The sequence below is a fragment of the Prunus dulcis genome, chromosome 7 (assembly GCF_902201215.1).
Source record: "Prunus dulcis chromosome 7, ALMONDv2, whole genome shotgun sequence".
Classification (NCBI taxonomy): domain Eukaryota; kingdom Viridiplantae; phylum Streptophyta; class Magnoliopsida; order Rosales; family Rosaceae; genus Prunus; species Prunus dulcis.
Genome location: NC_047656.1, coordinates 18,931,577 through 19,062,867, shown reverse-complemented (window position 1 = coordinate 19,062,867; position 131,291 = coordinate 18,931,577). Strand labels below are relative to the sequence as shown.

General features: G+C 38.0%; 26 protein-coding genes across 45 annotated transcripts in view; 16 read left to right on the top strand and 10 right to left on the bottom strand.

Annotated features, from left to right (window-relative positions):
- Positions 1 to 6,150, top strand: part of LOC117633801 (coatomer subunit beta'-1-like) — an 8,891-nt gene extending 2,741 nt beyond the window's left edge. Inside the window, exons 10-26 of the mRNA XM_034367582.1 lie at positions 1 to 149; positions 267 to 332; positions 563 to 751; positions 855 to 995; positions 1,100 to 1,174; positions 1,293 to 1,469; positions 1,588 to 1,679; positions 1,776 to 1,892; positions 2,059 to 2,173; positions 2,334 to 2,405; positions 2,669 to 2,865; positions 2,955 to 3,048; positions 3,266 to 3,372; positions 3,576 to 3,705; positions 4,161 to 4,329; positions 4,868 to 4,933; positions 5,615 to 6,150. The exon at positions 1 to 149 is cut by the window's left edge and continues 2 nt beyond it. Of these exons, the coding sequence (XP_034223473.1) occupies positions 1 to 149; positions 267 to 332; positions 563 to 751; positions 855 to 995; positions 1,100 to 1,174; positions 1,293 to 1,469; positions 1,588 to 1,679; positions 1,776 to 1,892; positions 2,059 to 2,173; positions 2,334 to 2,405; positions 2,669 to 2,865; positions 2,955 to 3,048; positions 3,266 to 3,372; positions 3,576 to 3,705; positions 4,161 to 4,301 (1,862 nt within the window). The 3' untranslated portion in view covers positions 4,302 to 4,329; positions 4,868 to 4,933; positions 5,615 to 6,150. The remainder of the gene's footprint in view (positions 150 to 266; positions 333 to 562; positions 752 to 854; positions 996 to 1,099; positions 1,175 to 1,292; positions 1,470 to 1,587; positions 1,680 to 1,775; positions 1,893 to 2,058; positions 2,174 to 2,333; positions 2,406 to 2,668; positions 2,866 to 2,954; positions 3,049 to 3,265; positions 3,373 to 3,575; positions 3,706 to 4,160; positions 4,330 to 4,867; positions 4,934 to 5,614) is intronic.
- A 6,982-nt stretch (positions 6,151 to 13,132) lies between these two features.
- On the top strand, positions 13,133 to 16,455 carry LOC117634103 (leucine-rich repeat extensin-like protein 4). The gene has a single exon (XM_034368025.1). The coding sequence runs from the start codon at positions 13,548 to 13,550 to the stop codon at positions 15,840 to 15,842; it is 2,295 nt and encodes a 764-aa protein (XP_034223916.1). The 5' UTR covers positions 13,133 to 13,547; the 3' UTR covers positions 15,843 to 16,455.
- Positions 16,456 to 21,614: 5,159 nt separating this feature from the next.
- Positions 21,615 to 26,534, top strand: LOC117636081 (probable serine incorporator). Of its 6 annotated transcripts, none has more exons than XM_034370526.1 (13): positions 21,615 to 21,766; positions 23,402 to 23,591; positions 23,683 to 23,756; positions 23,940 to 24,099; positions 24,210 to 24,273; positions 24,371 to 24,457; positions 24,585 to 24,756; positions 24,836 to 24,909; positions 25,106 to 25,175; positions 25,484 to 25,555; positions 25,631 to 25,764; positions 25,871 to 25,944; positions 26,024 to 26,534. In XM_034370526.1, the coding sequence occupies exons 2-13, from the start codon at positions 23,423 to 23,425 to the stop codon at positions 26,080 to 26,082; spliced, it is 1,209 nt and encodes a 402-aa protein (XP_034226417.1). In that variant the 5' UTR covers positions 21,615 to 21,766; positions 23,402 to 23,422; the 3' UTR covers positions 26,083 to 26,534. The 6 variants fall into 6 exon arrangements, 5 of the variants coding, with proteins under 5 accessions (XP_034226417.1, XP_034226418.1, XP_034226416.1 ...); XM_034370527.1 differs by having other exon boundaries at positions 23,397 to 23,591; XM_034370525.1 differs by lacking the exon at positions 21,615 to 21,766 and adding an exon at positions 23,179 to 23,236.
- Positions 26,535 to 27,539: 1,005 nt separating this feature from the next.
- Positions 27,540 to 34,670, bottom strand: LOC117634158 (probable ADP-ribosylation factor GTPase-activating protein AGD14). Of its 2 annotated transcripts, XM_034368107.1 has the most exons (14): positions 34,450 to 34,670; positions 33,903 to 34,010; positions 33,334 to 33,395; positions 33,053 to 33,140; positions 32,882 to 32,943; positions 32,713 to 32,809; positions 32,104 to 32,559; positions 30,873 to 31,445; positions 30,617 to 30,778; positions 30,015 to 30,119; positions 29,823 to 29,903; positions 28,972 to 29,218; positions 28,817 to 28,862; positions 27,540 to 28,238 (listed from the first exon to the last, which is right to left on the bottom strand). In XM_034368107.1, exons 2-14 carry the CDS (start codon positions 33,999 to 34,001, stop codon positions 28,100 to 28,102), a joined length of 2,217 nt encoding a protein of 738 aa, XP_034223998.1. In that variant the 5' UTR covers positions 34,002 to 34,010; positions 34,450 to 34,670; the 3' UTR covers positions 27,540 to 28,099. The 2 variants fall into 2 exon arrangements, with proteins under 2 accessions (XP_034223998.1, XP_034223999.1); XM_034368108.1 differs by lacking the exon at positions 33,334 to 33,395.
- A 2,108-nt stretch (positions 34,671 to 36,778) lies between these two features.
- LOC117634941 (protein SODIUM POTASSIUM ROOT DEFECTIVE 2) lies at positions 36,779 to 40,819 on the top strand. Of its 3 annotated transcripts, none has more exons than XM_034369227.1 (4): positions 36,779 to 37,054; positions 39,880 to 40,060; positions 40,174 to 40,249; positions 40,451 to 40,796. In XM_034369227.1, the coding sequence occupies exons 2-4, from the start codon at positions 39,932 to 39,934 to the stop codon at positions 40,576 to 40,578; spliced, it is 333 nt and encodes a 110-aa protein (XP_034225118.1). In that variant the 5' UTR covers positions 36,779 to 37,054; positions 39,880 to 39,931; the 3' UTR covers positions 40,579 to 40,796. The 3 variants fall into 3 exon arrangements, with proteins under 3 accessions (XP_034225118.1, XP_034225117.1, XP_034225116.1); XM_034369226.1 differs by having other exon boundaries at positions 39,871 to 40,060; XM_034369225.1 differs by lacking the exon at positions 36,779 to 37,054 and having other exon boundaries at positions 39,247 to 40,060; positions 40,451 to 40,819.
- Positions 40,820 to 41,292: 473 nt separating this feature from the next.
- On the top strand, positions 41,293 to 43,873 carry LOC117635724. Its single transcript, XM_034370080.1, has 2 exons — positions 41,293 to 42,076; positions 43,591 to 43,873. The coding sequence occupies exon 1, from the start codon at positions 41,588 to 41,590 to the stop codon at positions 42,071 to 42,073; it is 486 nt and encodes a 161-aa protein (XP_034225971.1). The 5' UTR covers positions 41,293 to 41,587; the 3' UTR covers positions 42,074 to 42,076; positions 43,591 to 43,873.
- Positions 43,874 to 45,827: 1,954 nt separating this feature from the next.
- On the top strand, positions 45,828 to 51,029 carry LOC117634610 (VIN3-like protein 1). 2 transcript variants are annotated; one of them, XM_034368785.1, is made up of 5 exons: positions 45,828 to 45,989; positions 46,628 to 46,685; positions 47,633 to 48,269; positions 48,921 to 49,231; positions 49,330 to 51,029. In XM_034368785.1, the coding sequence occupies exons 2-5, from the start codon at positions 46,655 to 46,657 to the stop codon at positions 50,520 to 50,522; spliced, it is 2,172 nt and encodes a 723-aa protein (XP_034224676.1). In that variant the 5' UTR covers positions 45,828 to 45,989; positions 46,628 to 46,654; the 3' UTR covers positions 50,523 to 51,029. The 2 variants fall into 2 exon arrangements, with proteins under 2 accessions (XP_034224676.1, XP_034224677.1); XM_034368786.1 differs by having other exon boundaries at positions 45,882 to 45,989; positions 49,348 to 51,029.
- A 418-nt stretch (positions 51,030 to 51,447) lies between these two features.
- On the top strand, positions 51,448 to 57,065 carry LOC117634977 (fe-S cluster assembly factor HCF101, chloroplastic). 3 transcript variants are annotated; one of them, XM_034369282.1, is made up of 16 exons: positions 51,449 to 51,655; positions 51,740 to 51,883; positions 52,417 to 52,565; positions 52,654 to 52,704; positions 53,038 to 53,193; positions 53,383 to 53,526; positions 53,607 to 53,749; positions 54,271 to 54,340; positions 54,475 to 54,570; positions 54,716 to 54,805; positions 54,949 to 55,002; positions 55,131 to 55,254; positions 55,549 to 55,673; positions 56,122 to 56,244; positions 56,556 to 56,624; positions 56,712 to 57,065. In XM_034369282.1, the coding sequence occupies exons 1-16, from the start codon at positions 51,586 to 51,588 to the stop codon at positions 56,715 to 56,717; spliced, it is 1,614 nt and encodes a 537-aa protein (XP_034225173.1). In that variant the 5' UTR covers positions 51,449 to 51,585; the 3' UTR covers positions 56,718 to 57,065. The 3 variants fall into 3 exon arrangements, with proteins under 3 accessions (XP_034225174.1, XP_034225173.1, XP_034225172.1); XM_034369283.1 differs by lacking the exon at positions 54,716 to 54,805 and having other exon boundaries at positions 51,448 to 51,655; XM_034369281.1 differs by lacking the exon at positions 56,712 to 57,065 and having other exon boundaries at positions 56,556 to 56,633.
- Positions 57,066 to 61,588: 4,523 nt separating this feature from the next.
- LOC117634822 (strigolactone esterase D14) lies at positions 61,589 to 63,220 on the top strand. The gene is made up of 2 exons (XM_034369067.1): positions 61,589 to 62,129; positions 62,492 to 63,220. The coding sequence occupies exons 1-2, from the start codon at positions 61,744 to 61,746 to the stop codon at positions 62,958 to 62,960; spliced, it is 855 nt and encodes a 284-aa protein (XP_034224958.1). The 5' UTR covers positions 61,589 to 61,743; the 3' UTR covers positions 62,961 to 63,220.
- Positions 63,221 to 63,748: 528 nt separating this feature from the next.
- On the top strand, positions 63,749 to 67,771 carry LOC117635582 (3-hydroxyisobutyryl-CoA hydrolase-like protein 3, mitochondrial). 3 transcript variants are annotated; one of them, XM_034369890.1, is made up of 11 exons: positions 63,755 to 64,131; positions 64,357 to 64,458; positions 64,664 to 64,710; positions 64,938 to 64,988; positions 65,768 to 65,902; positions 66,004 to 66,100; positions 66,338 to 66,467; positions 66,611 to 66,789; positions 66,929 to 67,056; positions 67,189 to 67,290; positions 67,437 to 67,771. In XM_034369890.1, exons 1-11 carry the CDS (start codon positions 63,903 to 63,905, stop codon positions 67,536 to 67,538), a joined length of 1,302 nt encoding a protein of 433 aa, XP_034225781.1. In that variant the 5' UTR covers positions 63,755 to 63,902; the 3' UTR covers positions 67,539 to 67,771. The 3 variants fall into 3 exon arrangements, with proteins under 3 accessions (XP_034225779.1, XP_034225780.1, XP_034225781.1); XM_034369888.1 differs by lacking the exon at positions 64,938 to 64,988 and having other exon boundaries at positions 63,749 to 64,131; positions 64,664 to 64,728; XM_034369889.1 differs by lacking the exon at positions 64,664 to 64,710 and having other exon boundaries at positions 63,754 to 64,131; positions 64,936 to 64,988.
- A 187-nt stretch (positions 67,772 to 67,958) lies between these two features.
- LOC117633778 lies at positions 67,959 to 72,668 on the top strand. Of its 5 annotated transcripts, none has more exons than XM_034367542.1 (15): positions 67,963 to 68,195; positions 68,539 to 68,616; positions 68,843 to 68,892; positions 69,006 to 69,059; positions 69,332 to 69,384; positions 69,496 to 69,568; positions 69,865 to 69,926; positions 70,272 to 70,340; positions 70,779 to 70,884; positions 71,286 to 71,356; positions 71,608 to 71,708; positions 71,791 to 71,886; positions 72,083 to 72,150; positions 72,227 to 72,272; positions 72,362 to 72,668. In XM_034367542.1, exons 1-15 carry the CDS (start codon positions 68,127 to 68,129, stop codon positions 72,440 to 72,442), a joined length of 1,077 nt encoding a protein of 358 aa, XP_034223433.1. In that variant the 5' UTR covers positions 67,963 to 68,126; the 3' UTR covers positions 72,443 to 72,668. The 5 variants fall into 5 exon arrangements, with proteins under 5 accessions (XP_034223437.1, XP_034223433.1, XP_034223434.1 ...); XM_034367543.1 differs by having other exon boundaries at positions 68,157 to 68,195; positions 69,011 to 69,059; XM_034367545.1 differs by lacking the exon at positions 67,963 to 68,195 and adding an exon at positions 68,212 to 68,322 and having other exon boundaries at positions 69,011 to 69,059.
- Positions 72,669 to 73,687: 1,019 nt separating this feature from the next.
- On the top strand, positions 73,688 to 74,282 carry LOC117633780. Its single transcript, XM_034367548.1, has one exon. The coding sequence runs from the start codon at positions 73,771 to 73,773 to the stop codon at positions 73,951 to 73,953; it is 183 nt and encodes a 60-aa protein (XP_034223439.1). The 5' UTR covers positions 73,688 to 73,770; the 3' UTR covers positions 73,954 to 74,282.
- A 1,145-nt stretch (positions 74,283 to 75,427) lies between these two features.
- Positions 75,428 to 79,312, top strand: LOC117633777 (tRNA (guanine(37)-N1)-methyltransferase 2). 2 transcript variants are annotated; one of them, XM_034367541.1, is made up of 11 exons: positions 75,428 to 75,769; positions 75,866 to 75,963; positions 76,055 to 76,159; positions 76,338 to 76,400; positions 76,619 to 76,692; positions 77,006 to 77,528; positions 77,615 to 77,734; positions 77,958 to 78,116; positions 78,288 to 78,394; positions 78,633 to 78,707; positions 78,828 to 79,312. In XM_034367541.1, the coding sequence occupies exons 1-11, from the start codon at positions 75,675 to 75,677 to the stop codon at positions 78,873 to 78,875; spliced, it is 1,467 nt and encodes a 488-aa protein (XP_034223432.1). In that variant the 5' UTR covers positions 75,428 to 75,674; the 3' UTR covers positions 78,876 to 79,312. The 2 variants fall into 2 exon arrangements, with proteins under 2 accessions (XP_034223432.1, XP_034223431.1); XM_034367540.1 differs by having other exon boundaries at positions 75,429 to 75,769; positions 77,006 to 77,531.
- Positions 79,313 to 80,358: 1,046 nt separating this feature from the next.
- Positions 80,359 to 82,429, top strand: LOC117634787 (glucan endo-1,3-beta-glucosidase 8). The gene is made up of 2 exons (XM_034369007.1): positions 80,359 to 80,830; positions 81,171 to 82,429. Exons 1-2 carry the CDS (start codon positions 80,484 to 80,486, stop codon positions 82,288 to 82,290), a joined length of 1,467 nt encoding a protein of 488 aa, XP_034224898.1. The 5' UTR covers positions 80,359 to 80,483; the 3' UTR covers positions 82,291 to 82,429.
- A 487-nt stretch (positions 82,430 to 82,916) lies between these two features.
- LOC117634514 (syntaxin-32-like) lies at positions 82,917 to 85,651 on the top strand. Of its 2 annotated transcripts, XM_034368657.1 has the most exons (6): positions 82,917 to 83,405; positions 83,797 to 84,047; positions 84,139 to 84,314; positions 84,653 to 84,838; positions 84,959 to 85,021; positions 85,496 to 85,651. In XM_034368657.1, the coding sequence occupies exons 1-6, from the start codon at positions 83,156 to 83,158 to the stop codon at positions 85,563 to 85,565; spliced, it is 996 nt and encodes a 331-aa protein (XP_034224548.1). In that variant the 5' UTR covers positions 82,917 to 83,155; the 3' UTR covers positions 85,566 to 85,651. The 2 variants fall into 2 exon arrangements, with proteins under 2 accessions (XP_034224548.1, XP_034224547.1); XM_034368656.1 differs by lacking the exon at positions 85,496 to 85,651 and having other exon boundaries at positions 84,959 to 85,338.
- A 92-nt stretch (positions 85,652 to 85,743) lies between these two features.
- Positions 85,744 to 88,726, top strand: LOC117634513. Its single transcript, XM_034368655.1, has 4 exons — positions 85,744 to 87,229; positions 87,327 to 87,548; positions 87,676 to 87,767; positions 87,892 to 88,726. Exons 1-4 carry the CDS (start codon positions 86,129 to 86,131, stop codon positions 88,604 to 88,606), a joined length of 2,130 nt encoding a protein of 709 aa, XP_034224546.1. The 5' UTR covers positions 85,744 to 86,128; the 3' UTR covers positions 88,607 to 88,726.
- A 747-nt stretch (positions 88,727 to 89,473) lies between these two features.
- On the top strand, positions 89,474 to 92,750 carry LOC117636089. Its single transcript, XM_034370541.1, has 3 exons — positions 89,474 to 90,205; positions 91,576 to 91,828; positions 92,195 to 92,750. Exons 1-3 carry the CDS (start codon positions 89,870 to 89,872, stop codon positions 92,575 to 92,577), a joined length of 972 nt encoding a protein of 323 aa, XP_034226432.1. The 5' UTR covers positions 89,474 to 89,869; the 3' UTR covers positions 92,578 to 92,750.
- A 482-nt stretch (positions 92,751 to 93,232) lies between these two features.
- LOC117636088 (cyclin-dependent kinase F-1) lies at positions 93,233 to 96,116 on the bottom strand. Its single transcript, XM_034370540.1, has 2 exons — positions 95,482 to 96,116; positions 93,233 to 94,402 (listed from the first exon to the last, which is right to left on the bottom strand). Exons 1-2 carry the CDS (start codon positions 95,965 to 95,967, stop codon positions 93,527 to 93,529), a joined length of 1,362 nt encoding a protein of 453 aa, XP_034226431.1. The 5' UTR covers positions 95,968 to 96,116; the 3' UTR covers positions 93,233 to 93,526.
- An 885-nt stretch (positions 96,117 to 97,001) lies between these two features.
- LOC117636090 (rac-like GTP-binding protein ARAC7) lies at positions 97,002 to 99,762 on the bottom strand. The gene is made up of 8 exons (XM_034370542.1): positions 99,336 to 99,762; positions 99,051 to 99,138; positions 98,813 to 98,922; positions 98,571 to 98,634; positions 98,417 to 98,481; positions 98,259 to 98,324; positions 98,004 to 98,110; positions 97,002 to 97,393 (listed from the first exon to the last, which is right to left on the bottom strand). Exons 1-8 carry the CDS (start codon positions 99,432 to 99,434, stop codon positions 97,363 to 97,365), a joined length of 630 nt encoding a protein of 209 aa, XP_034226433.1. The 5' UTR covers positions 99,435 to 99,762; the 3' UTR covers positions 97,002 to 97,362.
- A 1,799-nt stretch (positions 99,763 to 101,561) lies between these two features.
- Positions 101,562 to 103,510, bottom strand: LOC117634272 (peroxiredoxin-2). The gene is made up of 3 exons (XM_034368305.1): positions 103,158 to 103,510; positions 102,884 to 102,963; positions 101,562 to 102,050 (listed from the first exon to the last, which is right to left on the bottom strand). Exons 1-3 carry the CDS (start codon positions 103,310 to 103,312, stop codon positions 101,797 to 101,799), a joined length of 489 nt encoding a protein of 162 aa, XP_034224196.1. The 5' UTR covers positions 103,313 to 103,510; the 3' UTR covers positions 101,562 to 101,796.
- Positions 103,511 to 106,604: 3,094 nt separating this feature from the next.
- Positions 106,605 to 108,979, bottom strand: LOC117635517 (protein NRT1/ PTR FAMILY 1.2-like). Its single transcript, XM_034369822.1, has 4 exons — positions 108,895 to 108,979; positions 108,547 to 108,764; positions 107,875 to 108,425; positions 106,605 to 107,517 (listed from the first exon to the last, which is right to left on the bottom strand). Exons 1-4 carry the CDS (start codon positions 108,977 to 108,979, stop codon positions 106,605 to 106,607), a joined length of 1,767 nt encoding a protein of 588 aa, XP_034225713.1.
- A 1,682-nt stretch (positions 108,980 to 110,661) lies between these two features.
- Positions 110,662 to 112,931, bottom strand: LOC117635516 (protein NRT1/ PTR FAMILY 1.1-like). The gene is made up of 4 exons (XM_034369821.1): positions 112,847 to 112,931; positions 112,512 to 112,729; positions 111,877 to 112,433; positions 110,662 to 111,592 (listed from the first exon to the last, which is right to left on the bottom strand). Exons 1-4 carry the CDS (start codon positions 112,929 to 112,931, stop codon positions 110,662 to 110,664), a joined length of 1,791 nt encoding a protein of 596 aa, XP_034225712.1.
- A 709-nt stretch (positions 112,932 to 113,640) lies between these two features.
- LOC117635858 (stachyose synthase-like) lies at positions 113,641 to 116,584 on the bottom strand. Its single transcript, XM_034370233.1, has 4 exons — positions 115,103 to 116,584; positions 114,818 to 114,995; positions 114,329 to 114,696; positions 113,641 to 114,210 (listed from the first exon to the last, which is right to left on the bottom strand). Exons 1-4 carry the CDS (start codon positions 116,582 to 116,584, stop codon positions 113,641 to 113,643), a joined length of 2,598 nt encoding a protein of 865 aa, XP_034226124.1.
- Positions 116,585 to 118,383: 1,799 nt separating this feature from the next.
- On the bottom strand, positions 118,384 to 125,101 carry LOC117635515 (putative E3 ubiquitin-protein ligase LIN; the record flags this gene model as incomplete). The annotated part of the gene is made up of 15 exons (XM_034369820.1): positions 118,384 to 118,665; positions 118,783 to 119,028; positions 119,205 to 119,351; positions 119,446 to 119,556; positions 119,641 to 119,763; positions 119,845 to 119,976; positions 120,079 to 120,195; positions 120,286 to 120,410; positions 120,537 to 120,843; positions 120,969 to 121,223; positions 121,395 to 121,539; positions 121,637 to 122,797; positions 122,929 to 123,014; positions 123,126 to 123,374; positions 124,292 to 125,101. Coding segments are annotated over 15 exons (4,032 nt in total), but the record flags the coding sequence as incomplete, so codon positions are not given.
- A 646-nt stretch (positions 125,102 to 125,747) lies between these two features.
- On the bottom strand, positions 125,748 to 127,650 carry LOC117635180 (bark storage protein A). The gene is made up of 5 exons (XM_034369531.1): positions 127,394 to 127,650; positions 127,131 to 127,198; positions 126,893 to 127,048; positions 126,290 to 126,541; positions 125,748 to 126,172 (listed from the first exon to the last, which is right to left on the bottom strand). The coding sequence occupies exons 1-5, from the start codon at positions 127,623 to 127,625 to the stop codon at positions 125,834 to 125,836; spliced, it is 1,047 nt and encodes a 348-aa protein (XP_034225422.1). The 5' UTR covers positions 127,626 to 127,650; the 3' UTR covers positions 125,748 to 125,833.
- A 2,293-nt stretch (positions 127,651 to 129,943) lies between these two features.
- LOC117635758 (transcription factor bHLH68) overlaps positions 129,944 to 131,291 on the bottom strand; it is a 4,070-nt gene continuing 2,722 nt past the window's right edge. Inside the window, exons 6-9 of the mRNA XM_034370111.1 lie at positions 131,011 to 131,073; positions 130,800 to 130,844; positions 130,588 to 130,632; positions 129,944 to 130,447 (exon numbers count right to left, since the gene is read on the bottom strand). Coding sequence (XP_034226002.1) covers positions 130,313 to 130,447; positions 130,588 to 130,632; positions 130,800 to 130,844; positions 131,011 to 131,073 — 288 coding nt within the window. The 3' untranslated portion in view covers positions 129,944 to 130,312. The remainder of the gene's footprint in view (positions 130,448 to 130,587; positions 130,633 to 130,799; positions 130,845 to 131,010; positions 131,074 to 131,291) is intronic.

Genomic DNA, 131,291 nt, shown 5'->3' with positions numbered 1-131,291 from the left:
TTGTAATTGGTTATGATGAAGGAGCCATAATGGTAAAAATTGGCCGAGAAGTACCAGTTGCTAGCATGGATAGTAGTGGGAAAATTATTTGGGCTAAGCATAATGAAATTCAAACTGTGAATATCAAGAGCGTTGGAGCAGATTTTGAGGTTCAATCTCCCTACTTGCTCAGACTTTCATCTTTCTTCCTGAGATGGTCCTAGAAATAGAGGTTCTTATTTGCTTGAATTGAAATATGGAACCTTGATTATTTTTGTGAAATTCAGGTTGCAGATGGAGAAAGATTGCCTTTGGCCGTGAAGGAGTTGGGAACCTGTGACCTTTATCCTCAAGTAAGTTTCTGTGTTTGAGGAGCATTTAATCCAGTGGGTCTACGATGCCCACTGTTGTGTCAGCTTACCTACCTTTAGTGGTTTGATTGGAAGTCCCAGTCCTTTATTAAGCGTATTTTAATTTTCTCAGAACCACTGTACTTTTAGATTCTTAGAAGAATATGACTATTGAATGCCTTGTTTTAATTAAATTGTTTCGACAATGGATTTTATTTTGTGTTTGATTTCAGAGTTTGCAGCACAACCCGAATGGAAGGTTTGTTGTTGTTTGTGGAGATGGTGAGTACATAATATACACAGGTCTAGCATGGAGAAATAGATCCTTTGGCTCAGCATTGGAATTTGTCTGGTCATCTGATGGAGAATATGCTGTTAGGGAATCTACTTCAAGGATAAAAATTTTCAGCAAAGCATTCCAGGTTTTGATATTTTTAAAATGTATAACTCATTGAGAATATGCTTGTCAACGGGATCGTCTTGTTGGGAAAATCTGATTGAGTTGAATTGAACTTTACTGTTCAGGAAAAGAAGAATGTTCGACCAACATTTTCTGTAGAACACATTTATGGAGGGGTCTTACTGGCAATGCGCTCAAATGACTTTGTATGCTTCTATGACTGGGTGGAATGCAGATTGATTAGACGAATTGATGTCAATGTCAAGGTATCACAATAAAATTACTAGGAACTTATGTCATTATCAGACTTTTTATTTGGCCACATGGGTACTAATTTTGTGTGCTTCTTTGGTTGCTTTGATTGTTCAAGAATGTTTATTGGGCTGATAGCGGTGATTTGGTTGCAATTTCTAGTGATTCATCATTTTACGTTCTAAAATACAATGTAAGAGTTCTCCCATTCAACCACTCATATCCCATGTTTATTAGAATCTTCGTAGTTCTTTCTATACATGTGAGCTAAACTAATTCACATGATTAACTTAGTGTGGTTTATTTGGCAGAGGGATATAGTCTCATCGTATTTTGACAGTGGAAGGCCTGTTGATGAACTAGGTGTTGAGGATGCCTTTGAGCTCCTCTTTGAAATAAACGAGCGTGTCAGAACTGGATTATGGGTTGGGGACTGTTTCATTTACAATAACTCATCTTGGCGACTAAATTATTGTGTTGGTGGTGAGGTATGCAACATTTGCAGGTTTTAGAATACAGTGTTTTGAAGTTTTCAGAACATTATTTATACATGATTTTTAACATTTACTTGATTTAGGATGGTGTTTTGACTCGATGACTTTGCAGGTGACCACAATGTTTCACCTAGACCGGCCCATGTACTTGTTGGGCTATCTTGCCAATCAGAGTTGTCTTTATCTAATTGATAAAGAGTTTAAGTGAGTGTTTGCTTGCAAGCTGCAGTTTTGAAGGGGAGTAAACTCTTGCCATTCTCACTTTCCATTTTAACGTGTTAATATTTCTTATGTGTGCAGTGTCATGGGATACACCTTGCTTCTCAGCTTGATCGAGTACAAAACACTTATTATACGCGGAGATTTAGAGCGTGCAAAACAAATTTTTCCAACAATACCTCCAGAGCAACATAATAGGTGGGACAACATATTTTGCTTTGGAAACTGTTGTGCATCAAGTGATATTAAATAGAGCCTTAAACCCAGCTCCATTTCCTGCCTCTTGTACTTGAGAGAAACTCAAAAATTCTGAAATTTTTGAAAATTGACTGACATTTTGATCCAACTCTTGTTTTGCATCCAGTGTGGCTCGTTTTTTGGAATCTCGAGGTATGTTGGAGGATGCACTGGTGGTGGCTACAGATGCTGACTACAAATTTGATCTTGCTATACAGCTGGGTAGACTTGAGATTGCAATGGTGAGATATGTTTACTTTGTTATTCCTAAGTTGTCAGATAGGTTTGCTCTGGAGCTAACTTGAAGATAAACTGTGTTATTTATTTCCTTCATACAAAAAATTCCTTTTAATAATTATTCACTGGTTGTTTGAAGATGTTAAGTTTTCTTCTTTCTGACAGGAAATTGCTAAAGAAGCGCAAAGTGAATCCAAGTGGAAGCGGCTGGGAGAATTAGCTATGTCCACTGGGAAGGTATTCCCTCACCTTTGTCTTCTGTGTGAACTCCATTAAACAAACTAGGAGACCCTCACATTCACTAGCACCTACAGAATACAGAATCATGTATCCACCCATCATGATTGAAAGAGCTCATAAATACCCTTGTCTTGTTTGAAAGAATTAGATATTCTTGTTATCAATTGAGGTCATGAGTTTTCTCAAGACTAAAAATACTGTGCCTTACATTTTATTTTTACATCCAAAATCATATTCATATGCTTGAATGGCTGATGCAGCTTGAAATGGCTGAAGATTGTCTATCACATGGAAAGGACTTTTCTGGCTTGTTGCTTCTTTATTCTTCTCTTGGAGATGCTCAAGGAATATTAAAACTCACATCCCTTGCCAAAGAGCAAGGAAAGAATAATGTTGCTTTCCTTTGCTTATTTATGCTGGGTAAAGTGGAAGAATGCATCCAGCTGTTGCTGGAAAGGTGAATTTCTTTTAACCCTAATTATGATCACTTAAACCTCCTAGTGTCGTCATCTTTGTTTGTTAAACCATTGGCATCTTTTCTTACAGTGAACGGATACCTGAAGCAGCTTTGATGGCACGATCTTACCTCCCAAGCAAGGTCTCAGAGATAGTTTCAATTTGGAGAAATGACCTGAACAAGGTTAAACTTTCACAGTGTTTTTCTCAGTTCATGAACAGAGTTTGTCTCTTTAAGTGAAATCTGAGATGTAGAAAGGAAATTATACCAACAGGAAATTGCTATGCTATGTGGATCTTCTAGTTTATGTTTATCCACCAATCAAAGGAAAGATTTTTGCAAATATTTGACTAGTTGAGTTCTTGCTTATTTATGCACTTAAATTTGCAATATGATATAGGTCAATAAAAGAGCTGCAGAATCATTGGCGGATCCGCAAGAGTATCCTAATTTGTTTGAGGACTGGCAAGTTTCTCTTGCCCTTGAGTCTAAAAGTGCAGAAAATAGGTATCCACTCTTCTTCACTGTTCAAAATCAGGTCAGGAATAATTTTACTTTTTAGCGCTGCAGAAGCAGAGTAATCCAAGATTGGAAATTGTGCCATCTAATTTGGGGCTGCAGTAGATATCACCATAATTACTGGCTGGCAATAAATTTTCTGCGGTTATGCATTGTTGAATCATTGTGGATTGCTTTTATGTCTTTTGCAGCGGCATTCATCCTCCTGCTGAACAATACCCAATTTATGCTGAGAAGTCAACGACTAGTCTTGTTGAAAGGTTCAGAAGCATGCAAATTGATGAAGAAGCCCCATTTGAAAATGGAGATCTGGATCAAGAGGTATAGTAAGCCAACTGATGACAAATAGATGTTTCTAATCGAGCTAAAATTCTGGAACCAAAGATAAGGGAAGCTGATTTGCGTAGTTATCATATGATTGCATATTTTTTGACTTTTTTACTCACCTTTTGAGTCTATATAGACAAGTGAAAAAACAGACATGGAACCCGTGAAACTACGGCTAAAGTTTGCTTTGGCCTTTTTCCTTTTTGGTGGGTGATTATTAACAAAAATTTTATGTTTCTCACCTCTTAGTTTTTGAAACTCTGTCACACTGTTGATGATTCTATCCAGTTGTAGATGGTGGATAGGATTTTAAACCTGTAGTTGGAGCAAACTTGTCAACTATCAACAGACTTATCTTTTAGCATTTGTTTAGTTAATTTTCTTTAATCTTTTTCCATGAAGGGATGCTTTTAGTGGTTTTATTTGTGTTTTGTGCGTCTTTGTTCCAGGAGGTCCAGGAGAATGGAGAAAATCAAGATGAAGGTGAGACTGTTGAGGAGGAAGATGATTCAACGAATGGTGTTGTTCTTGTAAATGGCGACCAGGGTGAAGAGTTGGGTGTAAATGATGAGAGAACAGCATCACCATAAAGGCAATTGGAGAATGTGAATATTTCTGGTGATTGATTCAATGCTCAAAAATGCATAATTGGTTTTTTTTCGTTTTCATTCTTATCATGGTGGTGGTTGCTGCTGCTCTCTTTCCCAATTTTTTTTCTTTTTCATTCTATACTATAATAACGAAATTCTTTGGTGTCCACAATTTTGTTTTCTTTTCCTTGTATCTGCCTTTCCCATTCTTATCCTTTGAGGATAATTACGTCTTTAACAAAAACAAAAAAAGAAACTGCCTGCGAAACATTACCTAATAACATTACATCTGAAGTGTGTTTTAGTTGTTTATTAGTAAGGTTTGATGTTCTTTCAAATTTTGTGCAAGTCTCAGGTCCTGACCTAATTGCATATGCCCAAGAGGGGGAAAAGAAAAGGCATGCTTGCTTTTGTATCATTATAGTGTCTAATAATGAATTTGGTGGTGTTTTGAATATTGTATAACATGATCTGTTTCCAGACACGCATCATAACAATCTAATAATTGGTTTTATTTAGAAGTCAATTGATGTTGATAGTTGATCTTTTCTTTGTTGAAACTGCAGTGTTTAAGCCACATCACTAGTTCTCATAACAACAGCTAGATCCAGCTGTTATACACCGATCTTCAGGTGAGAAATTCTTCCTATATAAAATATTTTCTTATTAAGTTCTGCTCACAAGCCTATTTTACTCGGTCACTCACCTGTGATAAATGGTTCATTTTCAGTTAAGAGGTCATGGAGTCACAACATGTTTTCTTAAAATTTTCAGGTTTTATTTGATTAACATATTAAATAACAAAAAAGTACAAAATTACTTGCTGGTTCCTTCATCTGAGCCTGCTCATTTGTTTACATCCTTAAAGATCCTTTAGCATACTGGAAGATTAATGAAGTTCAAAATTAAACATTATCATGAAACGTAGGCTGGGACCTTACTAGGTGTGATTGTCTTCAACTCATTCTTTATGTGTTTTAAAAAATCAGACCCACTGTTGGGGATTTGGTCCTATGGTTAGTTGAGCCCTGTCAATGGTTAATCCTACTAAAGATCTGCCATTTGTACGAAAGATCTTTGTTTGCTCTATCATTAAACCTTTTCGTGCATCTTGAATTGTGACCCATGAAATGCAGGGCGTTGTGGCATCATGTGGGTTCCATCTGATGTTATATTTTCCACAATTGCTAGCTCTACTTAGCTAGCAAGTCTCATATTTAGGAGCCATAATCTAATTTATTTGCTAATTTTGTCCTTGTTAATTCTAGATTTGTGACCCTTCACAGGAGTTTCCCCTTTTCTTTTCTCTGCAGGGTGGCTTGTAAAATGTTCCTGTGTACAACCTGGAAAGTTTCTCATGCAGTTCCTTTTACAACTAGTTATTCTTGTGACACTTCACTTTAACAGATGCAAAGGATGTCAAAGAAGAAAAGGCTCTCATAAGTATTGAATCCTATAAAGATTTTGATCAGATTCCTCACTTTATATTATACTCCTTATGTTAGGTTTGGGATAAATAGGTTAGAAAGAGAACCGACCGGGACCGATTGCTTCCCTTCCATGGCCAGTGATTTTGCAGCTAAAAATGAAATGAAATCTCTATCCTATGTATAACATGTACAATGATATGATGTGGTGTTCAGCATTAGAGAAAGTCGTTTTGTTTTTTAATGACCTGTTCAATGTTCGTCGTCCCGTGAATATTATTAATTTTTGGTGTTTTATGTTTGTGTGGTTAGATTGATTCGTTTTTGTGTTCATAAAGTTGGTAATCATTGTTAAAGAATGCTTAAATCATAGCCAATCATTTGGTTTACCTTCTAACAAGTGGGCATTTCGCTGCAAAGAACGAAAGGCTTGTCCGAAGCTCATTCCAACAAGAAAATAATAGATACCAAAACCTTTTAAACTTTATTAAGTATTTGTTACGTTAATTTTCGTATAATTGTATCTGCTTTAAGTTTTATATATGATGTTCTGGGTGGGTGGCTTCTGCCACAAGTGCATTAAGTTCAATGATATGGGTATGGTATGGGTTTAATAAAGTTGTATGAACATTCCCTAAAATGAGATTTTAGGTTTCCTTTTTATAATTGATCTTTGTTTGTTCTCATGTGCCGACAATTTCATGGTTTATGAAAAAGAAATATGTGGAGCTCCTTTCCATAAATTTCACGAGAGAGAAGCAGATGGCCGGCTCATAAAACCAGCTCCTAAAAGTGAGAGTTGCTTTTAGGTTCGATGAATTATAATTGATGCATCTTGTGCTTTATTTTATCTGTCCTTCCTCGCAGTTCCTGCGACACCAATTATAATCTACTGCTGGAAGGTGAAAAGTTTTAGTGGGGGAAATAGTTTTTTTTTTTTTCTTTTTTCCTTTCCTTTTTATGACACTGGAGGAAATAGTTTTTGGTGCCCTCCTATATTTGCATTATCTTTCGTATGATTTTTCAATGTAATTGTAACACCAACACATCCTAAAGATTTTCAATGTACTATACCATAAACAGCATACATTTTGTCTACTCAGTTTATATTATATAACTTAATAACATTTCGTGACGGTGTTATTTTCTGGAAACACAACTAAAGCTCCGAGCCAAATTGGAAGACAACAAAAAATGTGCTCTATTTGAACGAAAAGTGTGCAATGGTGTCACATTCTTACAGAGACCATAGGGGGGCCTTTACATAAAGGGAGGCTTGGCTAATCTTATCTTTGCAAGTGTACCAAGTTCTTGTTGATAAGATGAGAGGCCACCACATGGCACTAAACGGACAGTTGTATTTGGGACCACCCCGTTATTATTTCGTTGTTTTGAAGGGCGTCCAGTTCCTTCTCATCATGATGTAACGGTCAATTTTCGACCTTCCCATGAATTCAAAATTAAAATTGCTGGTAGCTACATGTCACTCTTTGACAACAAAGCATAAGGTGGAAGGAAGAAGCTGCTTTGAGCCCCTGGCCTTATTGGCTCTACCCTAATTTCCAAACTCTATATTATCTTTTTTTTTATTTTATATAAATGGTTGTCTAAATTACTTTAAATTAATCTAATTTATAAGAGAGGAAATTCAACTTTAATGCAAAGGAGTGAGTTTACTGTCCCGACGACTACCTGGTCAGGTCTTTTTTCAAATAAAAATAATAATAATTGATAAGAAGCTGGTACCTAGTACCTACTAGGAAGGAAGGAGGGATGTTTCACTCAGTTTTCAAGTAAAACCTCTCTCCATGTAATCCTAGCAATCATAATTTACTTGACAGTTTCACATTCAAAAAATCCATCCATCCATCGTCAACCATGAATTTGTGTTGACTTTTTTGGTTGTGGATTGTTTGCGTACAACTAGGAAGCAACAGAAAGAAATGCGTAGATGAATCAATAGTTGGTTTATCTCATATTTATCTTCACACCAGTTACAAAACACATTTTTAAAGTTTAAATTCAAACCCTGCTGCTGCCGACGAAAACCTATACAATATTATTATTATTATTAAGCTAATTAACAAGAAAACTTCGCAAGCAATGCAATTGCAGAAAATCTTTTAACTTAAATTCCGCTCTCGAATTGTGTCCGCAATTGGTGCGCTTGGTTTTTCTCCTCTCCCCAAATTTTTTTTTTTTAAAATTTTTTTCTCACGCGGCTTTCTCTTTGTCTTTACTTTTTGCTGCTTTTTTATTTTTTTATTTTATTTTATTGACCAAATATTTCGGAGATGATTACTACACGGTGATTATTGTGCTTGTTATTGTCATCATAGAATTATATAGAAAAAGCAGAAACCCTAATAAACCAATGCATTAATGACGGATTATATCTGTCCATTCTACCTACTACACCATAAAATACATACGTCTATATAATACGACCGTATAAGTCATACGCATATACGTATATTTTAATTTCTTTGGCCATTCAGATAGGTTCAAAGCTCAAAACTAGAATGGCTTTCACAAAAGAAAAAAACTATATATTTGTTTGAAGTTTGAACTCATCTCTTGACGTCAACTCCTTAGCAATTTGCTTGTTTTCTATTATAAAAGAAGAAAAAAAACAGATATATATTAATGCATGACAGCAAAGTTTTGAAGTGTATGAAAAACGTTAACGTAGATTGAAAATCAAGTGGGACAACAAATTCCACCACCTTTTGTAATTTAGCCAGCAAGGAAGCAGGATATTACCTTGATGAGTTGAGTTCATGACTTTGAGGTTTGCTTCGAGTTCTAATTCCTTTGACCAATTTGATCGACATGTCGTCTACTTTGAATTGTTCAAGCTCAGGCGGCCAGGAACGAGTCATCAATTTGCTACGTGGCCATATCTCCACCTTTAAAAAAATAGCCTAAAATGGCATGTGTATATATTTGGGAACGGTCTAGATTATCACCAAAAATAAAAAATGGATTTTTCCAGTTTCACTTAACCAAGTTGAAGTTTGAGATTGACAAGTGTGATGACTAAGCCTCACGGCTGGGATTGCCGGCTGGCAATTTTGTCCTGCTCAGTTGGCTACAGTATCCTACGTGGAAAATTATGGCCCCACACGGTTTCAAGTTTGATCGACTCATGACCTGTAAATTATCAGTTCATGGCACTCGGATTGGAACTAGACCTCAACATATCATATTTGTTGAGTTATCAAGATCACGAGTGTGTCTAGGAAAATATATATATCGAGGGACCGAATGCGCGAATAGTTTAGTTGAGGGGGGCCATACGTACATAACTACTCTCTAATTTTCTATGACACACTATTTAATGAATCATGACGACTCAACAAGTATAATATTTTCGTATATTCATACCGAGCGCAACGCCTTATCGCAGCCGAACCTCTCTTTTTGGTCCGTAGATGGTCTAGAAAATGCTCATATATAGATACCCTAGCTATATCTGATAAATTGTTCTTCTCAAGTTACGTTGAAATGGATATATAAAAGACGTTGCATGAGAATTTATCTTTGATGCATGCATGCATAAAAAGTAAAAATTTGATAAAAGTAGAAAGCACAATTCTCATGAAATAAAACTAGGGTTTTGACAAATGAGTGTGAGTACAAATTCTTCATTGAATAACTGCCTGCCTGCACGTCCCTTTATATATCCTCAGAATCCATAGATAAAGATTTTGTGGTTGGATTTATTTACACAACATCCAAGCTTCTGGCTAAACTACAATTTACAAAAGCAACATCATTCGAAAAAAGAAGACCTAAAACTTATGAAAACTAATAAATAAATGGAGTCATATGATGAGACTTGGCTGGCCTCAGAAATATATATATACACGTAAATTTATTTATTTATTCATTTATATGTAACATGCTTTCATTCATTGGCATTATTATATATTTTGGCATATTGCTTGAGAATTCATGTGAGTGTTTGTTTAATTTTCACCATTCATTTGGGACGGGACAGGTGGTTGATTGGAGGGAGCCTGAAAACTAACGGCTTAATTGGTTAACAATTATGCAAATTATTTAAATTTCAAGTGCAAGAATAACAATATATTAGTACCTGAACCCAAATAGAGAAGTTGAATTTGCTTGAGTGATTATAGAATACTATAGTAATATGGTTACGTGGTATATTTTGTACACGTGTTATATTATTATATTTATGATAAGTATATAAGATGTACTACGTAATCATATCATCATATTCTATAATTTCTCGAATTGCTGATGTTTCATTAAAATAACGTTTAGCAAAAATGCATGGAGATTTTAGGGTTGAATTTCAGGCTTTATATTGGGCAAACTAGATGTTGTTGAGCTCAATGTAGTTGACAATGCATCACACCCACAGAAAAAGATAACCAAAAAAGGAAAAAACGAAAGATAATCAGGTTGACAATGCAAGCAAATGTGCAATCTCATAGAGTCATATTCTTTATAAAAAGGAAAAACGAGGAGTCCAAATTTGAATGGTTGTGTTTTGATTTTTTTTTCATCTGAGGTTTGATCGGTGCTGCCGCTATCATTTAATCTTGGTACAAATTAATTAATTATATGATATGCACAACATTTTGAGACAAGTGGAGCCCTACCAAAATCAGATCAATCATTAAATCCCATCACACACAGTCACCAAAAAAAAAAAACAAAACAAAAAAAAAAGGGGTTCACAGATCTCATGTATTCAAAGTTAATTTACAACCGCAGCTCAAAATTCAAATTCTCAACCACAACCTCAAACAATTTAAAAGAAATTTTTTGTAAAATTAAATTAAAATTAACACTCAAAACGCGTTAGCAAAACGGTGGTTGGGGCTTTTTGCTTGTGTGTCTACAGTGACGTGTGCGTTTCGAGAAAAAAATTCGAGGGGGGGTAAAATCGTCTTTTAGATTCCAGGGTCCCAACTGGAGCGTTGTTGCGGTGGGTGCAGACGCGTACAGGGACGCGGTGCACTACACGAACGTGGGGCCCTTATTAACGCCGACGATCCAGCCGAGCAAGACGTGACGCGTGGGCCCTCCAGAACACACAGTTGCATGGGGCATGGTGACTGTGTCGCTTTCTGGAATTTGACCCAGTTTGATGCGGGACCCATCTACGTGCTGGAGAGAAAGGGCAGCAGCAGCAAACAAACATCTCCTGATTTTTACCATCATGGTGATGATGGGGTGAAAAGAAATGATGATGATAGTGCATCAGCATCGACGGTGATAAGGACGCGTATGAAGGTAACAACATGCATGGGATTCATCTTCATCTCATCAATCCAAATCAAATCTACCCCCTTTGCCATAAATGCTGCCGTTTTGGGAAATTGATGAAGAAAAGTAAAGGACTAGGTATAAATTCCTTCATTACATTAATCCGATCTGTTTTATTACTGCCGGCCAGTGGATTTACATTACATCATAGCTGGAATTAGACAATAATTATTAAACATTTATTGTTAAAACTAGTTTGGCTTAGTTACAATGCAATCTGCCTATCTATTTTCAAAATTCATGTCATAAGTTATTGGTGATCTTCAACCACCGGAATATTAGTTGGAGACATCGCTAAAGTTAATAAAGGACCAATCAGATTATTCAATGGTCATGGATAATTTATAAAAAGTTAGTTGAAGCAATGAGAGAGAAGGAAAACCCTTGCTCTCTGATAAAACCCTAGTCGTCTTCCTACTCCATCCCCTTTCTTTTCCTTCTACTCCTTCGTCCTCTGGATTCTTTTTTTATTTTTTTATTTTTTGTGTGTGATGTAGTTGAAGCAGTCGCCGTGAAACATTGCTGTCTTTTGACCCTTACATGCAAGGATAGAGCTCAAGTTGTCAGCCTTCGATATAGATTTGGAGCTACGAAGTAAGGATAATGTCGTGTGTTAGGTTGAACCAGTACGGCACTATGGGTTTAGTCGGTATAGCGTTATGGCTCTATTCTGGATGCTCGAGAGGATGTGTAACGATGGTCTTGTTTATTAGTTTTTTTAGTCTAATAATTTCCATGAACTATTTAGAAGTTTGATGTGGTTTGTTTTTTGTTTTTGATTTTTGATTTTATTTTGGCTTTTGCCCTTCGATACAGATTTGTCGTTTCTACAGTTGTAGGGCAAACTTTTATTGCAAGTTTGAGTACATGGGTTTATGGTTGCTGATTCATGAATTTTAATCATTTTTTGAGTTGCGCATATTCTCTCCATATCAATTCAACTTATTATTGTATTTGGTCACTAGAGAAATTGTATCAATATTCGGCACCTTAATTGCTTTGTATTTATTATTATTTTTTTATCTTATCGATAAAATATTATCACTCATTTATCAAAAAAATTATAATTAGAGATCTAACATTCCTAGGGATTCATTTCCCTCTTTGTTGGTTTAGAAAAAACTTACACTTTTTATTGTTTTAAAATGTTATTCATTTTTAAAAACCAAATGTTATACTCTATTGCGAAAATGAATGCCAATGTCGTTATGCATGGCTAATCATATTTGCACTTGTACAAGGGAGAACAAATTAATAGTAATAATTTGTTTAAATGAGAAATTAATAGTATTATGATGCATATGGTATAATCTATTATTTTTTTAAAGATAAAAATGAAGCCATATTGAGAGAGAAGAGAATCGAATTTAGAATATCTGATGTATGAAAAAATAGTATTTTTTTTGTGTGGTCAAAATGAATAAATAGTATTGAACAACAAGCCTGTGCCTATGATTTTTAGGAATAAGCCAACTGACTAATAAAGTTGTGAAAATGATTTATTGTTCTCTAATTATATGGTCAAGTGCCCTCCAAATGTCCGATGCGTATTGTGTTGTAGCCGCCGTGAGAATTCAGACATGAAAACGCACAAGGACAATGACGTAATTTTGTAAGAACGTTACTAGCAGTCCCATTTACTCCGAGAGAGAAAAGAGAGACTCGCGCGTGTTGCTCGGTTCTGACAAGAACAAATTCACTTCCCCACCACCATAAAGTGGATTGAAATCTCTTCTCTCTCTCATCTACCACTACCACCACCACAAATTGCTCCTAAATTTTCACATCTCGTGAAAAATTCATTTTATTCTCTTGAGATTAACCATTTACAAGCTACCAACTCCCCCTAACAACTTCAATTTATAAACATTACAATAATTATTGGTCAATATTATTAATAAGCCACCCAAATTTGCAAATTTGTAATATTTATTTCTTTTTTTAGTTAAAAAAAGTGGGGTTTATGACTTTATTCCTAACTTTAGCTTGTAGGGAGTTGAATAATGGGAATGGGATTCTGAAAAAAGAACAGAAAGGAGCAGTTTGAGAGAGAGAGAGAGAGAGAGAGAGAGAGAGAGAAGAAAAATAAAAGGATGAGAGAGAGAGAGAGAGAGAATCTGGTGGGCTTTGAGCTGTGATTTAGCTGTCTTTTGATGTGTAATCTCTCTCTCTCTCTCTCTCTCTCTCTCTCTCTATTTCACCAGTACAAACTACACAAACACACATCTCCAAAATCCCTAGAAAACAGCCCCCACTCCCTCCCCACCCCTTTCTTCCTCCTCAAACCCCAAACCCCCAAAAACTCTCTCTCTCTCTCTCTTCTTTCCTACATTTTCTTCCTCTCAGATCTCAAGGCCTCCAAAACCCCATTTGCAATCTCAGCAGAGAAAAGAGAGAGAAACAAAGAAAAGGGTTTTTCTTTTTCTGTTTAAATTTTCCTTCTTTCTTTTTTTTGTGAGCTATAAGCTTAAACAAATTTAAAGTGGCATTTGGTGATTCAGATGTCTCATGTGAGATGAAGAAGAAGACCACCCTCCTTGATCTCTCACTTCTTCTCATCACCTTCGTTCTCGCCTCCTCATCACTCTCTGTCGTCTGTGGTGCTCAGGAGTACCACCACCACAACGGCATTATCAGCCATGGAGCTCTCTCCCACGCCGAAGCCCTCTACATCAAGCAGCGCCAGCTCCTCTACTACAGGGACGAGTTCGGCGACCGAGGCGAGCTAGTCACCGTCGACCCATCTCTGGTTTTCGAGAACCAGAGAATCAGAAATGCTTACATAGCTTTACAAGCTTGGAAGCAAGCCATTCTCTCCGACCCGCTTAATCTCACGGGTAATTGGGTCGGATCTAATGTCTGCAACTACACCGGAGTCTTCTGCACAAAAGCCCTAGACAACAGCTCCATCCGAACCGTAGCTGGGATTGATCTCAACCATGGCGACATTGCTGGGTACTTGCCCGAAGAGCTTGGGCTGCTTGCAGATCTCGCATTGTTCCACATCAACTCCAACCGCTTCTGCGGGACTGTGCCTCACAAGTTCAAGCAGCTCAAGCTGCTCTTTGAGCTCGATATCAGCAACAATCGGTTTGCTGGGAAGTTTCCTCGGGTTGTTCTTCAGCTGCCAAAGCTAAAATTTTTGGATCTGAGGTTCAATGAGTTCGAAGGGACTGTGCCCAAGGAGCTGTTCGACAAGGACTTGGACGCCATTTTCATCAACCACAACAGGTTCAGGTTCGATCTGCCGGATAACTTCGGGAACTCGCCGGTCTCCGTCATCGTCCTCGCCAACAACAAGTTCCACGGCTGCGTTCCGGCGAGCCTGGGCAACATGTCGAACCTCAACGAGATCATTCTGATGAACAATGGGTTCAGGTCCTGCTTGCCGGAGGAGATTGGGATGCTCAAGAACTTGACGGTGTTTGATGTGAGCTTCAACCAGTTTTTGGGTTCGCTGCCGGAAACGATTGGAGGGATGGTGAGCTTGGAGCAGCTCAATGTGGCCCACAACTTGCTATCTGGGACGATTCCGGCGAGTATTTGCTCGCTGCCGAGGCTGCAGAATTTCACTTACTCTTACAACTTCTTCACCGGCGAGCCGCCGGTGTGTCTGGGCTTGGCGAGTTTCGATGATAAGAGGAATTGCTTGCCGAATAGGCCGGCGCAGAGGCCGGCGGCGAAGTGTAAGTCGTTCTTGTCTAGGCCTGTGGATTGTAAGTCTTTTAGATGTAAACCCTTTGTTCCTTCTTTGCCTTCTCCTCCTCCGCCGCCGCCGCCGCCTGTTGTGGTTCCTTCACCGCCTCCCCCGGTTGCTTTACCCCAATCGCCACCACCTCCACCGCCACCGGTTTTCTCACCACCCCCACCACCGCCTCCAGTTTACTCACCACCCCCACCACCTCCTTCACCGCTACCCCCACCACCACCACCACCACCTCCACCTCCCCCACCCTCACCTTCCCCACCACCACCACCGCCACCACCTCCCCCATCACCTCCACCACCATCGCCATCACCACCGCCGCCACCAACACCATCGCCACCACCTCCACCGCCACCAACACCATCGCCACCACCTCCACCAACACCATCGCCACCATATTGTGTGCGGCCCCCACCACCACCGCCACCAAATTCACCACCACCACCAGCTCCATTGAGCTCTCCACCTCCACCCTCTCCTTACCTTTACAATTCACCTCCACCCCCACCTCCTCATTCACCACCACCACCTCCACATTCACCACCACCACCTCCACATTCACCCCCACCACCAATTTATCCGTATCCATCACCTCCACCTCCCGTCCATTCCCCACCTCCCCCAGTGTACCAGTCCCCTCCACCACCACCACCACTTTGTATAGAGCCACCCCCTCCACCTTCCCCACCACCACCATGTATTGAGTACTCACCACCACCACCACCACCAACTCCCATTGTGTACTTGCCCCCACCTTCACCCTCACCACCACCTCCTGTCTATTCTTCCCCACCTCCACCAGTCTACCAGTCTCCTTCCTCACCACCACCGGTTCAATACAGTTCTCCACCCCCACCTGTTCACTACAGTTCCCCACCCCCACCACCCCCAATTCCATGTGAAACGCCACCACCTCATTCATCACCACCACCACCGTCGCCACCGGTTCACTACCATTCCCCACCCCCACCGGTTCCTTACAGTTCACCAACACCGCCAATTGTTTATGAAAGCCCACCGCCTCCCACTCCTGTATATGAGGGCCCATTGCCACCCATCTTTGGAGTTTCATACGCGTCTCCTCCGCCACCACCCTTCTATTGATGATTCTTTTGAGAATTTTCCTCCTCTAACCTTTCCTGGATCGTCACATCACACAAAACTACCCAGAGTCAGTATTGGCAGTCACGGCTTCTCTTCCCTCCCCACACCAACTCTTCTTTCTCTTTTGGGCAATTCTCGTCGCTCGTGGAGGAAGAACCAAAAAAAAAGAAAAAAGAATGAAATTTGGGATTGTATGCAATTCTTGAAGTTAATCACCATTTCGGCAACGGCAAACAAATGTCTCAAGAAGCAGAGAAGAGGTGAAAGAATAGATGTAGTATCATCAGTATAGAGTGAGAGAGAGGTAAGAGGAGAAAGTCTCTCCCATATTTATTTGAAATTGTTATGGATATTTGAGTTGTGAAAATAAAAATGGCAGAAAAACATTAGGTTGCAGAGAATGTGTATGTATAGGGATGCATTTGGAGACCGTAATTCAGGCTACAAACACAGCAGCAGCACCTTCCTTCTGCTTCTGCTGCTGCTGCTGCTATTGCTGCTGGGTTTGTGGTGGGTTTTATTGTTATTGTCTCTTTTATATCATAATCATACTTTTGTTTCTTCTCAATTTCCAAATTTTATAGTATAATCATGAACATTTTACATGTATTAATTCTCAGAGTTTACATGTTTCCACTTCCCTTCCAATTTGTTTCTGTTGTGGTATGAGATTGAATGAAAGCTGCCTGTGTCGTTTGTTCAATCTTCACTCAGTCTCCCAAAAAAAGCTTGTTGGGTTGTTGTTGAATGAATAATATTGATATCTGTATCAATCAATCAATCAATCATTCATTAAGCAAATGCAAGACTTTGTTGTTTGTGTCAATGAGATTCTGGGAAATGGAATTGGATTGATGGGGAATTCATGTGGTGATTGCATGCAGCATTTGATGTGTATGAATCATAAAGCAAATGCAAGACTTTGTTGTTTGTGTAATTGAGATTTTAGGAAATGGAATTTGGATTGATGAGGAATCCATGTACATTGCAGCATTGGTGTTTGTCAATGACACAGCACAGAGTCACAGAGACACCAGGCTAGAATTTTGTGGCCAGCATATTATATATATAATTCAGGAATTCAGGGATTAAGTTAAGGGCAATGGCTTTATCATTTTGTTGATTTTGCCAAGGTGATAGGTGGGTCATAGAAGGGGAGGAGGGTCCTTAATTTTCGATCGAGAGTGCAGGTCCCAATTAGCAAATTGAGATGATGGTAGGACCTAAGTCTCATATAGATTGGGTGGTGCTACATTCAATTCATGATCTGAGTTTTTCTTCATTAGATTAAACTAACATTGTTGGGGGCTGATATCATCATGATTCATGCGCATCTCCTAAATTCTAATATCAAATCAAATGTGGGATTTGAAATTTCGAATTCAAAAAAACTGGTTACTTCATGCTCACACTTCTTCCCCATTGGAATTTGAAATCCTCTTTCCTACTTTGCTCATGAAAAAGCTCCAAACGAGCCTTCTTTTTACTCCTTCCCATTCATCATCATGAATGTATGGTGTTTTGTCGTTGACTGTTGTCATTACACTTTTACTCTTTTCTCGTTATAAATCTTTACACAATCTCTCTCCTTTTTCCAATTAACAAATCTCAGCAGCAGAGGCTCCATTTGAAATAAAAAATTGAGTTGGAGCCAACTTCTTGTTGTAGCTTATTTGTAATTACCATCCGAAGGTCTTTTTTCTTGCATACCTGGTTACGTGAGTTCCTCAAGGCAATGAGTCCGCTCCCTTTCGGCTAAGTTCTAACTCCCATCCCTCTAGTGACTATAATAGGCACGTGCCATGTAAGTGTGCAAGTGGAAGTGGAACCATCCATCTTTAAAAAGTTCTGATATGGGGCACTAAGGCAGATTCAGCATTACACCAATGCTGTATTGCCACCATCCACGTAGAGCATCATCACATACATATAAATTGGTACTTGATTGCGATGATGACCCATACATATTGCCAACTTTCATGTGCTGTAGATTCACAATTGGCCAGTCTTTCATTGCTGCACTCAAACTTGGAACCCCATGCCGTGCAGAGTGCATACCAAAATCAAGTGAAGCTCATAATTCTATTCTACACCCTGCCAAGTACCACCCACCCCCTCAATTTTAGCAATTGGCTCTCCTCTGTCCATATATTTACAAGATCCTGCCATTGTTTCATGAAAATGACAACCCAAAACCAGAGAGGATCGTCAAGTCTCATATATCATGTGGTGTGTTGGGAAATTGGAGTGCGAATCAAAACAACTCAAGCTCAAATTTCTTGTGGGATTTTTCCCATATTCATTCATGTTATGGAAATTTGGAAAAGTAGCAATCTTTTTAACACATAAAGGATGATTTTTTAATTCAAAATTTTACAAAAACTTATAGCTTAAGTAGTTAATAATAGTTATTCTTGCACTTGAGGATTCGGTGTTCAAATCCCCTCCCTCACTATCGCTTGTAATAAAAATAAGTACAAAACTTTGGCCCGCTTAACATTTTTAGAGCCATTCTATTGTACTGGAAGTAAAGCTAAGCTAGACTGCATTCACATGTCCCTTTCTAGTTCTCTGTGGAAGGAAAACAAGATGCATAAAAATTCAATCGAAGGATGGTGATGTTTAATGGAAATGGGGCCTGATTGGATGAAGAGCCACATGGGATGTTAACGCTTTTTCACATCATATTTGTAACGCAAAATTTAAAATGCAACAAGTTGGTTGACTTGTTTGCATTACCTGAAATAGGGACTTAACTGCCATTTAATATGTATGGGCCTCTCTCTCTCTCTCTCTCTCTCTCTCTGTGTGTGGACAGCCTGCCTGTGTGATTAGGTCATCTCAGGACCATATGAAAAACAGAAGTACTTGCATAAACAGAGGAAAAATAAAAAGTAGAAGAGAAACATGGATGCCATTTCCAAAACCCATATGTATAAAAAAAAAATATTGCTTCTTTGTTTTGTTCTTTGGCCTCTAATAAAAAAAAAGTCATTACTTTTCGAAAGTGTATTTGGCAAACTATTGAAGATGGCCGGCAAATTCTAGCTAATCATGATTCTCCATCTACTTAATTAATTCATTAATTAATGGGCATAGTTGATTAGTTCGCTGCCACAAAAGTCTCTCGCATAGAAAAGTCGAGGAATCATTTATCATCTACTTAATTTTAGCAGAGCTGCCTTATTAATGCAGCTTGGTGTACAAGTGTTGACTCAATAATTAAAATGTTTCACCTATCGAAAGAAAATTTGAAAGCCAACGAGGTCTAGTTCAGTGAAAAAATATCTTGATTTACAAACTAATAATCTCAAGTTCGAACCCCATCTCCATTGCACCTTGATTGGTAGTGTGTATGAGAAATCTCTTCCTCCTTGTAGTTTACACTATCGCTTGTTTTTAAAAATAAAAATAAAAATTGAAATGTTTCATATTAAAAGAACAAAGGCAGCTAGCCCAAAACCCATCAAAAACCAAAAATAAGTCTGAAGTCTGAAATTGGCTTTTGTCATTAGTTATGGAAACAGGCCTGAGTGAACCAAGGAGCCCAACAACTTATATTACATCTGCACTTGACCATTTTGGGCCTTAAAAAGATTTGGAGTTTGAGCTAAGCGTCTACAAATACAAATCAGAGACCATTAACTTTACCAAACAATCTTTAACCCAAAGCCCATAACTAGAAAAAGGCCTGCCCTTCAAAATCTCCTACCAAAGTTTCCTTCCATTATATCTTCACTTACTTTTTCTTGTCTTCACTTGTGGCTTTTTGGCAGTGCGAATCTCCACTCCTTTCGGCCCTTTCTGTGTCACATCACATCTCATCTGCAAACATTTTACAAAACCAGGCCAGTCGGAACCCAAAAAGCAAGTGAAAACGAAAACCAAAGTTATTTGATATAATCTTTTCTATTGAGATGAGCAATATACTAAATTCACTCACACTATACCGGATGTTAGAACTCGAATTCAAGATTTGGGAGCAGTGACGGACTTATTAAGGCGTAAGGAGATGCACTACACCTCCCATCGTCGAAAAAGCCATTATAAATACTGCATATTGCACCTCTCCTCAACCTTAGAGTTGCACAGCAAGTGTTCGACGAAAAACGTAAGAGAAGTCTTGTTGCATTATGCTCTAGTCTTAATTATTATTTTTTAAATCTTGGGATTATATATATATATAAAAAAAACAGGAATCCTGCCATTGCTTGGGCTTTAATTGGGCGCGCATAATTCCTTATTTAAGTGGGATTAGGAGTTCTCTTTATTTAATTAGACTTTAATATGACTTGCACAATTCCTTATTTAAGTGGGATTGAGAGTTCTCTTTATAAAAGACCAATTTAACATCATCCTATTTTATCAAGTGTGTGTGCATCACAAGAATTCTGCAGTTTTTTTTCCTTCTTGAGTACGCCAATCCAAAGTAAGTCGGATGTATATTTTTTTTCTTCTTGAGCAAACGCTAATTTTGTTTATTCTTGTTTTAATAATTTTTTTCTTTCTTATTTAGCTCTCTCTGTATTGCACCTCCGCTAAAAAGTTCTTGAGTTTGCCGATGCTTGAGAGATCAATTGTACACTAGTGAGTTCTTTGCCAAAGATTTTTTTTTTACACAGCTTAATAGTTGATTTAATTATGATGACCTATGGATGCGTAATTATGAGCAAAGGACCAGTGTGAGTTGATACCATTAACAACATAAAGTATAAATCTTGATTTAACAGAAGATCGCTCCTTGATTGACGGCGATGGCCTAAAACATCAGCCTTTGAAAATTACCCACATCTTGGGTGAAAAAAGGAAAAGGCAAAAAGTGAAAGTAATTATTTAAATATTTCATTTGTTAAAATTGTGATGGTGGCTCAAGTTACGAGCACGTGCATGCACGGATCCAAACATAAATAAAAGATAACGTAGCAGTCTCAGAAACTTCATACAAGATTCCTTCTTTCATTTGTCTCTTCTTTTTCTTTTTCTTTTTTAAATAATGCATTTATTCTTTTTATTTATTTTTTATAATTAATTATATGGAGCTCCGCCGAATCGAAAAGTGAATGTTCACGTTCATCTATATATATTCCGTTAGATATTATCGTCGTCCGTCTGGTTTGCAACGATTATTTTGTTAATAAAAAACAATCTTATTATTTTTACTTAATTAAAAAAAATCTCATCTTATTGTAATTAATTAAAACAATCAACATATTATTATTATTATTAATTTTGATTTGGAGAATTTATAAATAAATATTAAACTGTTGTTGGCACGTCGTTATTCCAAATACTTATGAAATGAGTTTACGGAAAAGATGAAAAGAATATACGGTTTGTATTTATTTAGGAAAAACAGAGGCCATGATCATGATTCATGGCCACCATTATAACTAAAACATAATTATGTTGGGCATGTACCAAATCTGTTTGGCGTGGACTAAACCTAATCAGGATTAATGAGTGCATTAATTACCCATCATTTTAATCTTTTCTGCAGCAAACAGAAATAAAGAAGAAGTAAAAACTAGTTTGAAGGAGTGTTTGTTTTTGTCTTAATGCGTAACGCAATTGTTTTTATACCTTGAAAGATACGATACGACTGAGAAGCGGAGTAGACAGTAAAAGCTTTACGGCGGGAAAAAGAAAGAAAGGAAGGAAACAAGGCAAAGCAAAACCTACTCAAAGCCAAAGCAATTACTATATATATCTCTCTCTATCTCTTTCGCTTTCTCTATGTCTATTTAGTAATTTCCCTTCTCGCGCGCGCTCTCTCTCTCTCTCTCTCTCTCTCTCTGTTTTGTCGTAAAGACTTTGAAACACACAGAAAACACAGAGAGAGTTTCAGAGGTCCTGCTTTGTTCTGTCGTACGTCCATTTGTGCATTGCCAGTTTGCCACCTTGGTCTCCCACTCTTTCTTTCTCAGGTACTTTCTCTCATTCATTCAAAAACAAACCTTCAATTTCTGTAATTTCTGTCTTATTTTCTCGACGGCTTTTTTGTTTTGATTTCTGTAAGTTGTTCTAGCTAGTCAAAGATTGAATCTTTTCTTGTTTTTTGTGTGTGTGTGATTGATTTGTACCTGGGTGTTTGCTCAAATTTGATTCTTTGATTACATTTTCAGTTTCTTTTTGTCTGTTCATTTTGTACTGCAAATCCCAAGAGAAGCTTTTTATTTAGCATTGTTCCGATGATCACTAGGGTACCGTAGGCGTAAATGCTTGATTTTGTCTTTGTATTTTTCTCAACAACCAAGCAAAGAGTAAAGTCAATTGTTTTCATATATTACTTTCTGGGACTAGTCCCCTTTGCCTTCTCCTGGGTTGTCTTGTTTTTTGTTGTGCTCTTTGGACACAGCCTAAAGAATATTTATATTAGCTCTTTATCTTTTTAGGACCCAGATTCATTTGGGTACAACCACCAAAAAAAAAGAAAAAAAGAAAAAGAAAAGCCTGGGCTAGCATAGCGTTTGAGGGTATAATCGTCCTAGAGTAAGTAAGTTCTGGAGTTCAGTGGAAGGGAAGGGAAGATATTCAGGCACAGAGCACGTTTGGACTGGAAGAAATGGTCTTTTAGTTAATAATATAAAACAATACAATTAATAAACAAAAAGGCAAAGAAACCAAAACGAAAAAAAATTCTGATAGCTTGGGCTAACACGTCACCTACCCCCAGGAGTGGAGCAACAAATCAACGAAATGAAAGATTCTTTCTTTTTGTTTCTGCTTCATCAAAAAGTCTGAACTTGTGGGGTCCAATCATAAAGCTCTGTCTCTCTCTCTCTAAACAAGTCGTCTAAAACTAAAAGCCTCAAGCAGAGAGCCATTTGGCGTGTGTGCTTGCTTCTATTCTATGCTCCTGCATTGGTTTGATTTGAACTGTTGTGCAAAGAATCAGGCTCCATTATCAATCAACTAGGAGAATAATATGCTCTTCAGCTCTCTCTCTCTCTCTCTCTCTCTCTCATCAACTATACAATTCTTGTCGTACAATACACGTTTGTGTTGTTATGCTCCTTTTGGGCAGCAACTCAACTGGAAAAGGCATCACAGTTAATATCTTGTGATCACTTTCTTTGAGACGTTGAGAATGTTTTCATTCCAAAAAGCAAAACTGAACAAACCAACCACCTCAAGGATAATGTTTATCAATAAATGAGTTTGAGTGTTTATTACTTACAAACTTTGTGCACAAGTTGCTTCTTTTGGGCAGGAATTTGTGCACAGCACAAGTATTGTGATGATATAGTGTTTTACTTATATATAGAATAGAAAGATGGGGTTGGGGAAAGGTATGTGTTTAAGTTACATTTTTGGGCTGGACAGAATCTATGATGACTCACAATCACAACCCATGTTGCTAATACTTGCTGAGATTTGAGCCCAACATTTCAATGGTCAGTTTTGACGCTTAGGTAACTGTATCTGCTCCTATGATGCATGTGACCTTTTTTTTTTTGGGGTGGTATTTTTCAACTGTGCACGGGAAGACAGAGACTGAGAGTGACAGAGAGAAACCCAACTGGTTGTTTTGCTAAACTGATGATTTCTGTGAAGAACAGGAGAGCCTGAATGGAGTAGAAATGGAGAGCGGTTCTGCAAAACTCCAGTTTAAGTCATGGCTCAGCCAATTCCGCAATGGCTCCAATCCTTGGATGGCCAGATATGTCTACGGCTTTATGTTCTTAATAGCAAATCTTCTGGCATGGGCCGTCCGGGATTATGGAGGCAACGTGTTGACGGAGATGGAAAGTAAGAATCGCTCTTCTCTGCTCCTTTCCTTCATATCATGCTCCACATTTTTATTAACACCTCTTGGCTGCTGCTGTGAGTATGAGTTCAGGATTAAAAGGATGCCATGGTGTGAAAGATTGTTTGGGTGCACAAGGGGTTCTGCGTGTCAGCTTGGCATGCTTTGTATCCTTCTCTGCTATGCTTTCTTGAAATTTCCTGCGAAAAAGTATCAGTCTTTGAAGGGTTTCAATATAAATGCCAAACTTGTTATATCACTCTTCTTGACCTTTTGTGTAACTGTCCGTTAATTTTTGCTGTTTTGTCTCCGAATGGATTAAAGTAAACTAAGCCTTAATACTTGATCAGATGTTTTATTTCACAATGTTTCTTTCGACGGCTGGTGCATCAAAGTTGAAGGAGCCTAGAGATTCATGGCAATCTGGATGGTGGTCTGCCAAGATTGTCCTCTGGGTTACTTTCATTATTATTCCCTTTTTGCTTCCTGCTGCAATCATTCAGCTCTATGGTTAGTATAATCCCATTTCACAAAAACCTCAAACTGTTTTTTTCTTTCTTCATTTTAATTTCATTTCAAAAATACCCAATTTCTTGTCACTAATACAAATCTTTTGGCAGGGGAGATTGCGCATTTTGGTGCCGGGTATCATTCTATGCTTTTATTAATTCCTGTCTTTATCATGTAAATTTTTTCTTTTGAAATGTGTTTCCTGAAGTTGGAGACAAACTAAAAATCTTAGTCTTGTTTTAACAAGTTTTAGTATTGTATTGTTTATCAGGGTATTTCTCCTGATTCAGCTAATAAGCATAATAAGTTTCATTACATGGCTGAACGATTGTTGTCAGTCTTCCAAATCAGAAAGATGGTAAGACTTTGTTTAAACTAACTCAGGTCTCTGCTTGTTTGGGTATTGAAAACAAATTCCATGTAGCTACTAGCCATATTCATTACTTGGATTTTGCAGCTAATTTAAATTTAGGTTTTCACTGCAGCCAAATTCATATCATGCTACTTGCAACTACCGCATATGTTTTATGCTTAACGGGGATCATATTGATGTACATATGGTATGCCCCAGAACCATCTTGCCTCCTCAACATTTTCTTCATTACCTGGACATTAGTACTTCTACAACTCATGACCAGTGTCTCTCTCCACCCGAAAGTAAGTTCTGGTTATCACCTTGCCTTCTACTTCATTCTTGTTCTAATCTGGTTTGCTTGCTAACTTCCACCTGAAATAGGTGAATGCTGGAATTTTGACTCCAGGGCTCATGGGGCTCTATATAGTATTCATCTGCTGGTTTGCCATTAGAAGGTAGGGTTTTTAATCTCTTCTCCGGCTGCACTTAAATTCTTGTTGGATGATATGCCATGCTTCCTTCACAGTTTTGAGCCTGCAATCAAGAGATGTGTATCGACTTTGAATGAAGTCTATACCTGCCTATGAGTTTGGTTGATATATTTCTTTCAGAGAATATCTGTCATCGAAATTTGTTTGCTTTAACGCGCAGTGAGCCATCAGGGGAAAGTTGCAACAAGAAGGCAGAAGCTTCAAACAAAACAGATTGGCTCACCATCATAGTAATACTCTACTTAATGATGTTCATATAAATTCTAAATGCATATTAAGTCTGCTACTTCTATGGCTCACCCCTTACTGATATTATCTTGATTCTAAACAAAGAAGACAATGAATTATAAACACTAACATGTATGTAGTCTTCATTAATAGCACCATGTACATAAGGTTTAGAACTTCCGTTATATGTATTGGAATGACCAACAACAGGCCCTGCAGAAACTTTTGAGTTTACACAGCTTGCATTGCAAACTTTCATCTCTTTCTTGTCTCCCACACCAAAATGTGACAATGACTCATTTGTTGACAGAGCTTTGTCATTGCCGTACTTGCGATGGTTATTGCAACATTCTCAACGGGCATAGATTCTAAATGCTTTCAGGTTTGCTCGACTGCCCGAATAACCTCTAATTGGTCATTTATAGCTCCCTTAAAATGCACCTGACAGTATCTGCAGTTCAGGAAGGACGAGACAGAATCCGAGGATGATGTTCCTTACGGTTATGGCTTCTTCCATTTCGTGTTTGCCACAGGAGCAATGTACTTTGCAATGCTGTTGATTGGTTGGAATACTCATCAATCCATGAAAAAGTATTTTCTCCTGTCTTGTGACTTCGCTATTAATTTACATCTTTGTGAATAAATTGAACACCCTTCTTCTTTCTTGGTTCCTCAATAACTTGCTCCCCTTCTGCAGATTTACAATTGATGTGGGATGGGCCAGCACATGGGTGAGGATTGTGAACGAGTGGATCGCTGTCTGCGTGTATTGTGAGTATAAGATTCTGCATTTGAGTTTTGGATGTCATGTGGAAATTGTTGTTTCTGAGAGGAAATTTCTGTTTTGCAGTATGGATGCTGGTTGCTCCAATCATATGGAAGAGCAGACAAACGGCGGAATCTGCATAAGTTAAAACAAATTTGTTTCACATCTGCCTCATTCATCAACCGTTGTAATGTGGGAATGTCTAAGCCTTGGCAAAGAGAGGATCGAAAGTTAGAAACTATGTGCATACTCAAGAAGAACCTCAGGTCATGGACAGCTCCACCTTCCTCTAATCTAAGGGCCTAGTAAAAAGTTAAGGAGGTATAAAAAAAGAGCATACAAGTTACCCAGATACCTAGTGTTGTGAATTCATAACACTTCCTTGTGCATATAGTGTGAGAAAATCCATTCCCTGTATGGTAGAAGAAGGTAGCATCTTGTTAAATGTTACAATACTGAAAAGCAAATGTCTTTAAGTGAAGGGTTTTAGATGATACTGAGCTTCTTGTTTTCCTTTTGAGGTCCATGGTTTGGTGCATGGTTGTATCATTTTGTTTCCATTCTTTGAACATTTGATTAGACGATTTTTTTTAAATTTTTTAATGACAACTTTAATACAACAAAAGTAATAAACTGATCAAATTATCTGACATACTAATTAATTAATCATGTTAAACTAGAACTAACTAATTAATAAGACAAATATAACATAAGACATGCCTCGATGGTTCGGAGTAGGACCAGGATCCGTCCGCTCGAGGATCTTGTAGTTTGTGATTTCGAGTCCATGTCATTAGAATGTAGAGAGGAGGAGAAGAAGAAGAAGGGCGCTCTTGAAGAGGAGGTTTGGTTGGGTTTGATTTGAACACGTGAGAAGCTTTTCACACTTGGAAACGTGAACATCAAGGTTGTATTATTCGGTTTGCTTTGAGTGATTGAAAGCAAAGCACAAATGAAAAGCCAAAACCCAATAATGCCCTTTCCGTTTCTGTAAGCTAGTAGGGTAAAAACGAGAGTGTCTATTTATAGCATGTTTATTAATCCGTAATTGGATTAGGATGAATTGAATTGAGGAGGAGTTGGATAAAGGAGAATTAGATTCTGAATTACTATTGAAGTTGTTTACTAAACCATATGAATTGAGAAAAGTTAGATTTCAAATTCATATTGAAATTGTTTACCAAATCATATAAAATTGGGGTATGAGTGGTTCTAATTACTAAAATGTCCTTGTTGTTAGGTTAAAGTAGATGACAACTTTTAAAATTTTAAAATTGTGTGAGGATATAATAGGTAAAAAAAATATAAATTCCTAATGGGTTAGTTCTCCAAGAATTAGAATATCACCTCTCACTCACGAATTGAATTCCTTCAAAATCAGTAATTCAATTTCCTAATTTTGTGTAAACTCTACTTACTTTTCAATTCCTTGATGTGAAATAAACGCAGAAATCCTCCATAAGTGAAATTCAATTCCTGATTAAAAAACACACCATTAGCCTTATTCACGAATCAAGAGCTATTGACAAATTACCCTTTCGCAATTCAAGACATATTTAGCTTGAGGCTGCAACATTACTGGAAATTAGGCACCAAGGCAAAGGCCGTAAAATCATACTTATCACAGAATATCATCTGATCGTATTAACATACAAACTGCATTTCACTGTAAAACCATTGTTACTGTTTCATCAACTTCCATAAACTCAATGAGCTCACAACACAATGAAGAGATTGCAAAATCATACAACATACCAGGAAAATAAGAAAAAATGGAAACAAAAAAAGAACTACAAGGGGCAGCTAAAACAAAAAAATAATTAAACTCGTAGATCACCCAATAGAATGGCTTGGCTGGGCGAAAAATAGATACCTAGGGTCCCCATTGAAGCAGGCAACTCTACCACTTTATCCCCTTTTCAACTATATACTCTTTTTCTCACTTTCTTACAACAGCAAACAAATTGTACATGACTGATGTTGACCTTCTGACTCTTGACCCAGGGGGGGATGATCCAAATAACTCTTTAGGCAGCATCAGATAACTTAAAATCTACCAAGATAGAAACCAATACTTTCCACCCGGCAATTCGACGGGCAGCAGCAGCAACAAGATGATGCTTACCCTAAATGGGATTAGAGACACCTTTTTCTTTGCATCTACCCAAATGGATTTCCTCCAGCAGACAAGTAAGGATTTGGGGTAGCAGGAGCTGAGAATCTACCTATCAGCTGTTGATCTGTATTCAATGAAGCAAAAGCAGAACCCTCGCTGCCAAAGCCCACTGCTCCTTGATACCTACAAGTATAACGATTATGTAAGGGAAACCACTATCAACAGATCACTTCATCTGAATGCATAAATTACTCTGTACACATGCATAATTTTTTTGTTTGGGCTAAAGGACAAAACACATGCAGAACTTATTTATCGGAAATGCAAGAATATTTGAAGTTCCAATCGATGTTGTAACACCCGCATTGGTGAAACCATGGGGGACAGCCAGTAAAAAGGCAAACAAAAATGATCAGTTAGAAAACTTCAGGATGAGGATTCAACTTGGAACCTGCCCTCTGAAAGAGAAGCGTAGCTACCTAGGTATAACCACACCATGTGACGGCCAGTAAAATTAACCCCAATTCTATCATACAACATAGAAGAACCTTAAGGAAATTAACTGGAGGGCTTTACTTGTCATGACACTATGCCAATAGCCCCTAACTTACCTCCAATCTAGGGTAATATAAGGTACAAAAGAAAAACTGAAGAAAAAATAAGAATACTCAGAGAATTTACTCGCGTTTAATGTTATCCAATGTTTATTGAATATATAGTAAGAAAATATTCAAAAGAAAAAACCCAAAATTTATGGTTACCCGGAAGGTGGCATGCTACTCGGAACTTGTTGCACCATGTAGGCTCCTGAGATTATCAAACCACAATTCAGCTCTCATTGCCAACAAAAGGGAGAATGAGAAAGTATTTTTCATTATTTACTAGAAGAAAAAAAAGGAAACCAGCATCATCTTACTTGGAGGCATTTGTGATGCATATTGTGGTGCTTGGGGAGGCACTGCTGAAGAATATGATGATAACTGGGGAGGCACTTGTGATGCATATTGTGGTGCTTGGGGAGGCACCGCTGACGAATATGATGATGACTGGAGCGGCATCCAAGCTGATGAGGGAGTATTGAGGCTGGAAGTGCGCACTAAACCTGGTGGGGACAAAGACTGGACGTTTGGTAGGGCAGCTTGAAAGGATGCCGCAGAAGGAAACTGCATTACAAATAAAACACATCAAAGAAACTTCAAATATATTTACGCATCAAATGAGGAGTTATTAAGAACATGTAGAGTTAAGGAAAAAAAAATGCTTTGATACTGATTTCAGCTAACAAAGCAAGTTTTATGGTGAGCTATTTATCTGAGAAAACTAAGTCAAATTTATCAGGCAACCATTGAACCCAAAAACTTAAGCTGTTAGGAACGAACCAACAATGTATACCAAGCTAACACCATCCCTCAACATGTAGTCACATCCTGCACATATAGAGCCGGACAGATACACACAAAGAGGAATACAGAGGTACCGTCCGACTCTATCCTTGCAAACTGACAAATAAGAGTGGCAAATGAGGATTGAAGATTTCAAACTCATGACCTCTTACAACCAAAGCTCTAATGCCATGTTAGACGACGCAGGATTCTAAAACCTTAGTTGTTAGACAACCACAAGATTTTAAAAGCTTAAGTTGTTAGACAAACACATGATCCTGAAAGCTTACCTTGTTAGAGAATTGGCCAACAATGTATATCAAGCTAACACAGACAACAGAAATGCAATAACTAGGATCAGTTGAAATGAATTGAAATCACATACTGTTGAGGCTTGTATTGGAGGTTCACTGTTGACATCAAAAGGGTTTGCTGACTTTGATGACTGCTGAAACGTAGGCATAGGCTATAAAGAAACAGAGATTCAAATGCAATGAGAACAACAAAAGGTTTATACAAGTTATTTTTTGGAAGAGAACCAACTCATTATCTTTAAAAGGTTGAGTTGAGAAAATACCACTGCAGTGTTATATTGCATAGCGAACCCCATAGCACGAGGAGGACCAGTTTGCCATCCAGGAACTGGTGCAGGAAAGGATGAAAAGTTCATAGCAAACATATCCTGCAATCAATTCAGCTTTAAATAAATAAAGAAATGCAAAAATGCATACATACATACATACATGTATGCACGCATGCATATAAATAAAAAGATGGTTAAAGTTTAGGTCCAATTGCACTTTGGTCCCTGTAGTTGTAATTTAAACAAACTTACCCCTATAGTTTGCTAGCATTTTCAATATGTCCAAATTTGCATTTTTGTCAAATGGTTTATGAAAAATTGAAAATGGTCCAAAGGCAAAAGAATTTACACCTCAGAATCACTCAATTTCAAATTTGTCACATTGGTCAATTTGGCTAGGTGAAATTAGTGAAACAGTTCACATTTTCTGTAAAGGAATGAGACACAAAATGTAAATTGAAAATGCTAGCAACTATAGGGTAAACTAGTTGAAATTAGAGGGGTTAAAGTGGAATCGGACCTAAACTACGAGACCAAAAAGTCCAATTTACTAATATATTAAGATTTCAACAAAGCCCAATAAAAAACATAATTACCGCAGGAAGTTCTCTTCTTCCACTTGGTTTTGCATCACCAGCTGAAGGTTGTGATGCAATAGTACTAACATCATGGCCAGATCTTGAGGCATCTTGTTGTGCATGTGGTGCAGAGATACTTGGCTGACCTTGTGCATGTGGGGGGTGTGTTAAATTCCATGGCTGCCAAAAGTGCCCACAATAAACAAGGAGAAAAAAATCAAAAAATTGTAACGAAATACAAAAACAATATCAACAATACCACCACAAGGTCAACCTGATTGCTTGAAGCTCCATCAACTGACGGTATATATTGTTGAGCAGCAGGCTGAATACCATTAGCAGAGTATAAAGAAGGTTGCTGATGCTGCATGGTAGGCCATTGCCCGGAAGTAGGATCTTTAACAAGGAAACTACCACCATTGACTGGGAATACTTGAGCCAATCCTGGCGCAGGAACCGGAGCACCAACAGGGGAAAATGTAGACACGCTGCTTGATGGTGCAATTGTGGGAGCACCCATATTACCTGTAGCTCCAGAAACATAACTAGGGCCAGGTGCTGAAACCGACAATTGTGATAGCAGAGATTCCAACGAATTCACATTCGCAGGAGCTTGAGGTGCTTTCACTTCTGGAGCAACATCAAAAGAGGCCCAATTGTTGTCATTGGTTGAATTTGCTGGCTGTGGGTAGGATTGAGCTACAGTAGTTTGTTGCGGTTGAGGAACTGCAGCAGCAGGAGCAGGTTCAGGATCAGCATCAAAATCAATTAAACTTCCAGAAGTCTCCAGTTTCACTTCCACTGGATTCCCATTGGTGGATCCCAAGCTGCTGGACGACGCAGTTCTCTGCAATTAAAAACAGTACAAGAGCAAGTTTAGTATATTATTATGGGAAAGTTAAAATAAAAATAAAATGAAAATCCCAAACAAAACAGCATGCACTCATCTTCTATATAACAGAACTAATACATATATCATTAAGGAAAAGTGTGTGAAACATTGAATAGGTAAGCTGCATGATGATAAGCTTTGTAAAGCAAAGTAAAAGAAAAATACCAAAAAGCAAAAGAAAAAGAAAAAAAACTTCAACTGGAATAATGGAGGTATTGAGAGAGAGAGAGAGAGAGAGAGAGAGAGAGAGAGAGAGAGAGAGCATATATATGATATACTTGTCTATGGTAATAATGAGCAGTAATCGAACTCAAAGTAACAAAACACAACACAAACCAGAAATGTATGAATTTGTTAGTTCAAGCCAATTTAATCATAAAGCTGAACTTATTAGTTAGAAAACAAAATGCTCCTGCTAACTGTTGATCACTATAGTTCGGAAAGTACAGATGATCAAATTGAAGGCATGTAGGGGATCACAATATATACTTCCCCGTAACAGCTGAAGCATTGTCCTGGCCTCACATGTTAATGAAAATGGTGTAATACAGGCATATGCATTACTAAACCATCAAGTGTTCAATTAGAAAATGAATACTTTAGGAAGACTCACCTGTGTCTGCACAGAGCCATCAGCAGCCCTGGCACTGTTACCTTTTGGAGGTTCAATTATACGGAGAGGTATTGTGTTATCTCCCAAAATATCTCTAACAGGCCGTACAATAGGGGGGCTGGACGAATCTAGATCTCTTGGTCGTTCAGGTGATTTAGCATCCAGCTTAGAATCTCCATCGGATATTCTGCGATCATCATTTCGCCTCCCATTTCCAAATCTATCTTCTCGACGCCAATCATTCACAATTTCAGGGCGACCAGGACTTTTCTTATAATCATTATACTGCCGGGCTTCTAGATCATATCCGGGACTTCTTTGCCCATCATAACTTCTTCCACCAGGACTAGACCTTTCACTGTAACGACGCTCATATGTATCATCATATGGTGGGCTTCGAGAGCCTCCCTGATATGAATCCAGTCTTCTGTTTTCATAAGAGTCTTCCTTCTCACCCTGTATGACATGCAATTTACAACTTAAACCCAGAGACATTTGAAACACTTTCATCACGGTATAAGTATACACTAAACCAGTGTGTTGACTTTAGGTCTATATGGTAGCACCTTGTATTCAAAATAATGTATCTTGGGATAAAGGATAGCTTACCATTTTCGCCCTTGGAGGCTTGTCCAAGTTTCTCTCACCAGTATATCTTCTATCCACATACACGTGCTTAATAAAGTCTCGAAGTCTCTCAACATTACTGGAAGCAAACATTTGAATCAGAACCGTAGTCATTACTATCAAAGTAAAACAGAATAAAATGAGTATTAACCTGCTGTCAGGAAAGGAATTACGTTGCGGGTCCAATTCTTTATGATAAATTTCCTTTGCACGCTGTAATTGGGAAGCAGAGACGAGCCCGAGATAAATTGAGAAGATTAGCAGCAGATAAAAAGAAAATCACACATATTTCTAAGAACTCAGAAGAAATGCATACGAATACCTGATTTCCCCCTTCTTGAAGGGCATTAACTTCTTGTGAAGTAAATTTGGCCATTGATACTGATTTTACTCGGTGCGTGAACTCCCGACTGGAAACATTTTCATGTAATTAATACAATGCAAGCAAACCAACAAGTAGTGTGCAAGAAACACTAAAAGTGAATATTTGAAAAAGAATTAAATAAATACCCCTGCATCCCCCTCCCCCTCTTCTGTTTCTACACATAGAAAGAAAAGGAATAACTCTTAAGAAATAATGCAGCACAGCACATCATGACTTACTGTATTCCACTGCAGTTTGTGCAAACAAATGTCCAGAAATTCGTGCAAACATATTGTGGCCCCTGCTTGGTAGAAAATAACATTAAAAATGAACCTGAGCACAAAACAGAAGTATACGCACATGCACTCTTTGAACTCAAAACCCTAATATTAGTATCATCATGACCAATGTATTGCTCCCACTCTGCAATGCAAGAACACCTTTAAAAAAATGGTTAAAAAGAAGCAACAAAACTTTGAGAAATAAATATGCACTACAGTTCTTAATTTGTTTCTAAAGTTTCCACGCTTCATATATATGGTCTGTATGATACTTTATCTGACCTGCATTCTTGTACAATAACACAAGAAACATTGTTTTGGTAGATCTAGAATCAGCCCTATCAGTGCAGTAAAGAAAGCACAGATTAGAATTACATGAAGGCGGATTATGATTCCTCTATATCACACCTCAAGTTACATATCAATAGCTTGACATGACATACAAACAATATAATCATCAAATGCACAAGTGGCCCATGAAACAATGCACCCAACAATAAATGGACAAGAATGCGAGAATTGCGTACCAGACTGTTGCAGTTAATGCATCTGCGATTCTCGGGAAGTTTAAGAAGGCTACGAATAATTCGTTCATTTTTCTCGTCCTCCTTCACTCGACTAGCCATTCAGACTTCCTATTCATTATAAGCCACAGTTACTACCAAAAACATTAATTTGGAAAGGACGCAATGATGAATGATAGCTTAGCAACTAGCATTTTACCAAATTACAACGAAATCACTAATTCCCCAATTCATTGCCTAGAAGCCTAGTTTGATAACACGGATTTTTAAGTTTTACAATCATTTCAATACCAGAAAACAGTGAACTTACATAAACTAAACCAAATCGATAAACACATCCAAGCAAAAGCTTCGATAACTCGAGGTCCAAGAACAAAGAACTGAGTGCAAATTTTATTTTCTTAGCTAACAGTTTCTAAGCAACCAAACGGACCACACTAGATACTAACGTACAGCAGCGGATCTGAAAAATCAGAGTCGCCGACGTGCACTAAAACAAGTAAAACCAATTAGAGTCCATACAGAACCTTGAGAAATAGATAGAACTGACCTCAATTTGCTGCAGACGACGAAGCTGTTCTACTTCTGCAGTCCTCTAGCTGAAGACGACGTCGTCGAAGAGATCCAAACGCTATGGCACTTTGAGTATATCTATGAAACTCGCAGAGAGAGAGGCAGCAGATCTTTGAAGGGTCTGTAGGCGATGGCTGTTGTACAGCTCAGAGCTTCCCCAAATTGTGCTTTTGCTTCCTATTAAATGTTAGAGATAGAAAGAGGAGGAGAGAGAGAGTGAATGAATGAGGAATTGGGATATTTTACGGTGTTATCGGACACACGGGGCCTTACCCTGTCCCTATGGTCCTGCCGTTCCCTATATTGACGGGAGATTTTGTTCAACTTTAGAAGAACGACAGTCCATGGTCATACAAGGCGACTCAATGTTTAACGGTCAATTTACCCTCGCAATTTTTATTAATCAATTACATTTTTTGGGGTTTAATCATGAGCTGTTGATAACTTTTCTTTATTATTATTCACAAACTCTTCAACCATAGGTTTTTTGTGTGTCAATGTAGATCTATCTTTTTCTCTTTTGATAAAATGATATCTCTTACTAAACAAGTCGTGTTTTTGAGAGTTTTTCAGCTTTTCATGAGAAAATCACTATAGTAAAGCCAAGTGACATTGGTTTGTTACTAGATTCGAACTCTTAGGGTTGTGATTGGAGGAGTACCATAACCGTGATTATCTTTTATACCCCATTAATAAATGGTGTATTGTAACCATGATTATATGTTTTGTACCCGATTACAAAATCCATATTGGGTCTTTATTTGAGTCTAAGTATAGGTTCAAGAGATTAGTTATTTGTGTGGCTATTGTAATCCAGCCATTCGGCTTCTATCAATAATATTTCTTCTATCAATAATATTTCTATCGTTTGACAAAGAAAAAAAAAAATCAAAATACATGTCTTTGTCAACTAACTTAACTTACACTTGCGTTAATGTAAATCTATTAGTGAAAAATAAATATGTAATTCAACAAGTGAAACTGATGCACACATATTTAAAATTACAAAACGCGGATTTGTACTTTTTTATTTTTTTTATACAAAATTATCATTGATGTGTTAGTTGTAGAAAATTAATGCTGTTTTCCATTATTCTGATTCTCTTTATTTTCCGAAATTGTGTGGATTCATTTCCATGTATAGTTGTGCTGCTGTTCTGGTTCTGGATTGGTCAGTACGTAATTCAGTATTTAAGCAAACTTGCTGTGCCACTGCTACATGCACATTATTGCATATATTCTTTCATTAAATTGGTCCATAAAAATTAAAATTAAAATTTGTTTAGCTGGCATACCAAAGTGCTTTTATAAAAAAGAAAAAAAAGAAGAAGCAAAGTTTCTTTTAAAATTGGCGTATTATGTGTGTGACTACGGAATTTACTTATCATTATTAAAATATTATTTTGTCGCATTAAAATACACACTTGACCATATCATCTTTGCATTGTTATATTTTTCCTTACTGAAAAATTCTATATTTAAGATTCAATTCAATCTCAATAAATAAAATAAAAAAATAAAAACAATCGCATCTGTTTTTTTCCTTTTTTTTTTCCTCACTTAGATACAAGCGAATTATGGGAGTCAACTCCCTTCTAGAAAAATAGAGGACAAAGAAAGTCTAAAGTCAATATTAGTTTGAGATGATAGTTGCAACTTGCAAGCTAGATAAGATGACCCCAATGTATTGAAGTGAATATTTCTATATGTGGGCTTAGCATCTTCATAGTTGGGGAGGATTTTAAAAACATGAAACCTAGGCCTAGGTTAATTAACCTTATCATAGTGGTAAAATTATAGTTTACCTATCTTCTCAATATTATAGGATATGTCTCAAGTTCGAATTCTCATCCACCACTCATAAAATATAAACTTCATAAGAAATCACCGTATATATACATATATATAAAAAACGACAACTACATAGTATTTTTTATTTATATCATTCTTCTTTTTACTAATTATAAGACAATGTTAACTTTTTTAAAAAGAAAAATGTTATTGGCACTTGAAAATAGTCATTATGCATGCACTCCTATTTAATTTAAAAAAATGATAACTATTTTAAATATTCAAAAATATTTAAAAGGTTGGGTTATTATTATTGGTCAAATTCTAGGCCCAACTGTATAGCCCATTAAATCTTTGGGTTACGGGTTCCTCCGTATTTTTTGAGTTTAGAGGCCCGCGTTTGGGCATGGGCTTCAGCAGCATTGAAATTTTTTTCTCTACGAAACAGTTGGTTCGAAGAAAAAGCGAAACCGCTGTGAAATTGGAATTTGCTTCCCATTTGGCGCGGTCGTCAATGCTTCTGGTGGCAAAGACCCAAAACCAGACTTTCACTTTTCGTGCCGTCGAAGCAAACAGTGCCTGCCTTTGATATGATATGGAAATTCGGGTTCGCTAGAGGCTGAGAATTAATAATTACTTACTAGAAGAAGCAAAGCACGAGAGCGATTCACAGAAGGCAGAGTGTCGCAACTCGCAATGCCATTGCCAATTTGCCATGGGTGAATCAGAAAGAAAACAGAGGATGGTGGAGAGAGACCCAGCTCGAGGCCATGGATTTATATCAATTTCAGGTACTTAATATATATATATATATGTTTTTGTGGACAAGAAACGCATGAAATGCCTCCTGATATGTTTATTTTGAGTTTATTAATTTGTTGTCGGTGTAGAGTTGGCTGTCTATTTTTTTTTTTTTTAATAGCTCTGGACATGGATTTTGCTCCTCAGTGGGGCTCAACTGCAGACTGGTTTGAATTTTGTAGTTTTTTAGGTCTCCACCAATTCACCGCTCTGGCACTGAGCAGTTTAGCTGCTCTCATTGCTGCATATATTTATAATAAAGTTACAAACTTTGATTTGAAAACAAAACTCCGGCACATGGGATTTGGTTATGTGACTTATCGCAAACGAAAAGAGAAAGAAACTTGGAGCTTTTTGTTATTTAGTATGATCAGCATGTACAGTAAGTAAGTAGGCTGAGACTTGCTCGTGCTTTAAATTATAATTAAACCTTATATTCTACCTTCCATGCCATGCCATGTGAGCTTTAGATGCTGCTTTACATTATTGGTAATGTATATTTGTTTGTCTCTAAACAATTCCCTGGAGAGTACTTGGACCTGTTTTATGTGGTAGAGTCAGATCTGCACGTCCATTTGCCAGGTACATAATCCTCTTATTGCATAGACAGTTGCTAATTAATGAACCCATTATCAGAAAAAAAAACTCAAAGTCAGACTCAGAGTCATTGTAAATTGTTCATCCCATTCTTAGCTGGGAGCTGAGTCTTTTTTGTATTTTCCTTTATTATGAATTTTCTGGTAATATTGAGACATGTGGTGTATTATAACCTTGCATTTCTTTCTTCTCTCCAACTTGTTATTTTTATTTCCTGATAGGAAAAGGAATTGAGCAATAAAACATATGCCATCTCATGTTTCTCAAGCTACCTTGAATTTGAATGCAAATTAGACACCTTGCATTGCACAATGCACATGTTTGAAAAACCTGTCAACTATACGAGAATAACTTTCAGGTCACGGGATAGCACTGTTTTGCTATCGCCAATCAATTACGTTCCACCACGGTGATAAAGATTCCACATGATGAAATATTATTGAATGAAGATAACAAAACAATGCTATCCCATTGTCATACAAGTTCTTCTCCCACTATACACTATACAACAGTGAGCTCTAGCTATTCTGTTTCTCATTTTTGTGGGTGTGTGTTAGTGGGGCAACCTAATAAATGCCACCTCATGTTGCCATGGCCATACTTCCCAGTGCATCAGAAGATGAAATTTTGCTGTAAAATATATATATATATACACGTATCTTGTCATATCAGTGGTGCAGTGCTCCATCACTCCATGACCAAAAGTGCACAAAAGTTGGTCACCCTACAAAACCAGGCTATCTGAGTGGTGCTGCTTCCTTTTAGTCATCCTGCATAATAGAACATATCCCTTCTCTTTTGGCTGGTTTATACAAATAATTATTCAGATGAACCCACATGCGACTTGCCACTCAATTTTTATTATTGCATAGCAACAATCATGTGACCCACACGTGCCTAACATGACTTCACTACTAGCTTTTTCAAATTTGGTTCATTCATTGGTCTGTTATTATAAAGAACCATTTCACATGGACCAACCTGTGGAGAATAGAACCATTCATTTTTCATTTTTTTTGAACTTATTCTATCATATAATTATTAAGAAACATTAGTGAGCTCATGGGCTCCAATAATGGGAGGCCGTCTGTCCCATTTCCATTTTCATATTGAAGGCCAAGACAAAACTGTCAACACATTCAAGTCTTGTGGTGTTTTTTGAATTATACTATCCATCATCACAATAAGCACTCTTGGGTTACTTGAGGGGTTCCCTAATCTATGTGGATTAGGTGGCTAATCACACACTACTTTACTCTACGATTCTTTTATCCTCATACAAAAACTATGTTAATGACCAACATGCACTTATCTAGATGCAATAGTCTTACTGCATTAAACTAAACAAACTGCTTTTGAACAAGGTCATGTTGTTAGGTAGATGTAAAATTGTTCAATGGTTTGTTCAGATGCTCACCAAATATTACTGCTTTTTCTTTTTTCAATCTCTTCCACCTAAACGTTTCTCATGTTCATTGATCTTGAATTAAACATAGCGAAGATGCTTATCCACATTGATCCAGCTATATATTAATTTATATATAAGTATATTCTTTGCCTCCAATTTGGACGTTCCTAGTAGTCATCATCACATGTCATAAAAGTGTGATGTTGCTACTTCCTCCATTGGTCACTGTGAGCTTTTCTTTTTCCTCCTTCCTTCCCCCCCTTCTTTAGCAGAATTGTCACATGAGAGCGCTCACTTGCAGTATACTGCTTCATCTCACATGAACTTTCTCATTCAGACTTTTGGAGAATTTATTGTTTAGGAGTTTGTCACATGACAAAATCTAGTTGGGGTTTTGTTTTTGGTCTAGGAAGTGGTTACAGTTAAAAGTAGTGTTTTTCTGGGTTCCTGGATCCCCTTCTAAATTTTTTTGACCAGCTGCGTTATATAACTATAATTTATGGGGTCTTGTTCCCTTTCCTCCTTCATAGGCTTCATTGGGTTCTGTTTCAACTTTTGCCCTCCCCAATGAAAATTTGACCTTTAGCTCTTCTCTCTTTCTCTCCTGCTCCCACCCTATTATAATGTTCACACAACACAAGTTTGCTTTGGATTTACAACACTAGGAGGACTGAGGCAGTTGGTTGGTTAAGTGGAAAGGAAAGATCGGGTGTATAGATTTCTTCTGTTGGGAAATTCTGTTTCGCTTTAGATTTGTTTCTTTGGCTAAGAACTTGTTGTGGTTGAAATGGTGAAGCTTAGTTTGGGCAGGGTGCTAGACAGGTTTTGCCTTTCTTCTACTGGCTCAAGTTCTTGTTTCTGCATGAACTCCATGGAAAACGAAGACGAGTTTGAAAGAAGTCCATTGGTAACCGGTGAGAAAGATGAGTTTCTGAGACTGAAGGATGTTGTTGCTGGAAAACAGACACTGGCGTTTCAATTGAAGCCCAAGGTGACCATCTTTTTTCTCTCTATTTATATCACTTTTTTTCATTTCTCTTCAGGTAAATATATAAATGGTTTGTAACATGAGGGGGCTTTTGGTGAAATATATATCTTATGCAGATTGTGATGTTAAGGGTCTCCATGCACTGCAATGGCTGTGCCAGAAAAGTCGAGAAACATATCTCAAAGATTGAAGGTACCTTGTTTTTAAACACAATTATACTCTGAAATATCTGATCTTATACATTATCTGCCACCAATATGCGTAGCGTAGCTATAGATTATTTTCTTCCTTGAATATCTGACCGGTCTGCGAATTTCTGTGTTTTCTTTGTATGTTATTTTGTTAATCCTTTTTGAAAAAAGAAGAGTGATCATTCTTGTTAAAATGAAACAGGAGTGACATCGTACAAAGTAGACTTGGAAAGCAAGATGGTGGTTGTGATTGGAGATGTTCTTCCTCACGAAGTGCTCGAGAGTGTCTCGAAGGTTAAAAATGCAGAGATTTGGAACTCCCCATGCTGATGGCCATGAACAATATACACATATATAAATAAATAAATAAATAAATAAATATATAAATATATATGTGTCCATTGTCATAATGTACACTATATAATATACCGCCCGCATTTTTCAGGCTCAGGCCTCTCTCTATTCTATATCATATATGCAAGTTCTTGTCAATGGCTTGTCATCTTTGATTGTACGCTCACATTGTATATTATCAGTTTCAGAAGGGCTGAAGCCCCCACTTTGCCGTTCTACTACTTTGAAGCTTCAAGTCGAAAACAGGGTCCATTTTATTTTAGAAAAACAATAATTCTAATTTTTGCTACAACTAAATTAAACAACCTTGTGATTTTCTTGGGCCCCTGGACATCTAATGCAGCCCAAAAGAAAAGTTTCTCTTTTAAGCCTCAACGCAAAAGCCACTCTAGCCCATTCGAATGGATAACAAAACTATTTTGGTTGTCCTCCGAGTCCTGGTTACTAGATAACGGCGAGCTATCTTTGCATTCGAGTTCTTGTGTTCGAATTCTTAAACATGACTTATTTTTATTAATTTTTAATGAAATCTTAGTTGGAACCATTAAGAATCAAGATGTCATATGATATACCCACCTCAATTCCATCGGATGCTATTTTTAAGCTTTTAAATTGTAAATAAGCAGACAAAGTTCTTTTTTCTAAAGAAAGAAAAAGAATAATTATGTGGCTTAAGAAAAGTCGTTTGGCATAAAACACTCCGCAGAAAGTCACATACCTGTAGTCAAATACAAATTAGTATAGTAATATTGAGAACAACACTTCTTATCAAGTCTCCACGAACTTACCAACTAATTCAGAATTTTGATCGCCAGCGCAACGCTGCGCGCGCGGCTTATCAGAGCGCCAACAAATTAAACCACGCTAAAAGCCCAAAACAGATAATGAGAGCCAACCTTCTCAGTTCTTCTCACATTCTCAAATATCTTCAGAATATTCGCCCTCAAAACAGGAAAAAAAAACACGAAAAAAAGAAAAAACCGCCATGGCCAATTCTCTTTTCTTCTGCTTCTCTCTCCTCCTCCTCCTCCTCCTCCTACCTTTCTCTACCCAGAACGCCTACCCTAAAACCCCGGACCCGAACCCAATTCCGAGCCCGTCTCCGGCCCACACCGAGCTCACCAACTACGGCTTCCCAATCGGTCTTCTACCCTCCGCGGTCAAAAACTACACCCTGGACCGGACCTCCGGCGACTTTATCGTCGACCTCGGCGGCGCGTGCAAGGTGACGCTCCCTCCCGACAACTACTTGGCCACGTACTCGAAGAAGATCACGGGCAAGATCGTGCAGGGCAAAATCGCCGAGATCAATGGGATTAGCGTCCGAGCCTTCTTCCAGTGGTGGTCTATTACTGGAATTAGGTCGAGCGGCGACAACTTGGTGTTCGAGGTCGGCGTGGTCACCGCCAAGTACCCCTCTAAGAACTTCGACGAGAGCCCTGCTTGCGAGGGCCGCCACTCCTCTTCTTAGCAGGTTTGCTTTTGTTTAATTTTGTTTTTTCAAAGTTTTAATCGGATGGTTATGGCGTTGGAGTGGTAGTTAGGGTTTTCAGTTTGTGCTTCTGTGATTTGTATATGCATGGATTGTGATTGAGGTATTTTTCAGCTGGAATGCTTTTGTTTTGTGGTTGTTAGCTTGAAAGCTATGTTTCAGATTGATGAATTGTTCATGAATTTGAGTTCTTCTTACTTTACTTCCTTTAGACTAAAGGAATCGAATTTATGCTTTTTATTTATTTATGGACCGACTGTGAATATTCTTTTTAGCTTGCATAGTTGCCGAATCAAATCTGAAATTGGATTATTCTAGAAATGTTAGCTTGTTAGTATGCATCTCTTTTGTAGCAACTTGTTGGCAATGTTAACCAGTTGAATCTTTTAAAAGTGTCCAGCATCTTGCGTAGAAATGACTCAAATTCCCAAATTAAAATAGTCTAACTTGAATCATTGCTCAAGGGTTACACTTGTTAATAGTTTTTGCTATGAGCCTGAAACCAATTAAATTGTTTGGTCTTAGGAGAGAGTGGAGATGCTTGCTGGGTTTTGCAATTAGTGGGGTTTTAGGATTTGAGCACTATATTATATAGTGGTTATTTCTTACTCTCTGAAGCTTTCTGTTGGAATAATTGGGTATTAACTCATTAACTCATTTGGTGATTTTGGAAACTACTGCTGTCATGGGATACCAAATGGTTAATATAAATACCTTGGTCTAAGCTTTATGGACCTTATGAACAAGGATGGTTGTTAATTTCATGACCAATTATTTTTGGCTCCTTACTAGGGAAGCAAATTATTTTTAAATGCAAAGACAGTAGCAACAACATAACATACAAGATATATCATGTTCTTGGTGAAAAGTGAACGTCAAGGTCGTTGGTGAGGGCGGTTTATTTTCTTTTCTCTGGTTGGTTCACTTTTGGTCAGGACTTATAGAAATGATTTGAAGGGTTGGTTACAAATTGTCATAGCTGTGGGCCTAAGATTCTGGTCTGTTGGAGCTGAATGCATCCTGCGAATGTGCATGATGCACTACTTGTGATAGGCTGGGCAACCTTTATTGTGATAGTAGTAGATCTGGAAGTCAGATTTATATGAATGGTGGACATTGGTCTTTGGAATCTTGGTTTGGTCACGTGAAGGTAAATCATTGTTCCTGGTAAAATGCTAATTGCTGGAGATCTTTTGATTGGGACGTATATGAAATATATGCATCAGATTTGTTTGGTTTGCTTTGGCTTAAAGCCATCTTCTTTGTACTGATTTGAGATCGAGGAATCCTTTTGATTCTTGTTTTCTAATGATAGAGCAGTTCATCGCCATATATTGGATTAAATCTTTAAAGTACATTCCCAACTTTGTGAAATGAACTTGTTGACTTCAGAAATGGTGAACCATTGCAATATATATATACCCACTTTAAAATGTTTCATGGTTGTTAATAAATTGATGTCAAACTTTCTTTTGGTCATTATTCCCACTTTGCAGGGTCTCTCTAGTTGTGGTGCCCATCAATTAAATATGTGATCATGTCCAGTTGTCGACTCCAAGACTGATAGGTAAGCAAATCAAATTAGGTATAAGATATTTGTATGATCCGAACTATGAGGGCAATAAATCGTGATCCATCTATCTTGTATATATATGCCACGGCCTGCATTGTTGTTACTCTTCGATGATTAAGATTTGTAAGATGGTTTATAGGTACTTCTTATGTTGACTCCATTTGAAATATTAATTTATTAATATTGACATTCGTATGACTGTCTAATTATTTGTTTCTTGCCACATGGGAAGAGGCATGGTTAGCATTTTAATAAGATTCTTTACCATGTTCAACTATTCAAAACCTGGTTTATACATGTCTTTTTCTTACCTTGAAAATGATTAACCAGCGCAAATAACTGCTGTGATTGGACTTGCAGTAGGGGAAAGATTAGAGGTCATCACTTTTCGAAGTTTGGTGGGTGATATCCATAAATAGCTGCTCCTCCTTTAGGGTTTGTGTGGTTTAACATGCGTAATGCATTCATAGTCTTTTACTAAAGGCAATTGTCCTTGTCTCCGACACACCATAAGTTGCTACTCTGATTGCTTGCAGCAGCAGAAGCACATAATTGTTTTTGTTTTTGGAATTTATAACGTGGTTGGAAAATGAGTGTACTGGGCATTTGCAACCTACAAGGACGTATTGTTAACATTTTCTTTCTGAGACGTGGTCAGTGTGACCATTTGGGGTTTTCTAAAGGCCACCAGAGAACAATAGAGATGGCTTCTGGGCCATTCTGAAAGGCCATTCAATTGTGGTCCTAGTGCAAATTATGTCTCTTGGTCATGGTGGTTGGCTACCTGGTGTTATTGGTGTTAGATGCATGCGTGCATGAGACACAAGTGGAGTAAATGTGCAACTGTGCCACGAATGGTTGCTAGGTTAACAATGGGTTGTATTTCAAGCCACATTGCTCATTGCTTTTGTGAGGCATGACATCAGGGTCATATCATGTCCGCATGTCATGTCCACTGTACCGGCATGACACACTTGCTTTTCATAAATGATCATTGATTAGCGATCAACGATCAGAAATTGCCCACGCACACATGCGCACACATAGGTGGACTGGGCCAACCCTAGCAAGATTCATCCCCTTAGTTTAATGTCATCATGCATGCATGTCAAATTGGTCATGCACACCTTGACCTAAATGAGACTGGCTTGAAATTCATGTAAAATGGTTTTTGTCTTGGCTACCTTTCTTTGACATTTCAATTGCTCCCCTTTTCTTTTGCCGCATTTTTCTTAGAATCTAAATAATGGGTCAAGGTTGGTACGTGGTATGTAAAGTCCACATTTTGTTGGTCTATTTCTCGCAAACTCCATAACTTGTAAAGATGGTGGCATGCCATGAGAGAGAGAGAGAGAGAGAGAGAGAGAGAGAGAGAGAGAGCAGTATCTTGGCCATTTTTGTACCAAAAACCAGCTCGGCCCATGACCCGACATCAAAATAAAGACTTGTCATCTCAAATCACGCACCAATGAAGCCACAAGGACGGTTGGGGAAATGCGCAAAGTGCACTTTGCACTCTGTACACTCTACTCTACAACACAAAAAAGCACAAAGTTTATAAACTATAAAGCCTCTCTCTCTGTTGAACCAGTCATTAAAAAAAAAGAAGAAAAGTACCAAAACCATGCTTGACGTGTATCTTTGGCTGACCATTTCTTTCCATAACTTTCAAGATTCTTTCGACACGTGTTAATCCCTGTGATTTTAGTATGAAACCATGACTTTTGACTTAATTAATTTTCATTAATCCCATATGATTTGATTCTGTGAAAAGTCATAGGTCTATTTTGAGATATGATCCCCCCAGTCAACGGCCTCAATCAAATTTGAACTTTTGATCCAACGGTTCACATTTTATCACCGCTCATCAAATGAAAACATCGTCTAAAATGCTGAATGACGTGGACTTAAATTACAAACTTTTTTCCAGCAAGCTCTGATGACCAAAATAATACAAAATTTTTTTGGGGAAAATTAAAGAATTGTGGATAATTCATCCTCACGCGCCTTAAAAGCGCATAAAAACACACCGACCAATCACATCGGCGGGCAGTGCTCCTTGTACTTTTTCTGCGCGGCACAACCAACCCCGCCTTCCTACTGAACCCGCGTCCCTCACGCGACTCGCTCGAGCGTGATTTTCCCCTCCAGCGCTCTTCTCCCAAAACGTGAACAACTCGTACAAACTTCTCTCACAAAACCAACTAACAAAAACGAAGTCTCTCTCGCTCTCTCTCTCTGTCTGATTCTTTGCTCTCTGCGGAAGAAAATTCTTCGGCCTAGGAGCGCCAAAACCCTAGGGTTCGTCTCCATTCTTCGCAGGTCCGTCTCTCAATTCGTCGTCGTTTTACTTTTCGTATCTTTCGTTTAAATTTTCTGACTTTTAGCCTCTTTCTCAGCGCAGATCCGTTTTTGCTTTCGTTTTCTGCGTTTTCCTCTTACCTGCTTTTCGTATTCTCAAACTCCATTTTCGTTTACCATAGAATTTCTAATATTTATTTGCTTTTGTCCATTTGAATCCCCTCATACTCGAATTATTCCCTTTTTTTTATTATTATGTAAAACGCGTTTGCTTTATTTGCGGTAAATTCACACAATGTGCATGTCAAAGATTGTCAAGGAACGCTATATGCTCCTATAAATGTGGTTAACTTGTTACATTAATTTTATATATTTAATCTTTTATATTTTGTATAAAAATTTCAGTTTTTATGAATGAGCCGTATTTTCTAGTTGCATGGGTAATAACTAGCTTGTTTGGAAAGCACATTTAGTTCTGAATTTTTTTACTTTTGTTGCTTCTACTTTTAGCTACACGGTGTTATTTGGTGTGATTCTGGGTCCATTTCGCTTAATCTATGAACTACATTATGCCAGCTGAAGAACTAGTATGCCCCCTTCAATTACTTTGTCTATGCTCTCTCTAACGCACAGGTTTTTCTACCAATTAATTGTTGCAGGGAGGTCTGCTTCAACTTTTGCATAATATGGATTTCGAAGATAAATTTCTTGCTAAAGGTATGATCTTTGTCTTTCGTATGCATATCGTCTCAAGTTTGTACGCTCCTATGATGGTTTCTCAATGGATGTTTGGTATAATTGATGGCATAGCATCAATAGAAAATAGAAAAGGAGAACTTTCTCACTAGGACGCTGTCCAAGGTAGCCTAATGATATGTTGGATTCTTCTCAATGTTCATAAATAAGAAGCGGTGGTATCAAACACGCTCTCACTACTTGAAGTTTGACTTTTTATTGCCCGACACTTGGATTGTCTTCGAGTTCTTTTTGTTTCCTCTTTCTTTTCATATGCAAAATCTTATGGTTGTTTAAATGTATGTTGGATTTCATCTTTAAATATTGAACCTTTTCTATCGAAAATTAATTTTTTTTTGCTGACGTACATCTGACACCCTATAAAACCTACCTTCTAGTCTGTGTTTACTTGGTTAAGAGTCCCTCAGGAAGGGGAAATTCAGGTCAGAATTGTTGGACAGATGCTTAGAGCTACTGTTGTGAAGTGGGACTAGATGTTCATTTCTTTCAAGATGTGAGATGATTTTTAGCTTAAATTGTTGCAGATGGAGGATTGTGATGTAGTATTCTAGATCTTGTTGGAGATATAAACAGAAATAAGCATGAACCAACTTAGATAGTTGGAAAGTAGAGAATCTTGTTACCAAAAAAAGGATTTAGTTTATTCGTAAATCAAATGTTTTATGCGTTGAAGAGTAGAGAAGGATAAAATGGAATTTGATTGGGTTTTGCATACCTTGTTAACAGATACCTCATCACTGTATCTGGAGGATTCTTTTCTATCACTTGTTTTAAATGCTATGTTTCTGACAACCAATTATATTTTTTCCTATCCCTTTCTTATTATTGTGTTGTAGATGCAGTACAATGTTGCTTTGACATTTGCTCCTACCCTTAATTTTTGTTGTCATTTTCTTTTCTTTTTCCAGTTTCTGGTATACAAAGCCTCTCTTCCAGTGTGCAAAGCACTCCCGAGAAGAATGGGCATTCAGATGATGCTTCAAGAAGTCCAGAACTCCTTCAAGAGTTTCTGAAATCAGGTCCCAAGAAGGAACTTCTTCGAACATGCTTTGACAAGGACAAGAAAAACTTGAATTCATCAAAACATAAAATGTCCGAACTTTTGAAGACTTCTAACAAGACTAATAAGAAGCAGGAATCAAAGAAAGCTTCGTCTAGTCCGAATAATCATCTTCCCAAAAAGCAAGCCAGAAAGGGGGAAAATCCCATGCGACTCTCACCAGCTTCTGAGCAGTCTCCAGACTTTGGATCTTCAAACTCATGGATCTGTAAAAACTCTGCTTGTAGAGCTGTTTTACCCATAGACAACACATTTTGCAAGAGGTGCTCATGCTGTATCTGTCATTTGTTTGATGACAACAAGGACCCTAGTCTTTGGTTAGTGTGCACATCTGAATCTGGTGAGGGAGATTCCTGTGGGTTATCTTGTCACATTGAGTGTGCCCTTCAACGTGAAAAGGTGGGAGTTGTTGATCTTGGGCAATTGATGCAGCTAGATGGTAGTTATTGTTGCGCTTCTTGTGGTAAAGTCTCTGGGATACTTGGGTAAGTAATTCTCTCGCATATTGTGAGTTTAGGTTGAAATGGTCGTACTCAATTTGACTGGCTATCCTTTGTCCTCTCTTCCCAGCCCTACAAATTGGTTTCTGCAACTATGGAAGTGGGTTTGAAGCATTGAATTGTGCTTTTTTTCAGGCACATGAGTCACTTAAATGTTTTGAGTTTGGGAGCTCTAAAAAATAAACCTTTTTTTCCCCCCATTTAGTAGTCTTTTTTCAGGTTATGTTCTTTATATTTGCTATTTTTTATGTGTGCTTTTCTTTATGTTTGCTATTCGGTATAAATTCTCTTTGTCGAGAACTTTGGGCTGTAGTCCTTTTGAAATAAAATAAAATAAAATTTATTCGCCTCTGTAAAGAGATGCCTTTGCATAAACATTGATTTTGTTATACATGTCCAACTCCTTAAATGTTGTATTGCCTGGGAAATGATTTTACTGAGATAATACGGGCTCTTTTCTTTTTTAGGAAAAAAAAGATAAATTGGGTTTTGTGAGTGTACCATTCGAATTTGAAAAGTTCTTTGACCTTCCACCCGAATATAGTGAGCAATTATGGCATATACACCTTTGTCTTTTGTTAATAGGTTTCTAACCTTTGACTGATGTTACTGGTGTGATTTGATTAATTCTGGCAGAAGTTGGAAGAAGCAGCTAATTGTAGCGAAGGATGCCCGTCGTGTTGATGTACTTTGTTATAGGATATACTTGAGTTACAGGCTCCTGGATGGGACTTCAAGATTTAAAGAACTGTATGAGATTGTGAAGGAAGCAAAGTCTAAACTAGAGACAGAAGTGGGCCCGGTGAATGGCGTTTCTGCAAAGATGGCACGCGGGATAGTCAGCAGACTTTCTATTGCAAGTGATGTGCAGAAACTCTGCTCTCTTGCAATTGAGAAAGCTGATGAATGGCTGGCCAATATTTCAAATGTGGATCCAAATTGCAGAGGTAGGAAACTGTACTACTTCGTCTCTTTTCTCCTTTTACTGGCTCTTGATCATGCATAGAACATTTGAATGTTTACTTCTGTTTCTGTCCCTCTGCAGAGGGTTCACTTCCTGCAGCTTGCAAGTTTCTTTTTGAAGAAGTAGCATCTTCCTCTGTTGTGATTATATTGATTGAATTGTCTAATGCGTCGTCTGATAATATTAAGGGCTACAAGCTCTGGTATTACAAGAGTAGAGAAGAATCACACACAAAAGAGCCTAGTTGTATCTTTCCAAGATCTCAGAGAAGGATTTTGATATCCAATCTACAGCCTTGCACAGAGTATACATTTAGGATAATATCTTATACGGAGTCTGGTGACTTGGGTCACTCTGAGGCAAAGTGTTTCACCAAGAGTGTTGAGATAATTCGCAAAAACCCCATTTCACCGGTCTCCAGGAATCATAAGAAAGAGAATCCGACCATCGAAGAAAATTCTAGTGCCAAGAGAGAGTCTAAAACTACAACAGCAGTTGGTCCTTCTTCCGAATTTAAAGTTCGTGATCTTGGAAAGGTACTTCGTCTGGCTTGGGCTCAAGAGCAAGGCTCCTCTGAGGGGTTCTGTAGTGCCAATGTAGAAAAATGTTGTGGAGTAAGCAGCACGATAAAAATTGAAACTCCACAAGAACAGTTGCCATCTGTTTCACGTGGGCTTGACTTAAATGTTGTTTCAGTGCCTGATCTGAATGAAGAACTAACCCCCCCATTTGAATCCTCCAGAGATGAAGATAATGGATGCACTTTGCAGCGGGCTGTTGAAGCAGATGACGATGCTGCTTCTCATGACCTAGTGAAGAATGGTTTGGCAAGATCACATGGTAGTGGTGATTCGCAGACCTGGACTCATGGGCTTAATGGAGATGTCCCAGCTGTTGATTCCCGGGCGGAATTCTGCAGGAAGAGGGCAGCAAACACAAATGAAGAGATTCATGATTGTGACAGCACACTGATAAATGGGCCACCATTGCATATGTCTAACAGTTCTTATTGCTTGGACGAGAACTTCGAGTACTGTGTGAAAATAATCCGGTGGCTGGAATGTGAGGGTCACATTACACAGGAATTCAGGTTGAAATTGCTAACATGGTTTAGTTTGAGATCAACTGAGCAGGAGCGTAGGGTGGTTAATACCTTTATTCAAACTATGATTGATGATCCAAGTAGCTTGGCAGGACAGTTAGTTGACTCCTTTTCAGACATTGTATCCAACAAGAGGCCTCGGAATGGATTCTGCAGTAAGCTGTGGCATTAAATAAGGCCGAGGCATTCTGATAAGAATTACTATATGCTTCATCTTTAATTTCTACTTCTGCTCAGATAAATAGCCTTTGATTAATTTTGCCAGTCTTTGTACAGGCATTTTTTCTTAGTCATTGTCACAAGTGATTTAATTCGTATTGCGGACAAGATTCGTCCGGCTAAAAGATTTCGGTCGCTGATTGGGAAGACACTGATTTTTCTTGGGAAGGAGGGAGGCCTTTGTATGCAAGGTTTCTGCTGTAGGACACATTTGTCGCCCCTGAAGTTATCCTAGTTACATTTGAAGCTGTAGAATTTAATCATTGAAGAAGATATAGTTAGTTACAATCATTGCTGTCATTGCCTTCTTAAATTCAAAGAAGGGTACATGAGTTTAGCATGGACTAAACATGCCTACATTTCCTTCTCAGTCATCATTTCTTACATTTTATTCTTTTGTTCCGTCTTCGCCTTGTGATTCCATGTTGAGGAATTTGGGGAATTATTATGGCTTTGATTCTTGCCTTCTAAGAGCATCTCTAACAAATTGCTAAATTTGGATTTGATTGCTGGTAATTTGACATTTTTTAAAATTTTTAATCCAATTAAAATGCCAATTAGCAAATTATTTTATTATATTTTAAAAAGTAAAAGGGTTCAAAAATATTTTATTATATTTGATTACTTAGGAGAAGAAATTAATTGGAAGAAAAAATGGCACGCGGTTCGCTTGCAAACTTGCAAACGACATGTCGTTGGAAATTGTAGGTGGTGGGCTGTACTGCTGCTTGATTGACCCCACGAAACGAAACCCGAGCAACCAGATAGGTTATAAAGGCGCCAAGTCAGCACACAAGGCAAGTGATGTCGTTTTGGCTAAGCGGATTGGATTCTTGAGATTATGAGATTACATTTCAGACCCAGAGACATATCATCACATCACATGACACGCAAAATACGAAACATGAGGTTCACACTTCACGCTGGCCACTCATCACTTCCTGCTTCTCTCTCACCTCCCATTTCTTAATCTCTCTCTCTCTCTCTCTCTCTCTCTCTCTCTCTCACACAAAAACATGCAACTTCTTCATGTTCCTTCTTCATTCTGCCTCTCCTTTCAAAACGTAAAAACCCACGAAGAAGCTGGTGATTTGCTATGTTCCTTCTGCTCGTGTCTTCTCGTTTTTTGATTAAGTTCAAGCACTGACTTTGGTTTGGTTCTTGTTGTAGGACTGCCTTCATATGAGAAGCCTCTTCAATTATCATCAGCTATTTGCTGTTCTCTTCAGCAGCAAAGAACTGAAAGGTCTAAATGGGCATCTCGTAGAGGCTCTGCATCGAGCTCCTTCACAGCTAAAGCTGCTTCTTTGGAAGGTGAACTTTCTCCACCTTCTTTGAGCAAACCCAGCAGCTTATAACTGCTTCTTGACCAACCCCATTTTCCCATATTGCACAATTCACTTTATTGCGGTGGATAAGTTTGAGTTGTTTTGTTTTGTCAAGGGTGCCCTGTTTCAGATTAAGGGCTGTTTAGAGTTATATGTAGTGAAAGCCAGAAAATTTGAGAAAAAAACATTACAAAAAGAATTTATCTTTATAATGAATTGTTTCCAAAGTTTAGACATTGGCATTCAATATTAAAAGTGCTAAGAATTTGATATAAAATCAGGTAAGAGGAAGTGGACTAAATGATCCAAATATTGTGACTTTGATTTAATAGATGTTCTTGTATCGTTCGAAAATAAATGTGGAAAAATGCAATGAAGGTTGTGATTCTATGGGTATAGACATATGTATATTTCTATGTTATGAGTAACAATTCTGTGACAAAAATGTGAATAAATTTATTTGAAATCTGATGATATTGATTTCTAGTTATTTTACATTTTCATATTTGTTTCGTTCAGATGTAGCTGGTGCTCCTGCAATATCAAAGGGGGTAGCTGAGAGTGATGTACTGAAAGCATTGTCTCAAATCATTGATCCAGACTTCGGGACAGACATTGTCTCATGTGGATTTGTGAAGGATCTGGACATCAATGAGGCTTTGGGAGAGGTCATTTAGAGCGTGTATGGGAAAATTTTCAATGGAAGACGTATAAAGCATAATGTCCTTACCAGAATATATTGACTTTTTATCTCAGGTTTCTTTTCGGTTAGAGCTCACTACACCAGCATGTCCAATAAAGGACATGGTAATTGACACAGTCACTATTTGTTTATCAAGAACTCACATATGTTTGATATGGTAGATTTGATTTATAAGTGCGTTTGATATTGCTTGCTAGTGGAATTATGTGAAGTCTCATTATTTCTTTGATTTCTTCCTTGTTCTTTTCATGAATTATCTCTCATGGAAAGATGCAACTGTTGCCATCAGTTGCATGATTTTGATCTTCTGTGATCATGAGAGAAAAATCTTTACCTTTATTATACTTCCTTTTGGTAGCATTTTATGGGCAATTGAAATTGTATGAGAAAAATGATTTAGGAACTAGCAAACATAACAAGCTTCAATTGCTTTACAGTTTGAACAAAAGGCAAATGAGGTGGTGAATTTGCTTCCTTGGGTCAAGAATGTCAGTGTGACTATGTCAGCGCAGCCAGCAAGGCCCATTTATGCAGAGCAACTTCCGGCAGGGTTACAGACAATTTCGAATATTATAGCAGTTTCTAGTTGCAAGGTAGACTTTCCATGTCCTTTTAGGTTCCTTTCTGTTGCTGGTATGTGGCTTTTGAGCTATTCATATTTCAGTTCAATTTTTATTGTTTGATTATTGTTTGTAACACTTTTGATGGTGCCATATCTTTTAGCTTGAATTTCCCTCTCTGCTAATTATGTATTGTTGCTGCTGTTTGTGAAATGTATGCAGGGAGGCGTGGGAAAATCAACTGTAGCAGTAAACTTGGCATATACTTTGGCTGGTATGGGTGCTAGAGTTGGTATATTTGACGCGGATGTCTATGGTCCCAGTTTACCGACAATGGTCTCCCCTGAGAACCGAATACTAGTGATGGTAATACCAACAAATTTAGCAGAGTTTTTCTTGTAATTAGTAAAGTGCTTCAATTCTGACAGTTTAAAAACTTCCTGTAGAACCCGGAGAAGAAAACCATAATTCCTACTGAATACTTGGGAGTGAAGTTGGTGTCTTTTGGATTTGCTGGACAAGGTCGTGCAATAATGCGAGGCCCAATGGTTTCTGGGGTCATCAACCAACTGCTAACTACAACTGAGTGGTATGGCATGTTTCCAAAAATAAATTATACATCATTTATGAAAACTCTTTTGATCATTATCCTCACTTCATGAGCTAATTACTGTGCCACTGCCAAATTTCTGCATATTTCTATAGAGCAGGAAAGTAGCTTTAAGAAAGAATATGAAAGTTTGATGAAGTTTGGTGGATTTATTGACAATTACCAATTCACGTTGTCCAAAGTTAGTGGCATCATTGCTTGCCAAAGTGCAATCATAAGTAGCTAGTCAGATCATATAATGACATCATTTCTTACTGATTTGCAAATGAGAAGCTATCACTAACTGCCATCCAATGATAATATTGCTGTGAAGCTTTTGTTTATGAAGTTTCCGTGCGTTTTTTCAGTTTGAAACCATTGCTTATGTGCATGAATCTCCATTATTCTAGTTAAAAGATATAGTTCGAAGGCTCCTTATAAATTTTTACATCTTTGCAATTCATTGTTAAATTATGGTTCTGGTCATAGTTAGCATCTAATTTGATTACTTCACTTTGTAGGGGAGAGCTGGATTACCTTGTTGTTGACATGCCCCCTGGAACTGGTGATATTCAGCTTACTTTGTGCCAGGTCCTGCTTTTCTGTTTGGCTTGCTATCTTTTTATATTTAGTATCTTATGAAGTATGTTTATGCGGATATTCTGTCCAAATCTATTTCTATTCAAGATTTCTACGTTTTGATTTGGACAAAGTCGGATTTTCAGGTTGTTCCATTAACTGCTGCTGTTATTGTTACCACTCCTCAAAAGCTGGCGTTTATTGATGTTGCAAAAGGAGTTCGCATGTTTTCAAAGCTTAAGGTGTGTATTTCCGCCACACAATACTCCATTATTACAAAGTAACTTTTCATCACAAGTAGCAGCAAGTTTATAGTGAGGGTCATGCTAAATTTCATTTACAACCTTTTTATCCAACATGTTCTTATTCTCATTTTCATACATTTAGGTGCCATGTGTTGCTGTAGTCGAGAATATGAGCCATTTTGATGCTGATGGGAAACGTTATTACCCATTTGGTAGAGGATCGGGCTCTCAGGCATGCATATTATGGAAGAATTTACTTTCTTTGTAGAATATCTGGATAATCTTAGTACTGGCAATTTGTGCACTACCAGCAGAATTTTATGTGCAAGCATATGTATTTTGAAATTTGAAATAGTTTGATGCACACGTTTGCAGGTTGTAGAGCAGTTCGGTATCCCAAATCTGTTTGACCTTCCCATTAGACCAACTGTAAGTCCTTTATTTCTCTGTCAATCATATTTGTTTCTATTAGTATAAAAAGCCGGAAAATATTTGTCTATGTGATATATGTCCTACATAGGAACCTATTTAAAATTTTGATGACATATATCTGGCAGCTATCTGCTTCAGGAGACAGTGGAACGCCTGAAGTGGTAGCTGATCCTCTAGGTGAAGTTTCTAAGACATTTCAGGACATCGGAATTTGTGTTGTGCAACAGTGTGCTAAGATTCGCCAACAAGGTATCCAATCTTAAGTTAAAAAAGTGTACCAGAACATTTCCCCAGTACCAGTAACTTCGTATAAAAATTTATTTTACTTTCAGAACTTCGAAATTAAAATATATTGTTGAGAATTTCATGTTTTGCCAAAGTTTGGAGGCTTGCAATTCACTCACTGTTGGAACATATATCTGAGTTTGTTATTCCTTTCACATGCTGTTGACTAAGAGTTGCTGTGTGTTTTATGGTTTCGTTTTGGGCTGTTCTCATGAAACTTGTCTCTTTCTGATGACATACAATCTTTTTTCATTCTAGTGTCTACAGCCGTGACCTACGATAAATCTATCAAGGCAATAAGAGTGAAGGTACCAGATTCAGATGAAGCATTTCTTCTCCATCCTGCAACCGTGAGACGGAATGACCGCTCTGCCCAAAGTGTGGTATGTGGAGATTTATTTTTGAAGCATTAAAGTGTACAGTTTGTTGTCAAAGTAGCATATTATTGCTGCAATATAACATGCAGATTATGTTTAGTTATATGACGTTCACCCTTCAATACCATGCTTCTTCCGCTCCACGTCAGCGATAATAATCTAGAGTGTAATAATCCGGCTGTCAAATTCTTACCTGTAGCTTTAATAAAGTCAATGGATTAATCTAGAGTGTAAGTTGAAATGCATGTGAAACAAAACGTTGAAGAGACTAGTTGATGGGGAAACGTAGTGAAGTGACCAAACCTTTTGAATGGTAAAGGTTCAGAGAAAACAAAATGTTACTTTCTAGGAAGAAAAAAAGGCCTTGAGAGATCATCGTTGTTGAATTTTGTGATTGTTGTTATAAGTTCCCAATAATCTACATGTCTCAGTGGCTAATTTTGTGAAAAATCAGGATGAATGGACAGGGGAGCAAAAGTTGCAGTTTGCTGATGTTCCAGAAGATATTGAACCTGAAGAGATTCGGCCCATGGGAAATTATGCGGTCTCAATAACGTGGCCAGACGGATTTAATCAGGTAAAAAAAAGTCTTGTTTGAATTATTCAACTAAAAGAAACCATATCATGGATGATTTCATCATTGGCAAACTGTGAAAAGTTTATGAAAGGGACCAGCATTATGCAAGGAAAGTGTCAACTTCACTAGAATCACGACAACCTAACTCCTTTTTGACTGAAATGCAAAACATGCCAAATCTCTGCAATTAGCTTGGACTAAATTCAAATTTCAAAATGGCTTAATTACCCAGATAGCATTTTTTTTTTTTCTTTCTAAAGTCAAAATATATTGTTTATTATCAATGTATAAATTTTTATATAATGGTGCAGATTGCACCCTATGATCAGCTGCAGACAATTGAGCGGCTAGTTGATGTTCCTCAACGAGTTCCTTCCCAGGCAAGTTAACATTCTCAATATTTATCTCTTTTACTGCATCATCCTTAATGGTAATAAACTAATGTTGTTCTTTTCTGCCCTCAACAGGTATGATAACTTCAAGTGAATATTAATAGGATGTCACAGATCCTTCTACACAGTACACACAGTTAGTTTTTCTGTAAAAATTAGACTGGAGTTCTGGTGTTCCTGGGTTCGGGGCATATTTGTAAAAGACCATTCCTATAATGAAAATCTTACTAAATCTGGTCCACTAGTCATCATTCCAAATGTCATCCCTCTTTGTGCTTGTTCAAACTCAAAAGTTAGGATCTTGAACCCCTACTAGTTCAACAAGTCATGTACTTCCCTTGTTCATATCATCTGATATATATAATTCTTCACAAATTGAAATGGATCTTTGTATATATTCAAGAAAAAAAATTAGTGTTTATTGTCTCAGGGAAACTTTACTTGCAGAAATTTGTATTTATGATCCTTTTCATCTGCTTCGAGCAAATTGAAAAGACAAACTTCCAGCCATTCGCAGATCAAAATGAACCAGTTTGAAACACCCCATCAGAAAACAGAGAGTTTGAAATTGAATGCATCTCCTACCAGCCTCAAAGTTAATGCAAAAGGCAACTGACAAGCATAATAGTAAGAGGTCAGAAACAACAGCCGGAAGCAGTTCTAAAAGGTCTGCTTGTTGTTGCAGTATTAATCAAAATTAGGAACCGCCCAATAAATGAGAGCATATCTGCATAGATATTATCATTATTATTTTTTCCTAGAAAGGGTGTTTGAATGGCACAAGCAACTATAAATGTCTTCTTCAACTGTTTTCAATGGGGACCTTTTCGCATTTAGTTTTCTTCCAGCGTCCACTATTCTCTCTACTTTTCTTTCCCTTCTCAGCCTTTACTAGCTTTTACACTTTCAAACCACCTTTTTGTCCTTTTGAAACAGTCAATATTTTGCTTTTGAACGAGTTGGAAAACTTTTGGCTTTAATGGCAACTGCAGTCTGCAACAAAGGAGTTCTTGCAGGATTTAAGTTTAACCGTGCCCGCGTGCGACACAAGACAAGATGATATTACCATCCCAGTACTGTCACGTGCTCTGTCATGAGTTAGTGGAGATGGTTACATAGTTATTAGTTGTTGTATAATTGTAGGAGTTTGCATGTCTTTAGTTGTTGAATAGTTTTAGGAGTCATGTTATCCACTTTTATAGTGGGCTGTCATAGGAAAAGTTTCCTCATTTCTAAGCTTTCAGTTAGAGTCTTTGTTTGTATAAATTTCAGTGGCTTTTAATTAATGATATATCAGATATTATCCATTACTACTAGCTTGTCTAACTTGGAGGTTTTGGGTTCCCTCGAAGCAACCCTTATCGTCTAATTGTTATCCCAACTGAGCCTTCTAAGGGCCAGTTTGGCATTGCTGTGCTGTGAAAATAATCGCTGTCAGATTTGCTGTGAGAAAAATCAACTGTGAGAGAAAGCAGTTTGGCGTTTGATAAAATTTTTGTTAAAAGTGTTGTTGGTATTGATTTTATGCATAATCAGAAAATGATTGCTGCATAATCATTAAACCCAGCGCCTCTTCGAAACTGATTCCTGCATAATTAGAAAATGAAAGCACCTCATTAGTTGCTTTCTTTTATAGCTTTCTCTCACAGCAATTTTTAACAATAAGTGATTTTCTCACAATTTACCAAATGGGTTGAGCTTCTCAAAATTTTTTAAAAATAACTTATTACCCCAAATAAGCAATGTCAAACAAGCACTAAATATTGCTGCAGCCATAGGTGGCCGTAAGAAGAAAACTACATACCAAGTCCCTATACCTAATCGCCCAATCACACGAGCGCTGTCCCAAGCACATAACAAGTACACCTTTTCGATCTGTTTTTTTTCTTTTCTCTCGGCCATGCCAGGTTGTTTTAAGCCTCTGGAATCTGGTTGGATCCATTAGTTTCGGCATGAAACATGAGGCAACCGCTTGTTCATACACCTTTTCAACATTTTAAGTCCTTGTCCTAACATGCAATTAATTTTCTCCTAATCCCATCAAAGTGACACTTGAAACGAGGATATGCCAACCAAGTGTTATTGACACCGAACAGACAAGTATTGTCTTGAAGCGACGGATTTAGACTCAAGATTTCATACTGAAAAATAGACCTCATAACTGGTGATTTTTAGAATCAAGTTCTACTCAAAGGCATGCATGGGTATGGTCATGGTTTTATCGACTCCATGCTGTTGATGCATGCATGTGCAGCTGTCCCATCACTCTTCTCTCCTCTGAGAGAGAGAGAGAGAGAGAGAGAGAGAGAGAGAGAGAGGCATCCATGTTACTGCAAATACGCATTATGACAGTGACCTGTTAATGTTAGGTATGAAACTCACAACAACCATATATGCCCCATAAATAAATGATATAACTATTCACCATCCACATGTGAAATGTATTAAATTATATAACTATTCACCTGACCTACTTTTTGTCGGAGCAGAAGAAGAGCAGTAAATTTGGATGAGCAGAGCAGCCTCCATGTAAAAAGGCAAAATTCGGCTTCTTCTTAGATTCCAAGATTCGGTTCAGACTTTAAACCTATTTGCTGGCTGTGTGGTCAACAAAATCTTGCTAATTAGCTAGACAAATGTCTTTCTTTTCTCCTGGCTTTGTGGCCTTAAAGACAAATCTTGTCAAACAGTTTTTGCAAACGAGGCCTTACATCACATGGCATAACTGGGGCCTGCTTCTCATCAATTCTACATCTGTTAAATGACAGAGCCTGAGGTGGCCGAGGGATTTTGTGTCAATTTTCATATTTAAAAAGTCAATAAATATTTGCAATTATTTATTTGAACTGAATTAGTCCTAATATGCATCATGCATGACAAGTTTCTTTTTCTTTTTTTCCTGCAAATCAAATTGCCAATAATATATGTCATCATAAATGCCAAGAATAGAAATATGAACACAAACACTCCAACAATTGAAGAACTGTTCAAAAAGGTTACTTTCAGCCAAAAGTGACTGGAGCATAAGAGAAAAGACAAAATCTTTGCTTGCCAGTTGCCAACTTGCCACTGCCTCAATCCCTTCTTTTCTTGAGGATGCTTTTTCTGATCATATAGAATCCCAGGATTCCAGGATATGATCTTGAACTATATTTCTTTCTTCCATCCAAACAAGATAGCGTTCAATTAATGTCTTGTCTGTTGTCACAACATGGATTTTTATTTCTAGTTGAACTTGGGTTTAGTTTCAGAGAGAGAGAGAGAGAGAGAGAGAGAGAGAGAGAGAGCATATGAAATGAGACATTCTAATAATTGACACAACCAAATATCTCCACCTAAACTTGTGAAAGACAAGTACATATATTATCCATGTAAATTACTGTTTTAGCAAATTGATGAGGTCTTTTCGCTTTCTGTTTTGTGCTTTTCTTTTGTTTTTCTTATTTTCTTCCTTTTTACTACACACTTTGACAAGAGAATCTTCCCTCCCAAAATCTGTTCAAAAAGAGTACAAAATCCATCGCGAGGATCTGAATATAATCTTCCAAAAGTCTTTTATCTCTGTCCTTGAGAACGAGAAGGTTGGTTTTAATTTACTATAGAAAGTTGATGACCACTCTTCAGTCTTTTCCACTAGTTAGTGGCTACTTTTAGATCTACCATCACATCATTCATATTGTAGCCACAATTGCATGATCTCTAAATTCCTTTCCTAATAAGCTGAAGAGAGGTTTCATACTAGGCAAAACTCCCAAGTTTACCGTAGTTTTGATCGATTTTTCTTTTTCCTTTTATGGCGTAAATAAGTTTTTCTTAATCATGTCATGTTTGACATGACAGATTATTTTATGGTAATGGAAAATTTTAACTGGAATTGATCAAGAAATTAATTTAGTTGGATGGAACTATCCATCCATTGGCAACCCAAATGGCAAAAACATCAAATATGAAAATAACAGGTCTGGATTTTGATGATACAGGTTCCTGCATCTGGTTTAAAAATTGAAATGATGAATAGAAAGAACATGGTGGTGGGCCATGCAAAGCTTTAATGGGAGAAAAAGGTTGGCCTTGGACTTATCTCAAAGCTTTTCTTATGTCACAACACAATCAGCATAAAAAGACAAAGGGGTCCTTTTGGGTCTGAAGAACCATGTTCTTAAATATGAAATCCCCACTGGCCAGTACCAGACAGACTCTTCCAGTAAAGTTGCCATCTTCTTCTCTTCTTGTGGTCACGCTTGCTCCATATTGATCCCACAAAACCTTATGCAGATCCTTTTCTCCCTCTCTCTTATAAAACCAGCAGCATGATATTTCATCATTAAACAAAACCAGCTAAACAAATTTCTGTGGCTCTGGCTCATTGCAAATCATGAGAGATTAAACTAAACTGAGTCTAGGGTTTGCATAATTTTCACCCCCGAACTGATTCAAGTCTTATTGTCAGATACAGAGAGAATTGATCAGCCTTAGCCTTAGCAGTGGAAGTGGTAAAAATTAATTAGAATTGATGTATTGATTTAAAGGGTGCCTGCCATTAACAACGTGCAGAAAATAAGATTCAGCACACAGGATTCTGATCTTTCTCTCTTTCTTTCTTTCTATCTGGTGGAGGCAGTCTACAGAAACAAAAAGTCAAGGTCACTAATGATCCCAACGACCACCATAAATTCATCATCGCATGTTCTTTACTTTTTGAAACTTTCTCTTTTCAAGAGGTTAGAGTTATATGTATATATTATATAAACATCTGATACTCCAACCACATAAACTACATAATTTTTATTTTTAATTTTTTACCACAAATTAGAAGATACTAATTAACAAGCACCACCAAGCAATATAATCTCAATCATTAATGGCACTAAGTCTTCCTATTTCTCTTTATTTGCCCAATAATCCATTCCTGTGGTCCTATAAAATGGAGGCTAGCCAGGGCCAACACAAATGAGCAAACAATACCAAACCCAATTCTTCTAGCTCTCTCATCATCCTAAGTCAACAACTCACTCCCTGCCTCTCTCTCTCTCTCTCTCTCTCTCTCTCTCGGTCTTTCTGTCTCTTGATCATTCTTGTTGGACTGCATAAAAAAAACCAGAAAAAAATGGTGCTAGAAAAGAGCCTTTCATCAGCCATAAACACAAAAATTATGGGCTCATCAGGAAGTGAAGAAACCATAGTTCTAGCTCATGGGTATGGAGGAGACCAGTCTGTGTGGGACAAAATCGTCCCCTACTTGGCTGAGCATTACCGAGTTGTTGTTTTTGACTGGCCTTTCTCAGGTGCTGTTAACAACAAGGACCTCTTTGATCCTAGCAAATATTCTTCCTATGATGCTTTTGCAAATGATTTAATTGCCCTCTTGGATGAGCTCAACTTGAAATCCACTGTCTTTGTTGGCCACTCCATGTCTGGTATGATTGGATGCATTGCTTCCATTAACAGACCTGACCTCTTCAAGACCCTCATCCTCATTGGAGCTTCTCCTAGGTACTCTTTCTCTCTCAAGCCTTCCATATTTTGTTTTGTAATTTATTTACCTGATTTCTAATTTTCTCCTTAATTTTCATTTTTGGTGTCTTCTACTTTTCTTTTCTGGTTAGACACCTGATATAAGCTATATATTTGTGGCCACAGATTAATTTCAGCTATAAATTATATGAGAATTGTCCTCTTCTAGCTTTTTTGATAGAAGCGATAGTCTAAACTGTTTTATGTTAATCTAATATAGCGGGAACTCGAACTTGGATACAAAGGGGGAACTCACTGTCATGGCCCACGTCTGTTAGCTATTTTTGTTACAATATTTCTGTTCATGCCATTAATGCATAAATATAAATATATTTATGTAGGTACATAAATACAGAAGACTATGAAGGTGGGTTGGAGATGTCAGATATTACACAAATCATCTCAGCCATAGAATCCAACTATCACAACTGGGCTGCCTACTTCGCTTCCCTTGCTGTGGACGCAAATGACCCTCTCTCTGTCGACAAGTTTGTCAAGTGCCTGCGCAGAATGAGGCCTGAAGTTGCGCTGGCCTTGGCCAAAACCGTCTTTTACAGCGACCAGAGAGACGTTCTTGACCAGGTTTCAACTCCATGCACCATCATCAACACCTCCTCTGACATTGTTGCTCCAAACTCGGTCGCCTTCTACATGCAGAAGAAAATCAAGGGAAAGTCCACTGTGGAGATTATAAACACCAATGGCCATTTCCCACAGTTGACTGCCCACCTTGAGCTTCTTGATGTGCTGGGAAAAGTCTTGGGCCTTAAATTTGATCATCAAGATCCAGATATCGTTGGGGTGAATTAATTAGTTAGTTTTTAGTTTGCCCTTTGTTTAATTAGGAGCTTAATTAGGAGCTATATAGCTAGAATAATTATATGGTGGAAGCGACAAGACATGGGTATCTGTGGCAATCGGTTAATTACTCAAGTAGATAAGAGTATTCACTTTTACACTGAAAATCCGATGTTTTCTTCGCCTCTTCCCTAATATCATTTGTGCTTCATACCATTCCATGTTTGACATGTACAATATTGTGTTTGGTTATGTGTAGTATATATTAGTTTGGATTGGAGTTTTTATTTGCTAATAAGCAACAAAGTGACATCTTTTTTCCTTTTTTTGGTAAATGAGGAGGCAACCTCCAAAGAACACATGAACATCAAAAAATCCAAAGTGGCCACCAACCAGGATTTTAGGCTAGTTCTAATATTTCTCAGAGTGGGCCCATGCATTCAAGAATTTGAACATTGTATCCAAAAAGTAACCAAGATTTTCAACTTGCCCTTGAGCTTCCCAACCAAAACTCCAAATTTTATTATTTTTGTAAGATTCCAGATTGGAGGCTGGATGTAGTAAGTAAATCTTTGGGTGTATTTAGCAACTCTCTTTCTTAAACAATGCACAATAGCTAGATGAAATGGAAACGGAAATCAAGGTTGGGCTTGCTGTTTTAAAAATTAGGCTACTAAGCCCATGTACGATCAATGGGCTGGCCCAATGATGGGCCATACATTTTGGTTATAACCTGAATTACCATTAACACCCTCCCGCCACAAAGCAAAGTCCAATCACTGCCCGCCACCACACTGTCAGAACTTTTCCTTCCGGGACACTGGCAGCGAGGCAGTTCTTTCCCGGTAATTTAACCGAAAACATCAAGGGTAATTCGGTCAAGAAGCACCAAAATATCTCCCTCTCAATGTAGTCCCACTCTCCGACTCTCCCACTCCAGATAAAAACCGAAGTATGCGAAGCTTATTCGGAGCTACCCAAACTCTGAGCAAATCGTCCGCTTTCTTCTTCCTCAACTCAAATTCGAAGCTCTCTCTGTGCAAAGCCTCCAAATCCCCTCTCCTTCTCCGAACATTCGCGATCATGGCCAGGGCCGATGAGTTCGTCAAGGGTAGCGTTCACCCAAACGGCGTCGCTGTCATCACCCTCGATCGCCCCAGAGCTCTCAACGCCATGAACATAGGTATATAGGTGTAAAAGCTTTTGCATTTGGAAAATTGGAGCTGTTTTTTTCAAGCTTGAATTTTATTGCATCTTATTAGTAACAATAATTCCGTGTTATTACATTACATGTAAAGATCGTTTGTTCATTTGCGATAAACTGTCATGTCTGGTAGATATTTCAAAGTAGTTAGCTTTACAAAGAATTTTGTGTATATTTTTAAGTGGAACCTGTTTCAAAATGCAGATATGGATGTTAAATACAAAAGTTATCTGGATGAATGGGAATCAGACCCAAATGTGAAGTGCGTTTTGGTTGATAGCAGCTCAGCTCGTGCGTTTTGTGCGGGTAACATAGAGAAGATATAGAGTTTCCGTTTTTGAGAAGTTTTTTCTTGCCCATTTTACACTTCGGTTTTGGCGTGTAATAAAATTTAAAAAAATATTCTCTGTCGCTAAATAAGTTTTCCTAGAGATGTCTGTTTAGCTCTTTAGACGGTTATTTTTGTTTTTGAGTCTTAGGTTATGAGAGTGACCAATCATGGTAAATGCAGGAATGGATATTAAAGGGGTTGTTGCTGAAATCCAAAAGGACAAAAACACACCTCTTGTGCCGAAGGTTTCTACATTACGCTTGCTTTGATCTAGAATTGTTTCTTGTTTAGGTTCTTGTTAGGTTGTTGGTCTTGGTCATTCTAGCTGTTTCATTTCATGTTGTTTATTGTTTCCTTTCATTCCTTTTTATCTTGCATTTTTGTACAACATAAGGCGTCCCTTAAGTTGGCTTCTTGTCTGATTGATAACCCAGATTTTAGTTTACCTGCAGGGGGTGATGTGAAGCAGATCACAACCAAAAACCAACTCCCGGATATGATTGAGGTCTTGTTGAGTGTCCTTTTAACTATAGATAGTAACAGGCTTATAACCTTATACATTTTGCTAAAATCCAGATAATATAAGATGACTGTCTTCTCTTACCATCTTATATGCAATTCTGGTGATTTTCAAAGAAGGTAGAATTTACAACTAGCAATACCATTGACCCTTGAAAACCATTGATGACTTAAGACCTAATACAAGCAAAGTGCTTTTTACAACAACACTCCTGCATTAGCATCATAATGGTGTATATCTCGATGTAAACTTATTTAACTCTTATTAATTTAGTCACTGTTCGTATTAAAAACAAAAGTCTGTACTATTATCATGTTTTGGTCTAAATCTTCGACATTTAGTAGGTTTTAGGACGTGCTCCTAAGTATTTTTCTTACCAAATACATTTAAGATGTTGAGATAGATCTAAACCTTTTAAAGTGAATTTCACTTATATGAGTTCTGCTTTGTGTTTTTTTAATTGGTTTGGTGATTCAATATTGTATGAATGTCATAAATTGCAGCTAAGATTGTGCATTCTGCATGTATTTGTTTGGTAGTTAATTCTCAATACACAATTTTGTTCTTTGGGAATTTCATATTTGACATTCTCGAGAAGTTACAACATCTGGTCATTTTGTTGGTTTTGGTTTTGGTTGCACTTGAACTTGGGTAATATCATTTGTATTAGTTGGAAAGCATGCATTTATTTTTTGAGCTACCATTTGTAGTATTCTTAAGAATGAGAGGTTACTGATATGATATTTGGGCTGCACATTTTGCAGGTATTCACTGCTGAGTATTCTCTGATATGCAAAATCTCTGAGTACAAGAAGCCCTATGTAAGTTTCATGGATGGCATTACAATGGGATTTGGAATTGGCCTATCAGGTCATGGTCGCTACCGGATCATTACAGAGGTTAATTACCTTGTCAGACAGATATTGTCAATTTTGTCAATTGTTTGCAATGGCTTTCTGAATTTCAAGTATTTAAATTCTCTTGTATGGATGCATTTCAGAGGACTCTTCTTGCTATGCCTGAAAATGGAATTGGTTTGTTCCCAGATGTTGGGTTTTCACATATAGCGGCTAAGAGTCCAGGAGGAGGATCTGTTGGTATGCTTTTCTTATCCTCGTGCAGTTTTTTCCCTTAAAATGGTGTAAGCTGTTTTTCCAGCTTTGACGGACTATAGAAAGTAGTCATATAGGTACTACAACCAGAAAGTATGGAGAAACTACAAAATTTAAGTAAAGTAGTTCATTAATAAGGAGAATGGTGTATAAGATTTCTCCGTTTGCTTCATAAATCAATTCTTTGTTCTATGGTTGTTTAACAGTGTTTTATGTTTCTAGGTGTTTATCTTGGACTGACTGGGAAAAGGATTTCAACACCATCGGATGCACTATATGTAGGCCTCGGGACACATTTTGTGCCATCTCAAAACTTAGGTTTACTAAAGGAGGCTCTTTTGTCAACCAACTTGTATGTTTCTGATTTTCTTTCCACATTCTTTTTTTAATTTTATTTTCTTCATATTTTTATGCGCACATGGGGTTAAAGTTGGTTGGCATCATCACATTGGAAAATGGCTTTTTGATATAAAAGCAACTCCATTGTTGATGCAGTTCCCAAGATCCACATCAGGATATTGAAACAACTTTGGGGAAATTCAGTGGCAACCCTGATTCTGAAGCCCAATTAAGGTTGCTTTTGCCTCAAATAACTTCAGCATTTGGTGCAAATAAGTCAGTTCTTGAGACAATTGATGAACTTAAAAAGCATCAACATAGTTCAGATGCTACTGGTAAGTTTGTGAATGTATTTATTGATAATGAAATGAAATCTATCATCCTTATCTATTAGAGAGGTTTGGGTGTCACTGTCAGTTATGGTGGTTTGCCTTTTTGTTTTGTTGTTGTTGGTGATTCATTGTTGTGTTGCAGTGGTGGAGTGGGCTAATGAAGCTCTTCAAGGTCTTGGAAAGGGTGCTCCCTTTTCACTTTACTTGACACAAAAGTATTTCTCCAGAGTCGCATCTGCACTGGGGAAAAATGACAATCAATTATCCACAGTGAGTCTGGAGTTTCTACCTTTTTCGTTTCTTTCATCATGTGGTTGCATTCCTTTTGATAGGTTTTGTTTTCTAGTAGCTCGCCTGTTCCGAAAATTAACGTGTACTCATTCTGTACTTGTCCAAATCCAGTTAACTGGTGTGATGAAAACTGAATATCGCATCGCCTTAAGATCGTCTTTGAGGAATGACTTTGCCGAAGGTGTGCGGGCAGTTTTGGTGGACAAGGACCAGGTTAGTTAATATGCTCATTGAAACTGGAAGTTGCAATATAAATCCATCGTTACAATCTTTATGCTTTTGTAAAATTGCTCCTTGCCTTTTGTTTTTAGACCATCAAACGAATTTGTAATATTGGTTTGTGTTTATTGTGCATGCAGAATCCGAAGTGGAACCCGTCAAAGTTAGAGGAGGTTAATGAGAGTGAAGTGGAAGCTCTGTTCGAACCATTGAGCCCAAACGTTGGGGAGTTGAGTGTGTGACTGACTGGCATGTGAAAACGACCTATCTTCATCTTGTGTTACCCAAAGCAAAATAAAATTTGTAGAAAAAATTCCTATCATAGCTTCAGCAGTAACATTAGACCGACGGGTTGTCTTGTTGGATGCCATTGAGTGGAAAGTAAGTCAATAAACCATTTTCCACTTGGACGCTTTTTATGTATTTTGTACTGCCGTCTCATAAATAAATAAAAAAGACCCATTTGTGTGATTAATTTTTGCGGCTCTTTTCACAATTTGTCACATAGCTTCTATAATTTTGGGAACAAAAAGAGGAGTTCTATTTATAAATATTTATATAATAAAAAAGACAATTGGGCAGTTCAGTAAAGAATTTTTTTAACAGTTAGGAACAGTCGCCGCTCCTCAAACTTTGTAGTTGATCCCAACAACGGGGCGAGGCCCTCACTACAGACTGACTATTTTCCCAAGTGGGTTTGTGGGCTTCGTGTTCCTCCTTATTCAGAAATACCTTGTAACAGTTTCCCTTTTGGCATTATTGCACCGAGAATACCGTCCGAGAGTACCAAAGTATAACAAAGTATGCGTTCTTCCTTAATATAACAAAGTATGTATTCTTCCTCCGAGAATACCGTCCCCACCGTCACGCCAGTCACCATATCGTACTCGGAGCTCAAAGTAACCTTCTCTCTCACTCAATTTTGTTTGTTTGGTTACCGAGAAAATTGAACAGAAGAGTTCGGATTGATTAGCTTTATTTGATGCTTGGTTGCTTAGAAACTCATCATAATTCAGCGAAATTAGTGTAATATAATCTCTGTTCACTTTTTTGTTGTAATCATCAACCGCACCGAATTAGTTCTTATTTTCTTAGCATCCAAACAGAGTCCTATTTGTTTTATTCTTAGTTTTCTTTAATTGCTATGTTTTGCTCTGCTAAACTCGTGGATATCGCGCATGTCAAGAATTTGATTTTCTGATTTACGTCTTTTTTGGTTGATGGATTGATTGATTGAGGCAGGACAAGAACACGGACTTGTCATTGAAGATTGAAGAAGGCTTTGGACCTAATGGGTTAGGAATCTTATCAATCACCGATGTATGGTTACTTTACGCCTTTAAATTGGTCGTCTCTATTTTCCTTTTATTCTCTTTAGATTCTGTCCTTTTGGATAGTCTTACTTTCCTTTGTTAATTAGTGATTATGCTTTCTATTACATGCTAAACCTGATTAGTAATTATGCTGTATAATCATATTGTATTGAACTGATAAGTACTTGCTTTCTAGTGTCTTTGTGATTGTTTCCTTGAGTTTCCAATTGCAGGTTCCGGAATATTCTTCCTTGCGCCGAAATCTTCTACACCTGTCACCTAGGTACAACCTTCTACATAGGATTTGCATGTTCATTTTATCAGAAATTCTTATGAATATAGGAAGATAGTTTGATATAGCCCTGCTCATGGGAATTTTTATTTGTTTTTAATTAGATTAGCCAATCTGCCGGAAGAGGTGAAGAAGGAACTCGAAGATCCTGATAGTAGGTAAGGCATTTTTGTTCCATCCTTATGATTTGATGTCTGTTAAGCCATTGAGAGATTTTCTGTATAAACACAAACATCAATCTATTCTTTATTTAATAGCGAGTTTCTAAAAATATCCCCTACAAGACTCAACTCTTAAATTTATTTACCTAGCTTTAGTGCTTCTCTTGGGAATCTGTTTGTACTTCTTGTATTCATCTGATGAGAACTCTAATTCATCATTCTCAGTAGATGTATGACTTATCTTCTTTTTACCCGCCTTCCACATGTAGGTACAATTTTGGATGGAGTCATGGAAAAGAGAAGCTGGAATCTGGAAAGCCAGGTATCACCCTCCCTTTTTTTTTTCTTGTTGCAAACTCTAAGAAAAAATTACAATCATGCATAGTCACATGATTGTTATTAATTCTTTTTAGTTTATGTTTTGGTTTCGCAGATACGTTAAAAGGCTCTTTTTATGCAAATCCAATGTTAGATAGGCCTACAACAGATGAATATCTACTTCAAAGGTAACAGTCTCTAGGAGAATAAAAATCATAATCTGATTATGTATGACATTTTATTTTGTATGAGGTCACAGTATATGGCTCAGATCACAAAAGTTTGGCTAGACTTTTTTTTTATGGTTACGAATAACTAACATACATTCCCTATAAGGTTGTATTTGCATAAAATTGGCCAGGACAAATTTTCTATATGCTGTAACATGTTTAGCAGTATTGAACACATTTGAGAAATTACAGATTTGCGCAGACAGAACATTGTGCTTTGTATTCTCAGATTTTTGCTTGTGATCTGTATCCAGGTATCCATCATACTGTGGATCAAATATATGGCCTAATAGTGAATTGCCAGAACTTGAAGTTGGTATGTTTCCCTTGAATTTATGTGATTTTCTTGGCCACAAGTGGTTATTCTTTAATTTTTCTCCTAATGGTGGTTGACTTTCTGATGCTTGCCTGATTGCTTAGCTCTATGTTTCATAGATGTTCCATGGCCATGCAAGTATTTTTTGAAAGCTCTGTTGTGACCGAGTAACCACTGGTGATTTATATTTCATTACTGTGTCTACTTTATGCAACAACAAACTGAGTTATTATAGCTCGTAAAGAAAGTTCTGCAATGTCCTTAATTCTATGCCTTTTCACTTTTTAAATTATATAATGTATTGTTTAGCTTTATTATCACTGAATATGACCTTTTGATTTGTAGCCTTCAAAGCTCTTGGGAAGCTGATCCTTGGAGTTGGGCTTATGGTGGCATTTCACTGTGACAGATATGGTAAAGTCTTATATTGTTATGGTTTTTACTCCAAGAGAACATAACTATGTTGTTTTTCAGGTCTCATTTTATACTTGAGTTGTAACATTTATCATGCATGAATATTTTTTTCCCCGGCCAGAAAACAAGTATCATAATATGAGTATTCATAAGGCCTAAGGATTTAAGAAATTGAGATGACACAATCTATGATATTGGAAAAGGGTTAAGTCAAGATTTCTGAGCCTTTTACATGATTGCATAAAAGAACCTTAAATTTATCGTCTCTGGTGTAGAAGGGATAAAGAATGATCGACACCTCACAGCTAAATGATATTGACCTTTTCTACAACCCTGGCCAAACAAAATGCCATAGTCTTTTTGCTACCTCGTTGCTGTTATTGATTTTCAGGGAATTGTTAGGATGACTCTTACAAATTTTGATGAGTGCTTGAACAGTGTCAAAAGCAATCAAAATGAGTGAGGATGAAGGCCTTGAACAAATACTTTTTCGTTCTCGGTGTCATAAAGGGCGTCTACTTTATTACTTCTCCACAAAAGAGAGGTAATTATTTTTTCTGTCCTCATCACAATTCACCCATAGCTGATAATGCGTCGGTTTGTAGTGAAGTTTAAGTTCTTTTTGAAAATTCTTTGTCTCTCAGGTTTGGTAATATTTGGATCATTCATTTTGCTATGTTGAAATTTAAGAAGAAGGAAATGTGGCATTCTTTTATGAAGTCTTAAAACCAAGATTCCCTTAAAGTGGAACAGCATAAGATGATGCTCATGTTAGTTAATATAAAGGAATTACATTAACAGTTTTAATATGGGCAAGATGATCAGGGAAGGAGGTTAAGAATGGCATTAGATGGTTACCGAGGTTTAAAAGAATAAATAGTACTGAGGTATGCAATCTTTTGGCTCCCAGAGGTAATATATTAACAAGTGAATTACGACTTGCAGTAATTCTCCTGAAGATAATAAAGACATGTCTTCTTGGTGTGGATGGCATACAGACCATGGTTCACTTACAGGTTTATTTTTTCTCATGTTATTATATTAATTAATTCGTGACACTGCTTATTGCTCAACATGTTATGCATGCGCAATATGTTGTAACCCATCAAATCAATTCTTTGTATAACATGAACATTAAGTTTGGATGTGTTCATGCTGTCATGCAATAACATATAGATTAATAGTACAAAGTGCATATAATTTCCTTACAATTATCTAGTCGGGACTCTTTCGATGTGCTTAATTTCTGCTTCAAATTAATATGTAGGACTGACCTGTGCCATGTTTACGAGAGATGCTGTTGAAATACCATGTCCTGATAGTGGAGCTGGCCTTTATATCAGGACGCGAACAGATCAGATTGTCAAAGTATGTCTTCTTATTCTTGAAAATTCTAGTCATGGAGGATACAGTCGACAATAATGATTTTCCATGATTGCTTATGTATTAGGTTGTCTTTGGAGAAGATGCAATAGCATACCAAATTGGCGAAACCACTGAAATTCTGTCAAGAGGTTATCTTTGTGCGACACCTCATTGTGTCCGGGTACTTTCTCTACTATGATCCATGTGTTTGAAACTTTTTGTCTTAAGCTTGGCTCAGAACAGGGTTCTCTAGACATAAGTCTTTATGTCTAGTTTGTGCAAGTAACTCCCCTGTTTTTATTTACCTCTTCTCTTCCCCGAAAAACCAAAGTTTTCCTTGGCATATGTCCAATAGCATTCACTGGATGTTTGTACAGGCACCCAAGGGAGAGGACGCTTGCAGTCTTGATCGTTCAACATTTGCATTATTTATGCAACCTGACTGGTAAGTGCATCTCTGGTCACATATGTTATATCTTAAGCAATGGTTGATGGTAGTTGAGCATAATTCATTTTTGCAGGGATGAGAAGCTTAATTTTCCAGAGGAGATTCATATCCATAAAGAGGTAATGCATCTCCACCATAGGCATGCACATCAACCATCACGTTATTCTCTTCTCTTTCTTTCATTTTTAACTATCGTCTTCTCTTTCAGTTGATTTCACCAAATGGTGCTCTTACCTTTGGAGAGTACACAGAGAAGCTCCTCGACAAATATTACCACCAGAAAACATAAACGTCATGTATTTTCGCTGTTCAACGATATACAACAACATACTCTCTCAAATAGTTAGTAGATCAAATGACAATTTTGAAAGAAAAAAAAAATGTAAATTTCTTCATTTGCATGGTTGATTTCTTGTTGGCAGGTTAGTTCTCCAATCAGTATGTTTTTCTAAATTGCATTTTCAATTACAATTTACATATAAAAGCAGGAGAGGATAATGCTGCCACTTGCTGTAGGCTATTGTTATTTGTTTATGACAAATCATATAAAGTCGGCGGCGGTACGTTCTCTGTAATATAATATCACAACACGACATGTCGTATACCCAATGCCGGGTCTGGCCGACCTACATGTCGCTTTCGTGATGGCCTCTCACGTCTAGAGGCATAAAAAGAAACAGAAAAACGTGGATAAATAGATAGAAGGACCATTGTACCAATAAGAAATTAGATACGGACAAAAATGCCACGAGGGGTAGTCGTAATATGCTACAGTAGAGGGGGCTGTACATGGCCCAATTAGTATTTCCACACGGCTTCTCTCCGCTTTCTTCAGATCTTTTTGACCAGACTCTTGTTCCGTTGCATGCTGACTTACTTAAATGCCCTTCACATTTTATATGGTTACAAAAGCTTCAATTCAATTGTTAAATTATCACCAGAATAAATGTCGAACAAACGCAATTATATAATCTTATACAATACATGTTATTGTGTCGTAGAGATTTATTTTATTTTTTAATAGACTACAAACTTGAACTATTAATTTCAGTTCAATTTAATCATTGTTGTTGTGTGCATAGCCATATTTTGTATTTCTTTGTTTTTTTAAGTGTTGTTTTTTTTTTTCTTTCTATACATGCAGTATTTGGGGAAATGAGAATTCAAATACACTTAAGATGCAGGAATTCGAATATATGACATGAGGAGAATATGAATACAAATGATATTAAGAGGAAGGGACAATATTGTTGAAACGCAATCACAAAGCCTCTAATAGCAAAATAAAATAAAATTTTATAATAAAAATAATACTGTTTTATTATCTTCGACTAATAACACAATGAATGACCGTGATAATAAAAAATATTATCGTTGTTGTATGAGAGTTTTTCTCCTAATAGGAGATAGACAATAATGTAAAATTGGGCAAAAGTTAGATTTCAATGAAATGACATCAAGCTGACGAGGTGGGGACCGCCGCATATGTCCACACAACAACTCCATCGCCTATAAAAGAACAAAACCACAACCATATAATTCCGTGTTCGTTCAAACACTAATAACTCTGTAGTTTCGTCTTTCCTGCCTCCCGATTTTCGCCGCCGCCAGTTCTCCATGACAAGTTCTAATTTTCCCCAAAACCAAGTCACACGCCGAGTCCGCCGGAAAATCCACCGGAAAATGGGGTTTCGAAAGCGGTGCTTTATGATGGCGAAGCACCAAAAAACCCGGTTCTACATCCTCGGACGCTGCGTTTCGATGCTCCTCTGCTGGCACGACCACTCCATATCAGATTAGCCAATAGCCAGAGCTAGCTAGCTCCAAGAATTTTCCAAATTGATTGGTCAACGTGGCACAGTCTTATTGCTTGTGCTGTTTTCCAAGAGTTCAAAGTGAAAGCTGAGGAAGAAAAGCTGCGGTTATGGGAAACATGGTTGGTGATAGAGCTTTTGGGTCAAGGACTCAAATTTTCAAGGGCAAGGCCAAAATTATACACCAAAGCCAAAGAATGATTCTTTGTATTTTTGACCTTAGATTTGCTTCTTTTGCTTCATGTGAATCCATGTACATATTCAAAGATTGAAAGGAGAAATACCAAATGGAAAACAGTGACTCGTTTACTATTATTTTGTGTTGGTTGATTGAATATCTGGTTCTTTTTCTTCTTCTTTTCCTTTTATGTTTCTGTTGGAGTGAAAAATGCAAGTATTTCATACATCATGGCCACGATTAGTGCCTTGGATTGGTTACTTATGAAGCATGTTAGAAGAAGAAATTAAATTTTTTTGATCAAGTAACACGTTGAAGGTAGAAGATGGATTATTCATGAACAAAACTTTACTCATTTAATCCCCATAAAATTATAGGATATCAACACTCAACACTTTATAATTTATTCCTCCAATCTCCAAAATGAAAAAATCATTTACCTTTACTTTTATTTTTTTCTTTAATATACCTTAAATTTAATGACTTATCTACTCCAATTCTAACCCGAAAGAACCCCAAATATCATAGAATATTAGCAAGTCCAGCTCCAAAATGAATAAAGTGTAATTTGGTTGGTGGAAGTTACCGTCAAATGTCAATTTGTGAATAAAAAAAATTGGTAGATTGATTAGTTGAGCTATTGTAATCCATCAAGCTATCTTATAAGATGGGGAAAGGATATATTGGTTGAGCGGCTTTATAATATTACCAAAGTCAGCAAGCAGAAAGAGGGTGCACTTATATTGTAAGGGAATCGCACCCAACTTTCTCATGGATATTCAACAATGTATTTTTATTATTCACATAAATTATCCTTTAAAGAAACTAAAAATTGAACGATTTGATTATACATAGTCCAGAAATAAGATATCCTTATTATTTATGGTAGTGGAAACTTTAAAAAATTGTACATAATAATAATATATTAAAATTTTAATGTAAAGACTTGTAGTTCTAGTGATTGAGAGTAATTACTATTGCATTTAAAGTTCTGTGTTCAAAGTTTATATCGGCGCTCTCTCAATATTAATGTATAGAAAAAATAATAGTATCGAACAACTGGGAAGGAAAAAAAGTCACACTGGAATCACTTAACTTGCACAAGAATTTTCAGTATGCAATTTCATTTGCATCTGTGTGGGTTTATGGATGGATTGACAACCATGCAGTGTGGGAGAAAAACTAGGACGCACCCGCCTACATCATTTATCTTCTCTCACATTTGCAATAAAGCCAATTTAGTGAATTAGATGGGCTGCTCACTTTCAAATTGGGCCCATTTAGTTTGAGTAGGATCCCGAAAACCTCTTCGCGGCAACGACACCGTACTAGCATAGTTTTCCACCCGCCATTTGAACTGCTTAAACCCTAATCCCTTTCGGAACAATCTGCAGCCTACCGCAGTAGCCGATGGTCTAAGAAACTCCGGCTTCCACTTTCCCTTTTTCTTTAGATACTAAAATTTAAGTTCATGCTTTAATTTTAGGCCTTTTTTAAAATAAAAAAAATTCTACAAAAAATAGAGGAAAATGTTGGATGAAAGTAAATTTGATGTGCATTTGAAACTGTGGGCACTTCGGATCCCTCGTCAGCTTTGCAAGGTCGCCACTCGCATACTAAATGGGTAACTCTGCAAGTCTTCATCTCTCTGTGTGTAGCTGCCAATGGAATGCTTTGTATGGTAATAGTTTATATAAGTTGGATGCTATTTTATTTGCAGATATTTGCTTGATAAACCCCGCATAAAACCGATTACCGAAGACCCAACATGCGAAAAAAATCGTTACATGATATTATCTGAGAGGGTCCAAGATTCTGGTAACAAGTTTTCAAATTTTTGTGTTCATAAGGTCTCTGTGGATTATGTGCATTTTTGTCACTAATTGAAAATTTTCTTTGTGTGAGGCAGACCTATCTGATGTTCCTGAAAAAAATCTCGATGAACTAAAGGGTTTATGCAAGATTGAAGTAGTTCCATATTCGTTGACACTTGGATACTCATATTGGGGTGCAGGTCGATTTGATGCTTTTTTGGTATCTTTTTCATTAATCTCTTTCTTTTGCATAACCTCATACACACTCACCCCTACTCTTGCATTGCATACAAAGTTTCTAACTGATAAGATTTTGAATTTTTGACCCTGTATTTGTTCAATGATGTTCAAATTTCTTACTGATTGTTATGATTTCAGACCATATATTGAAGCAGATTCTGCCTCCTGGAGTGGAAGTTCCTTCATCTTTTGAAACTATAGTTAAGTACTCTCTTCATGATTCTATTTTTTCCTCATTATGTGTTTGTCTTCATACTCAGATTTTGCCAACTTCTTGCACATTTTCTACATAGCTTTACAATCCCAAGTTACTGCGCAAAACTTGATAATCTTTGTTTAGTGTTTATTATCAGTTTAGTATACAAGGATTAACCGTGTTGATATCTGATGCGGACTAACATTGCTTCATGCTCATGCAGGTCATGTTGCCCATCTGAATATTCATGACGAATTACTCCCCTACAAGGATGTCATTGCAAAAGTTATCTATGATGTATGTTTCACTCGCTTCTGGCCTCAATATTGACCTAGCTTCATTTTTAACTCATAATCTGCATGGAGTGTGTTCCCCCATATATACTGTTAAAATGTTTTGTTTGTCACAGCTGGACTTTTACTCTTTCACTTTGTTCTTGCAAGGCCTTGTTGTTTTTGCAAGGGTTATTGTTTGGAACTTTTGTCATTGTAAGCTTAGTGTCGACACTTGCATTCTCTTTATATATGCAATTTTTTAAATCATAAGAAAATGTACCATGTTAGTATGTTCATAAATACTTATGTCTTGTTTGGCCTTTTTGTATTATCAGAAAAATTATCCTAGAATCAAGACAATTGTTAATAAAGTCGGAACGATTGAAAATGAGTTTCGTGTGCCAAAGTTTGAAGTTTTAGCAGGGGAAGATGATATGGTTACAGAAGTGAAACAATATGGAGCGACTTTCAAGCTTGATTACAGCTTGGTCTATTGGAATTCAAGATTGGAGCATGAACATGTCAGGTTGGTTTCTCAGTTTCGAGCTGGGGAAATCATATGTGACATGTTTGCTGGTATTGGTCCTTTTGCTATCCCTGCAGCACAGAAGGGATGCATGGTGTATGCAAATGACTTAAATCCAGATAGCATCCGTTATCTGAAGATCAATGCAGAAACTAACAAGGTTGATAATCGTGTTCGTGCGTACAATATTGATGCAAGAAAATTTATTTCTCAATTGATGACAGTGCCCAACAGCGATGAAAAATCAGATTCTGATATCTCCATGCTGAAAACCGGTGAGAAATGTGACATTCAGGGCAATCAGGAACCAAAATCTGAAAATGGAAGGCTAGGTGGTAATTTACATGTGAAAATACTGTGATCTTTCAGTTTGCGTGAATCGTTACTTGTGACCTTCTTAATCTTCGGTTTCTCACAGTTGAGGTGAAAGAAGTACCAGATACTGTTATTAGTAATCCGGACGCTTTACAAGCTTCAAGCAGGAATGCTGATTCATCAGTACCTCCAGTTAAAAGACCTTCAGATAGCTGTCAATCAGGTATCATGGTCACCACAAATATGTGTTTGGTCGTCACTGAAGTTGATGCAATCATTACTGCTTCCTGGTTTATTTATAAGGTTTAAGTATCCTTATTGTTGGTGTTAGATGCATACCTGATTTTCCTTCCTCTCCAACAATAATTGCATGTACAATGTCATTTTGATTGATATATATTTTGGTTGGGATTGCTAAGTTATTTCCCTTGCATTTCCCTTTGCAGAGAATGAAAGTGTTGATGGCACTAGTGCTTTTGTAGCTGGTAGGAGAAAAGGAAGCAAGACTAAGAGAATGAGAGGCCCTGAGATCTCCAATGTTAAGACTTGGGAGCATGTTGATCATGTGATAATGAATCTACCTGCTTCTGCTCTTCAATTTCTAGGTACAGATGCTTTTCATGGATAGTTTTGAATCTGATTATCTATACCCCTTGGGATTTACATCCTTTTTGTTTGAGTACAAATACCATTGCCTCAGTAAATCTCTGCTTGAACCAAATAGTAGAAGTAAGCAAGTGAATTTGCTTTTAATATCTGCATACATTTTCATTCAGATGCATTTAGAGGTCTGATCCAGAGAAAGTATTGGACGGGGTCTCTTCCTTGGATTCACTGCTATTGCTTCATAAGGGCCATTGAAACGCAAGAATATATTATTTCAGTAAGTTTTATCTGTATGGCTGTTAAATCTAACTAAAAGCTTCTGATAATTACACAAGTCCTTTAATTGGTAATGTCTCAAAGGTCTTTGACGTGTACTGGTAGTGTAGGCACTTGGCTTTTGATTGATCAAAATTGACCTTTTCCCTAATGAGCCAGTGTAGTAGTCCGCTGTATACATGTTCGAGTTCTTCTAACACCTTTGCGCTCACATAACCTGTGTTTCCAACTATATGCAGGTGGCAGAGTCCGGTTTGAATGCCCATATAAAAGATCCAATATTTCATAGGGTTAGGGATGTCGCTCCAAACAAGGTATTAACATTTGGAACTATTTACAGTGGATATATACAAATTTGCTTATAGTGGATATATACAAATATACATACTGTCTTGAAGTCTTCTGATCTTTCAACTTATCAACTTATCTCACAGGCAATGTTTTGCTTAAGCTTTAGGCTGCCAGAAGGGTGCCTTATTTAAGATGCCACTGTCTCTCATTCTGCTGACAGAGAGGGAGTTGCGCGAATGGGCCTCTTTCTTTTGAGAGCTTAGAAAGCCAATCCCCTGCACTATACGAGCAACTGCTCTGTTAAAGCACTTGAAACCGTCCATTTTGCAAAAATTGCAAATCATGTTGACGGTGGTAGATGAAATGGACTTGCTTCTGAAAAATGTAACAATTAAGTTTCAAAATTTTCATAGTTCAGTAATTTTTGCATACAATCTGTGTACTGGCATATCACCAAAATCTGATCTGTGAAAAGTCAGTATGACAGTCGTAGCCTTCATATCTTTTGATTGTACCAGGTTTTGAGTGCTTTTTTTTAAACCACCGTGTGAAACAAAAAGAACAGGTCTGGCAAGGGGTTTATGATTCGAGTGGTTAAGAACACTCCTTTAATTTCATGGTTTGTGCATGAGGACAGTAGTTAGTGTGTGTTATTGTTACGCGTGACTAAAGCACATAACTTTCGTGTTAGTTTCTAGATCATAATTCAGTACAACTTCTAATTAAAAGAAGAAGGAAAAAGAAAAAGAGGCACTTCCCTTTCATTTTATACGACTGGTCTCAAAGACTGAAGCTGTAGGGACAAGGGAGGCAACAAAATCTGAGTAATTCACAAGCAATCTTTCACCTTTTGTGTATGTAGGGTTTAGGATGAAGGGGAAGAATATGCTTCCCATTGGCATTGCCCTAACAAATTCAAATTGTGCCCATCTCTTGGAAACTTCAACATTAAAATGTCATTTTAACCCCATCCATAGACTTGAAGTGTCCCCAGCGCAGGCCCTAAACTCCTACGTGTGGAACCTACGACGACGGAGGTATCGGCGAAGTTGTAGTACCTTGTGTGAATGTAGCATTTTCCTGATAAGAAAAACTAAAAGACATCCTTTTTCTTTGGAATGGCACTTAATGCTAGCTATCCCTTTTTCTGCAACGATAAAGTGTTAAACTTTCACGCAATAAAAGCAGACGCAAAGGAGGAGCCTGCAAATTGATGAAAAAATGAACACGTAGGTTTTGGCTGGAAAGTTGGCATTTTGGAGTATTCTCTTTAAGTTTGCTTAAAAGATCAGTCAATGGCTTTCTTCTCATGGATGGTCACTCACTATCTTTGCTCCTTGGTCTTGGTCTTGGATGAGTCTTCATGTTCCCATTTCCCTTCCAAAAGTTGGCATTTTTCTTTTTGGACAGGGCAAACATAATATTTTTCATATTAATATTAATTTGAATAATAATATTATTCGGTTGGAAAACAATTAGCATGGGCTGGCCACCATAACTGAATAACTGAATTAAGGAACGAATCTTCCATTTCTTTTTTGCTTTTCCCATCAAAGTTCTCTAAAGCCTAACACTGAAATTCCAGAGAGAGAGAGAGAGAGAGAGAGTGTTACCACTTTGCACTCTATATATTGTTGAACAAAGAACCAAAAGAATTCCCCTCTTCCTTTCTCTTCCCTCCCTGCGTCCCTCAATCATTGGAGCCCTCAAATCTTTCTTGGTTCTTTGCTTCATTCAAAAAAGATTCAGATTCAAGAAGAATTTTAAAAAACCCATTTTAAAGATTAGCTCCAAAGAAAATGAGAATGGCACAAGAAAGAGTCTATTGGGAAATAGTACTAATTCTGGTGTTGATGAACATGGCCCAAAAAGGCAAGAGCTTTGGGGTCAATTGGGGAACAATGGCAACACACCAGCTCCCACCAGAAAGGGTGGTCAAAATGCTGAAGGATAATGGGTTCAATAAACTCAAGTTGTTCGAAGCTGAAGAGAAAATATTAGCTGCTCTTATGGGGACGCAGATTGAGGTGATGCTGGCCGTACCCAATGTCATGTTGCAAGAGATGAGCCAAGATCCTGTTGCTGCAGCTACTTGGGTCGATGCCAACGTCACCAGTTACTGCTCCAATGGTGGAGTCAATATCAAGTTGAGTCACACAATTTCTTGATTAATTTTCAACCCATTTTTGCAATGTGTTTGAATTCTTACTCTTTCTTTTTATGCCATTATGTTCCTAAGTGGTTCATTTTTTCTCTCTCTCAAAAGTCAAAACCCTGTCAGTTGATTATCTTCAATTTCTGTAAAATCATGGGGAAGTTCATTTCTTTCCCCCCATGATTCTGGAGGTGTTGCTTGTTCTCCTTGCTTTCTATCTCTCTTCTTTTAACTGTTACTATGACTGTTACCTGTTTCCAATAATGTCTGAATGATGATGTTAAGGAATTCCTTGAACATGCTAAAATTATTATGACAATTGAGTTTGCAGGTATGTTGCTGTAGGCAATGAACCCTTCCTTAAAACATACAATGGCACCTATCTAAAAACCACATTACCAGCTCTGAAGAACATCCAAGAAGCCCTCAACAATGCAGGACTTGGGTCACAAGTCAAAGCCACCGTCCCCTTCAACGCCGACATCTACTTCTCCCCTGACTCAGACCCAGTTCCATCTACAGGAGACTTCAGGCCTGAAATTCGAGACTCCTTAATTGAGATCATCCAATACCTACATACCAATGATGCTCCATTCACAGTCAATATCTATCCTTTTCTCAGTCTCTATGGCAATACATATTTTCCTTTTGGATTTGCTTTCTTTGATGGAACAACCAAGCCCATTAAGGATGGTGATCTACTGTACACCAATGTGTTTGACGCAAACTTTGACACGCTCGTTTGGTCTCTGACCAAAGCTGGGTTCCCTGAGATGAAGATCATGGTTGGAGAGGTGGGCTGGCCAACTGATGGTGACATAAATGCCAATATAAGAAATGCCAGGAGGTTTAACCAGGGAATGATTCAACATTCCCTGAGTGGAAATGGAACCCCAGCAAGGAAAGGAAAAATTGATGTCTATCTATTCAGCCTCATCGATGAAGATGCGAAAAGCATTGCTCCTGGAAACTTTGAAAGGCACTGGGGGCTATTTGAGTATGATGGGAAGCCAAAGTATAATTTGGATTTGACAGGCTCTCTTGAAAATAAAGGCCTTGCAGCTGTGGAAGATGTAGACTATATGCTGAAGAGGTGGTGTGTTTTGGACAAAGATACTAAAGATTTGGAGCTCTTGGTAAAAAGCATTGACTATGCTTGTACCCTCTCAGATTGTACTGCTTTGGGTTATGGGTGTTCTTGCAATAATCTCAGCCTCCGGGGAAATGCTTCTTATGCATTTAACATGTATTACCAGGTGAATAGCCAGAAAAGCTGGACGTGTGATTTCTCTGGTTTGGCTGTGGTGACTGATGAAAATCCGTCTGTTGGGGACTGCCAGTTTCCAGTGATGATTTCTTATGGTGGTCCTTCAGTGTTGCCTAGCAGTGGCCTTGCACACATGGTGATGAAAATTGTTGGAGGATATCTGTTGTATTTGGTTCTGCTATGACATAAGCTCTTTAGGAAGCCATGAAACCTAGCTATAGCAAAACATCAAACATGTTATAGTATGATAGCTTACACCTTGTAAAGCAGATTGTTCTGGCATAATCCATGGTTCCCAATCCCAAGTTGAAATTTTTTGCTCATTTCTTTCTTAAATTCTTTCTCTAATGTTGATAATGCATTGCAGTAATTCATGTTTAAATCTTAAGTGATATTCCTATGGCTTTGGAGTTGCTTGATCCTATTCCTATACCTACAGTATCACACAAATGGAGAGACGTAAAATAGTTGAATGCGATTGTCACACCATCACGTGTTATATACGGGCAAGTGATATTGTTGGTACTTTCCCAATCTGAGAATATCCCTATTATTAATAGATAATTACGTGCGCCATATCATGAGTGAATTGTAACATTTTGCAACGGTCACACTCAAGAATTACTCCAGAGTAGAGTGGAGTGGGTCGAACTAAATTGCTCCTGGGCCTTAGCTTCTTGTTGCTATTGGACTTCCTATGTTCTATCTGCAATGAGGGCCACCAATAAAAAAGTAAAAAATAAGACTGAACTTTATTTACTGTTTTTCACCCATTTTCTTTCCTTCTCTCTCATTTAATAAAAATTTTGCCCAAAAGAAAAAAGAAAAACCTCCTTCAATAAAAAAGTGCGAAAATTTTCACCATCGTGATCCAATTCAAGGGCCTCCTGTGTTTCAGAGTACCCAATATTTGCATCTAATTTCATCAATTCCATTCCATAATATAATACAGAGTTTCTGAGCATAACAGAGCGTTGAAATAGAATTTGTACAAAAAATTTCTTTTTCATTATAAATTTTGTTACAAATCTGTGAATAAAAGTATAGAAATGCATGGAAAATCGGGGCAATCGTCGTTCCGAGATCGAACGCAGGAGTTTCTGAGCATAACAGAGAGGCATCGAAAGTCCTCCTTCTCGACGCCAGCCAACGATGGCCCAGCATCGAGTGGCAATAGTGGCGCGAAGATCGACGGATCTCGATCTGCGGCTTCGATTCAATCGGAGTTCAACAAAAGGGCCTCCAAGATTGGGCTTGGGATTCACCAAACTTCCCGCATGCTCACCAAGCTCGCACAATGTATGTAAAATCTATGCTATTTGCCAAAATTTTCCTTAATCTCTGATTATGTTAAATTATACAAGTTAATTGGTTTTGTTTGGTGTTTTAGAGATCACACTGTCAAAATGGATGTGTAAATTTTGATCTGTAATTGTTCTTTATACATATATGCTTTGATTAGTGTTAATTAATTATGCTGAGACAGGATGCTAAGCAAAGGTTTGTGATGGAATTAGAATATGAATGACCCAGTATTTCATGGTTGTATAACAATGGGGGTATCTAGTCTTTAAATATTGATGTTCAATAATTTAGTATTGTTTTGTGATTTGTTTACATAAATGGAGAGCCTTGCTGATATTTGGAGCAACCCATGTTGAAACACAAGTATTGCTTTGATATTTTCCAGTGGCAAAAAGGACATCAGTGTTTGATGATCCAGCTCTGGAGATCCAAGAGCTGACATCAGCTATAAAGCAAGATATTACTGGACTTAATTCAGCAGTGATAGATCTGCAGCTGGCCTGCAATTCCCAAAATGAAAATGGAAACATCTCGAGTGACACCACAAATCATTCAACTACGGTTGTGGATAACCTGAAGAACCGACTAATGAGCACCACGAAGGAGTTTAAAGAAGTGCTCACCATGCGGACAGAGGTATATTGTATGTCCCTGCACATGGTTGTCTGATGAGCTTTATTATTTGACTAGAATACGAAGTTCGACGTTTCTTGTTTATATATGGCAGAATTTAAAGGTTCATGAAAATAGGAGGCAATTGTTTTCTTCAAGCACTTCAAAAGAGTCAACAAATCCATTTGTTCGCCAACGTCCAGTTGCTGCCAGATCAGCTGCTAATGCATCGGAAGATCCTCCTCCATGGGCCAATGATTCTGCGTCTTCTTCGTCACAGTTATTTCCTAGGTAAATTTCCACTACACTAGGCATCAGCATGTTTTACAGAAGTAGTTATTGTAACCATATTGTTATATTCTAAAGGCAAGTTCTTATTAGGAGCCTCAGCCTCAAATACATGCCTATTGTTCTTTTTATAACTTCCGGTGCTATATTAATCCCATCGTTAACCATGACTGGCTAAGCAGTGTACTTGTTACACGGAACCTTTTGATTGCTCCCTTTCATTTTGGAACTTGGAGAGAAATAGTGCTGTCATCTTCCTAATGCTGCCTGTAGTGAATCATATATCCTAGATCCACGACTTTGATTTAGATGTCAATGGCATTGTTTCATATTTCCTTCAGGAAGCAGACAGAGATGGAATCTCAGCCATTACTGCAACAGCAGCAACAACAGGTAGAACAACAAGACAGCTATATGCAGAGCCGAGCTGAAGCTCTTCATAACGTGGAGTCAACAATTCATGAGCTGGGTGGCATATTCACACAATTGGCAACCATGGTTTCTCAGCAAGGAGAGCTTGCAATCAGGTTTGTTTAGCAGTCATGTTAAAGTACTTGGATGGGTTCACCTTTCATCACTAACAGAAAACACAAGCGTGTAGAATAATTTTTTGGTTAAATACTCAATATTGGGGCTGTGGCTGGCAGGATTGATGAGAATATGGACGACACACTGGCCAATGTGGAAGGAGCACAAGGGCAACTGGCCAGGTACTTTAACAGTATATCATCCAACCGATGGCTAATGATCAAGATATTCTTTGTACTTATTGTATTTCTTATATTTTTCTTATTTTTTGCGGCATAAGGATGAATAAAATTATACAAAGCAAAGGAAAGTAACAAAGCGATATTTTCCTTTGTATTTTCTGTTATTTGAAATATGAAAGTTGGCATGTATGGACTACATGTGAATTGTGATAGGAAGTGTAAAGTATTTTTGACAATTTTTCTTGGATTCCATTGTATTCCTGATTAGTGAACATGTAGTTTTGAAAATAATCATGACAATGAATGGGGTTAGCTCATTAGAGTTGCAGTTACCACTCTGCACCACCTTAAGGAAATCAACTTCCCTACATAAATTGCACGCAACGAGAATCATGCATCCAAATTTTCACTCTTCGCGAACGATTGTTTGTATGTGGACCTGAGTTGTAGCTGCATACTGTATATTGTGTGCAGTGTTTATTGCAGAGTGACTCACTCAACATCCCATTGGAGCACTTGCTTCCTGCCTCTCCGCATTATTTAAAGTAGAGCTCCGGCTATCTGTTGTGCATTGTAATATTGTTCCAAATCAAACAGATTTATGCTCTTATGAAACATTTGACTTCACAATTCACAGGCATCTAGTATTAGTATATACAAAATATTTTTGGCTCAGATTGTTAATATTGAATGGAAGTGTGGGAAAGTAAAGAGACAAAAATGATTTCGATTTAATGTCAAATGAAAAGTTTGGGATTGGAACCATATGACGTGGGATTTTGCTACTGGAAGTTAACCTTTCTCTATTTCTCTAACTTCTTTTTTAATTTTTTTTCAATTGGGATGGATAGACAGGGAAGGGATAACGTAACGGTAACGTAGCACCTAAATTCAAACAATGGTAATAGTAATATTAAACAGTTAGCGGGAATTTGAATTTGAAATCTCGTAACGGCCAAATGAGCTACTGGGTCCCCCTTTTCAGTAGCCAATGCTCTTTCTCACTCATTCACTCAAACCTCTCCATCTATATTCTTCTCTCCTCTCTGAGTCTTCTTCATCACCCACCCACACCCACACACACACAAAGCACAGAGCTGCTCAACAATGGCGTCCCTCACACCAGGGATCCTCCTGAAGCTTCTCCAGTCAATGAACTCCGCCACCAAAGTCACCGGCGACCACCGTTCGGCTCTCCTCCAAGTTATCGGCATCGTCCCTGCTCTCGCCGGCTCAGACCTCTGGCCTAACCAGGGCTTCTATGTTCAGCTCTCCGACTCCCTCAACTCCACCTACGTCTCCCTCTCAGATCGTGACACCGACCTCATCCTCGCCAACCGGTTGCAGCTCGGCCAGTTCGCCTATGTTGACCGCTTCGATTTCGACTCCCCTGTTCCTCGCGTTGTCGGAATCCGCCCCATTGCCGGCCGCCACCATTTCGTTGGTACCCCAGAGCCTCTCGTTGCTCGAATCTCCGCCTCAAAACGAGAGTTTGTGATCCAGCCCGTGTCGGATTCCGACCAGTCCACCGATTTCATGGCGATTTACTTATCCAATAAGAAGCAGGAGCAAGTTGTTAGGAATGACAACAAGGACGCCAAGATTGAGAAGACAAGATCATCGAGGCAGCCTCTTGCTCCTCGAGAAAACGTGAATTTGGGTGGGAATTCCAATTCAAATTCAAATTCAGATGAGCCTAAGAAGATCTCAGATCGGCCGGCTTCAAGGTTTTCATCTCCGGCCGGTGCAAAGAGGTCAGTTTCCGTTGGGAAGAAGAATGTGGCGCCCGCGGAGAGAGATCCGTCACCCGCCGGAAAAGGAAAGAGATCAGGATCTCCGGCGCCTTCAAAATGCGTGGTTCCGAGCTTAGTTGTGGCAAAGGAAGAGAACCGCAAGGTGTCTAAGGAGCCTGCGATTATAGTACCATCCAGGTACCGTCAGCCGTCTCCAACTGGGCGGAGGCAGCCATCTCCGAATCCCCGCAGGGCTTCGCTTTCTCCTGGTAGACGGTTGTCTGGGGGAGTGAAAGACTCAGCTACCAGGAAGAAGATGGCAACTATTGTTGCAGGGATTTCTAAGGTTTCTGAAGCCCTTGTTGGGTCTGGAAAGAGTAACAGGAAGGGCTGGGATGAGTCACCGGCAGTGGAGCAAAGAGAGAAGTCTGTGTCCAAGAACAAACCAGATTTTCAAGCAATTTTAAGGACTCAGGTAGTTTTTTCCTTAATTTGCTTTGCAATGACATGTTTATAATATTTTGCTTATGGCTCTGCATATTCTGATTTCCTGATTCTTTCTATCTTTGCAGGCTGCCCTTTCGAGACGATTGAGCGATGCTCATGGTCGAAGTCCTAGTGGCGGTGATGATTCTTCTAGCGATGAGAAAACAAAATCTGGGTCACCTGAAGATTGCCTGGCTCAAGAGAAACCAAGCTGTACAGCTCTGGGCATCACTGTTCATGAAAGAAAATGGACCGATGGGAGTGTTTCACTTGATGCAGTCTCTTCAGACCTTGCAAGGCTTGGAAAGGTAATGGCGGGGTTTTAATCTTGGAATTTATTGAGTATAAGATGCATTAATTAGACATAAATTTTGTCATTGAAACAGAAGGATTAGTTATTGATATGAATTAATTCAAAACGCTATCTAATTGCAGGAGGCTTTGCAAAGGAAAGTTATTGCATCTGCTGCTGCAGCTGAAGCCCTGGAGGAGGCCATTGCTACCGAATCTCTTGTGAGGAAATTAAGGTAATATGATCATTGCGATGGTGTGCCTTTGAATTCATTGAAGAGATTGCATTTGCTGTATAATCACCATTCATCACTAGTGACTGATGTGAACTTGAATTTTATTCTCCTTTGTCTATCTCAGCATGTTCGCAGAACTATCTTCCACATCCAAGGTTGGGAACCCTTTGCCCGCCATTGACCGGTTCTTTTCAATCTACGATGAAGTTGTTAAATCAACAACACTTGTTAAATCAATTGCCAGCAACCACAATGCTGATACACCTTATAATGACAACATTCCAACAGAGCAATCAAAATCTGTTTCTCTTTGGGTTGAAGCTGCCTTAGCTACTGATCTTGGGGTTGTCTCTCTTCTTACCACCCAAGACAATGAGCCTCCATCAACCTTGCAGAAAAGTTTGTCAAAACGACAATCTGTCAATGCGCCTGCCAAAACCCATATGAAGATTTCTTCTTCATCTTCTTCACCAGAATCCAATGCTCATGTTGGGACGTGGACAAAGGGTCGTGGCATGAAAGATACTGTTGAGCTTGCAATGAGTCTGCAGTCCGAGATGCAAATGTGGTTTCTAGAGTTCGTTGAGAAGGCCCTGGATGCCGGTTTTCGGGTGTTTGGAGAGTGTGCCGCAGATGGTGTTAAATTGCCTCTCGACTCTGGCTCCATTGCAGCTGTTTTATCACAGTTGAAACGAGTGAATGAGTGGTTGGACCGAGTTGTGTCAAAGAGGGATGAGCAAATTAATGAAAAGATTGACAGGCTGAAGAGGAAGATCTATGGATTTGTTATTCAACATGTCGGGACAACGTTTGACAATGCACCCCTTGCTTCATCTTGATTTCACTTCCATTTCAACTTATTTTGGTCTTTGTAATTCGATTTAAATTTTCTACTTGAATTTGAACAGATTGTATCCTTTTCAGCTGAAAATGATAATTGATTCCTTCTGAATTTTCTAGTTCCGGGTCTAGCAAGCAAGTTTTCATTTTCTTTTATACTCTGCTTCTTTCTAATAGCAAGTTTGTCACTATTGGTCAGTTATGTAGAAGCTCATCACCTCAATCAATTCAAGCTCACAAAATTTAGAGTGGATTGATTTAGGATAAGATTTACTTGGACTCGATCCTGTTGAATTCATATTTTAGACTGTTGAACTTGGTTTGACCTTCAAACCAACTAATACTTGGTCCGAAAGCGCTAGTATTTTTCTTTCTAGCTTTGGAAGAGATCCTCAATTCAAGTTTCATTACGTTAACTGAGAAACAATCTAAATACGGACACGAATCCCATATCTTAATTATAAATTTCATTTTCAAAGAATGAATTGAAAAACATTAAACTTTTCTCAACCTACTTTTGTGTTACTGTTTTGGCATGGACTATGAAGGGCTCGTTTGTTACAAAGCTTAGAAGGTGTAACAAACGAGTCCTTATGGATCGGTTACAACAAGTGGGTCCCAATCATCTGCATTGAAGCCACGCCAGATGCCTCTTATCCTGGCCTCTCTCTCCACACATGAAAAATCCTCCGCCAAAAAAAAAATAATAAATAAAACAGCCAGGCCCACTGGGCCCCACGCCAAACCAAACCATCATGACCGCCCATCAAAATCTTGGTTACGGACACATCCGACGGCCAGGCTTCAACCACAACCACAGCCCAGAATTAGATTTTTGTTTTTCTTTTATAAGACCATCACAGATTCACACACCCTTGCCATGTAATGTTGGTTGAAAAACTCAACCAGCGCAACATTTTTCACACATACGCAAAGCCACCTCCTCCTCCTCATCACTCGTCGTCACGAAAGCCTCGCAGGGTTTTTCTCGCTGTCTCTCAGAGGAGACTCTGCTAACCCTCTTCACTCGTCACCCGAGTTCACCAAAACGATTCGTTTCATTTCAGCTCTCCCGTTCTCAGATCCTCACCAACCTCAACAGCAATCTGAGAATCAAAATCCTCCCAAACCCTAATCTTTTCCTTCTCCCATTTCCGATTTTGCCCTCCAGCTCGCGCCTGAGCTTCGTCACGAAACCGTAACTTCAAAAAACCTGCTGTTTGGCAACGCGCGGTAAGTCTAGACTTACGCTGGATTAAGAAATGGTGGGAGGCGGGAACAGAAAGGACGAGTCTGTGGTTCTGAACAGCACCAATGTGTTTGCGGCGCTCGGGAGCTTGAAGAAGAAGAAGAAGTCCGAGAAGGGTTCCTCCAAGAGCTCAAAAAGCGGCACAGCTCAGAATCCTGAGGAGGCCGAAAAAGAGGTGTTTTGGGCCCCTGCGCCCCTCAACGTGAAATCGTGGGCCGACGTCGATGACGAGGACGACGACGACTACTATGCAACTACAGCTCCGCCCGAATTGGGCTGGGCTGGTGAGGATTCAAAGGTGGCCAAGGAGACTGAGCATGAAGCTGAGCATGTGGAAGTCGGTGAACTGGTATATTTTTTTGGCCTTTTTTTTTTTGCATCGTGATCTTAATTTTGGATATTGCTAAACTTGGAAAGCATGCATTGCATTTGTGTGGGAATGTATCTGTTTCTGTTATAGGAAATGATCGGTCCTTTTCATGATGCAGCTGTAAAAGGAGGTGCTTTTTTGCTTAGTTTGTTTAATTGGTATTTGCAAATTGACATGACAACACATATGGAGATTTAATGAGGAAAAAAAGTCATAGGAACTGTGAAATATCACTGATGTTTGCTGAAGCAATTACATTTGGTTGTTTTTCTACTTTTGGAATTATTAAGATGATGATTACTGAAAGGATTTTGATGATAACATTTGGTAGGAGTTATGGAATTTATTGATATTCATATCTGTTGATTTTGTGGAATCCTTATCTAGTTTGTATCATTCTTTCAATCATTTCATTTAACGGTAGTAGATGCGAATATTTTAAAGTCCAAACGTTATTGCATTACCTGTAAAGGCTTATTATCTACTCAGTTTTGTGTGCACGTGTTAAGTTATGCATCTTTGATGTTATGACTTGGTTTTGGTGGCTTTTGTGGAGACATTTGATTTTGTCTTTTTGCCGCCTTGACTTGTTAGAATTGAATTGCCATTATTCTGTTAGAAAATAGCTATATCCTTTGTCGGAATCCATGGCTTATCCATGATCGGTTTCCTTTCAGCACGTGTAGATTGTAATGAGCCAGAAACCTCACCCCCATGTGTACCTGCATTTCATGAATTGAATTGCCATTATTCTGTTAGAAAATAGCTATATCCTTTGTCGGTATCTCTGGCAGCTATATCCTTTGTCGGTATCTCTGGCAGCTATATCCTTTGTCGGTATCTCTGGCCTATCCATGATCGGTTTCCTTTCAACACGTGTACATTGTCGTGAGACAGAAACCTCACCCACACGTCTACTTGCATCTCATGGAAATGATTCTCCTTCTATAGTGGATGCAATGAAATTTATCTTTTGTTGCTTTCATTATGGTAATATAATAAATTGATTTCTGTTATGAAAACATATTTTTACAAGGCAAAGTGATAGGTTTGCAAGTAGCTTGTATGGTTTCATTGTGAATACTCAGTGTGTATCCCAGATATAACCAAAGAAAATCAAGTCGATAACTGTAAACTGGAATGTGCGTGTGGGTGTGTTCTTCTAAGGGTACTTATGCTTCTCTATTAACTTAATGTAACAATCATTTATCTTTTCGTAAAGTCAACTAATTCCATCAGTCTTTAGACCTAAGATGTCGATGTTGTACTTTTGAATATCCTAAAGCATTTGAGTGAGTACTATTCCTCTGGTTGGATTGTTTAATTCTTATATTTATCCTGGATTCCAGGTAAGTGAAAGCGAGGAGGAAGGACTTGATGAAGTTGATGATGTCGACGAGGAACATGAAAATGAACTTGAAGCACCAGTGGAAACTGAGCCACTTAAGAAGTCCCTTGAAGCTTCTCCAGCTCCTAAGGATACTGAAAGGCAGCTTTCTAAGAAGGAACTGAAGAAAAAGGGGCTTGAAGAACTTGAAGCTGTTCTTGCAGAGCTAGGATACGGTGCCAAAAGCGAGACCGGTGGCCAAGATGATTCCAGTGGTAATTTTGCTTATATGAATATGATTATGCAGGCCAGTTCTTGTTTAGTAATTGTGTATGTATCGTCTGATTTTTTTTTCATAACATTATTGCAAAATGAGTTTCGACTTCCGGAAGCTTAAATACTATGCTAAACATCAACCACATACCTTATCTTTATATATGATAATTGGCCAGTTAAGAAGTAGGTTGGAAAACTAATTTATGCCCTCCTCCGTCTTACGTTCATTTATTGGGCTTTTCATCAAATTTGATCTCTTCCAAGGAATAATGATCCATGTACTCTTGCAACTTTCATCATATTTGATCAGTTCGATTTTTGTCATTTCTTACATGGGCTGAATTTTCCCCTACCTCTCTGTACAGGTATTGCACAAGAGAAGAAAGTAGAGAATCTAAATGGTGAGGTAGACAAGAAGGAGAATGCCACCGGGGAGAGCAAAAGTGCAAAAAAGAAGAAAAAGAAGGATAAGTCATTGAAGGAGCCAAAAGAATCCCCAGACCAGCCTGATGGCATCGATGTTGCAGCAGCAGATGAAGACGATGGGACAGAGAAGGGAGAAAATACATCTGCTGGTGATGTTAAAGAGCGGCTAAAGAAAGTGGCATCTATGAAGAAGAAGAAATCAAGCAAAGAAATGGATGCAGCTGCCCGAGCTGCTGCGAGTGAAGCTGCTGCTAGGAATGCAAGGCTAGCTGCAGCAAAGAAAAAAGAGAAGAACCACTATAATCAACAGCCGGTGCGGTAAGCCGGCTATAGATCTTTAGTTTTTGTTTCTTTGTTTTCTCTTTCTTCTATATGAACTTGTACTCTTGTTTATTTGTTGAATGGAAAAATAAACCTCGGTGGTTTTGCGAACTTCACTTTTAAGGAGATACTTCTTTTACTTGAAAGAAAAAGGGAAAGTATGGTTATATCGTATTCTAGCAGATAGATTTGAAAACTACTGTCTTCCTTTTGATAGTGCTTGTGTTTTTTATGTGCGTCTTGAGGACCTCAGCAACTCCTGTGTAGCATGTGCTGGGTTCTAAGACGTTTTCCAATAATCTATCCAATTCAACAAATTATCTTCTGGGTATTTTTGTTTTGATCAGTCCGTACCGTCTGAAATAAAGGAGTCGAAGTTATACTTCAATTCAATGCAATCTTTGAGATAAGAACTGATGTGGGTTAATTGCTGCAATTGTAGGTTGTCATCCTGATACGCATTTTTTTCCTTTGAGATTTTTGTTTTGAAAGATCCATCATTGTTGCTTTCAACCCAAAAAGAAAGGAAGATTGATTGTTCTCCATTTGATTTTGAAATCTTCCACCTTGCATAGATTTCAAAAAGAGGGGATAGAGCTTGACTTGAGGATTGCAAAAAGAGGGGATCGGGATTTATAGATATAAGTCTACAAACAAGTGGAAAGTGAGTAAACACTTTGGATTTATTTTTAAAATCTTGGGCCGCTGATTAATACAACTGTTATAAGTTCCAACAATTTTAATAGGAGGGTAGAAGAAAAAAAAAGACATTCAAAATTCTGGGGGTGAAGAGTTTTACAACTAGCCATCACATGGGAGAGTTTCTCCTAATAATACTTTCACTCGAAAAAGGCTGAAATTTGAAGAAACCATACTTTTGATTCCCTAAAAGCTTCCAAGCAATAAATAACAATAATAAGAACAATTGGTATCACCGTTATCCTTTGAACTCAGGAAAACTGAATGTATGAACCAGTTGAAGTGGTAGTCTTATTCACACGGGCAAAGTCGTCAAAATCAGAGTCTGTACCCATATCTTCGTATTCTTGCCAGCCACCAGGAGAGTCAGAACTCATATCTTTGGTGGGAGGGACGTGCAGCTCAGATAGAGGAACTGGAAGAGGCTCTTCATTGAAATACTTGTCTTGAAGCAGTTCCATGGTCGTAGCTCTCCGAGCTGGGTCATAACAAATAAGTTTCTTCACCAGGGAGACTTCATCGGGGGAACGGTTTTGCAGGCAGGCCTCTATACCGACTGGATTTTCTACTTTATTAAATGATATTATCCTGTAATCAGGAAGTTTAACACAACCAGGCCACACCTCCTCAGTTAAGTTTCCCAGGACACTGATGATTCTGCTGAGCTGATCAATATCAGCAGTTCCAGGAAAAAGTGGCTCCAGCGTCAAAAGCTCTGCAAAAATGCAGCCCAATGACCATAGATCTATCTCTAAACCATAATCTGTGGATCCATAGAGTAGTTCTGGGGCTCGGAACCATCGAGTTCCGACACAGGACGTCAGAGCTCCATTTCTATCATCTCCACCCTCCTCTGCCTCATATGAATAAGAACCCTTCAAAATATCATCCTCTATGTCACTCGTTGTACATGTTGCTAGACAAGATGTATCTCCATCAGGACCGCTTGTTTCTTTATCAAGTTCTTTCGCCTTCACCTCATCTAACACTCGAAAATATTCTTCTTTGCTCATAGTTCCATGTTCTTGAACTCTGTACCCTGCTTGACATTGACCAGGAGTGCTTTGTGCATATGGTTCTGGGTTTTCATCATCAGGAACATATCCAGGCTCTAGGAGTATCCTTGCCTAAAAATAGAGACAAAACTAAATGTTCACTCCTACATAAGTTAATGAGGACATAACAAAAATAACTCCGAGCTGTTGAAATGTAAAATTGTAGAAAGCACCAAACAAAACTAAATATGAAAAAGTACTAACATAATGTTAGACATGTTTAAATTGACATCTTTGTCAGCATTTTGGATAAAATCAAGTCTACAAATATTCTAGTTAAGACTCGAGCCCTGGAGTTAGCAACTATCAAAAATCCAACTTATGATAAGTGAATGGCTAGTTAGCAGGCAGGCATTTCATAACAAGTAGTGAGTTTAAGTGAATGATTTCTTATTACACATAAAAGATGCCAATCTTCTGCAGCCAGTGCATGAAGAACGATGATACCAATCCTTTCTCAAACTACAGAGAGCAATGTGATGATTTGCTTCCTCAGAATTAACATTCAACTAATTCCAGATCGTTCTGATGTCATTTTAACTCGAAAACTCTCCAACACAAACAACCAAACAAATCTAATTTGTGTTTTCATACAACAAATAATCACATAATTCAAAGTCAGTCAAAAAAATCAAAATCCCGTTATCTAAATCATTCTATCAAATATGACAAATGTGATCATCTGAGTTCTGATAAAGATTAAAGTAAAATGCCAACCTTCCAATCAAGACCGGTACAAAACCCCTTAGACCACAATGGAAGACTAATCAATCAAAATAGATGCAGTTACCAAATTTAAGAATTTTAAGTTAGAGACTGACACTTAATGCCAGTGCATTGAAAACTAAACCAGTTTGCTCCTCCTAAAAGCCGTCCTCTTCTCTCACTCATAACTTTTTTCATTGAAACATGTTACAAACGAAAATCCACAACTTTATTATGATCCAAAGCAGCTCCAAGAAAATCTAATCCACTACATACCTATAAAAGCATGATTATAGTTCTTATAAGAAAACTTAAAAGAATCATTAGCCCCTAATGTGACTCAATAACCATCAATAAAACACCAAAGTTTCGCAATTTTCTTCTGAAACAAAAACAGAAAAGAAAAAAAAACAAAACAAAAGCAATCCGCGAGCAATCAAAATTACCTGACCAAAATCAGCCAACTTAAGCACACCATTATCACCAATCAACAAATTACTGGGCTTCAAATCGCGGTGGACCACCATATTCCGATGACACGCGTCAACTCCAGATAGGATTTGCAGCATCCACCTCTTGACCTCCCCGCGCCCAATCCCACCCTCTCTCTTCTTAGCGCTTCTGATCACAGTGGCCAAGTCAGTCGTCAAAAACTCTAACACAAGCACAGCGTCCTCGTCCTCGCGCCAAAAGTACTCGTGCAAAACGACGACGTTGGGACAGCTGTGGAGGGCCTGGAGGGCCTCGATTTCTCGAAACGCCGACTGGTAGTCGTGGACCTCCTTGAGCGCGACGGTGAGGTTGTCGTAGAATCGAATGGCTCTGTACACATCCGAGTAGGCTCCGGATCCGACCCGCTCGAGGATCTTATACTTTGCGATGATTTCAGGCCGGCTGTGGATGCTCCAGCTCTTTGCTGGCGGAGAGTCCATGTCAATCGGAAGGGGAAGAAGAAGAAATGCGCTTGCGAGTTAGAGCTTCTGATTCTGAAGCTTTTTTTTTTTTTTTTTCCCCTGTTTCTCGATAATAGCTTGTGAAGCTTATACAAAACGTGTTAAGGGGTTATTTTCTTGGGTTATCTCAACTCTACATAATTATCAATTTATCCCCTAAATATTTATTTTTTAAACTTAAAAACTTCAACTATATAAAATATAACAACTGGGGAATCTCAAGTGAAAGCCAGAGGCCAGAGGCCAAAATCGAAGGCCAGAGGCCAAGCCCAAGTTAGTAACAATCGAAGGCCAGAGGCCAGCCCAAAATCTCAAATTCTTCATAAGTTCGGATAAAAAACCAAAAACATAAATGGGGAAAGCCAAAACTCTCTAATCTATTTGAAAAACTTTGTAATATTATGATTTTTTTCACTTTCCATCACCTTTAATTTTATTCTATGAAGATTTCTGAGAAAGATTCAGTTTCCTGTTCATTGGTTCTTAATCCTAGAAAGGTTTGAATTTTTGTCCACTGGGAGGTGCAATGAAGTTATGGTGGGCCTTGGCTCATTATATATACAGCCAGCCATATGAAATGAAACCAGTGGCAGCCACTGCAGTCTGCAGGTGAAAGCCAAGAAATGCAAGCTACAAATTTTGTGGGTAGAAAATACAAGAGATAGTAGGTTGATCATTAATGCAGTGCAGGGTCACCCTGCCTGCCTTGTTTGGGCAAAATCATCACAGACATATACATATATATATATATAGGACCACTGCATTGATATTGTCTCCACCTGGCTGCATAACTGCCTCCCCCTGCAGCCATTTATGATACATCTAATTCTCTCTCCTCATTCATTAGGGTCTTTCAGGAGAGAGAGAGAGAGAGAGAAAGAGAGTTGGTGTCAGTTAAAGTATTCACTACATTTATTAATTCTTCAATCTTCGGTTACCAGAGAATTGCAGTCTTAATAAGATTATGAAGATCCAAATGCAGACATTAAAACTAAAAAGTCTTTGCAAGATTATTGCCGCTTTAAATCAAAGAGGATCCATCTTAGTTAGTTATGAGGTTCTAAATAGCTCAAGGGTGTCGAGGAATTGATAATGTGATACAAAGCAAACCAGAAGAAAACCATGCACTGAACTGAAGAAAAGATTTCCCTCCCTAGTAAGAGTACATGAGAGAATGAACAATTCCCTCCACTTCCGCTTTCCAGTCAGTTTGCCAAATAAAAACAAAACATTTTTCAAATACTTCAGCTACAATACACACATAAGAAATATATGGCCTGTCAGGATTAAGCTTGTAAAACCCCCCAAGAGAAACCGTAAAACAACGTTTATATTCGAAAAGGCAGTGGTTAGCATTCCTTCTCAGGCTTCGCCCTAAGCAGCACAGCCTCCACACACAATGCTCCTGCAATCAGTAAGAGCAATACAAAATTTACTACACAAGATGCCCGTAAATTGCATTCAAGAAAACGATGTGGATGTAAAGTGACTAGACACAGTAAGATGTGGATGGTTATGAGGATGACTAGTAAAATTTACTACACAAGATCCCTAAAATGCTCCATATCAGTTTCTTGGACCACGGGAGGCTCCAGCCAAGGCAGCAAACATTTATGAATTGAAAGACACATGTTCTGACCATTTTTCTGGTTCGGCATTTGGTTTAATTTATCTTTCTACATGCACTTCACTTCACCAATGACATGTTAATCTAATGGCACATATCAATTCTTAAGCAGAGGTTGGGGTTCAGGATTCTAGATTCAAGCGCGAGAAAGAGTGGGCAAGGATTGGGATTTGCGAGGCGGAAAGCTACTTATACTCGTGTAATTATCTCTATGGATTGGCAAAACAAAAAGTTAGATCTCTCACAAGGAGTTGTGATTCTGTTCTTGAAATATATCAGTCTGTAATTCCTTAGGTGGAACTATTTTCATTCCCTGAACAGCTGAACCTCGTCATATTATTTTCCCTTGAAGATGAACAAAAAATATTAGAGCAACAAAGGTACTTACACAATTGAGCAAGCAGACCTTCGGTGACTTTTCTTCTTAGCCATATCCTTCCTTCTTGGAGGTTGAAGAACAACCTTAATGGCAGTATCAAAAACAGCTTTGACATTCTGACCAACCAAGCAGAGTTCATAATTCAGTAGTCTTAATTGTCAAGCAAGTACTTTATACTATTTAACAACTTTAGCAAACGTATTCGTCTTAAAAAGATTAGACATGAAATATCCCCTAAATTTTATATTGTTCTAAGTTGTCTACCTGCTGGGTCTTTGAGCTGCACTCGATATAAGCTGCAGCACCTATTTGCTTTCTCAGCTCTTCTCCCTGCATATTAAGCATAATGAGCTTCTTTTCCATAATCCAAATGCTTTCCGAAAGCAACAATCTTGAAGAACCAAAATAAACAAAACAATTACCTGAGCAGAAGTTATGATGTTGGATCCCATATGATCAGCTAAATATCCCATGTCATCGCGGAGATCTTAAATATATAGAAGATATAAGCATGGTGATATTAAGAACACCCTAAAGCATTATTGGGGAAACAAAATTGCCAAAGTTGATGCCTACCTAGCTTTGTCCCAACAAGAACAATTGGGACATTAGGTGCAAATCGACGAAGTTCAGGCATCCACTGAGAAATATATTAGAATGGATGAACTTTAATCAGTGAAACGCCAAATCCAAGTTTATGAAGAAACAAACTCAATACTTGATGAAACATTATTCATCTTCCTAATTTGAAAGACCACCCAACCCAAAAGGTGACAGGAATGATTAAAATGAAAAGATATTGGCCATGGAATCGGTACCTTCTTAAGAACATTCTCATAGCTTGCGCTACTAATTAAAGAGAAAGCTAACACAAATATGTCTGCACCTCTATAGCTTAGTGGCCTCAACCTACTGTAGTCTTCCTGGCCTTTAAATCAAAAGACAAGAAAGGTCAAGTTGTGAGAAATAAAAAATTTACCAAAATCCTATCTCCAACCCATGAAACCCAGAAAGAGCAGAAGTAAGGAAAATCAGTACAAGGAAAGACCAGATTACCTGCAGTGTCCCATAGCCCCAAGTTTACTATATTCCCATCCACAGCTACATTAGCACTAAAATTGTCAAAAACTGTGGGTACATAATCCTGCCACACCCAAAAAAAAAAGAAAAAAAAAAGAACAGAAATTGAGAGAGAGTTACATTTTCAGCATACAAAACAAGTAAACTGGAAAAAGAAGAAGAATAGATTGAAATTGTAAAAGCAAATCCATGGCAGAAATATCCATAGATGCAAGAAAAGACAAGGAAACAGAAAGCTTTTGTTAAAGCTGAAGGACTCACAGTAGGAAACTTGTTGCTGGTGTAACAAATAAGCATACAAGTCTTCCCAACAGCTCCATCCCCAACTGTGACACATTTAATGAACTTTGAAGCACTCATTCTTTCAACCCCACAACTTGAAACAGAAGTTGGTAGCTCTGTAGCAAAAGAACTTGGACAAATATATACGTAAAATGATATTGAAAAGTTCAGCTTAAAGAAAGCAAGAGGGCTGGCTTCAAACAAAAAGTTGAAACAAAAGCAGTGGAAGAAGAAGTAGAAAGAGAGCTGAGAACAGAGTGTTGAGGTGTGAGATGATATAGAAGCCAAGGAGAAGTCCTCTTCTAATTTCCAATTTCAAGAAGAAAGATTTTAAATTAAGCAAGCAAGAGAGAGAAAGAGGAAGTTGTCTTGTTTGTGGTCAAAGGGTGTCGCTGCACTTTTTAGTCCCTCTAAATAAATTTCAAATCCAACAGAAATATTTTTTGAATTACATAAAATGGGCCCCTCTCAAACGGTACCTAATCTATAGGTCATCTTGGTCCCTTTATTGCTGGTTTCCAACTTGCAGTCACATTGACGGGAAGAAATGAATTTAATAAAAGAACTTGCAGTTATATTGACAACCAAAACGGAGAGCAGTAAAAACCAGCTAGAATGTTAATTGTTTCCGGGTAAAACACATTACAGATGAACAATTTTCCTTATGATATTTATATATATCATTACAGGAGAATCATTTTTTGTTACAATTTCACATCTGATTTAGTTCTAAACCTTGACATGTTGACCCTTCTATGTGCTTTTCGATACTGGAAAGTAATTTGTATTTTCAAAAGATTAAAAAAAAGGTTTTCATTTGTGTGTAAATCTTTCTTTACATAGTTTTTTATTGTCTTTTAATAGATGCTTCACTAGTGAAGGCTTTTTTCTTTTTTTTTTTAGCAAAAATTTAGAAAAAGGGGAGGCTACCCATTTCAGACAAAAATACATTATTGTAATAGGAATATCACTGTTTCACTATTTCTAACCAATTATACAATGACACATGAAAAAAAATTTCGTGTGTCATTACATTATTAGCCAAAAATAACAAAAAGTGTTATTCCTATTTAATGAAAATCTCACTCCATTTCAAAACCAGAATATACCAAGGGTTTTTAAGGATTCCCTGGCAAAGGCATTTAAATTCATCAAAGGACCACCTTTTTTTACACATGCAAACACCTGGAGGATTATTAAAATTTTGGACCCACATGCTTGATTGCCGTCGACCATGGTTTCCGATTTGGCACGCATCTCAAATTTACATTAGCTAGCTGTTCAAATTTTCAACAAAAAAAGAAATAATTTCCATGAACCCTAATTTATACACATGTTTCAACAGTTTTACCAAGAACCCCGTTAATTTTCAACAATTAGCATTTGAATAACAAATTTTGCTTTGCTTAGTTAAGGCTCTTTGCCCGAAAAAATGCCACGATTTAGCTGTCTCCTCTGAGAGAAATTTGCTCACACCCCATCAGATTGCATTGCACAATCGAATTGCCTTTTTCAATTATGCAGCCAAGTTCATTTAGTTTGAATGATAATATGGCAAGTTTCCCAAGTAATTGTGGGTTCTTAGGTGATCCTCTGTCGTTTAAAGTTGAACCAAATATGTCATTTTTTGTATTAAAATGTTTAGCTTTAACAACCACCTTGGTTTTGGTGGGAGGGAAGGCCACAGGGTCCAGGTTCAACTGTCACAGTTGAAATGAAGCTGTAGGCAGGCACAATCACCCAAATTCCAAAATCACCATTTGTTAATCTGGTCAAAATAAGATATATTTCCTCCCCCTTCCTTTCCACCTCATACGTACCAGCCAAAAAATAAAGAGAAGTTGTAACAGACGTGCAAGGTCAGTGATCTTGTCTCTCTGCACTCAAGTTGGAATTCCTCTCACAGATATCCAAATTCGAGTTCCTCTCCCAGACACTCAAATTTGAATCCCTTCCCCTATAGACTCACTTATTCAAATAAATAAACAAAACAACAAAAAACAAAAAACGTCGTATTCAATATAGGTCCTTTATTTGGACAAATATTTGGACTAATGATCAAATGTTGAACTCTCCGTAACAGGCCGACAACAAATGCTATGAATTGGTATGTTAATTTGTTGGGTTCCAAATTATATGTACTAGGTAATTGATACTGATGTTAAATTGAGAATTAATTTGTATTTAGCTCTAGGCCCAAGCAACATTTGAATATCCTGCCTCAGGTATCCCCATATGCAGGTAAACATTGAAACAATGCCTTCAAGGAGCAAGAAACTTTAAGCCAACCCACAAAACTGCTCCTTTATTTTCATTAGAGAAAGTACTTGACAGAAGATTTCAAGATCCACATAGCCTAAAAAAGCTAGAGGCAATATAGAAGGGGTGGCTCAACTCTCGATACAAGGAGGAGCAAGCTAAGGGTGGGAGAAGGGAATATTCAAAGAGCCTTGAGGATATCATCAGCACTGGAGACGGTAAATTCTCCTCCGCTTTCAATATTTGCAGCCTTCACCTTGAGGTCATCGACTAGGAGAGCAAACCTCCTAGAACGAGTTCCAAGTCCTTTCTCCGAAAGGTCAAGCTCAAGGCCAAGATCATGGGTGTATTTTGCTGAGCCATCAGCAAGGAAAAGGACATGCTTGTTCTCAGGGAATGATTTAGCCCAAGCCTTCATCACAAAGGGGTCATTCACTGCAAACAGGAACCAAAGCTTTATATTAGATATCTGATTGCACATAAATGAAATTTCCTTTGTAGAGACTATAGACTTGAATTCAACAGCATTTTCGATGGATCAATAAGAGTAAACCACCAAGTAAGCGTGAAAACACATATGTTCAGTGGGCGAAGTCACATCTTATTCTCATGATTGATTGTTAGGGGTACAAAAAAATTCACAAATTCTTTCTCATTCACAAACTCATGTGGCAACCCCGTGACAATACCACATCAAGTAATGTAATGACCATATACCGGAAATGCACAGCAACAAGAGGCGGGTGATAACACAGAACACGAATGTTATCTTATGTTATGAAGCCGTGTTTGTGTTCAATGCAGAAGAATAGAAAACAAACTAACCTCAAGTCTGCAAACATTACTCATTCAAAATAATCCAATAGGTGTTCCGGGCAACATAGGATGATCTAATCAAATATCTAGGAACACTTCACTAGTTTTTTTTCTTCTTCTTAAGAACACTTGATTAATTACTATCAGTAACTGTATACATAGGAAGCATTTGCCTCACTCAAGTTAAGTTCTTTGTCTTCAAAGAATCATGAATCTCCTTAAACTCTTATATCCCACATAATACTATCTAAAACACTATAATTTATGATATTATGAACCTGTGATCCAGCCAAGCCAACCATATCAGAATAATATGTATGATCATTGATCAACTGAAGAAAAGTGTTTTGGCTTAGTCTATGAATCCACACATCAATCAAATTCAAAGAATAATCCTTGAAAAGTGCCACTACAGTTGCTGCTTGTAAACCAAAATGCAGTGAGAGCTTTACCGCTAAGACACAGAATTTTGTCAACACCCTTTGATTTAAGCTCGTCTGCCTTCTCAATGAATCCAGGCACATGCTTCAAACTGTAAAACCATAAACACAGAAGAAACCAACCTCGAATTCTCAGCAAATAATTTTAAAGCATAAAAAATATTAACATATATCAAACACGAGGGCAAATTAGGCTCGCTCTGTATAAATTCAGAGCAAAGCAAACACAGGGTTTACACAAAATTCTTTATCCCAAAAATCGAAGATTGAGATATTGAGGGTTCACCTGCAAGTTGGGGTGAAGGCACCGGGGACGCCAAAGAGGATGACTTTTTTACCGGCGGCGAGAGAGTGGATGTTGACCGCTTGGACCTTGTCCTCCTCGTCGAAGTGAGACAGAGTACCGTCCGGTATCACATCGCCGACTGCAATCGGAGCCATAGCTTCTGATAAACGGTTTTGGAGAATGAATGGTTGATCCGACGATGGAGGATGGAGCAATCGGATGTGTACTTTGGGTACACGAGTCGCTGTGCAGAGTTTTTATACAGGGAGTAGAGTGTGATGGATTTGAGGGGTTTTTTCAGCTGGATTTGATAAACATTTTGGGGTCCGTGCTTTTCCTTCGGAGCCGGATATGACAATACCACCTCCCTCCCTATTCCTTATATGTCATCTCCAACCCAAGGACTTAAACCCAAAATATTGCTCGTCTCTCCCAATTCAAGAAAATGAAGGACCTAAAATTTGAGAAAACCCAAATTTGGACCCAACAATATTCAATGGAGCCCCACTGCACCTAAAACAGCCCACATGCACAGCATCTGACGTGGGCCCCATCTGACCTACTGTGTTGTTGCTTTTTTTCTGCTTGTCCAGCCACTTGTCAAGCTACTGTGAAGCTGCCGTTGGAATCCAATGGCAACAATTGAAATTTGGTTTTTTTTTTCTTTTTTTATATTCTAAATGTAACTTAAATCAACGATCTAGATTAAATCTATACTATTTTAATGGTAAAAAAAAAATCTAATTGCTGAAATTTAAATCCAATGGTCGAAATTTAAATCCAATGGTGAAAAAAATATTTTAAATTAATCTAGGTCAAATTATATTTGTGGAATTTCAATTTTTTTAGGTCAAATTGTTCAAAAAATTTAATTATGAAGTTATTTAAAAAGATTGAATAAAGAAAAGTTATCCATAAAAAATAAAAATAAAAAATAGACTTAAACCATTCTTAAACAATTTAATAAAGTTGTGGACTTAAAATTTGAGTCTGAAGGGTTGGGAGAAAAACGATTTGAGTTCTGGCAAAAACCAAATAGTTACTTTTTGGAGGGAAAATTTGGATTTAGCCCCTCATGAGTTGGAGAAGGCCTAAGAATTTTTGGGGAATTCCCATCCCCGTCGGGGAGCTACCTACAAAACTCACCCCGAATCCCCAATTTTTATTTTACAAAAATATTAATCATATATTGTAACACTAATTTTTCACCTTAAATTATCTTTTAACTAAATTTCATTTAATTGAATTATAAAATTCAACTCATTGACTCAAAATAATCTCAATTCAATTTGACAAAACTAAATATATATTATATTATATAATCATGCATGGTTATATTATATTATAAACTACCTAAAGATAAATATATTACTTTTCACGCTGTGTTCAGAGATGAGAATAACAATATCATCCCTGGCCCGTTCCCAATCAAGGATTTTATAAATCTGGGGATCTCCGTACCAGCCTCTTATTTTCCCCTGAAATATCCTCTCATTAGAGTTGGGGACCCGATCCGATGAGGATTTATGTCATCCCTACTGGGGATAACATTGCATGCAGACACGCTAGTTTGTGAAATGAACAATGGGAGATGAATATGGAAGATGTTCATTCTCGTATTGGGAATGTTGGGAAATGAAGACCAGCGAAGGTAATTTCTCTTATTTCCATGTTTGATTTGTACAAGATTAGGAATGGAGTTGTTAAGTTTTCCAATCATTCAAAGTTATCAATGAAAAGTATTTGAAAATTAGAATATGGGTAATTTAATCTTTAAAAGGGTATTACATGTTTTTCCATGGGAAAAAGATTCCCAATATGAGCCAAGGACATTCCATTATCGAGAGTGGGCTTACCAAACATGAAAATACAGTTTCCTATCCATTATTAAGTTTCTAAACATTGAACCAAACGAGCTCTTATAGGTATTAGAAAGAAAAAAAATTCAGGGGCCAAACTTGTAGGTAGTTGAATTTGTGAAGAAAATAAATGATAATAATGATGAAATTAAGTACATTCCATGTATGTAATGTTATGATTAGAAAATTTCACTATACATAAATTATAATTAATAATTTATTTTAAAAATTATAATTTAAAGATCATCTCTGAAAAAAATCCATCAAATTAAAGAATATTTAGTAATTAATATGTATCGGGTTCGCGTCATATCAAGATCATATGTGTTAAGAATGCTCAACCCAAACCTGACCCATTTAATAAACGTGTAGTGTCGAGTTGACCCGCTAATTTCCCGAGTGGGTTTCGAGTTGTGTATCAAGTTGACATGCTAAGTGGTAGCAACTAAAAGACATAAATAAATAAATAAAAATTAGAATAAAATGAAGAATAAAAAAATAAACAAGTTGGCGGATTGGCAAGTTACACGAGTATTTGGGGGGTTAAATAGGTGTTTTACTGAGTTAGCGGGTCGGCAGGTTGACTCACCATGAATCGTTTTGTTAAACAGGTTACATAGGCATTTTAGTAGGTTGACCCGAAACCCACCCGTTTACTAAACAAGTAATGGCAAATTGACTCGAAAAAGACCTGAAAATTTAATCGCGTGGGTTTCTTTTCTTCCTTTTTTCCCTAAAAGCACTTCCACTGCAGTGCCCTCCTGGGCAAAAAGCCCCCCTTCCCAGGTTGAAGAAACCTACTCTACCGCACAAATCTAGCCCGAGCAGATGGTGGGCTTCATGAAAACTGGGGGCAGGCCCAAAGACAAGAACAACTCGAGCTGTTGCTTGAGGGCGCTGACGTTAGGGAAGAAAAAAAAATTTTAATTGAAAAAAAATTCTGAAAAATTATCAAAAAATTTAGAATCTTTTTTTTTTATACATACCTAACCTTTTTATTTTTATTATTATTATTAATCTCATGTGAATAGTAATTGCCCTTGGGTTGCTATGGCAATGGATGGAAAAAAAAAAATGCTAGGACAAGCACTATTCACATGAATCGTGTCTGCCTTTACTTGTCCTTACCCTTTGTCATGGCACCATGGGTGGAAGTGCTCTAAGAATTACTTCATTAAAGCCCATAAGCAAAAAGGCTATTAGGCCCTAATAGAAATTCAGACTACCAATAGACACCTTGCGACACTTTACATAGAGAAACAATGCCAATCTACTCAACTAAGCAAATAAAAATTCTGCTCTCCGGGATTTGCTTAACTGAGAATGTAAAACTGAAAATTCGGTCCACGCATAACAAGTTGGAACCAACTTGATTTTAATTCAAATACACAAACCATGTGTAGACTCAAATTCTCAAATCATAATAGTCATTGGATGTGTAAGTCTACATTTTATGCTCATCAAGTTTTACTAGTGTGCAAACATTTCAAAAAAATGAGAACACATGAGCTAAACTAAACAGAGAATATGCAAGGGGTTTGTAGCTCAATGTTCGAATTCCTCTTCTCCAATATCTATTGTATCAAAATCAAGCAGAGAAGATAACCGCATACTCGCCGGACTTTGACAAATCTTCCATCTCTTTTGTGCCCTCGCCCTCATCCCAAATCTTCTTGTCCTCACAATGCCCATATAACCAACTACACAGTAAAAAGTAGAAGAAGTTTACCACACTCATAGCAGTAAGAAGCCAATAGTAATAATCATAGTGAGCCCTGTTGAGGTCACTTGAAATCCAGCTCACACCATATTTTTTGGTCACATCATCCAAAATGCTCACAACCAAACTCCCGACCAAGCTCCCAAATCCAAACCCAAGTGACAAAAGAGCCACTGCAATACTGGACATGCTCTTTGGGAACTGAGAGTAGTAGAATTCTAGCTGCCCAATTGCATTCAAAGCCTCTGCAAGTCCAGTGAGGCAGTGCTGTAGCACTAGCCAATTGGCAGACATGCTCACTACACCCTTTGGATTGCTCAGAAAACCCTCCTGAATTGCTGTTTTTCTTCTCTGCCTCTCAACCTCTGCTGCAGCAGCTGTGGCCAAACAAGAGATTACTAGTCCTGCCCCAATTCTTTGCTTGAAGCTAAACCCACGCGGCCTTTTTGTGTACTTGGATACCAATGGGACTAGTATCCGGTCATAGATGGCCACCCATACTGTCAGGGTGAGAATGCCAAACAGGGAAAAGGAGGCTGCTGGGATTCTGATTTTGCCCAGGAAATGCCTGTCCATGGTGTTTGCTAGGAGCACAGGGAATGAGTGCTGGGCGATCGTCGCCCCGATCATAATGCCACTAGACCAAATGGGCAGGATTCTGATCAGTGCTTTCAGCTCTTCTACTTGCCTAACAGTGCACAGACTCCACGGATCTTTGGCCAACCCATCAGGGCCTATGTCCTTCTCAGGGCTTCTGATCATGCAAGCCTTATTTAGGTACCTTACATGAGCCAAAAATATTCAAATTAGACCAAGTGGATGAGAAAGGTTAGGGAAATTAATATCAGGAAAGGTTAAGGATTTGATCCATTCCTATGTGATCAAAAGACACTAAGTTTGACACCAAACTTAAGCCAACATTATTGTACGGTTTCATATGTGATAGTTCTCTTGCGACATGTATGTGTGACATAAAAGATCATTTATAACAGGTTCATATAAAAGTTCCTCCTCAAATATGGGTTTCATTGGTTTTGGTTTTTATGTACAATATAACATAAAATATCATAGCTAAGCCTAAGTTCCATAAGCTTATACTTATAAAATAAACATGATTATGCAATCTATGTTCATGTACCTTAAATTATCCGTTGGAGTGACAAACTTTGAACCTTTGGGACTATGCCATGCATCAAAGTTCTTTGGTGGCAACGCCAAGTGCCTGTTTTTCCAAGCTGCCGCAATCGCTTGAACAAGGCCAGCAGACAAGTTCTTGTTTGGAGGCACCTTAACATAAAGGGAAGATCCCAAGAGAAACAGAAGACCGGACAATAACATGAGGCCTACAGGAACTCCAAAACCCACAACCCAACCAAACTGAACTTGAACATAAACTATCACTGTCACTGCAAACATGACTGAGACTCCAACTGAAGCATAGTACCAGTTGAAGAAGCTCTGCAAAACCCTTTCGTTCTTGGGGCTGTCTGGCTTGTCCAGCTGGTCTGCTCCAAAGGCTAGTGAGCATGGCTTGATCCCTCCAGATCCAATGGACATGAGACCAAATGAGGCAAACAGAAGCATCACTTGGCTTGTGTTTGCTGAGATGCATTTTTCTTTTGATGGGTCGTCACAATGGACTGGTCTTGCTTGCGGAAATACTGCTGTTAGCCATAGCAAAATCTCCCCCTGCAAATAATTTCATAAATCTCTGAAGTCTAAAGTCAAATAAGCACATTCTGGTCATTTGTATGTGACAAGTAGGCACAAAAATACCAACTGTATGGAGAAGTTGAGCAAATTTGCTTACAAGTAGGCTGACGACTGTTCCCAATGTGATCACACGAAAGCGACCCAAGTGAGAATCGGATAGAAAAGCCCCGATGATAGGCGTGAAGCTCGACATGGCTGACCACAAGAACAAGATGCTAGCTCCGGTGGCGTTCTCCATGTGATATTCAGATGTCAAGTACAAGATCATATTTGCTTGAAGCCCATAGCTTGCAACCTTTTCCAATGCCTCGTTTGCTGCACGTATGAAATTCACATAAACTTTTGGTTCTCAAAGTACAAATACATTATACATATATACAGAAGCACTCAAGCGCTAACCCGTCCATAAGTTAATATCAAATACTTAACAAGGGATGTCACATACAGATTATACAAGGCATGGTTCTAAGGCCACCCTTCTTGCTTGTGACCAGTTGGGCGGGCTTGCTTTGCTCTGAAGAGAGCTCCATCTCTGCAACCATCGGATTGGTCTCAGAATGAATGTATGCAGTTAAGAGAGATGGACAGGCAGATTTAAAGCTTTGACAAAGACAACAGCAACTAAGCAATCATCATCATAAATCATTGTTACTATTTAAAAAAACCAAAAAACAAATCATTTTCACTATTTTGTTTTCTGCCACGGCATCTTCCAGTTTGGATTGCACTATGCAAAAGATGGCCTTAAATAATGTTAATTTAGTTTTCAATGTTTTTCCAACGCTACAAAATTACAAAATTGTCTCATAGAGTTTATCATCACCAAAGAGAATAATAGAGCAGTATTTTGAGCAGCTGCAGCAACATCAGCATGCTATAATTCTCGATCTGATCTTTCTGTGACCACAAATACAAAATAGATATAACCGTGGATGGTTTCGAGGTCGGACCAAATTAATTTGTTTCAAGACATTTTAATTGGTCAACTATCGTTTGTCTACGTGCACATACAACTGAGCAGAATCCGACTGCAAATAATAATTTGAAATAACCTACATCACTGTCGCGGAATGCTGGCTCAAGATGAAAACAAGCCGCTAATTACAATTTTTGCTGTGCCTTTTCATCATTAATAATTTGAAATAACCTAGATTACTGTCGATCATGATTATTAATGTGTCTTTACATAATTTTATATGCAAAGATGTAAACAAGGTAGTTGTTAAACACATTTTCATGGGAATATTTGTATCACTTTCTGTATGCATGATCCACTAAAGTGAAGTATTTTTGAGTGTGAAAGTGTGAAAATAATATATATACTAATTAAACTTGAAGGCGTGTGGCTTTGTTTTTTTCACCCTTTGTTTTCAGTCAAGTGCTACTTTGAGTTCGGTGATCAACATTTAAATAAAACAAAGGATGCCAACGGGTCTAGCCCAGTGAAAAACGAACCTTCACGGCATCATAGTTATGTGTGTGTGAGAAATCTCCCTCTCCTATAGTTTAAACTATTGCTTGTACTCAATAAATAAATAAATAAATAAAAAGGGTATTTGTAAATTTCAGTTGATTTATAACAGTAAAGATTGCTGCACATAAGCAGGCCCTTGAAGAATCCCAATTAGTAACTTTACTTTGTTCCTCTCTGTCTCTTGACCATTTTATTATATGTGAAGCACTTTTTCAACTTTCAAGTGCTTTTCAACTCTGAAGCACTTTCAACTTAAAAAAACTACTAGAAGCTTGTGAGGACTGGTATGATCTGATGTCACTAGCTAATTGCAGGCAACCAAACCAACCCTAAGCTGATGATCCCCATCCATCAGATTCATTATTCTGTCAAATTTTCAACTCTGAAGACTATAATCCTCGAGCTGATCCTTCTGTGGCCACAATTCCTTGGGCATTAAGGAAATTATTTTTAGATGACGGGTGCCAAACCACTTGGTTAAAATTACTAAACAAAGTTACTTCAGCAACTATGTCTTAAAGTGATTGAGTTTCAATTTGGCTTCCTGGAATTTTCTCAAAGACAAGTTGGAAAACAAATTTAATTTTAATTCAAATACACAAACCATTTGTAGATTCATTTCTCAAAGCATAAAACTCATTGGATTGACATCTGTGTAAGTCTATACATTTTATGCTCAGCAAGTTTTACTGATGTGCTTCAAAGGAAAATATAAGAAAAAACACATGATGAGCTAAATCAAGCTGATGAGTAGACAACCGCATACTCGCCGGACTTGATCGACAATTTTTCCATCTCTTCCATCTCTTTCATGCCTTCTTCTTCCTCATCCCAATTATTTTTGTCTTCACAAGGCCCATATAACCAACCACACAGTAAAAAGTAGAAGACATTTACCACATTCAAAACAGTAAGAAGCCAATAGTAATAATCATAGTGACCCTTGTTGAGGTTTTTTGAAACCCAACTCACACCATCTTTTTTGGTCACATCATCCACAATGTTCACAACCAAACTCCCAAGCAAGCTCCCAAATGCACCCCCAAATGACAAAAGAGCCATTGCAATACTGGACATGCTCTTTGGGAACTGAGAGTAGTAGAATTCTAGCTGCCCAATTGAATTCAAAGCCTCTGAAAGTCCAGACAGGCAGTACTGTAGCACCAACCACATGGCAGACATGCTCACTATACCCCCTGGGTTGCTCAGAAAACCCGCCTCAATTGCTATTTTTCTTCTCTGCCTTGCAACCTCTGCTGCCACAGCTGTGGCCAAACAAGAGATTACTAGTCCTGCCCCTATTCTTTGCTTGAAGGTAAACCCACGCGGTCTTTTTGTGTACTTGGCCACCAACGGGACTAGTATCCGGTCGTAGATGGCCACCCATATTACCAGGGTGAGAACGGCAAACGTGGAAAGGGAGGCTGCTGGGATTTGGATTTTGCCCAGGATGTGCCTGTCCATGGCGTTTGCTTGGAGCACAGCGAATGAGTGTTGAGTGGTTGTCATCGCTATTATAATGCCAGTAGACCAAATGGGCAGGATTCTGATCAGTGCTTTCAGCTCTTGTACTTGTCTTACAGTGCACAAACTCCATGGATCGTTGGCCAACCCATCAGAAGCTATGTCCTGCTCAGGACTTCTGATCATGCAAGCCTTATTTAGGCACCTTAAAAAAAGGAGCCAAAGATTTGCAAATTAGACTAAGTGGATGAGAGAGGCCAGACAAATTAATATCAGGATAGGTTAAGAATTTGATTCGTGCCTATGTAATCAAAAGAAATGAAGTCATTGACAGCAAACTTAAGCCACAAGTAATATTATTGTATGAGTCGATTATATTTCTCTGGTGACATGTATGTCGAACATATAAAGATCATTTACGTGTTCATATAAAATATCATAGCTAAGCCTGAGTAATATACTATATAGTATTTTAACATGAGCATATACCTTAAATTATCCGTTGGAGTGGCAAACTTTGAACTTTTGATACAATGCCATGCATCAAAATTCTTTGGTGACACTGGCAACGCCAAGTGTCTGTTTTTCCAAGCAGCCGCAATCACTTGAACAAGGCCAGCAGACAAGTTCTTGTTTGGAGGCACTTTAACATAAAGGGAAGATCCCAAGAAAAATAGAAGAGCGGACAAGAACATGAGGCCTACAGGAATCCCAAAACCCACAACCCAACCAAATTGCGTTTGAACATAAATTATGGCTGTCACTGAAAACATGACACAGACTCCAACTGAAGCATAGTACCAATTGAAGAAGCTCTGTAAAACCCTTTCATTCTTGGGGTTGTCTGCCTTGTCCATCTGGTCTGCTCCAAAGGCCATTGAGCATGGCTTGATCGCACCAGACCCAATCGACTGGAGACCAAATGATGCAAGCAGAAGCATCAGTTGGGCTGTGTTTGCAGAGACACAATTTTCTTTTAATGGGTTGTTGCAATGGACTGGTCTTGCATGTGGAATTATTGCTGTTGACCATAACATAGTCGTCCCCTGCAAATAATTTCATAAATCTGGTATAAAATAAAAAAAATTACTAATTGTATGGAGAAGTTGAGCAAATTTTCTTACAAGCAGGCTAACAACTGATCCCCATGCGATAGTACCAAAGCGACCCAAGTGAGAATCGGAGAGAAAAGCCCCGACGATAGGCGTAAAGTTCGATATGGCTGACCACAAGAACAAGATACTAGCTCCGGTGGCGGCATCCATGTTATATTCATATAACAAGTACAAGATCATATTTGCATGAAGCCCAATGCTTGCAACCCTTTCCAATGCCTCGTTTGCTGCACGTATGAAATTCACATAAACTTTTGCTTCTCAAAGTAGAAATACATATATACTCAAACGCTAATTCGTTAGTAAGTTAATATCAAACACTTTTAACAGGAGATTTCACATACAGATGATACAAGGCATGGTTCTAAGGCCACCCTTCTTGCTTGTGACCAGTTGGGTGGACGTGCTTTGCTCTGAAGAGAGCTCCATCTCTTCAACTGCAACCATCGGATTGGTCTCGGAATGAATGTATGATCAAAGAGTGCAGTTAAGAGAGATGGAGATTCAGATTTAAAGCTTTGCTCAATACATGATCTTAAATCATCACAATGCAAAAGATGGCCTTAAATAACGTTTATATTGTTTTCTTGTTTTTTTTTTCCCTGACGCGCTACAAAATTACAAAATTATCACATAAGGCTGTAGTGATCGATCTGATCTTTCTCTGGCCGCAATTTGAAAACAGATATAACTGTGGATGGTTTCGTCGATCAACTTAAGGTTAACAAATTAATTTGTTTCTAGACATATATATTTTAATGGCCAACGATCTTATTTGTCTGCATGCATACACAAATAATGCAACTAGAATCCGACTACGTACACATAATAAGAGATGGTTCGAGATGAAAACAAGTGATGTATAACAGATGGAAGGTTAAACAATGATGATTCATTTCATTGTATGTTTTATGATTCACCGTATTTCGATGATTCGTTGTATTTTCTATTTGTGGTATTAATTATATTTAAGTTAAAGGGGGGTGAATTTATATTAATCAATCTTTAGAGACTATACATTTAATAAAGAGGATGAATATGGAGATACATTCTTCCATATTTTCCTAACTGCAAAAGTGCCAAGTTCAGTCCCACAAAATGAGAAAATGAAAAGGAAGTAATTCAGTAGCATCTAAAATCAAAACACAAAACCCAACTCAGAAATGCCAGCAGCTTCTTCAACCCAAGGAAGACTCAAGTTCAGTTTGCCCTCGGACCACTCGAAAGCCACCTCAGCACCGTTCAAATAACATTTCTTTGGACATCCACTTGAGTAGGCCAAGAAATTGCCTCCTCCTTTAACCTTCATCTTGGCACTAAACTCACCCTCACTTTCGTACTCCAACTCTTGGACGGTTCCTCCACTGTTGAACATGTTTGTAAGTCCAATTGGCGCGAATTTGATTCTATCGCTGAGCTTTTGGACTGGCACAAAGGTGAAAAGCTCGAACGAAGACGGCTGGAGAGTGCTTTGAATTGCAGCAGATTTTGGAGTCACAAGGCGCAGCTCATCAGCCTGGTTGAGATAGACCAGGTACTCTTCAGCCTTGCCCAAATAGGCTGCTTCTATGTTTTGGTCCCATTCAATATCAGAAACATGCACTGAACAAAAGATTGGCTTGTAGCAATCTGGATAGCCTTTGATCCTGTGCTCCTTGGGGTCCCAACCAGCCCCTTGGCAGTTGAACCCTCCAATCACTCCACCATACTATGAAACAAGTATAAAAAAAATCAAAACATTTAACGATCGAATGTGGGAAAGGACATAAACAAGCAAGCCAACAAAGATATACCAAACTTAAGTAACATTGAGTGGCACAATATACCTTGTTCAAGTTCCAAATTTTGAGAACAGTCTTGTTGTCAAATAAAGGGTTTTTGAAGAGGCAGTCCCTTGTTGGAAGGGCAAAGTTCTGGCACTTGGGAATGGTACCATCTGGGTGAACAAGCTTCTTTATGAGATCGAAATCATGGCTACCGACGTAGTCACTTAAATACACTGGACCTCCACAGATAGCCCTGGATCCAGCATGATATTTGGCACACAGATGGTCTGATTGGAACATATCCCAATCAGGGACTATCATCTGACCCATCCACATGCTGTTGTAGGAACAGTGGATCATATGCACACCTTGTAACCAGTAAACTCCCATAGGATCTCCACTTGGATCCTGGAACCAAAAATCATCTCCTGCAAGTTGCAAAAACAGTATAATCCATGAATGATCTCATTAAGAATTTCATGTGGTACTTTTAAAATGAAAATATAGGTTGTACACAAGACTAAGACCAATTTATTTAGACTTTCTTACCAGCTCTTCCCATAGAGATTTGCTTTGTCCCAAGGAAGAAGAAGTCATTGCATTGTTGCATGCTAGAAATAAGCCCGCTCCCATTGAAGTTCTTCACAAGAGAATCACTCAGCCCCTTGTAATAAGCCTTTGCAAGCTCCACACGGCCTCCATATTCCTCGGACACATATTCAAGAGTCTGCGTGAAAAATTCATATGAACAAATAAAGCGTTCACAATTAATTTGATTATCAATACAAGACAACACAGAGCAGAAATCAAAATGGTGATGTGTAGAAGACTTACATGAATAACATCCACTTTGACTCCTGTGATACCAACTCCAGAAAGGTACGAGTGCATAGAGTCATATAAAAGATTAGCATGGTCCGGATGAACAAGTCCCATCCCACCCTCAACGACTTTATCCACAGCGAGATCATTCATCGTCCCGTCAAGTCCAGGAGAGACAATGCAGGGAGTGACCTTTGCATTGAGGTGGGTTGCACCTGGCTTAACACCAGACCAGGCACCACAAAGAGCATGCCACACATATATATCATCCAAACCCTTAAACTTGGTTCTCAAGTCACTTGTGAAAGCCTTAAGCCCATAGCTTTCAGCCCCGCAAGGACTTCTTTCACAGCCATTATTAAAAACACTGCTTTCTTCTCCACCAAGTAACTCATTCAACTCCTGATTCAACTTCTGAATTTTCCTTTCAAACTCGGATAAGTCAGTGACTCCAGATTGAATGGCCTTGTCACGGGCCTTCTCAGCATGCTCTAGTTCAACTGCTTTGCCTATCAACATCTTTGGCCTTTTCGGATCAAATGAAGGAGCGTTGGGACCCAACATGCATCCACCTTTGTAGTTCTTGAACTTCTTGCACTCATCAAGCCTGTGAAGCCTAGCAGTCATTTGACTCCCACAGAGAACTAAATTTTTCGCGTCCTCATTTGGATCCTGATCATCATCAAAATTGATGCTTTGCCAGCCATCATCAACGATGAGAAAGCGAGGAGATACACCGCCTTCAGCAAATTCATTGATACCATGCCAGATACCAACAGGTTCTACAGTTAAGTAGAAGGAATCCCAAGTGCACCAACCAAATTTGTCAACAAGATTTGGGACTGTTTTCTCTTCCAACAGCCTAAAAGTATCGAGATGGACCCTAATAGCACTAAAGGCCTCTTTCATCAAGTTGTAGGGATTGTCAGAAGCATGGATATAAGCAATGGCATCGAAATTCGATGCTTTCACTTGGATAGAACCACTCTCAGCACAGATCATGACATGGCCATCAGTGCCAGGTTGAAGAGCAGACCTAAAAGAGCCATCAACAATGGGGATGATAATGACATAGGACTTTATTTCAGGGACATCAAAAAGAACCCATTGGGTCTCCAGTTGCACATTTGACCCAGAGTTTCCCACCCACATGGTAGACCACCATGTCTTGAACCTAAAGATGCTAAGAAAATCCCTGCCGCTAAATCTGCCCAAGGAGTTTATCAACCTATCGGAAGGCTCCTCCTTGTTGAATCCAAGGAACCCTCCCTTGTGGGACAAGGCACCGACACGGTGGAGCAGAGGAAGTGGAACATCATCCGACGGCTGGCAGATTGAATAAAAGGGATTCAAAGTGACATTGCTTGGAACTTCAGAGAGCAATGGAACTCCTCTAACACTAAGATTTCCATTAGAAAGATCAAAGTATTGTTCCAAACTCTCGGGTTGGGACACGATGAGGATTGAATTTAAAGAATCATTTGGAGGTGCCATGAGCAGAGAACAGAGACAAAACAGAGGATTACAAAAAGTTCTGAAACTCAAAGATAGCAAACAGAAGGCCTTGGTTTGAAGGTGGAGGATAAGAAAAACCAGAAAGCATTATATAGAATGCAGAGGGTCGATAGTTTTGAAGTCATATCTTCGGTATCAAGGAAAAACGAAATCTGAACGTTGAAAATGAAAATATTCTGTAGTTTGATTACGTTCTGGAAATATATGATCTTGGTCTCCTACAATGTCTCCGCTGTAAATCTGGAAGGCATAATCTTCGATTACACTATCTTCCTATACTGAGACAAGATGAGACAGAATCAAAGAAACATATGAAGATAAAGACATAATAAGCTCAGAGTCAGAATTGGTAAGCAGAATCTTTAATGCACTTGACTAATATGGAAGATATAAAAAGAGAGATGATCAAGGAGAAGATGGGCTTAGAAAGAAAGTAATTATGACACTTGGTTATAAACATTCGAACATGGATGAACAAAGAAAGCAAGTAATTATGACAAAAAGAAGATTGGATTTGAGATTGACAAAGCAAAAAAGCAAGTAATGAATGAGCTTTGGAAGAGTGAATTGTAATGAGTGCTGCTAAACAAAATTCTAAAATTAACTGAGTACACCCTATAATCTAAGTATACCCTAATAATTTAATTAAAATGTAAAATTAACTAAGTACACCCTATTTAACTACCAAAAATACCCCTAATACACCATAATACAATCTGTCACATAACACCCTAATTCCAATCCTAAATCAGGTTTCTCTTTTTACATGAATTCATTCCCTCTTTTCAGATTTTGAGTTTGCATCAAAATCTTTAATTTCATGAGCTACAATGTGAGTAGATTTGCTAACTCTTTCAATTCAAAGCTTCATCATCTTACTTCTCTTTTCAAAGGTGTTTTAGTGCACATGCACACAAGAAACAAACTGAGTTATAAGGAAATCAAAGTGTGCATAATTTTAATTTCCAATAAGACAATAAAATAATATTTTATTTGTTTATTTTTCTCTATGCTGCTATTTGCCTTTTTTGGAGATCTGTGCATTGAAGTTTCTCTTTCATAATTCTCCTATTTCTCAGCTGTGCATACTCTCCCATAACCCATTACAGGTTTGCCTTCACTTTAACTCACGAGACAAACCATTAGGTTCAATATTCATGGCTCTGTTATCCTTTTTCAAATCAATGATTTTCATCAAGATTGGTGGGCAAAGAAGCGGGGTCAAACTCAAAGGATTCTTTCGGAACACCATCTCATTCATCATCAGTTATCTTGAACGACGAAATTCAATGAGAAAGTCTATATAGCTCATTGGGTGGTACTTGAAACAAGATCTTTGTACTAAAACAGACTGACAAATCTTTTTACTGGAACCAAGCAATACGAAAACTTCTCTAAGTTTGATTAGGGTTGAATATGGTGAGTATGCTGTACTTATTAAACTTGTATTTGTTTCACAATTCAATATATCCTTTTTGATCATTTTATATTAGGTTAAATTAATAATTCAATAAATAGTTTGGTAATATGCTGTACTCAGTTAATTTTAGAGTTCGTTTAGATGCACTTTTTGTAATTTGGTTTGCACCGAAAGAAATGGGGATATGGCAAATTGCTGTGCACGTATTTATGTTTACTTTCTCTGTTTCATTAATCACATGAAAAACAAACCAACTGGTGGTTTGCTTCCTAGAACGTAGAACATGGGTAAATTGCTATGCACGTCTTTAGAATAGTTTGTGCAACATATATTTGAGTTGGGTAACCTCATCATCAGATTGACTTGGGAATTTCTTTTATTCTCTGTGCAAACTCAGTCTCTGTACAACTCTACAACAAAACGCATTACAATTCTCACTGTTCTACATCTGATATGTCTTTATTTTGGCTAAAGCAATATATATTTTCCATGAAATGCTCCCTGACAAAGAAGAAATATTGCAAAGAATTTTTTTTTTTAAAATAAAATAAAAAATAATCTATCTTCAGCTGCTCTTCCAGCCAAATATATTTCCGTCCACCAAAGTTACCAAGTCCTTTTCTTAGCTCAGCCCCCATGCCTGCAAACCGGCATATATTTTTACTGTTAGTTTTTTCTTTTAAAAAAAAATGGCAAAACCATGGAAATTATCCCAGTAATTCTTGCAGATTAATATTAAGAAGAAAAAATTATTTACCCGGATTCGGCCATCAGAAGTTCCAGTGACCAAAACTTCCTCATTGGCATCAAGAGCCAAGCAAAGAACCTTACAATTGGTACCAGTTTGTAGGGTGTCTATTCTGTTCTGCTTCTCCCTATCCCATATTTCCACACTTCCTCCTTTACCTCCCAAATAAATTAGTTCTGAGCTTATGGCCATTGTCCGCACTTCTAATGTAGTTGGCAGAAATCCAACCATACTGAAGTTTGCAGCATTCCAAATCTTGACATATGCATAAGAATTAAACAGTTCAGTGACCAAGAGAATAAAATGGATATATTTATATGATTTTTATGCTTCATAAACTCATTTTCTTGAGAGTTTCTTTAAGACAGTCCTATCATGTATACAAGAGACAAATAATTTTGCACGGTATTAGATACTGTTACGAAAGGTACCTTCACGGCTGCTCCATCCGCAGAAGAACTGGCTGCATATATAAGTCCACTGTGAACTTGAATGGCATGGATAGGATTTGCTTTCGAAAGTAATTTCCGAGTGCCATTTTGAATGGTACTGAGTGTTCCTGTGGCCAAATCAATCTCCTGAGAGTTTCACACAAGTATGATTATCAGCACATTGAGAGAAACAAACTATTAGCTGGGTTTAAACTACTATAACACTATAAAAAAATTTTACCTGAATACCACTGTCATGGCATCCGCAATACAATTTCCCATGTACTAGAGCGAAGCACTTTACATATTTATTTGAATTTAACAATTTGGATCCTCCATTCCATGAATGAACCTGGTAGCGAATAGCATGCAAACCATTAGTAGCAAGTTCATGGTTTTTCTTGCTTCTAAGCAAACCATTAGTTTCGTTGAGTACCTTGATACCATTACTTTGTGGAATGAAGCAAGCAAGGGTATTGGTGACGGCTATACTATGAACTTGATCCTTCATATCATGTACGTGTACACAATAAATTGCTTCATTGCTAATAGACCATACCTGCAGTTCAAGAGAAGAAACTTTAGTCTGAAAGTTCTGCAACTGATAAAGACACAAGAACTATCAAGATTTAGACCATACCCTTGTAGTTCTATCAAGTGAACCACTGTATAGAGTCTCCCCGGCTTGCAAAATTGCCAAGCTAGTAACTGCCTTTGTGTGTTCTCTAATTTCTTGGATTAGATGAAGTACGCTGCCTTTACCTGTCCACACCTTCAGAATTTGGAAAGCGAAAGCAATCAAGAAAAATTTACATGGAACCATATATGTAAGAATCTGGAAGAACAAGAAATTTACACTTGTTGGTTGAGTTACCTTTATAGTTCCATCTGAATGCCCCGAAAATATTTTATCCTTGAAGCAAACTAATGAAAGAACCTCTCCATTCTCACTGCAATCTACCTGAACTAATTCTTTATGATCCCACAGTTCCTGTTGTCAAACATGAACATATAATTTTGTCATGACCCTTCTTCTTTCTGGAACAAGGTATATAGCATACAAAGGTTGTAATCAACTTACTGTGCTAGAGTCTTGCCCCTCAGAAAATAGTTTTAGCATTTGAAATGCCAAGGGAGTGGATCTCTTAAGCTCTCTCAGGCCTTTTACGATATCCTTTATTGAAGAAGTTACCTCACTCATCCCTTCTGTAATTCACAACATCAAGAATATTTAACTCGTCCCAAATTTAGAAATTTTTATAAGTTAACTTTCATACAATTAACAGAAGCTTTCAATTTCCCCATTCAAATCCAAGGATGACCTGTTCTTACCAGGATCATGGATGAAGCTGTTCAACGCCAGCATAGAGAGGGCTTTGTCTTCAGTGTCCTTGGCAGACTTGAATATCGATATGAAACGTTTGAGCAAGCAGACCCGGGCTGCTTCACGTATTCCTGTGTCTGGAAGAACATCAAGCATGTGTGCGAGCCATGTGGCTGACACAAAACATGCTGAACATAATTCTGCATATCTGCTCTTCAAGCCTTCTGCCAACGCCTCAAAAAGTAGACCAAACTCATGGCTTGCTAAAACCAATGCCATTTTTCTTTCCCAATTATTAGCCGCCTTCTCTTCCTCCTTTTGATGTCAACCAGAGAAGGACATTGTTCAGGAAATGGATTCATGAAGATAATCGATTTGCCAAAACTAAGGAAATAAAAAAAGCTAAAGCAATGCAGTGCAAATTTTTATATAAGTCTCACAAGAGTTTCATCTTCTCCAGAAAAGTTGCTAAGTTGATCCATTCTCACACTACTTTTGTAACTTTTGTCAAGGCCAGCACGTTTGAGAAGGAAAGCCCTGGTAAGAGGCTTTCCAGAAGTGGTGAACCTCCCTTGCAGCGACATAATTGTCTCAGCAGCAGCAATTTGAGCAGCAGGGAACTCCACATTTCTGAGACATGAGATGAGAACGTCTATTGCCTCTTCACGGTATATGCTCATTTTTCTCGGCTCTGCCTGCAAACCGACCCAGTAATTGTTAACTGACAATCACTAGTACAACCAAATAGTCAATGCAGCAGGTAGCTACTTAAATGCAACATGACTTCCTGCAATTAACAATCCAACAATCAATTAAAGGAAAGATTTCATGAAGTTCTAGAATAGAAGAAAGACAGAGTTCCAAACCAGAAGATCAAGTTGAAGTAGTAGGCCAGCCACAATAGGACACTGGTCTTGAAGTGCTGTCTGAAGATAAATAAGGAGGGTGTGCATTGTGCTGAGAGGACCTTCATCCTTTATAATATGCAGGATTTGTTCATTGAATGTCCTTCTGTCTAACACAAAGATTTATGTTTGTCATGCCGGCTCGAGTCCAAGAGTCATTGAAGATTTGGATAAACACAAACAAACTTGAAATGTAAATATACCTGTTTAACTTAATTAACTCGGAGAAAAACTGAACAATCTCAAACCGTTCTCTATCATTTGCACCCATAAAGCTATCCAAAACAGGAGCCAACTCAGCTTTATCAGCTATTGTGTTCCTGCACTTTCCATCCTGTTGCATACATCTCAATAAGATCCCAACTGCTGCAATCCTCTCTTCTACCGATTCAGATTCCAAACTGCTAATGATTCTTTCAAGTGCTTTTTCAGAAACCACAGTATTAACAATTGAGGAGGCAATGCCCTCTCCACTGCCACCAAGAATCAGCCCGAGTAAAACCACTGCAGCTGTTCTTGGCTTTAGACACATGTTAAGCAAATCATTATCTTCCTTCCTAATAACCACTAAGAGAGAGTCCACCATGTCCAGCTCAATTAGATTAGGGATGGAATGCCTTAACAGATATATCAAGACCACAGCCTCCTTCAACCCCTTATTGAAAAGAGTCACGATACATTCGACATCAGAGTCAACCCGTGTCAGTGTCTGGATCACAGCATTGTCTCTTGACCCGAGCTCAGACAGTAGAAAAACTGCAGCTGACAACACACTGGAATCAACAGAATTGAAAAGAACCTCAACGAAACCATTAATAACGGGAGGTTTTGTGAGCAAACTCTGAATATCCCATTCCACATTTGCTTCCTGCCAGAATCGCTCGATTCGAAGAACAGCCAGTTCAGACTCCTTGAGAATTTCTGACATACAAAGGTTGGTAATTGCATGTCTTAACTCTCCAACTGCACCATCAAGGCTGGCTTGGCTTATAACACTGTCAGGAGAAGTTAAAGGCATTATGGACTTAACAACTGGGTCAACCACCAGGCTTGTATTCTGCGATAGGTTTAAGACTGCACAAGCGGGGTTCTGTTCTTGCCAGCTTGCAATAAGACGTTTGAGCACATAGTTGGTTTTAGGCAGTTGGGTGCTCTGCAGATTCTGGCGGGTAATTGGGCATGTTGAGTTCCCTCTTTCAATCCATTCTTGGATCGCTTTTCGCTCGTATGTCTGGCCGGTCTCAAGTGTCACAGGATCATCAAAAAGGGTGCTAGTTATGGGACACACAAAGTCCTTGGGAGGTGTATTTTTTCCACCACCAGCAGAGGTGCTATCAGAGTCTGCCATGAACCGATCTGGAGAACTAACAAACAACAAGAAATCCAAATCCAAATCCAAAATATTACAAAACGAAAATAGACAATGTGATATGCTAATGTGTGGCGTTTGTCAATACCAAATACTCAAAATAAGGTTTGATTGATGGGTACATACCAACTTGACTCTGCAGAAATGGGCTGCTTTAGTTTTTGAATTTGGCTCTTTGTAGCCTCAAACAACTCCATTTCTCTGTTGTTTTCCTATAAAACTCAACAAGGCAAAACACTGAAATCAAAACAAAAAACGCAGCAGCATAGGTATTATCAGACCAAAGCTGGAGGTTCTTTTTCTTGTTAGCATCGAACTATTACCTCAATTTCAGCTTCAGAATCCAATGAAGAAGAAGAAGAACCAACTGAGTTGTCCTCCAACGAAGATTCTGACTCAGAATCTGAATTTACATTGGCCGATGCTTCCAACCTCCAGGAAGATTCTTCCTGGACCGTCAGGATATTATTAAGATAAACTCTTTGAGGATAAGCTGGTGGTGGAGACTTGGGTTTTCTTCCCCTGCTGCTGCTGAACAATTCAACTGATGCTTCTGCTTCAGCCCATATTGGCTGCCAAGGTCCAAGAAAATCTTTAGCACGTAGAGAACGGTCAAACTGAACACATGTTACACGTTCACTCCCAAAGTTATCAAAATCCGCAGACACTGTTAAGTATGTCCCAAACTTCCTAATCCCATTGCTTTTTTTATTATGAACCCTTTATATAATTATGTAACAAAATTGAAATAATACCTAACATTCTTTTGAAACGTTCCAAAGAATCCAATTAATTGAAGGATTTTCACAACATATCTTATTGAGATGAATGATAATATACTAGACTCACACACTAGAATCTTTCATGATGTAGCAATTGCTCCAAATCATTAGATATAGATCCTTTGTGATCAAGATTTATATCTTAAGATAGCATATAATACGCTGAAAATGGTAGGTGTCAGTTAATATATTTAGAACAGTCCTCTTTATTTATATGATAAAGTGACCTACCTAGGCATAATTGAGCAGGACAAATTGCATTTAGCTTTGATTAATGCATGATAAACAGTCTGGAACCCATGGGAGTTTCGTGACGCGAATCTCACAATAAAATAAATTAGAGCCCTAATAACAATAATTAGGGTTTATAAAATGAGGTTTTTGCAATAAGACAAACCTTCTTTTTGTATACCTCTTGCCACCAGCTGGCAGATGCAATAACGTTCATGTAAAAATAAAAAGTATACCACAAAATACCACATGTAGCTGCCCTCTCATTTTTCATTGGTTTGACAAAGTCAAAATAATCTACCTAGGAAAAACTCACTAGTTTAAACGCTTAAAAAATTAAAAAAATAAAAAGGTTTTAGTGAGCAGAGGCCAAAGATCCAGAAGAAGAAATACCAAGTTTGAAGATCAGTCAACATAAAATACCAATAACAATGAACCAAAATAATTAAAAGTTGAAAAGAAAATAAATTTATTACATTATACCGTCCGTTTTCAAATCCGGGTTCCTCTGTTTTGATCCCCTGTTCATCATCTCCGTACTTGACTTGATCAACCCTCTCAATCCTCTTCAACATCACTGTGGGTGGATCAATCAGTCGACTTGCATCTTTATTTTCCAAAACTTGTTTGAAGTAATTACTAAAAGCCCTGCAATTCTCATCAAGAACTTTCTCATAATTGCTCTCCAGCTCCTTCAGCTCTGAAGTCTGTCCCCCGCTCATCTTCGACAAAGATGTCGAGCATGGAAAAACGACAGACATGTCGGATATGGAACAGTCGTCGTTTTCATAACTAACGTTTGTTGACAACGTGGGTAATATTTGTGTTCTTTGCTCATTGTACCAATGAAGAACCGGGAGGAGGTGGACTAGAAAGAGCTCTTCGAAAAGTACAGGGGCGAGTTCGGTTCGAGCGAATGAAGGGTCAGTGTGGAAGATGTCGAGGAGGCTGAGAGCCGCTTCGATGGGGCGGCGGTAGAGGCCATAGATGAGGGAGAGGAGGAGAGAAGAGAAGGGGTTTAAGGGGTTCTTGAGGAGGAGCTTTTCAGAGAGGCTGAGAGAGGAGGCTCGAGTGGCGGGGCTGGTGGAGGAGATGGTGTTCTCTAGGGTCTCCGCGGCGAGGTTTAGAGGGTTGAGGGCGGCTTGGGAGGTAGAGAAGGGGAATTTGCGGCGGAGAGTGGAGAATATGTGGCGGCGGAGCTCTGGTTGGGAGAGTGTTTCGGATACAAATGCGGCGGTGTGGCGGAGAATTTGGGAGGAGGAGGTGGTGGTGGTCATGGTGGTGGTCAGTTATTACCACTCATGGTCGTGTATAGTTATGAAAATGTTTTCGGAAGCCCTGGTTTGGGCTTTACTTGTTTTAAACGGAAATACCAGTTTTTTAATATTAGTGGCGGGAATTGCCCTTGGACGGCCCTTTTTAAGCAGATACAAGCTAAAGTGGGAGGGACATATTGGTCATTTGACGCAGTATTTTTAACGGTTGCGAAATGCTGCGGCAAATGTAACCCATTTGAGTAAACTTTGGGCTCAGTCACAATACAGTAGGATGCCTGTATAAATATAAATATAATATGCCGCCCTGGCCGGCTTGACTGTTTATTATATCCTCAAAGCCAAGCATTTCTATTTCTTGTGAAAGGGTAACAAAGATGGCCTAATTAATCTTCTTCTTCTTCCATTTGTCACTGGTTTTCCTATTGAAAAATAAACAATTTTCGACACGTGGGATTCGTTGCGCGGCCGAAATTTGGCTACCATCTGCTGCAGACTGCAGGTTATTGGATTGAAGAATTCTGAATTTTTGAAAAATTTTAAACTTGGTAGGAAGTAACTCTAAGATGAGACAGAGACATTCAAGAAAATGTCTTTTGCATAATTAGCTCATAAGGGAAAGGAAATGGATAAAATCTCTAGGCACAAACAACAAACGAAACAAAACAAAATTCAGATTTAAATATAAATTATTCAAATTTTAACAAATCAATAGAAATATATGGTGTGTGTGTGTGTGCGTAGCTATGAAGACAGCAAGGAAATGAATCTAAGCACAACATCAACTGCATTTTGAGCAGCCAAAGATGCAAAGGTGTTGGCTTCATTGGAGAGAGAGGAGCCTCCACCAGCCAAATCAGAGAGAGCTCTAATTACAATAAAGGGCTTCTTCTGTTGGTGACAGACCAAAGCCACTGCAGCACTTTCCATGTCAATGGAAGTGGCATTGAATTTGGAGTTCAAGAATTCTCTGTATGCTCTGTTGTCAACAAACACACTTGCACTTATGCCCCTTTTGACCCTCACCACAATGGGTGCTCTTGGCAGACAAGTTGTATTCACACAACCCCCCAACTTCAAATCCAGTGTTTCAAAATTAATTCCAAAGTATTAAAACACCAACAAAAGAAAGATATATATATATATATATATATATGTATATGTATAAAGAAAATTTGTGGGTTTGTTGGTGCCAATTACCTCTAGGTCCTTGGCAACTGAAAAAAATTTAGGGTTGACTGGAACCCAGAAGGCATGTTGCCTAACTTCAGGAGTGCCATGAACTGGGAAGACCTCTTCTGGTTGATACCATACATTGTTCAGAAGATTGGGAACAGACTTGCCATCTCTGGTTTCGTTGTTGAAATCAGAAAATTTTATGTGACCAACTTTTCTTGTGTAATCTCCAAATGATTCTAAGGACAACTCATTACCAGGCCCATCTCCAAACCTCTGCATGCATTCAAGTGGCAATGGAAAATATAAAAACTAAAGAATATATAAGATCTGGTGTGGCAAATGTTATTATATTTCATCTTCTTCACTGAAACTTAAAAGGTTAGTTATGTATTGTAAGTGGTAATGTATGAGCCAGCCAAAGGGTGTGGATTTAGAACAACCTATCAATTTATCCAATCATTGGAAGGATTTAAAAATTCGAATATAAAAAAGGGGTGATTCTTTCATACTAGCTTAATTTCCAAAGAAAATAAAGATTCAATATTTTCTGATCTAGATTACATTGTCCTTGTTTATGAAAACCAGAAGGGACATGGAAGAAAAGGGAAGTAGAAATTTTTATACCTGCCAATTCCAAAGGCCTGTATGAGCCCAAAATTGAGGGATAGTCACATCTCCAATTTGGAGTTGAGGATCTGCATTTCCTGCAATTCCATAGTGCACAACACCTTTCACCTTGAACAGGCTTAGCAGTAATTGAGTTGAGATACCTGCATTAAGCTAGTCATAGGTTTCTAAACCAGTTATATGATGCATCATTAACCAAAGAAACCAAAGTAAAACAGGTTCTGCATGAACATACCATGCTCAATCCTGTCATAACAATTATAACACTTTCGTCTTCCAACCGTCCAATTCGAAACCTTCTTCCTGTAAAATTCAGTATATAGAAGTTGTTGCAAGTCATTTTCTTTCAGTGCAATCAGTGTATTGAGAGAGTACAATGTGAAAAATACAAAAAAACAACAACAACAACAACAAAAGAACTCATATCTTCATCAAAGAAACTTTTTTACCACGAAAACCAAACCAAGGAATTTAAACTTAAAGGATATGTTTATGTACCAGAAAAATCTAAGTAGGGAAGCTTCTGATCAGCCACAAAGCTTGTGGATTGAAGAAGAGGGTTCAGCTCAAAGAAATTTGGCACCACAATGCCCAAATATGGACCCTTTTTATTTAATCTATCAATCTTTCTCATGGTAGTGTGGGAAACTGCACCATAGGCTATGCTGCTAATCCCCCAAAAAACCAATACAAGAAAAACCATTAACTCCATCCTCAAATGGCTCCCCATCTCCCTCTAAACTCTAAATAATCCCCAAAACGTGATGACCCTTTGCAAGGCTGCAGTGGCCAGTGGTGGAAATATTTATAATCTATGAAACAAAGCATGTGAGGTTTGAATCAAGTAATGTGAAAACAACTAACTTAGAAAAGTAGCAAGGATGAATATTCTTATTAGTACTTGTCTATGTAGGAAGGTCAACACAAGGAATCTTATGGTACATTGATGAATGTGTGAAGTCAAAACACAAAAACAAAACAAAAAAAAAAAAAAAAATTGGAATCAGATTGGACTGATTAATCAAACAACTCATACCTCACACCTCACACCAAACTATAGGAGGTCATTATGTGGCATGTATCATGGAACCATCCATAGATTGAGTTGATTAGTCCATAGATCGCGTCAATTAGTGTATTAAACAACTTATTAAGCTGAATGGTACCAATTTTTTTATACTTGTGACATAGTTTTAAGATCTGACTTTTCGAATTCGGTTTGAAAGGTCTAGCTGTTATCTTAGTTTTCATCTTAGTACAAATTTGTTAAGGCAAGTTGGAATTAGATTAAACTAAGTACTACCAAGAAATGAACTGATCTAATTGGAAAAACAATGATTATGGTTTGTTTTTTCTCTTGAAGACTATTCAAATGTTTTGCTTGAACAACTCTCTCTCCCTCTCTCATCTCGTCTTCTTCATTCCCAAAAACCACATGGACAGACTGAGGAGGTTACGTTACGTAACGTTATGTTACAACTAGACTGCGGTGAAGTCAACTGGTGGAAAATATCGAACCGATTGGGCCGGTATGCATATAGATGGGCTCATCTAAGTTCATAGCCAGCCCAAAGCTACCGTAAATGCCCGAGTGGGCTTTGTCAACCGATCCAATCCCATTCCAAATAAGAAAGTTTGGCTTGTGATTTCAAAATTATTATTATTTTATTTGGATTGATACACTAACGTTTTCAGAACTATATTTAAAAAAAAAATGTCATTTTTTATTTCTATGAATTGCGTGGTTTGGAAAATGCACGCATTATTTATTAGGGGTGGGCATCAGAACCGGAATACCGAAACTATCCCGAAACAGTGCCAAACCGTGCCAATCTCTTGCCGTCTCATTTGGTGTTTAAGTGTAAACGAGATGATACCGTGTCATCCCATTACTGTTTGGCACAACACCGGTTCCAAATTTGTGATCCCATTTGGTGCCATACTATACCGAATAGTACCAGGTAAATAATAAACCCCAATTTCAAATTCCTCCTCTCTCTCTCTCTCTCTCTCTCTCTATATATATATATATATATATATATATATTCTTCTCCAAAGTTTATAAAACCGGTGGAAAAGGAAAGCCCCAAAGTGTATAAACAAACTCTTGAATCTTGATTGTTTGCAAATTGTATCAGGCTTGATTTATAAAAATTGCAAGATTTCTGAATTTTTTATGGTATTAACATTGATACCGAATCATACCGGTCCAATTTGGGTCCGATATAGTTTGAACATGTTCTCAAAAACTCTCATCCCATGTGATCCCATCCCGATTCCCCTATCCGGAATTGACACCGGGAGGACCTTCAGCCCATGTCATCCTGTACTGTGCCCACCCCTATTATTTATACAATTACAGCCAATAAAATTCATGTATTATAATGAGATTCTGAAAGTTGTGTGTATATAGAGAAAATTCATGTTTGTGCAAAGAAACCAAAATATGTCACATTAACTGTGAGTACTCACTATAAGAGTTCGACCCATGAATCTAAAAGGATAAGCCTTCTAACCCTACAGTTTGAAGCGTTTATTCATATTAGGATTATTACCACTTATAGTCCCCCATGGTTTTCAAATTCATTCATCATTGAGGAAAATTTTGAAATTCGTTAAATTTAAGAACATGTGTGAAAGAACAAATGCATGCAAGCCAAGTCATATCAGATTAAGATTATTACCACTTTTAATCCCCCATGGTTTTCAAATTCATTCATCATTTAAGAAAATGCGAACCAACGTACACATGCAAGCCAAGTCATATCATTCATGCCAAGTAAGTGATGTTGCATCCCACCATTTGATGGATGACACGTCTCAAATCATGAAGATGCTGTAGAATTATAGTTCGATAAAATTGACATGGGGTCACAAGATGTTGGGACAAATGGGTTAATTTGTGTACCTTAGCTAGCGCGATTCTTTGGGATGCTCTTAGCCAGCATCTCGATAGCTAGCTAGGTCTTTTTCTGGCTTTTCCTCTTCGAATAATATCTTACATCAAATTGATACACGTGTGCTGAATAAGATTCAATCAAAGCTACATTTAAAATGACTAATGGTACTCATACTAATTAATTAATACCGAAGAATATACAAGAACAGAGCTAGCATTGTTGTAGCATCCAAAATAGAAGATTTATAGATAAATTAAACTTAATAAAAATTAGGGAGTTTAAGGACTTCCTAATCCCAAATAGAAGCACACATGCATACATACGTGGGATACGTACGTACGTATACGTACATACAGAGATTTAAATTACTATTGTATAGCATCATGAGCAATCAGCCTTTTGATTTTAGCAGAGTGACTGCTCATGATGTTATATCATTAATTTCCATGAAGCTCGATTTCGATTGATATAGATATAGCTAGAGTGTGCTATCTAGCTAGCTATGGCGTTCATTAATTTACTGGAAACCTCCGCCAAGAGCTGGAGCCCAATAGTCTGCTCCGTTGTCGCTCCCAACTTGGAGGGTACATGAAACTGGAACCAAACACAACCCCCTACTCCTCAGGTCCTTCTTTGCCTCTTCATCAGCATCCTGACAAGTTTTTAACCAGCAAAACAGATTAATTAATCAGCTTAATTCATTAAAATTACGTCCCGTTTTATATAATCGAAAGATCATGAAGAAATTAAAGGAGAATGTTGTTGTATCAAGCATGCATATTGTCGGAGTACCTGCTCGGGAGCTCCTTTCCTCTTCATGCAATGGTCATTGAGCAGCTAATCAGAACAATAATGCAAAAGCATTAGCAATTTAATTAGCATTTGACTAGCTAGTTTGACTTGATTAAGCTTTAAAGCTGAGCATGGCATATTGCTGCTTTACACAGTACTGAAAAAAGCAAAGTGCCCCTTTGAGGATGTAAAGCATATGTGTATATAAATACCTGACCAGGGTCTTCAGGAAACATACAATTCCTCTCCCCATGAACCTAATTAACAAAACAAATTCTGATTAGGTTAAGATAATGAATCAAGTAATGACTAATAATTAATAATCTTGCACGTGGGAGAAGAGAGAGGAAGAGATGGAAGTATTGCTTTGGGAAGAGAGAAATGAATAGGTTAATTTGTATGTTGTTTTTGTTTATAACTTACTGCAGACTGTGGCTGCTGCCGCATGTTTCCTGATCCACTGCCCAAGTAAGGTAAGCTGAGGGCCTGCATCCAAGGGGGAAAAGAGAAGCCATGAAGTGAAGACACGTATGAAAGCCGTATATTTTTACAACTTCAAAAAACTAGAGAGAGAGAGAGAGAGAGAGAGAGAGAGAGAGAGAGAGAATATAAATTGAAAGGAACAATTTGAAGAGAATGGAACTTTAACGGTGTGAGTGTCTCTGGGTGCCAGCCCCAATTGCAAGTACCAACCCATGGTTGTC

What these genes read in the sequence shown, in the direction of transcription:
- LOC117634103 (XM_034368025.1), top strand. Translation starts at nt 13,548, where the DNA reads ATGAAGAAGAAGACCACCCTCCTTGATCTCTCACTTCTTCTCATCACC.
- LOC117636081 (XM_034370525.1), top strand. An exon ending in TGCAATCATTCAGCTCTATG is followed by an intron (nt 24,100 to 24,209) that starts GTTAGTATAATC and finishes ATCTTTTGGCAG; the next exon opens with GGGAGATTGCGCATTTTGGT. An exon ending in TCTTCCAAATCAGAAAGATG is followed by an intron (nt 24,458 to 24,584) that starts GTAAGACTTTGT and finishes TTTTCACTGCAG; the next exon opens with CCAAATTCATATCATGCTAC.
- LOC117634158 (XM_034368107.1), bottom strand. Translation starts at nt 34,001, where the DNA reads ATGGCTAGTCGAGTGAAGGAGGACGAGAAAAATGAACGAATTATTCGT. An exon ending in ACAAACTGCAGTGGAATACA is followed by an intron (nt 33,141 to 33,333) that starts GTAAGTCATGAT and finishes AAATGTTTCCAG; the next exon opens with TCGGGAGTTCACGCACCGAG. An exon ending in TTCAAGAAGGGGGAAATCAG is followed by an intron (nt 32,944 to 33,052) that starts GTATTCGTATGC and finishes TCCCAATTACAG; the next exon opens with CGTGCAAAGGAAATTTATCA.
- LOC117634941 (XM_034369225.1), top strand. Translation starts at nt 39,857, where the DNA reads ATGGTGAAGCTTAGTTTGGGCAGGGTGCTAGACAGGTTTTGCCTTTCT. An exon ending in CGTTTCAATTGAAGCCCAAG is followed by an intron (nt 40,061 to 40,173) that starts GTGACCATCTTT and finishes TATCTTATGCAG; the next exon opens with ATTGTGATGTTAAGGGTCTC. An exon ending in ACATATCTCAAAGATTGAAG is followed by an intron (nt 40,250 to 40,450) that starts GTACCTTGTTTT and finishes AAAATGAAACAG; the next exon opens with GAGTGACATCGTACAAAGTA.
- LOC117635724 (XM_034370080.1), top strand. Translation starts at nt 41,588, where the DNA reads ATGGCCAATTCTCTTTTCTTCTGCTTCTCTCTCCTCCTCCTCCTCCTC.
- LOC117634610 (XM_034368785.1), top strand. Translation starts at nt 46,655, where the DNA reads ATGGATTTCGAAGATAAATTTCTTGCTAAAG. An exon ending in AGATAAATTTCTTGCTAAAG is followed by an intron (nt 46,686 to 47,632) that starts GTATGATCTTTG and finishes TTCTTTTTCCAG; the next exon opens with TTTCTGGTATACAAAGCCTC. An exon ending in AAAGTCTCTGGGATACTTGG is followed by an intron (nt 48,270 to 48,920) that starts GTAAGTAATTCT and finishes TAATTCTGGCAG; the next exon opens with AAGTTGGAAGAAGCAGCTAA.
- LOC117634977 (XM_034369281.1), top strand. Translation starts at nt 51,586, where the DNA reads ATGCAACTTCTTCATGTTCCTTCTTCATTCTGCCTCTCCTTTCAAAAC. An exon ending in CTGCTAACTACAACTGAGTG is followed by an intron (nt 53,750 to 54,270) that starts GTATGGCATGTT and finishes TTCACTTTGTAG; the next exon opens with GGGAGAGCTGGATTACCTTG. An exon ending in GTAGAGGATCGGGCTCTCAG is followed by an intron (nt 54,806 to 54,948) that starts GCATGCATATTA and finishes ACACGTTTGCAG; the next exon opens with GTTGTAGAGCAGTTCGGTAT.
- LOC117634822 (XM_034369067.1), top strand. Translation starts at nt 61,744, where the DNA reads ATGGTGCTAGAAAAGAGCCTTTCATCAGCCATAAACACAAAAATTATG. An exon ending in CTCATTGGAGCTTCTCCTAG is followed by an intron (nt 62,130 to 62,491) that starts GTACTCTTTCTC and finishes ATATTTATGTAG; the next exon opens with GTACATAAATACAGAAGACT.
- LOC117635582 (XM_034369890.1), top strand. Translation starts at nt 63,903, where the DNA reads ATGCGAAGCTTATTCGGAGCTACCCAAACTCTGAGCAAATCGTCCGCT. An exon ending in AACTCCCGGATATGATTGAG is followed by an intron (nt 64,989 to 65,767) that starts GTCTTGTTGAGT and finishes CACATTTTGCAG; the next exon opens with GTATTCACTGCTGAGTATTC. An exon ending in GCTCTTTTGTCAACCAACTT is followed by an intron (nt 66,468 to 66,610) that starts GTATGTTTCTGA and finishes TTGTTGATGCAG; the next exon opens with TTCCCAAGATCCACATCAGG.
- LOC117633778 (XM_034367542.1), top strand. Translation starts at nt 68,127, where the DNA reads ATGTATTCTTCCTCCGAGAATACCGTCCCCACCGTCACGCCAGTCACC. An exon ending in GCTGGAATCTGGAAAGCCAG is followed by an intron (nt 69,385 to 69,495) that starts GTATCACCCTCC and finishes TTGGTTTCGCAG; the next exon opens with ATACGTTAAAAGGCTCTTTT. An exon ending in CGACACCTCATTGTGTCCGG is followed by an intron (nt 71,887 to 72,082) that starts GTACTTTCTCTA and finishes ATGTTTGTACAG; the next exon opens with GCACCCAAGGGAGAGGACGC.
- LOC117633780 (XM_034367548.1), top strand. Translation starts at nt 73,771, where the DNA reads ATGACAAGTTCTAATTTTCCCCAAAACCAAGTCACACGCCGAGTCCGC.
- LOC117633777 (XM_034367540.1), top strand. Translation starts at nt 75,675, where the DNA reads ATGTTGGATGAAAGTAAATTTGATGTGCATTTGAAACTGTGGGCACTT. An exon ending in GCCACTCGCATACTAAATGG is followed by an intron (nt 75,770 to 75,865) that starts GTAACTCTGCAA and finishes TTTTATTTGCAG; the next exon opens with ATATTTGCTTGATAAACCCC. An exon ending in TTCTGCTCTTCAATTTCTAG is followed by an intron (nt 78,117 to 78,287) that starts GTACAGATGCTT and finishes ATTTTCATTCAG; the next exon opens with ATGCATTTAGAGGTCTGATC.
- LOC117634787 (XM_034369007.1), top strand. Translation starts at nt 80,484, where the DNA reads ATGAGAATGGCACAAGAAAGAGTCTATTGGGAAATAGTACTAATTCTG. An exon ending in AATGGTGGAGTCAATATCAA is followed by an intron (nt 80,831 to 81,170) that starts GTTGAGTCACAC and finishes TTGAGTTTGCAG; the next exon opens with GTATGTTGCTGTAGGCAATG.
- LOC117634514 (XM_034368656.1), top strand. Translation starts at nt 83,156, where the DNA reads ATGCATGGAAAATCGGGGCAATCGTCGTTCCGAGATCGAACGCAGGAG. An exon ending in TGCTCACCATGCGGACAGAG is followed by an intron (nt 84,048 to 84,138) that starts GTATATTGTATG and finishes TATATATGGCAG; the next exon opens with AATTTAAAGGTTCATGAAAA. An exon ending in TCGTCACAGTTATTTCCTAG is followed by an intron (nt 84,315 to 84,652) that starts GTAAATTTCCAC and finishes TATTTCCTTCAG; the next exon opens with GAAGCAGACAGAGATGGAAT.
- LOC117634513 (XM_034368655.1), top strand. Translation starts at nt 86,129, where the DNA reads ATGGCGTCCCTCACACCAGGGATCCTCCTGAAGCTTCTCCAGTCAATG. An exon ending in AAGCAATTTTAAGGACTCAG is followed by an intron (nt 87,230 to 87,326) that starts GTAGTTTTTTCC and finishes CTATCTTTGCAG; the next exon opens with GCTGCCCTTTCGAGACGATT. An exon ending in ACCTTGCAAGGCTTGGAAAG is followed by an intron (nt 87,549 to 87,675) that starts GTAATGGCGGGG and finishes ATCTAATTGCAG; the next exon opens with GAGGCTTTGCAAAGGAAAGT.
- LOC117636089 (XM_034370541.1), top strand. Translation starts at nt 89,870, where the DNA reads ATGGTGGGAGGCGGGAACAGAAAGGACGAGTCTGTGGTTCTGAACAGC. An exon ending in ATGTGGAAGTCGGTGAACTG is followed by an intron (nt 90,206 to 91,575) that starts GTATATTTTTTT and finishes CCTGGATTCCAG; the next exon opens with GTAAGTGAAAGCGAGGAGGA. An exon ending in TGGCCAAGATGATTCCAGTG is followed by an intron (nt 91,829 to 92,194) that starts GTAATTTTGCTT and finishes CTCTCTGTACAG; the next exon opens with GTATTGCACAAGAGAAGAAA.
- LOC117636088 (XM_034370540.1), bottom strand. Translation starts at nt 95,967, where the DNA reads ATGGACTCTCCGCCAGCAAAGAGCTGGAGCATCCACAGCCGGCCTGAA. An exon ending in AGTTGGCTGATTTTGGTCAG is followed by an intron (nt 94,403 to 95,481) that starts GTAATTTTGATT and finishes CTCTATTTTTAG; the next exon opens with GCAAGGATACTCCTAGAGCC.
- LOC117636090 (XM_034370542.1), bottom strand. Translation starts at nt 99,434, where the DNA reads ATGAGTGCTTCAAAGTTCATTAAATGTGTCACAGTTGGGGATGGAGCT. An exon ending in ATGAGAATGTTCTTAAGAAG is followed by an intron (nt 98,635 to 98,812) that starts GTACCGATTCCA and finishes TATATTTCTCAG; the next exon opens with TGGATGCCTGAACTTCGTCG. An exon ending in TCTTGTTGGGACAAAGCTAG is followed by an intron (nt 98,482 to 98,570) that starts GTAGGCATCAAC and finishes TATATATTTAAG; the next exon opens with ATCTCCGCGATGACATGGGA.
- LOC117634272 (XM_034368305.1), bottom strand. Translation starts at nt 103,312, where the DNA reads ATGGCTCCGATTGCAGTCGGCGATGTGATACCGGACGGTACTCTGTCT. An exon ending in GCCTTCACCCCAACTTGCAG is followed by an intron (nt 102,964 to 103,157) that starts GTGAACCCTCAA and finishes ATGGTTTTACAG; the next exon opens with TTTGAAGCATGTGCCTGGAT. An exon ending in CAAAATTCTGTGTCTTAGCG is followed by an intron (nt 102,051 to 102,883) that starts GTAAAGCTCTCA and finishes TCCTGTTTGCAG; the next exon opens with TGAATGACCCCTTTGTGATG.
- LOC117635517 (XM_034369822.1), bottom strand. Translation starts at nt 108,979, where the DNA reads ATGGAGCTCTCTTCAGAGCAAAGCAAGCCCGCCCAACTGGTCACAAGC. An exon ending in AACCATGCCTTGTATAATCT is followed by an intron (nt 108,765 to 108,894) that starts GTATGTGACATC and finishes TCATACGTGCAG; the next exon opens with CAAACGAGGCATTGGAAAAG. An exon ending in GAACAGTCGTCAGCCTACTT is followed by an intron (nt 108,426 to 108,546) that starts GTAAGCAAATTT and finishes AATTATTTGCAG; the next exon opens with GGGGAGATTTTGCTATGGCT.
- LOC117635516 (XM_034369821.1), bottom strand. Translation starts at nt 112,931, where the DNA reads ATGGAGCTCTCTTCAGAGCAAAGCACGTCCACCCAACTGGTCACAAGC. An exon ending in AACCATGCCTTGTATCATCT is followed by an intron (nt 112,730 to 112,846) that starts GTATGTGAAATC and finishes TCATACGTGCAG; the next exon opens with CAAACGAGGCATTGGAAAGG. An exon ending in GATCAGTTGTTAGCCTGCTT is followed by an intron (nt 112,434 to 112,511) that starts GTAAGAAAATTT and finishes AATTATTTGCAG; the next exon opens with GGGACGACTATGTTATGGTC.
- LOC117635858 (XM_034370233.1), bottom strand. Translation starts at nt 116,584, where the DNA reads ATGGCACCTCCAAATGATTCTTTAAATTCAATCCTCATCGTGTCCCAA. An exon ending in TCAAAGTGGATGTTATTCAT is followed by an intron (nt 114,996 to 115,102) that starts GTAAGTCTTCTA and finishes TTTTTCACGCAG; the next exon opens with ACTCTTGAATATGTGTCCGA. An exon ending in AAATTTGGAACTTGAACAAG is followed by an intron (nt 114,211 to 114,328) that starts GTATATTGTGCC and finishes CTTGTTTCATAG; the next exon opens with TATGGTGGAGTGATTGGAGG.
- LOC117635180 (XM_034369531.1), bottom strand. Translation starts at nt 127,625, where the DNA reads ATGGGGAGCCATTTGAGGATGGAGTTAATGGTTTTTCTTGTATTGGTT. An exon ending in TCCCTACTTAGATTTTTCTG is followed by an intron (nt 127,199 to 127,393) that starts GTACATAAACAT and finishes TGAATTTTACAG; the next exon opens with GAAGAAGGTTTCGAATTGGA. An exon ending in CAGTTGCCAAGGACCTAGAG is followed by an intron (nt 126,173 to 126,289) that starts GTAATTGGCACC and finishes TTTGAAACACTG; the next exon opens with GATTTGAAGTTGGGGGGTTG.